The sequence below is a fragment of the Dromiciops gliroides genome, chromosome 2, assembly GCF_019393635.1.
Source record: "Dromiciops gliroides isolate mDroGli1 chromosome 2, mDroGli1.pri, whole genome shotgun sequence".
In the NCBI taxonomy this organism is placed as follows: Eukaryota; Metazoa; Chordata; class Mammalia; order Microbiotheria; family Microbiotheriidae; genus Dromiciops; species Dromiciops gliroides.
The window spans coordinates 238,865,151-239,009,329 of NC_057862.1; the positions used below are offsets into that span (position 1 = coordinate 238,865,151).

At 37.9% G+C, this 144,179-nt stretch overlaps 2 protein-coding genes across 7 annotated transcripts; both read right to left on the reverse strand.

Moving 5' to 3' along the window:
• Positions 1-221: 221 nt before the first annotated feature.
• PSEN1 (presenilin 1) lies at positions 222-68,061 on the reverse strand. 2 transcript variants are annotated; one of them, XM_043984017.1, is made up of 11 exons: positions 67,918-68,061; positions 57,089-57,232; positions 43,721-43,977; positions 41,994-42,135; positions 33,470-33,537; positions 33,106-33,326; positions 30,430-30,528; positions 23,071-23,157; positions 20,334-20,510; positions 5,419-5,537; positions 222-2,371 (listed from the first exon to the last, which is right to left on the reverse strand). In XM_043984017.1, the coding sequence occupies exons 2-11, from the start codon at positions 57,173-57,175 to the stop codon at positions 2,216-2,218; spliced, it is 1,413 nt and encodes a 470-aa protein (XP_043839952.1). In that variant the 5' UTR covers positions 57,176-57,232; positions 67,918-68,061; the 3' UTR covers positions 222-2,215. The 2 variants fall into 2 exon arrangements, with proteins under 2 accessions (XP_043839952.1, XP_043839953.1); XM_043984018.1 differs by having other exon boundaries at positions 67,922-68,044.
• Positions 68,062-83,329: 15,268 nt separating this feature from the next.
• Positions 83,330-137,306, reverse strand: RBM25 (RNA binding motif protein 25). 5 transcript variants are annotated; one of them, XM_043982720.1, is made up of 20 exons: positions 137,097-137,306; positions 135,727-135,896; positions 122,295-122,415; positions 118,106-118,155; positions 113,081-113,248; positions 112,401-112,458; positions 110,859-111,019; positions 108,437-108,655; positions 106,916-106,969; positions 106,585-106,668; positions 102,776-103,062; positions 98,536-98,752; positions 98,327-98,416; positions 97,348-97,421; positions 96,083-96,233; positions 94,368-94,692; positions 93,415-93,689; positions 92,328-92,426; positions 89,593-89,640; positions 83,332-87,127 (listed from the first exon to the last, which is right to left on the reverse strand). In XM_043982720.1, exons 2-20 carry the CDS (start codon positions 135,727-135,729, stop codon positions 87,035-87,037), a joined length of 2,577 nt encoding a protein of 858 aa, XP_043838655.1. In that variant the 5' UTR covers positions 135,730-135,896; positions 137,097-137,306; the 3' UTR covers positions 83,332-87,034. The 5 variants fall into 5 exon arrangements, with proteins under 5 accessions (XP_043838658.1, XP_043838655.1, XP_043838659.1 ...); XM_043982722.1 differs by having other exon boundaries at positions 83,334-87,127; positions 108,437-108,619; positions 137,097-137,305; XM_043982723.1 differs by lacking the exon at positions 106,916-106,969 and having other exon boundaries at positions 83,330-87,127.
• Positions 137,307-144,179: the final 6,873 nt, after the last annotated feature.

Below are 144,179 nucleotides of genomic sequence, written 5' to 3' on the forward strand. Positions count from 1 at the left end.
TTCTTAAAAGAATCCACTTTATGCTTCATTTAAGTATTGCCTGAGATCATGAACTCATAAATATCTAAGTGGCTTCTGAATCACAGGTAAAACTCCAGGAGATATTATTCCTGCTGTAACGTATTTAACTGGGAGAGAAGAATAGAGAGAAGCCTGGGAGAAAAGTATTAAGTGAAGAAAATAGTAAGAGTAAAAAAAAAAAAAGCAAAACAATCAAACAATCTTAATCTCATCCTTTCTTTTTGCATCTTTCATTTCCATTGAAGTTCCCAAAACAATCTAATATGAGCAAGGATTTAGATACAAAGGCATTGTCTGAACATAAAATCCCAAACCAGGTGAATACACATATTGTACTTATTACCATAATAAACCAGAGAAGCCATCTGATGGCAGAGTACAGATATTCCAGGCCCCGATCTAGAAAACATATTACAGCTAGAGACATGTTAAGCAGTAGAGATGGTACTGGCCATGCCTGAGTCACAGCACTGTCTCATTCTTCTTGATCACACAGTCTGATCACTAAAGCTGAGGGTTCTCTGAGGTAAAGAGGGCCAACAGAGTTTGTGCCCTATCTACACACAGACTTTATTTAGAGATATTGCCTCTAAAAAGGGCAGGTCATCAGATTTTGGGTTGTTTGTGTAGAATCTAAATTCCACTGTTGCTTAAGCTAGTGTCTTCACTGTCCCCAATTCAAACAAAGATACTTTGAAACAACCTGCAATAGGAGAGGTGTAATCACAAGAAACCAATTCTAAGGTTTTTGATAAATGATTTGGTATCTGCTCTTTAGCATTTGGTTTGTTTTGCCCTATTAGCTGTCTGAGGCCTCTTTCTTCTTCCCTCATCAGTGACTTTTCCTCCTCACCCCATGCTCCTCCATAGGCCAAGCTCACAGATTGAAAATAATTTCTCTTTCTACATACTAGTCTCTAACCTTGCTAAACAAAACTGATTCATAAACTACCTAAAAAATAATGTGCCTCCAGCAGTTCATTCTAATTAATTCTCAATAGCTGCCAGAAACAGTCAGACTAAGAGAAAGAAACCAGGAAAAGAAGAATATCACAAAGCATTATATTTTGTTTTAATTCCCCGGCTTTTGGACACAAACTTTTGATGAAGTCTGTGTATTAGTGAAGAAATTACAACAAAAAGCCTAACTGAAGCAAATTACAAGCATGCTTGGGATAAAAATCTTAAAGTAACTGGGTCATCCATCCATGCCATGACAGACTTAGCTGCCTTCCTTGCTTAGGCAGGAGAACTGCAGGCAGTTTAGAGTGAAGGGGGAAATATGGAAGGTATGTGGGGAAAAGTGAACTTGGAATGCTGTGCCTGTTTGAAAAAAAGATTAATTGCATATTGCTATCATAGCAAAAAAGGACAGAAATTTAGCTGACTGTCCAGAAGCATTCTGAGAATATTGGTGAGGAGCACACTTTAAACAACAGTTCCCTTACTACCAATATCTACTGAATCTTGAACCAAAGTCCTTTGAGATGAACTAGGCCAAGTTACTTCAGACTGAGGTTGAGAAGAAATGGCAAAAATGAAAAGTGACAAAATTTCAGTGCTTGAGAACATAAACCATTAAAATCTGCCTAAGCACCTGGCTTGACCCAAGGTGGAAGAGATTCTCTTACTTGAAAATGGCTTGAACTTCTAGCATGAGAGTCTGGAAGTGGCAAGCTGCCTCCCTTTTCTACATTCCATTTGGCTGCAAATGTCTATCCACCTGGTGAGACCCCCAAATGGCTCAATACTTAAATAATACAGATTTATTGGGTTACTTTTTCAACATGTGGGTTCAGATAAAGATTACTGTTTGGTTTAACAACTTCCCTCATTTAACCTCTTGGTTAAATAGCAGTCCTGAGAGTCTGTAGTGTTGGTAATATCTACCTGTGACCAAGGGATAAATTGCTGGTGGAAGCGTTAGCAACTTTTTGGCCTATTGTCTTCCTTCTGTTTTTATTCCATAAATCCAGGTGGCTTCTTGTAGCAAAAATCAACATATTTAAAACCATCTATGGTCCTTCAATAATCAGGGAGGCAAGTTCTCACAAAAAACTGGGAGAAAGTTGCAATGAGTCCAGCTGGGAATCTTGAAACTGTTCCATGAGGACAGAGGAAAACTTCTTTTGTCCTCTCCAGATTTTACTACAGTCAGAGGAAAAAAATCCATGGGATTCCAATTTTCAATGTGCTAGATATAAAATTGATGGAATGCTAGCTGGTCCATAAAAGGCTGCACAAGGTAATCTGTGGCAAAGTAGAAAACAAGCCCAAAGGTGATGGAGATTGGAAGAGCTGGCAATGCTTTCTTGAAGATAGCGAGAAGCAGTAAGGTAAGGCACAAACCCTGTAAAGAAGGTAGAAAGAAGCCATAAACTGAAATGCACTTAGTCAACCACTTTATATTTCAATGTTTGCTTCGTGCAATCACTGGCCAAATGAATACTCTTCTTTTAGGTTAAATTTTAGAAATCCTAATATTTTTAACACTGTGAAAGAAGGTCACTAAAAAACTTTTTGAGGTTCCTAGTATAAAATAAAGCAAAACTCATTAGCTTATAGCAACCCAGTTACAATGATTCAGCATATTTCATACACATGCACAATTTGGGGGGCGGGGGGGGGGCAATGGGGGTTAAGTGACTTGCCCAGGGTCACACAGCTACTAACTGTCAAGTGTCTGAGGCTGGATTTGAACTCAGGTCCTCCTGAATCCAGGGCCAGTGCTTTATCCACTGTACCACCTAGCTGCCTCCAACATGCACAATTTTTTTTTTAATAAATTAATAAAGTATTTTTTTTTTTCCGTTACATGTAAAGATAGTTCTCAACTTTTGTTTATACAAGCTTTCCAATTTAAGATTTTTCTCCCTCCCTCCCCTTCCTCCCCCCTCCCCTAAACAGCAGGTAATCTGATATAGGTTTTATATATATATATATATATACACACACACACACACACACACACACATAATAACATTAAACATATTTCTGCATTAGTCATGTTATAAGAGAAAAATCAGAGCAATGACAAAAACTCTCAAAATAGAAAAACATCAGCACCAAAAACAAAAGAAATAGTATCGTTCATTCAGCATCTACTTCACATTCCTTTTTTTTTTTTCCCCTGGATTTGGAGATCCTCTTCTATCATGAGTTCCCTGGAACTCTTCTGTACCATTGCATTGGTGAGAAGAATATAGTCCATCACAGTAGATCAACACTCAATGTTGATGATACTGTGTACAATGTTCTTCTGGTTCTGTTCATCTCACTCATCATCAGCCCATGCAAGACCCTCCAGGTTTCTCTGAACTCCTCCTGCTCATCGTTTCTTACAGCACAATAGTATTCCATTGTATTCATATACCACAACTTGTCCAGCCATTCCCCAATTGATGGGCATCCCCTCAACTTCCAATTCCTTGCCACCACATCAAAGAGCAACTATAAATATTTTTGTACATATGGGTCCCTTTCCCCTTTCCATGATTTCTTTGGGCAAAAGACCCAAAAGTGGTATTGCTGGGTCAAAGGGTATAGACAGCTTTATCGCCCTTTGGGCATAATTCCAAATTGCTCTCCAGAATGGTTGGATCAGTTCACAGCTCCACCAACAATGCATTAGTGTTCCAATTTTTCCACAGCTTCTCCAATATTTATTATTGTCCTTTTTTGTAATTTTAACCAATCTGATAGGTGTCAGGTGGTACCTTAGAGTTGTTTTAATTTGCATCTCTCTAATCATTAGAGATTTAGAGCATTTTTTCATATGGGAATAGATAGCTTTGGTTTCTTCGTCAGAAAACTGACTTCATATCCTTTGACCATTTCTCAATTGGGGAATGACTTGGATTCTTATAAATTTGATTTAGTTCCCTATATATTTTAGAAATGAGGCCTTTATCAGAAGTACTGGCCATAAGAATTGTTTCCCAGCTTTCTGCCTCCCTTCTAATTTTGGATGCATTGTTTCTGTTTGTACAAAAATTTTTTAATTTAATGTAATCAAAATCATCCATTTTACATTTTATAATATACTCTATCTCTTGTTTGGTCATAAACTGTTTTCCTTTCCAAAGATCTGATAGGTAGACTATTCCTTTCTCTCCTAATTTACCTATGGTATCACCTCTTATGTCTAAATCACAACATGCACAATTTTAAGCAAGAAAAAATTGAAACAAATTTTTTGAAAGGAAAAAATTTTAACTGCTAGACATAAAATAGTTGAAATTTTTACAATCTTCGGACTGGCCTTATAAAGAAATGGTAGAAGTGAAGTATTAAACTTCAGTGCTTGAGGACACAAACCACCACATTCTATAACTTCTAACAGTAAGAGATGGAATCTTCCTTTCTGAAAAGACTTCAGTCCCTGGAATTTTAGTTGAGCTGATGACAACTGCTTTGGACAACTCATCAACACAGAAACTTCTTTTTGCTCTATGTTGCAAGGAGAAGTGATGCTACTGGGATAAGGGTCATGTCTAGAAGAAAAAGCTAGGTTTCTTTGAAACCTGAAGTAACTGTGGTACAATTCATTCTCTTCCTTGGCTATTTAAAAGTTAACTACAAAGTTTGAGGAGGAAGGGTATTCAACATGCAATTTCCTCTAAGGAAAAACAAAACAAAAACAAAAGCAAATTCCCATGATTACAGTAGCTATTTTTAAGTATATTTAATAGTAGGCACAGCTAGGTGATGCAACGGATAGAGTGCTGGCCTACAGTCAGGAGGACCTGAGTTCAAATCTGGCCTCAGATATTTATTAACCGTGTGACCCTGGGCCTGTTTGCCTCAGTTTCCTTTTCTGTAAACTGAGCTGGAGAAGGAAATGGCAAACCATTCTAGTATCTTTGCCTTGAAAACCCCAAATAAGTCTGAGTCGGACATGAATGAAATGACTGAATAACAACAACAAAATAGTATAAATTCTCATCATGCCAACACATTTACACTTGGTCTGTATACTGCACAACAAAGATAGTATATTTTACTGAAAGATGAGCAAACAGAAATATCACATGAAATTAGATTTGCTAAAAGGACACTTGTAGAAAACTCAATGCTCATCTTTTTGCACTATCAAAAAAGGACAGCCATGTTAGACTATAACCATCATCATGTTCTAAGAGTTGGCCAGACACTTGTGGCCCAAAGCTGCTAAAATGACACCACATAAAAAGAACAATAAAAGGCTCTGCCACCTTTTCACACAGTACCCACCTCGTGAGAGGCTTCTGAGAACATAACTGCTTCCTGACTATCCCCTTTAAGGTTGCTCTCTCGCATGGCTACTTCCCGGATGACTGCCATGCTTGCCTTTAAAGGGATAGGGTAATCACAGCTGTACCCTTAGGGGTATTTAATCATTTGTTAGGTTATACTTACAATTAATATGGCTACAAAACAAGCAATTGTTGTGTTCCAGTCTCCACTAGCTGTTGCTGAGGCTTTGCCAACCAGAACACTGTAGAAAATGAAATCTCCTAGTCCAAGCTTGACTCCTCCTGAAAAGAAAAGATTAGGAACATGAAGAAATATATCTGCCCAAAGGTCCCAATTATTCAAAATACCAAAACCATATACGCTTTTAAAAAAATTTAACACTTTAAACTATTAATTCAGTTAGATAATCATGCTCCGTTGCCATTTAATCAAATCAACAATGCACCAAGCTTACTGATCTCAGAAAGGGTAAGGAGTAGGTGTAGGACACAAGTAAAACTGAATCATCTTAAAATGATGGCACTAGAAGACAAAAAAAGGATGCTATTTTTTAAAGTTTTGGGTGAAACACTATGAAAAATACACGATATAATTAACTTTTGATTCAAAAGACATAATTTGACCTGCAATGTAACTTAACAAGACTGAAAGAAGAAACCTGTAACATATTTGCATTATTATGTTTTGTATAGGAAACTGAAGGACATTGTTGAGAGTTACAGTTGAGGGTGGTGGCCATGTGAGTAGAGAGGAGGTGACAGATAGGATAAATGTTGTGGACCTAGAGTTGAGCAGTTTTGGCAACTGATTTAATTGGGGTGAGGGGAGGGGAAGAAAGGAAGCAAAAATGAAGAGCACCAACCTTAATAACCTGGGTGACTGGAAGGTTGCCAGTATTCTCAACAAAAATAGGGTTGCTTTAGACAGAAAGAGTTCTATTTTGGACACATTGAGTTTGAGATGCCTATGGGACATCCAAATGAAGATGTCTAGCAAGCAGCTGGTAAGGCAGGACTGGAACCCAAGAGCAGATGTGTATGCTTGGGAGACATCTGCACAGAGAGAACTAATTATTGAACCCATGGCAGTTGAGGAGATTACTGAAAGTAGAAAAGAAGATCCATGATAGAAGATGCGGACATGTTTGGGCTCCCTGATGAAAATCTGGACTCTCAAAGAGAAAACAAGGAAATGAAAAGCTGAAGACCTCTGAATCATAACTAAAGACAGAATCATAGAGCCAGAGGCTAGAAGGGGCTTAAGAAATGATCTAGTTTGGGGGCAGCTAGGTGGCGCAGTAGATAGAGCACCGGCCCTGGAGTCAGGAGTACCTGAGTTCAAATCCGGCCTCAGACACTTAACACTTATTAGCTGTGTGACCCTGGGCAAGTCGCTTAACCCCAATTGCCTCACTTTAAAAAAAAAAAAAAGAAAGAAAGAAAAAAAGAAACGATCTAGTTAAATCCCTTAATTTTTCAGATGGGATCAATGAAGTCCAGTGACGTTAAAGCTACCCAAGTGGCAGAAAAGAGAGCTGGGACTTGAACCCAGATTATCTGGCTCCAAATTCTTTCCACTATACCATTGGCTTCTGGTTTGAGAGAATATATCTTAAAAGAATCAGAGGCAGCATGTGTATCCAGTGGCATTTTGACCAATAAATAATGGAGAGAAATTGTAAGATCAGGTATGACATGAGAAGAACAGGGAAAGAAGTGTCTGGTAATTAATTCAGAGGAATTTACTAAGAAGTTTGAGGACAATAGTTTTTCTTCTCTCTTGAGAATTTTGAACAGAAACGTCAAAGCAGAGAGCATTTCCATACATACATCAGAACATGAAAAGATTCCCTATGAAACTCTAATTTTTCATTTTCTATTTCTTGCTTTTTAAAAAATACATAACAAATTTTACATATTACTTTCAAAACTGTCTTGTTTATATGTTTTTCCTTCTGAACTTCCTTCTATTCTCTTATTTTTTTTTGTAATAAATATTTTTATTTATACTTTGGGGTTCCAATTTTTATCCCTCTTTCCCTCCCTCCCTTCCTGAGGCGGCAAACAATCAGATATGGCTTATACATGTATGATTATGTAAAACATTACCATATTTGTCATTTTTTACAAGAAAACTTGGTTAAAAGAAAAAAATTGAAAGAAAGTGAAAAATAGCATGCTTCAGTCTGTTCCATCAATATCAGCTCTTTCTTTGGAGGTGGATAGTATGTTTCATCAATAGACCTTTGGGATCATCTTGGATCATTGTATCACTGAGAATATTCAAGTCATTCACAGTTCTTCCTCAAACAATATTGCTGTCTCTGTGCACAGTGTTTTCTCAGTTCTACTCACTTCATAATATATCATTTCATACATGTCTTTCCAGGCCTCTCTGAAGTCATCTTGCTTGTCATTTCTTATAGCACAATACTATTCCATAACCATCATATACACAGTTTTAGTCATTCCCCAATTGATGAGTATTCCTTTGACTTCCAATTCTTAGCCACTATAAAAAGAACTGCTATAAATATTTTTGTACAAATGGGTCTTCTCTTTTGTACAAATACGTCTTTTTTCTCTTTTCTCTTTTTGAACAAATAGGTCTTTGGGATATAAACCTAGCAGTGGTATTGCTGGATCAAAGGGTATGCAAAGTTCTACAGCCCTTTGGGCAAAGTTCCAAAATGTTCTCCAGAATGGTCATTCACAACTCCATTAACAGTGGCTTAGTGTCCCAGCTTTCCCACATCCCCTCCAACATCCAATATTTTCCATTTTTGTTATATTTGCTATTGATAGGTGTGAGGTGATACCTCAGAGTTGTTTTAATTTGCATTTCTCTGGTCAATAGTCATCTAGAGCATTTTTTCATATGATTATAGATAGCTTTGACTTCTTGGTCTGAAAACTGCCTGTTCATATCCTTTAAGCATTTATCAATTGGGGGAATGACTTGTATTTTTATAAATTTGACTCAGTTCTCTACATATTTGAGAAATGAGGCCTTTATCAAAGATATTTATTTCAAAAATTCTTTCCCAGTTTTTTACTTTCTTTGTAATCTTGGTTACATTAGTTTTGTTTGTACAAAAGCTTTTAAATTTTATATAATCAAAATTATCTATTTTACATCATATTTTATTCTCTATATCTTCTTTAGTCCTAAATTCTTCCTCTGCCCATAAATCTGACAGATAAACAATTCCATACTCTCTTAATTTGCTTATGGTATCATCCTTTATGTGTAAATCATGTACCTGTTTTGACTGTGAAATGTTGGTCTATACCTAGTTTCTGCCATACTGTTTTCCAGTTTTCCCAGAAGTTTTTGTCAAATAATGAGTTTTTGTTTCAAAAGCTTGGATCTTTGAGTTTATCATATACTAAATTTCTATAGTCATTTACTATGGTGTAATTTCTACCTATTCTATTCCACTGATCTACCTCTCTATTTCTTAGCCAGTACCAGATTGTTCTGATAATTGCCACTTTATAATATAGTCTGAGATGTGGTACTGCTAGACCACCTTCTTTCGTATTTTTTTCTCTTCAGTGCATTTAAAAAGAAATGTTTCAGTAGCTCTTTTTCCCGTCACTACTGCTGTCCCAGCTCACCACCACCTTGCCCCATCCACAAAACAAAAAAAACTTGTAACAAATAGAGTATGAGCAGAATTCCATATATATGTATATATAATTACAAGCAGAACAGCAGAATTACACACACACACACACACACTCTCTCTCTCTCTCTCTCTCTGCTACTTCACCCTGGATGGAAGGCTATGTGTGTCTATGTGCACAGGTGTGTGTCTGTAATTAGCTCACCAAACTAAATGCTTGGTAAACATTTAATGTAGTAAAACACTTAACTAAGCTTAGAAATTATGGCCTCAAGTGGGGCAGCTAGATGGCATAGTAGATAAAGCACCTGCCCTGGATTCAGGAGGACCTGAGTTCAAATCTGGCCTCAGACACATGACTCTTTACTAGCTGTGTGACCCTGGGCAAGTCATTTAACCCTCATTGCCCCCCCCCCAATTACACCTTAGAAATTATGGCCTTGGGGCAGCTAGGTGGTGCAGTGGATAGAGCACTGGCCCTGGATTCAGGAGGACCTGAGTTCAAATCCAGACTCAGACACTTGACACTTACTATCTGTGTGACCCCAAGCAAGTCACTTAACCCCAATTGCCTCACCAAAAAAAAAAAAAAGAAAGAAAGAAAGAAATTATGGCCTTAGAAATTTTTAGTCAAAATTTGTGTTAAGACTCATGTTTAACTGGACATCAATTATCCCAAGGAAAATGCTAAAGTTATAGTCAACATCAGTGGTGTCAAACTCATACTTAAACAGATCCCTGCATGCCACATAATGACTTAGAAAACCACAAATTAACATAATTTATATTGTATTGTATTTTTATTTTATTAAACATTTCCCAATTACATTTTATTTTGGTTCAGTGGTTTTGCAGGGCATAAGTTTGACACCACTGGTCTACATTATTCCTTATTTTATTAAAGGAACTGCCTTCCAAATTTTACTTCTATTTTTACCACTACTTACTTTAATCAAGGCAGAGACCTATGACCAGCATTACAATAAAATGAACATCAATGCTTAGAAGATAAAAATACAACTTTTCCTGAATGTTACAGATACTAATATGCTACAATGCAACTGAAATTTGTGTGTGCTTACAACTTAAACCAAGGAGTTGAACTAATGAAAATGTCTTTCTAAGTTCAAGGTAAGGTGATAAATTATCTAGACAGTCATACAATTCCCATTCTATATATCACTGAACTGCTACGTAAGCACTTTTTCTATGCTTGATTCTTCAGGAAAAAGCTGGTAATCCATCTTTTCATGGAGTAATACTGACATATTTTATTAGAGATTTAGGAATGAAGATGAAAAATAAATAACCAAAAAAAATGTAGCAATTCATCAAGTCTCTTTCCTCAGCCAAACAATCCATGGGACAGGTTATTTCTAAGAGAAAAGGCTAAGGTACTTAGTTTTCCTCTTAATCAATGTTTAAGTTTGATAAGGACAACCAACTGATGGTACAGCAAAGCAACCTGAATCTCAGCAATATGCCCTGTGACAGTGAATTAATTATTTCTGCCAGTACTGGGAAAACGCTCTACTAAAATCTTGCTTCGATGTATGCTCATGGTACAGAGGTGACCTGGGTTCTCAAAGGCTGTCAGCTGTGCATGAGCTCTGGGAAGTTCTAAACAAGATGGAAAAACTTCAAGCATGGGCTCAGTGGACGAGCCTCGATAAATTTGGAAAAATTCACTTCTAGAAGATCGGTCAGTGTATGTTGAATTTTTTGGTCAAAACAACTCATGAAGAACATATGAAGACATGGTGGTGTTCACATCAGTGAAGAAAGTATATATTAAGATGTACACTAAATCTTTTGAAATACTGAAGAAATCAGAAGACAATTTGCCTGAAATACAGCTATTAGTTTTTCATTGCAAACCCCCTCTTTCACCCCCCCAAAGGTGCAACTAAAACATTTATATCAACTCTGAAATGCAATTATTCTCATCCCTTCTTCCCTACATGATTAAATTCCTACAATGAACAGACAACACTTATAATCTCTGCTATAATCATTCTTTCAGTGCTTTGGTATCTGGCATTTGACCATTACATTTTTTTTTACTGTAACATTTTACAGAAACTGCTTTTCTTACCAGTTACCAATGACTAAAAAACCGCTAGAATCAAAATTTTTTTTTCTGCTTATCCTTCATGAATGAATGAAAAACCATTTATTTAGAGCTTACAACATGTCAGGCACTATGCTAGGTGATGAGCATCATGATCAAAGATCCAAGGGTCCTTAGAAGCCATTTAATTTGATTCCCTTCATTTTATAGATGCTCTGCAATGGGGATACAAATACCTGCCCCGCAAAAAGTGACAGTTCTTGCCCTCAGTAAGTTTACATTCTAATAAGGGGAGACAACACATTTAGAAGAGTGGTGGCCAGAGAAGGGAGGGTGAGTCAAAGGTACCACTGGGATGGGGAGTTGATCTATGGGGCAGTCACCTGATACAGTCTTTCAGAAAGCAATAATATCATTGATTTGATTAATGTGCCCAAACAAGAGGTTCCGAATGCACACTATGGGAGGGCAGACAGCTAGATTAGTTATGAAGCATAGTCTGGTTTGGAGCTATCTAGATAAATTTGTTCTCATTCAAGAGGGCTCAGCCTCAGGGCAGAAGTTCAGAGAAGCTGAGTAGTTTAGATTTCCAAGGGAATAGGGACATGGATTCTAGAGGTCCAGTATGTTTGGTACTGATCTAAGCCTTAGGCTAAGCATCTCAGTTTTTTCTTCAATTTCCTACCTCTGGACAAATAGCTATATGGTCTGTGATTCAGGCAACCTCTTGGTGCATTAGGGCATTCTCTAAGATGCTAAGTTTCAGAGTAGATTTCGATCTGCACTGGTAGAGAATATTTGCCCAATGGGAGTTTCCAATACCAATGGAAAATAGAAATCACAGTTCTGATCAAAAAAAAATTAACAAAGAAACTAATTTTAAATGATCAATATGTACATAAAACATCACAAGTCAAATTAAAAAAAATCTTTATAGAACAAGCTCTGATTCATGGAATATTTCTATAATATTACAATTATAAACTAAACCATCAACACTATTTCTGCCTAATTATACTATCCTATCTCCCACACTTATTAATTCTGTAACTTTTATGAACTAATTTCCTCATTTATAAAACGGGATAATATCTATAGTACTGGCCTCACAAGAATGTTATATGGCTCAATCAATATATGTAAACTGCTTTAGGAGCCTTAAAGTGCTATATAAAGGTCACATATTATTACTGTTATCTTCTGAGAGTAATCATCTAGGAATATTAGCATCCTTACATTGAATATTTTTATATCAGTTTCATCACCAGAAAACACGATTTTATTTACAGTGACAACTGGATTCCTTGACTTTAGGCCTCATCAAATTTAGCAGTTTGAAATATAAATCACCAGTGTTATATTATAAGAAATTCCCAATGAGAAAATTCTCTCTAGCTGGTGGGCACCTACTTTGTATTTCACCTACAGTGATTTCAGGAAAGGAATCAGCATGTCTAACAGATTAGAAACTTGAGAGAAAACAGATGTTTTCCATAATTGCAGAGGGTTTGAAAAAGAAAATTATATAACTGGATCTCAAACATATCAAGGCAAAATGGCAATATATAGAACAAAAAAAACCCTTTAAAACAATATTAAAAGTATAGACCACGTACTAGCTGTGTGACCCTGGGCAAGTCACTTAACCCCCATTGCCCCTCAAAAACAAAAACAAAAACAAAAAAAAAGTATAGACGAGCAATCTTCAAAACAAGAATATCAAATCTGAGGATAGGATGCAGAGAGATTTTGAATGATAGGGTTTCCAGAAAATAGCTAAAAGAAAACCTAAAGCCACATTTCAAGAAACTATACAGAAAAAAACAAAAAAACGCCCAAAACACTGGATGTCAATGTCAAAGTTCAATTTGAAAGAATCCATAGAATGCCAATAAAAAAACCAGTTTTTAATTCACCAAAGAAAATTGTAATCAAAATTCATTGCTACTTCAAATAACAAATTTTACAACAGACTTAAGGGAAAAACCTTTCAGATTCCTAGAAGAATCAATCAAAATAGCACAAGATTACTCTGTATTTATTTACAAGCAATCAAAGGAAAAATTGAAGTACGGCATCCTTGAAAAAAAAAGATCAGCTGCCAATCAAAAGTCATATAAGTTTTGGTAAGCTGAGGCTAACCATCAAAGAAAATAACTAGATGTTGAACAAAAGGGAAGAATGAGAATAATTTCTTGAAAATAAATCAGAGGGAAGTCTGATATTCAACATACAAACTGACCAAACAGAAAAAAAAGTTAAATACATTTTAAAAAAGAAAATAAAACGATATAGATATAGATACACACACACACACACACACACACACAATCTACAATGCAGTAGAAAGACAAAAAAGAGCATACACGTGGCCAAAGAAACCAAAGATACGAAACAGGAAAAATCAAGAAGAAAATATGTGTATGAAGTACCTTAACATATCAAGGGGGAAAGTCTTATTCCCTTAATAAGTAAATCAATAATATAGGTGGTAGACAATAATACAGAAGAGTTTCTCCTGGATAGAGGAGAGGATGGGGCAGGGGAGCCCCAGGAAATATACTTTCCTCTCCTCCTCTCTGGAGTGTGATGGGGGGTTGGGGCAGGGAAGAAGAGGAATCCCAGAGAGAGGAATGGAAACTGGATACTAATGGCAGGAAGCGAATGATCCAGCAGCATTGTGAAGTGACCCTATGGAAGCAGGCAATGGGCTAAGACAAGGGTCTTGCAATGAACTATGCTAATGGGATGTGGGTATTTAAGGGGATCAAAAGATGAGGTTGTGCATGTTGGTACTAACTTACATCATGGGTAAAGAAATCGTTAGGACAAGGGTGGGTTAATGACTAAGAGGTTTAGAATATGGGGTGGCCATAGCTAAGCAATGAGAGAAAAGGCTAAGAACAGGATTAGGACCTCTGGGTTAGGGTTACAGAATATTTCTTACTGCATCCAAATGGCTACATCAAGAATTAACATTCCTGGGAATGAATTTTAAGAGTATCACAGGAGGAATAGGAGCAAGAAAGGGAGTGAAATGAAAACAACACTTCTTGGAATAGGGCATTACATAGTAATAATTAGTGAAACAAGAGGCTGGGCCAGAGAAGATTAGATACCATCTTCTGATGTGAGCTGAGAAAGGGGAATATCAGAAAGGGTAAAAAAGAGAGAGGATAGAATAATAAACATAAGCTCCAACAATCTGGGATAGAGTTGTGTAACAGAAAAGCGGGGTCCCAGTCTCACCTCTGACCCACACTGACTGTACAACCCTGGCCACGTACCCTAAGCCCTATGTCCCAGGCAACTAACTAAGAATAGAAGCTGTGGCACCAATGCCAATCTAAGCTGGGAGACGGAACTTCCTCACTGGAAGGTCCCTGCAAAGGTGAAATCCCAAGACCACATAAAAACAAAACTCAACCCTTTTAAGTATGTAGAATCTGGATGAGGAATATTCAAAAGCAAGAATCCCCATATATACATGTATATATAAATGTGTGTTTTTGTATATGTATATATGCATACACACATATTAAATGAAATTCCCTAATAAAAAAAGAATGGAAAAATGGATTCCCCATCACTATACCAAACAATTTGCTGCACATAAGAAACACATTTAAAACAGAGCGAAAAAAATAGAGTGAAAATGAAGGGATGAAACAAAATCTATTGGGCTTCAGGTGACTAAAAAAGGAGGCGTTATAACCATGAAGCTATTGAGAAAACATTCAAAACGGTCGAAACCAAAGCAAACATGTAAAGAAATTCAAGTGGTTACTACAATTCAGAAAGCCAGGAAAGTATAGTGCAGAATAGATTTCCTTTGACTTTGCCTGTTTTCCAGCTGTAGACCTAACCACACGAGGTGCATGTCACTTCACAAAATTATAGAATCTAAGACTTACAAGACCTCCATTTAATATCACTCTTTGACCAAGAATTTCTTCTATAATATCCCAAAAAAGTAGTCATCAAATCCTTACTTGAAGCTTTCCAAAAGGGAAATCATCTGTACCTCACAGGAACCCATTCTACCTTTGAATAGCTCTAATTGTTAGGAGGTTTTTTCTTATGTAGAACAAAAATCTGTAATTTCCACTCCTTGTTTAATCTCATCCTTCTTCTATATAAAAGTGACCAAATAGTTGACCACAGTTCATGATGAATCCCTCACACCTCCAGGCTAGCTAAACACATGCTTCAAATGATCCTTCTGTTTTCTAGTCTTTTTATCATCCTGGTCACTTTCTTACAGACATCCTCCAGCTTGTCCAAATATGGTGGAAAGAAAACTAGATCTGAGGCCAAAGGTCTTCGGTTCAAATTCCACCTCTATTTACAACCTAAGTGATTGTGGACAATTAACCTCTCTGGATCTCAGTTTCCTTATTTATAAAATGAGGAAGCTGAACTAACCATTAAGGTCCCTTACAGTTCTAAATCTATGATCCTATAATCTCAAATTAGGTAATAATAAAAAGTGGTAATAACAATATAGATAACTAAGGAAACTGTTTTTTGAAAGACACCCCAGATAATAAAATAACAAAGATATTAAATATCTCTGTGGCCAATGGCACAGTAACTGTATTATTAAACCAAAGGCTAGGTGAACTAGAAAAATACACTAGTGGTAACATAAAAACAGGAAAAGTTTAATTTTTCCCTGAAGATATGGATAAATCCAACAAAAAGACAAACAAGAAAGAAAATATAAAACTTAATAAATTGTTAGAAAAAAGTAGATTTGATTGACCTCTGGTGATAGGCAAATAAGAATATTAAAGAATATATGTTTCTCGATATCCCCTAGAACCTTTATAAGAATTGATCATATTCCAGTATAAGCAAATGTAAAAGAAGCAGAAATATATCCTTTGTAAATAACAAAATAAAATAATAATGAATAAAGGAAACATGAACAAAACACACAGACCTGAAAGAACAAATCATAGGAACAGTAAATATTGATGCTAAAGATAATGATGACATAATATACCAAAGCTTATGGGACCCAAAGCAGTCCTCAAAGTAAATTCATTTCTCTGAAACCTTACAGAAAAAAGAAAGGATGAAAAAACTTAGCATTCAATTAAAAAGATGAGAAAATAAAAATAATAAAAGAATTCTGAAAAATAGAGAAATAGGAAAGTCGAAAAGAAATTACAGAACTAATAAAAGAGCTACTTTTAAAAGATTACTAAAATTAAAAACCACTAGTTAACAGAAAGAAAATCATATCATGAAAATTAAAAATGAAAAAGGTCAATTTACAGAGGAAATGAAGAAAATTCTCATAAAGTACTGTAAATAATCATATGACTGCAAAATTGAGAAGTCAAAGAAATCAGGAGAGTATTTACTAAGACACAAAATATCCAAACTAACAAAATAAGAAATAGAGATCATAATCAATCCAAAGAAAAAATAAATTAACAAAGTCATGAATTAAAACAAACAAAGAAACTCTGGGCCTGATAGATTTATGAATGAATTCTATCAAACAATGAAAAAGCCATTGACATATTCTATTCTACAGTTTTCTTAAACACTGAGACAGAAGGAGCTACCAAATTCCTTTTCTGAAATAAATATGATTTCAATACTAAAACCAGGAAGTCAAAGGTATAAAAGAGTACAATAACTCACTAATGAATACTGGTGCAAATGTTTAAAATAAAATCTTCATAAGAGTACAGTAATATATCTAGAAAGTAATCATTATTAGCAAGTAGGATTTATACAATGCATGCAAAGATCATTCATCATTAGAAAAATAATTAGCATAACTAATCATATAAACAAGAAAAAAGAACAAAAGTGATTATTTCAATAGATGCAGAAAAGACCTTTGACAAAATGCAACACCCATTTACATTAATCACTTTAAAAGCACCAGCATGGAATGGCTCTTCCTTAATATCATCAAAAGTATATATTTAGGGGCAGCTAGATGGCGCAGTGGATAGAGCACCGGCCCTGGAGTCAGGAGGACCTGAGTTCAAATCCGGCCTCAGACACTTAACACTTACTAGCTGTGTGACCCTAGGCAAGTCACTTAACCCCAATTGCCTCACAAAAGAACCAAAACAAAACAAAAAAGTATATATTTAAAACTGAAAACTAGCATTGCTTACAATGGAGAAATACTGGAACCCTTCTAAGTGCATAGAGGGATAAAGCAAAGACACTTCCTTCTCCTTACTATTTTTTCACATAGTTTTAAAAATGCTAACTATAGCAACAACAACAACAAAATTAAAGGCATAAACGTTGGCAAGGAGAAAAAAGATTTCATTTGCAGAAGACATGATACCATACTTAGAAAACTCCAGAGAATCCACGAATAAGCTAACTGGGAAAAGTAATCGCTTCATTAAAGTAATGGAGTAGTAAACAAAATAATTCGAAAATCATCAACATCTCTATATGGTACTAAGAAACAATTTGAGAAATTTCACTCAAACAGCCAGAAAATGCATAAAATATTTGAGAATTAACCTATCAAGACAAATACAAGATTTATATAAACATAGATTATTATTTAAACAAGATACTCCATCACCAGACTCTACATATTTTCACTGTCTGATCTTCTTGCCTATAATTCTCTCCCTCAACTTCCTGGCTTTCCTGACTTCTTCCAAGTCTCAGCTAAAACACATCTACTGTAAGTGTTTCCCAATCCTCCTTAATTCTAGTGCCTTTCATGTGTTGATTCTCTCCAATTTATCCTTTATATGGTTTGTCTGTACATCTTTGTTCTCTCTCCCATTAAACTGTGAGCTTTTTAAGAAAAAACAAAACAAAACAAAACATAGATACAAAATGCTCTTTACAGAAATATAGACAAGGGGGCAACTAGGTAGCATGGTGGATAAAGCACCAGCCTTGGATTCAGGAGAACCTGAGTTCAAATCTTACTTCAGACACTTGACCCTTAGCTGTGTGACCATGGGCAAGTCACTTAACTCTCATTGCCCTGGAAAAAAACAAACAAAACCCCCCCAGAAATATAGACAAATAGAGGTATACTCACTACTCATTCCTGGGTCATGCCAATATAATAAAAAGGTGTTAAAATTACATTACAGATTTAGTGCTGTGACAATAAAATCGCCTAGGGGATACATTATAGAACTAGACAATGCACTAACAAAATTCCTTTGGAAAAATAAAAGGTCTAGAATCTCAAGGCATATAAGAAAAGGAGAAGAACATAGAAAAGAATGAAAGGAGCATAGTGTTATCAGACCTCAAACTGTATTATAAGGCAGCAGTCAACAAATCTACTGGATACTGGTTTAAAGGCAAAAAAGTTGGTCCATGGAACAAACTAGATAAGCTAGAATCAGATGCAATAAAAAAAATGTACCCGAGTGTTTAATAAACTCAAGAACGTAAATTACTGGTGGAAGGAATCTCTTTTGACAAGAACTTCAAGGAAAACTGGAAGAAAATGAGCAGAAATTAGATTTAGTTCAACATTTTATAGCATATATTTCAATAACTTCAAAATGGGCAGGTGAATTGAATATATGAAATCATAAAAAATTAGAAAAGAACAAGAGGAAGTACCTCTCAAAACAATCTCTAGAGGGGCAGCTAGGTGTTGCAGTGGATAGAGCACCGGCCCTGGAGTCAGCAGTACCTGAGTTTGAATCCGGCCTCAGACACTTAACACTTACTAGCTGTGTGACCCTGGGCAAGTCACTTAACCCCAAATGCCTCACTAAAAAACAAACAAACAATTGCTAGAGGAAGAACTCTTAAACAAAGAAGGGACAAAGAAGATAAGAAAAAATTAAAGAGACAATTTCAGTTTTGTAAAAACAAAAAGCTTTTGTACACAAACAGAAAATCAATGAAGATAAAATAAGAAAAATTATGGAGCAGAAAAAATATTTGCATCAAATATCACCAATAAAAGTTTGATTTCCAAGGGATATGACATAAATAAATCAAGAACCACTGGCCCAATAGATGTGTCAAAGCATTCTTTGTGGTAGCAAAGAACTGGAATCAATGTAGGTTGCCCCACAGATTGGGGAATGGCTGAAAGAACTGTGATATATTAGTTTAAGAGAGTACTACCATGCCATAAAAAAATGAGGACAATGAGGAATTTAGAGAAACAAGATCTATATGAACTAAATGACTACAACAAAGTCAATGAAAATGTCACTAGAAGATGAACTCTGGGTGACTGAAAAACTAATGAGGTCCTGGAGAACCTAAAATGAAATATACCTCTCTCTTCAACAGCAGAGAGAACTACTAGGGTAGAATGCTACATATGTATTAGATCTGGTCATTCTGGCACTGGATGTTTTTGTTTAATTTTTTTCTTTATTACATGGGAAGGTTCAGGCTTGGTGGTCTGGGGGAAGGTTTTATTTTCCCCCAGAAATGACTGTAACGTAAAGACAAAAAACAGTAACAAAATGGATTTGTTTTTTTTAAAGAAATCTGGAATGACCAAAGAAATGAACAGAGTGGGTAATACTTCTCACCTCATTCCCAGCAAGGGTACTTTTTATATATTTTGTTTTACTATTTTTATACTATACAGTACATCTTAAATGCTTTGTATATATTTTATATTTACTTCTCTGTGTACATGTTTCTCCTTCTTTCTGGAGGGCAAAGGCTGTTTCCTTTTTGTAGCCCTAGTGCCTAGTTGCACGTAGCAAGCACTTAATAAATAACTACTGAACTGATGCTGGTGACTACCTAGGCTTAAATACCAGTAAAAGTATCAAAGGAGATGTTTTGAATGCTAAGTGTGCACACAAACTTACAAAGTGATGATAATGCTATATATGGCTATTTGCATTTCTGACATTATAAATTCTTTTCCTTTTCCTTAAAACCACCTCAAAAAGACACAAAAATACTAAACGCTGATACAAATCCAAAGACTTCTGAACACTGAAGGCCTTCACTGACAGGACAGAAATATATCGATGAACAAATTGCAACCACGATATCCAACACAAAAGACGAAGAACAAAACCCCTCTCCTCTAAAACAAATGCTAAGTAATACCAGACTCGTAAATAATGAAGAACAGAGTTTGGCTCATTTATCCAAATGGCAATGTGAAAAGCACCAAGCTATTATTATAGATTTACAATAATAATCATGATGAGCATGATGCTGATGATAGTCACTTACTTAACAATAAACTACTATTATTCAGAAACAGCTTGTATCATTGGCCAGGTCTCTTTAGCTTTACTTTCTACAAAATATGCCCAATATCTGGGCAGCTACTGCATCATTCCTAATTCAATGCTTCCTTTGGTGGTACTGACAGTGTCCCATTTGAGGCTCATGGCTTCTCCAATGAAGGGAGCAGATACATACTCTCCTCAGGATCGTCATGCACATGGGAAGCTCCTGCAGGAAGCTCCTGCACAGCAGCTCTGGACGCCGGTGTGGAATGGTGGTGCCCCAGGTTACGATCCCTCTGAGCTTCCCACTCTTCACTGAAGCCGCCATCATCACTGTCAGTAACATTGCTGGAGCTCTGGTTTACCGGGGCTTTGGGAAAAATGGCAGTAAAGAATTACAGCTCTAGTGTTTATGATTTCTCCTCGGGTTGGCGAAGAGTCACCAACTTTTGTCCTCAACTGCCACCTAAGCTTAGCCTAAGTATGAGAAGACTACTTCTTATGAAGTGCAACATTTTCCTATCAGCATTTGTTAACACACTCCTGGTTCAAGTTTCTTTCTATACAGTTCACTACTTCATCTGTACAGAAAGAAACCTGAACCAGGAATGTGTTAACAAATGCTGATAGGAAAATGTTGCTCTTCATAATTAGTAGTCTTCTCATACTGAGGGAACCTAAATTTGAGTTAAGTAAATCCATGAAACTAAAAGGCATTGTTATCTTAAGAAGAAAATGCAAATAAAGGATGGATTAGACTACATTATGAATTTCCTGAGGGTAGAAAATTGTACATACACGAATGACTGAATAATGGGGGACATCATATCCCTGTGGCTTTTATTACACTATATATACTAAAAGTGAGACTGTGATCGGATTAATAGAAGATGGGATAATTTTAAAAAGAGAACTTCTTTGCCACTTTATCAGTGATACTGGTAAACTTAATTGAAGCCATGGGCACAAAGACAGGAAAAGAGGAGAAAAAAAACAAAACCTAGGGCAGTGTGTATGTGTTTCCAGGACTGTACACAAGTGGTCCAAGGCAACTGACACGGGTGGCCTCTTACCTTTCTTTTTTGTCTACTTCCTCTCTCTTGAGCTCCTCTGCTCTTTGTAAATCTGAGCCCATGGAATGATTAGGGCAGGCTTGAAAAGAGTTATCAGTTCACAGTGGAAAATATTTTATGGGGGTCAAATAACTATAAAAGCTGATTTTAAATAATTTTTAGAATTATGAACATCTCTAGATGGGAAGATGAGGCAGTTATTTATGGACACTAATCTACTTATGATCAAAGCTAGTTTAATAGTTATCTGATAACATATTTCTAAAATATATCCATCACATTATAGTGCTTGAAACCTTCTATATGGGTCAAAGTGACTAAAAAATAACTACATGGTAGATATTCTAGAAGATACCTATATTTACAGTTTGTGTGAGATTTTACCTGATAAAGAAAATAATTTTCTCCCCTCTCTACTTTTATTTATTAGATAATTCTTACTCTTATATCTGAGCATTCCATTGCTTCCCTTTGGCTGATCCAAAAAATGTCTACACTGGGAAAAATGTTGCTTAAATGTAATCATGCAAATCACCAATATGCATTATTTAATATTCAGTATAAATAAGGTATATTTCATACTTAACGGTAGAGATACAAGTAAAGTTTAAAGGAATGATAATCAATTTCATAATAAGGCAGAAGCCAAGATTTCTCTAAAAAGATGGTTCCCCCACTATTTTTGCCTCTGGATTAGGGGTGGAGCACGGGGAAGAATAGTTTACATTCAAAAACCACACCCAATTCTACTGCCTCTTTCTTTTCATAATCACAGTAACCTCTTCAGCCTAGTAAGTGAATTTAAAGGGCAAAGACTATTTTACTATAGCTAAGTATATGGCAGAGGGGATAGTGTCTAGCCTGAAGTTAGGAAGACTCGCCTTTCTGAGTTCAATATAGATATATGACTCTGGGCAAGTCATTTAACCCTGTTGGCCTCAGTTTCCTCACCTGTAGAAGGAAATGGTGAGGGGCAGCTAGATGGCGTAGTGGATAGAGCACTGGCCCTGGAATCAGGAGGACCTGAGTTCAAATCCGACCTCAGACACTTAAACACTTACTGGCTGTGTGACCTTGGGCAAGTCACTTAACCCAAATTGCCTCACCAAAAAAAAAAAAAAAAAAAAAAAAGGAAATGGCGAACTCCTCCAGTATCTTTGCCAAGAAAAGCCCAAAAGGAGTCACAAAAAGTTGTACGTGACTGAAAAAATGATTGAACTAGGGGGCAGCTAGGTGGCACAGTGGATAAAGCATCGGCCCTGGATTCAGGAGGACCTGAGTTCAAATCTAGCCTCAGACACTTGACACTTACTAGCTGTGTAACCCTGGGCAAGTCACTTAACCCCCACTGCCCCACAAAAACCCAGACAAACAAAAATGATTGAATTAATGAAGGGATCTCAGGGTATATAAAGGAAAACTATTATAAATATGATCCCATTATTCACTTTAACTTAGCCCAAACTAACAAGTTAGTGAGGCCATCACTTCCACCCTTTTAACTATCCCAGTGTTAGGACTCTCTCCCTTAGCCATCTTGTTTATTACGAAACAAAGACTTAAGACCCAAATAGATGTGAGCTCCAAATAAGAAATGCTCTCTCCTCCAGTCACTTGAACTATGACTTAGAATTTCCTAAGATTATCCCCAAAGAAATTTCCCTGAGCCATTATCTCTCTTTCCTGATACATTTCTCTTCTTTTTTGATATTTTTTAAAATGTGGCAAAAATTTTGGCCACATATTTCACTTCAATTTTTCCCAATACTGTCTTATTGTTCTGCCATAAGATGACTATGTAAATAGAAAACTAGAAAAGCTAGAAAAAACGAACATGAAAACAAAAGTTTCTCCTACTTTGTGCATTGTAGTTAGAGTTTTTAGAAACTCTCCTTTGGGCTTCTGGGTCTCCTTCTGCCATGTTCACCAACCACACCATTGTTGCTGTTGGAAAAAGATGAAAGTCTAGGTAAGCATTTTAAACAAAGTAAACATCAAGGCACCATTTTGCTACTGAAATCATCAATTTTCTTTCATCAAATCACCTCCAAAATCTCTTTAGGAAATACTTAAGAAACTATGGCTAGAGACTTTTAAAAGCAGAAAAGGGTTCTCTTCAGTCAGTCCCAGAAATAAGTCTGTGACATTGAACATTTTGTTGTGACATTCAAATGGCATTTAGAATGCTGATATGGAAGGCAGCTAGGTGGTTCAGTGGATGAAGCACCAGACCTGAATTCAGGAGGACCTGAGTTCAAATCCAGCCTTAGGCACTTGACACTTACTAGCTGTGTGACCCTGGGCAAGTCACTTAACCCTCTTGCCCTGCAAAAAAACAAACAAAAACAAAATACTGATATGATATGAACTCCCTGAACATTACCAGGAAAACTACAGAATTATAACCAATTGGGCTTGTTGACTGGCCCTAAGATAGTTTTAACTTACTGGCATGTTGACTCTTGGAAACTATACTTCAAGGGAAAACTAACTTCATAAAAACCTAAACTGGTAATGAGCATTATAGAAGGAATTTACCCTGTAAGTTTCTTTCATATCCTATATAAGGTCAAGATTCTTCAACAATATCGAATTGTGTTGTGGACAAAGCTGTTGTTTGGCTTTTGCTTTTTTAAAGGGAGAGGGTTAAAATCTGTGTATATAAATGTAAACACCAGGTTAAAAGAGTTAAAATACCATTTGGAGAAGACCGAATTGTCATCTTCTTGGTCCCATGTAAAACCCCACATTTTTGTTCATGGAAATCAAGTACAAACTTGGGTTAGTCACTTTTTTCTCTAAGGGTCTGGGTTTCTTTATCTATAACGTGAACGTGATGACAATGAATTCCAAAGTCCCTTTCAACTCTAAAATTCTCTGAATGATTTTATCAGATGGTTCTAGGTTTTTACAGCCAGTACCACTGAGTGATAACCTAATTCTCAGTTTGATATTTCTGAAAATCTCAAACACTGAGCCACTAGAACTTAGTTACCTTCTAATTTGGGGCCTTCTTTCTTTACTTTATGTACATGACTTTACAGCTGCATAAAGGTCAGTGGCTGTTATATCTGCAACTACAAGGAAGAGTGCTAAAACTAAGATCATGGGTCTGATTCCTATTAGAGTCAGTTTGGCTTTAGTCTGCTGCATGGCTGTTCCAAATCTTTAACCATGCCCAACAAGTTATATCACAAATATGTGCTGCTGGTAACACAGACGCCAAGCCAGAATATAAAACATCAGAGCTAGAAGGGACTAAAGGTCACCTAGTTCAGGGCTTCATGACCCCTTTTCACCAGAAAAATTTTTACACAACCCCCAAATATAGGCATGAAAAAGAGGTGTAATTTTTTACTGTTGCCAAATTTTTCATGACCCCCACATTAGTTACATGACCCCATAGGGTGTTGTGATCCACAGCTGAAGATTTGACCTAGTTTACTCTTCTTATTTTGAGACCAAGAAAATCAAAAGATTTGATTAAGATCATTTTACCTCATATGAATTGGTGTAAATTAGTACGAAAGGAAAAAACCAGAAAGCATTTGTAGCTGACCAATCATTTAAGAAAAACACCTATCTTCACCCACCTTAAAGTATTTAAAAATATGAGCTACTATGACTATATATAATATAAACACATATGAAAAAGTAATGAGGAAAATAATTTGCTATAGGTACGATGACCATAAATATAACGAATTCCTTTTCCCCCCTCCATGGCAGGTACTACTCTACTAGAGCAAGAAGTGTGCACCAGCAGCCACCTGCCTTTTCCAGACACAGGGGCTTTAAACAAAGCTACCCAATAGCTGTGCGTGGTAGTCTAGATGGAAGGACACCGTATGATTCAGATTCCACAAGTCCTTTTGTCAGGGATCAGACCCAGGATGGCACTGGTGCAGGTATTTCTTAACGAAGAGTCTGCCTCCACCAATGTAGATTAGCTCCTGCTCTCTAGTTATTGTCTCAGACTGTTCTTGGAGCACTGAGAGGTGAAGTCATTTGCCACAGCCAGTGTCAGAGGTGAGATGTGAATCCAGGTCTTCCTGACTCCAAGGCCAGCTTTCTTATCTACTATGCAACATGACCTCTCTATACTACCTGTAATAATAATTTAAAAAACCAATATGTTAGGGGCAGCTAGGTGGTGCAGTGGATAAAGCACTGGCCTTGGAGTCAGGAAGACCTGAGTTCAAATCCAGCCTCAGACACTTGACACTTACTAGCTGTGTGACCCTGGGCAAGTCACTTAACCCTCATTGCCTTGCAAAAAACCAAACGAATAAAAACCAATATGTTTCTTGAAAGAAATTTATCAAAGAAAGCTCACAATTGAAGAGACAACACTTTGCTTAACATTCTCTGATGTACCTACCCCTTATTAAATTAATAACAACTTACATAGCATTAGTTATTTTGTATGCCATACTCTACTCCCCACTTGACAACAAACTTTATCAAGGTAGGTATCATGCCTTAGCTAATCTCTCCTCCCCCAACGAGTAGTACAATTATTTGCAGACTGGAGGCAATTACAGTGTGTTTAACAGCTGGATACGAGCCAGCTAAACACCCTGGTGGCATCATAAAATAACCCAGAAAGTTACTGACCAAAGGGCAGAATAACAAGATAATAAAAAAAGAATAACAATAATAGGGCAGACAAGAACTGGCTCAAAAGAGGGAGAATAGGAGGGAAAACAAAAATTACTATGCTCAGAAGTATATAAATTTCTCTAGACTTGATAAAGGCATTAGATTTCTAAGACTTTTTATCATGAAAAGATGACATATAGATATCTTTTTGGTTAGTCATCCAATATTTTCAACTACATTACTATGTGTGGGAATACACTTCTATTACACATATCTGAGAAACACCCTTTTCGACTCTTTTTTTCTAGTATGATACTTCTCCTATTCAAACTCCATTGGCTGCTACCTATAGGAAAAGATACAAACTCCTCTGGCACTTAAAGACCTTTCACAATGTGCCTGCAGCCAATCTTTCCAGTCTCTACAGATCAGCGAGACTGACCAGCTCGGGTAGCTGGGTGGCACAGCTGATACAACACTGGGCCTAGAGTCAGGAAGAGTTCAAATCCAAACTCAGACACTTGGTAAATGTGTGATCATGGATAAGTTACAACCTCTGTCTCGGGTCCCTCAACCAAAAAATGGGGATAATCACAGCCCCTTAGCTCTCCCAGGGTTGTCGTGAGGATCAAATGAGATACATTAGTCCAGTGCCTGGCACTTGGCAGATGCTTGTCCCCTTCCTCTCCTCTTCCCTTTTTGCTCTTCATGCAACACTTCATTTGACACCATTGCCTTTGCATAAGCTCTCCCTCTTTCGTCATGTTCAACTCTTACAATCCCTAGTTTGCTCCTGTATGAGTCCTTTCCTAATCACCCCCTTATGCTAATGTCTCCTCTTCTGCCTCCAATTACATTTTACTAACTTTGTATATTGTGCAGTTCATTATGTATGCGGACGTGTTTCTCTCCTATGGAATATAAACCCCTTGAGGGCAAGGACTATTTCATTTGTCTTTGATCCCCACCATCTCACACAGGTGCCTGTGACACAGAAGGCACTTTTTAAAAAGCGTATTCATTGATTAATAAAGCAGGTTACTGCGAAACAAACTAAAAGTTCATAAAAGTGGATTTTGTTGTGGGGTTTTAAAAGCTATTTATTCATTTGGAGGGAAGGGACAGCGATCTCCATGAGCCAAATAAAGTGATGGTGCAGCATAGGGACAGCACTGAAGCATGGTGGAGAAGTGTAATATCTTTGGTGCCAAAAGAACCAAGTTGAAACGCTGACTTTGTTACTTAGAACTTCAATCACCCCTGAAAAAACAAAAGTGGGTATTTTTAAAGCAGCTAATAAATAATGAAACTGCTTTAAACACTTTCAGATGAATGTTTTTTTAACATCAATGAAAAGTGTTAATCAACAATATTGTCTTCTTATATTCTGCCAGGAAAAAACCTGACCCCCAGTGGTTTGTAAAACCATCGTATGATAAAGATTTGGCAGTCTGAGAGAAAAAAGCCTTTTTTGATCATGTTCTAACATGCCTGATAAAGTTATATTTTCTGTTCATGTTTTTTCAAATTAAGTTGAGGTTGTTCCAACATGTCAGTATCATCCTGATATTTTCACAGATTTGAAACGAACTAAAAATATGTGTTGGTGCATGATTTATTTTAATGCCTAAAAATATCACAAGCAAGGTTCATATCCTAAGGTTCACTATCCTAATTAGCAGGAATACAACCATTAGCTCCCAAAATCAGCCTTTTTCTGTAAATTAAAATAAACATCTCTCTTATAAGAAGTACACGATTCAAAAGGAAACTGCATTCCCCATAGTGGTGGTCCTAAGTCTTTGCCACTCTCAAGACCATAACACAACTCCATTTGTTTTCAAATGATAATCTCAATTCCCATCAGATTAAAAGTAATTCAATGTAAGCTTCCTCAGTGTTCTACCTCTCAGACTTCAAAAATTATTTCTGCCTCTACTTATTTTTCTTCTCTCTGCTTTTGAGAAAGAAGTAACCTTCCTCCTTTTAGGGACTAACTTCTTCACCTGGTAAACCACTGATTCATTCCCCACTTGCCCTCCTCTAGGACCTTACTCCATTAAATTATTATTATTTTGGGGGCAGCTAGGTGGTGTAGTGGATAAAGCACTGGCCCTGGATTCAGAATGACCTGAGTTCAAATCTAGCCCCAGACATTGCGGGATTTATTGTCTCACAATAAATGAATGAATGAATGAATGACTAAGTAAATTAATTAATTGAAATGAATTATTATTTTTTTTGGTGGGGCAATGAGGGTTAAGTGACTTGCCCCCAGGGTCACACAGATAGTAAGTGTCAAGTGTCTGAATCTGGATTTGAACTCAGGTCCTCCTGAACCCAGGGCTGGTACTATATCAACTGTGCTACCTAGCTGACCCCCCCCCACCCCCGCTCCATTAAATTATGCCTGCTTTCTCTAGCATTTTCTTTTCTTTTTTTTTTTTGGCAGGGCAATGAGGGTTAAGTGACTTGCCCAGGGTCACACAGCTAGTAAGTGCCAAGTGTATGAGGCCAAATTTGAACTCAGGTCCTCCTGAATCCAGGGCCGGTACTTTATCCATTGTGCCACCTACCTGCTCCCTTCTCTAGCATTTTCAATAATTTCCTCTCTAATGCATCCTTTCCTTCTGCCTACAAATGCAATGTACTCAAGTCTCACCCACGCTAAATACAAACCTTCCTTTCAACCTTGCTACTATCCTTTTTAGCTGTTACAAGCCCTGACTTCCCTTCACTGCCAAATTTTTTGAAAGGCAAAATCTTTACTTGTTCTTTGACTTCCATCCACTGATTTCTTACCGTCTTATAAGATGGCTTCTGTCTATGTCACCGAATCTACTTTCTGCAAGATCACAGGTGACCTCCTAACAAATTCAGTGGCTTCTTGTTAGTCTTCATCCTTCTTGACTTTTCTGTCACAATGTACTGAGTTCATCCCCTTTCTCCAAATGCTCTCCCTTACTGGGATTCTGATACCCATCATCATCTCAATCACCCTCACACCTTTGGATAATTCTGTCTCCTTTGGAGACTTTTCTTCCATATCCTGCTCCCCCAATGCAAGAGCTGCCTAAGACTTTGTCCTCCATCCTCTTCTCTGTGGTGTACTCATTAACTCCCACACCTTCAGTTACAACCTTTATAAAATAAACCTGGGAGATCATTTAGTCCAGTTTCCTCATTTTATGGATGCAGAAACTGAAGCCCAGTGAGGAAAAATGAAATGTGTGTCACCTTTAGGTCACACAACTAGTACAACAGCAGAATCAGAGTTCAAATTCAGGTCTTCTGACTCTAAACCCAGTGCTCCTTTCACTGGATCACAACAGAAGGGTCCTAGGGACAGAGAAGGCTAGTGACTTGAGGGAAGGCCAGAGCTGAGGTTACTATCAGCTAGGAGAAGGCCAGGGGGCAAGCAGCAATGACAGCCGATGATTCTGCACTGTGTCTCATGGAGCAAATGTCCTTCAAGACAGTACAAATGTCACCTTCTAGAAGAGGCCTTTCCTAGTCCCCTTCCTCCACTGCTTGTGCTTTCTCTTCAAGGTTACCTCCCATTTCACTTGATGCATTCTGTCTGTATACAGCTATTTGCATACTGTCTCCCTTATTACAATGGGAGCTCCCTGAGGGAAGAGACCCTATTTCTGCCTTTCTTTGTCTCTCCAGTTCTGAGCCCAGTGCCTGGCATCTAGTAAGTGCTAAAGAAATGTCTTCTGACCGATTGACTGACTGGGTGTGAAGGAAGAGTGGCTCATGGGATAGAAAGGGGGACAAGGAATCCTCTCCATCCCAGTAAAAAGACACCCGAAGAGACAAGGCTGATGGCCATAGTATGCTGGGGTAGAAGGGAAAGGGAAGCCACAGCTGGCACCACCAAAGAGGGGTGGGAAGTATACACTCTGCCCAGGGAGAAGAACTGTGTCTGTTAGAGATCTGGCATGAGGGTTATAGCCCTGGTTGCAGTGTACTAGTTCTGGATCTGACTCTAACCTAAGCCTATTCATATTACCAGGGTAATCCTTTAAGAGAATCTCTCTCTGACCAAATAATTCTCATGCTTTAAAAAAAAATCTCCAATGGCTACAATACAATTGACTACACTCCCTTCCAGATTTAAATCTCTAGTCTTAAGACTGGTTGGCAGATTGTCTAATTCAAGTTCCAATTTTACAAATCAAGAAACTAAGTCACAGAGCAGTAATATGACTCACTCAAGGTCACGCAGATAGATGTCCACAAATCTAGTGCTCTTTCCATGCCATCTCCTAAATAAATCACCATTGGGGCAGCTAGATGGCCCAGTGGATAGAGCACCGGCCCTGGAGTCAGGAGTACCTGAGTTCAAATCCGGCCTCAGACACTTAACACTTACTAGCTGTGTGACCCTGGGCAAGTCACTTAACCCCAATTGCCTCACTAAAAAATCAATCAATCAATCAATCACCATTAGATCAAGGCCCTAACTGTGCACGTAACAAAGGGATCGGCAGATAAAATGATAAGTTAAGGTTGAAGAGACCATTGTGATGATCATCCTAACTAGATTCCTTTGACCTCTCAACGGCATGTAGGCGATGACTAACCCAAGTGTCTTTGTGAAATACTCACAGGAGTAAATAAGAGCTGGGAAGAGAGTTTCATTTCTTTCCTGAGCTGTTTCGACGAGCATACGCAGTGGACCTTTTGGGCACAAAACTGCTACCAAGTCTGAAAAACACAGAAAAAAACACTATGAATCACACTGGCTATGATCTGGGGCAGGTTGTGGGGAGAGAAGGAAAAGGAAAACCTAGGTGAGCTACCTTAGTATCCCTTAATAGGATGTGAAGGTCGGAGGTAAAAATGACTCCCAAATACACAAGCAATAATAGAATATCTATCAATGTTCTGTTTGGGGGCTGACCTCACCATGGTTGTTCCATAGGATGCAGAATCAGCAGGGTTCTATGAATAAACCATCCCATCTTGTAAGAAAAAGACAGTAATGATAACAAGATGAATCTATTCTCCAAAAACTGTCAATGTGCTATAAATAGAAATAGGCTACTAAGCTGTTTCTTCACACAAAAATCAAACATATCAGATGTAAATATAGGATTAATGTCCTTAAAAAAAAGTCTAATGAGAAGAGTTTTGATTGAGCATTTCAAGACTGTGAAGAACAGAATAAAACAGATTAGTCCTTACTCTTCTTTTTCTAATATAACATGTAAACTTAAGGATCTTGAAATTAGAGGAGAAAAAAACAAAAGAAATAGCACCTAATGAAGGCTTATTTTTTCTGTAGCTAGCTGATCAGCATAACATGAAAGATTTTCGTGAATGAATTAAAAGCACCGATTAAGCACTGTGCTAAGTTTTGGGGATACACAACCAGATGGGAGATAGTGAGCTCAAGAAGTTTACATTCTGATGGGGGAGACAACACGTAGATAGAAGTTGTGGTCAAGGAAGGAAATTATGGTCCAGGAGGTAAAGATGTGAAGAGGGATAATAGGGCAGTCAACTGACACACCCTAAACAGAAGTAGGTTCTCATAAAAAGTATGTGAGACCAATAAATGATAATAAAGTTTTTACAAAAACTCATCCAGCTTTTAAACAGCAATGAAACTAAGAGCAAATCTTTCACAGCTCATTCCAAACCATTATACTATTCTATATACTTCTTCAATGTAATTCAAAATTCAGAGTATGAAAATTTACGCTAAATAACAATTTTTTAAAAATAAAGTTCAAAATATATAGAGGAGGGATGGAAAATACATTAAGAGATCTTGTGCTCTGGAAGATCAGCTAACTCCTTGGGTAGGAAAAACATGTAAATCCTACACTTTCCCATTTCAGCACAATTTATTAGTTGATAAAGAAAAAGAGCTTTGTCCACTCTTATGGAGTTGAATATACTACCAGGTGACTGATTTTGTAATATGTCATCTTTCTTGAAGTGTGATGACATTTATTTTTTAAATTAAGCTATACTAAAATTAGTATTAGTTTAAGAATTTAAGAGTTTCTTGACATTTTCTGTGCTGACTCAACAGTTTAAAAATTCAAAAAAGCAGGGCTGAGAAGCCTTGGTCTAACAGCCTAAGTATCTTTTTATTTTTCCAGAAGCTTAAAGCATTTCTCAGATGGGCATCAGTTTCCCCCGCACATAGATGAGGAAGATAAATGACAAGGGATAACACTGTCACAATGACGTAGGAAGGCAGAGGGGGTGTAAGACTTCCCAACTATACCAGAGACGTCTTAATTTGACAATGAAAATGAGAGATCTTACTTTCAGGTCCAATTCCATTTCTGCAGGTCTATCCTGTGTGTAAGTACAAGAATATTGTAATGTGAAATACCAAATTCTTTCACAATAAAATGGGGATGGCAATATGATATGAGTGACGTATAAGTGATCAGCACTGGAACAGTAAATGGGAAAGGCATGGTGTTATCATAAAATATATTCCATAGTCATCTGGTTAGAAAGAGCAGCCTTGCTGAAGTGGGCATCTTTGACTCAACGATATTTTCTTTAACAGCACAATACTACCCAAGAACGTTACAAAAAGTTGGTAGTAGAGCAATACCAGAACAGCATATTCTATTAAATACTATTTGGGTTAAATTTGCCAAAGTGATAAAATGGTATTTCTATAAAACCTTTCTTGTAAAGATTGTAAAATCTTTTTTTTTTTTTTTTTGAGGGGGGAAGGGGGATGTGGGGCAATGAAGGTTAACTTACTTGCCCAGCATCACACAGTTAGTGTCAAGCATCGGAGGCCAGATTTGAACTCAGGTCCTCCTGAATCCAGGGCTGGTGTTTTATCCACTGCACCACCCAGCTGCCCCTGTAAAATCTTTTACAAACCATAAAAGCTCTTACTTTCAGGGTTGGCCAAATTATGGTATAGATATGGCACAACAATATGCATTCTTTCAGTCTAGTTTTTACACCTAGTATGTGGACTGAGTTATTATCAGTGATAATATTAAAACAAATAATATTTACTTAACAATGACGGCATAAAGTTAATAGGGTAAGAAATTATGATTTCATCAGTGTGGGAACCTCCTCCACTGAAGAAGGATGCAATTTGATTATAACTTAGCGGATAAGTCAGAGACGCCTGAGGCTCAGAGAAGTTAAGTGATTGGCTCATGGTCACATTGTGTCATTTTTGTCCCTAGATCAAAATTATAAAACAGGAGGAGGATAGAACAAATCAAAGCAGGAGGAGAAGAAATCAAAGCATAATTAAAGCAGTAGTATGTTTTTATAAAACTTTACCATATATTGAAATCACAGCCAAGATGAGCCATGCAGTCCATTCAGGAAGGTACTTTATGAACACCAGAGCCATGAGGGCACTGATCATAATGAGATAAGCCTGCTGGAGTCGAAGCGGGCCTTTCCAGTGGATGCAAATCATTCCTACCACGCCAAAATTCCAGATCACGAGTGCCAGAGTGATATAGTCCATGGCAACATTGTAGGTTTTAAATACTTCACTGAAAAGCAGAGTTAAAAACAAAGGGGCTAGAACAAAGAAGTACTGAATAATTGAAGAAGATAAAATACAACTATTTCCTAGAGGAAGAGCATAGACCCAAAAGATAATTTCTGACAACTATTTAGGTTTCTAGGTACTTACCCCAAATAAATGAATGAGAAAAAGAACAGCAACAAGAGAGAGGAAATTATAAGCCAAGCATGAATCACCTGAAAAAGAAAGAGGTTCAATTTTATCATGAACAGAAGAGAAATGTCTATAAAATTTCATATTCCATTCTTGCCTCAAAAAAAAAAAATCTTAATCAAAGGCAGACTCCAAGTATAAATTTGTATATGATGCCTTTAAACTTGGTAGCGTGAAGCATGATTTGATTTTTTAATATACTATGGAAAATGAAAAACTTTTTTCAAAAGAAACATAAGCTGATCATACTTGCATAATACCAATCAACAGGCCTAGTTAAAACAAATTTAGGATTTCTCAAATGTGAAGAAATCAAGAATAAGAGAGAGGCAAGAACTGTGAAGTAATTTCCAAAGTAAGAATTAAAGCAGAATCATGTTTACTGTAGTTCTTTGCCCAGAGAGTGGCTTAATTATTCTGTCCTACTGTATCCAGTGATCACTTTTTTTTTTTTTACATATAAGGTATTTTATTTTTTCCGTTACATGTAAAGATAGTTTTCAACTTTTGTTTATACAAGCTTTACAATTTCAGATTTTTCTCCCTCCCTCCCCTCTCTCCCCCCTCCCCTAGACAGCAGGTAATCTGATATAGGTTATATCTATATATCTATATACATATACATATATATCCATAATATTAATCCTATTTCTGCATTAATCCTGTTATAAGAGAAAAAATCAGGGCAGTAATGCAAAACCTCAAAATAGAAAAAAAAAAACAACAGCACCCAAAACAAAAGAAATAGTATGGTTCAATCAGCATCTATACTCCACAGTTCTTTTTTTTTTTTTCCTTGGATTTGGAGATCCTCTTCTATTATGAGTTCCCTGGAACTCTTCTGTACCATTGCATTGGTGAGAAGAATATAGTCCATCACAGTAGGTCAACACTCAATGTTGATGATACTGTGTACAATGTTCTTCTGGTTCTGCTCATCTCACTCATCATCAGCTCACGCAAGACCCTCCAGGTTTCTCTGAACTCCTCCTGCTCATCATTTCTTACAGCACAATAGTATTCCATTGTATTCATATACCACAACTTGTCCAGCCATTCCCCAATTGATGGGCACCCCCTCAACTTCCAATTCCTTGCCACCACGTAAAGAGCAGCTATAAATATTTTTGTACATGTGGGTCCCTTTCCCCCTCAGTGATCACTTTTAATTTCCAAATTGGCCTAATTCTTAACTAGAACATTAAAATTATCATGTGCGGTAAAAAATGGAAGTTTTAGCTGAATCATTTGAGAGTTGAGCACATGCTACTGAAGCGGCTTTTGAAGGCCCTCCCTTTTGGGGAGGAGTCCGAGACGAACTTCTGGCATGCCAGCTTAAAACTGAGGGAGGAACGGAAGTTCTCTCTCTCTGGCTTTTCAGCTTAGCCGTGGCGGCGCACGCATTTGGTGTTCGGTGCTGGTTCTCGGACTGGCAGGCAGTTTGGGATTCGGTGAGTTTTATAAAGGAATGTAGACTAAGATTTGATCTAAGATTATTCATTTGTATTTCTACTTTCCTATTTCCCTAATTGGTATCACCTTTTGTTGTCTAATTAATTCCCAAGCAATAAAAACTAATCCCTCACTGATTAAAGCTCAGAGGCTTCTTTTTCTTAGTGGTCTGGGAGATATATATATATATATATATATATATATATATATATATATATATGGGAAAATTTAAAAGGGGGAGTTTAATGCTCGTATATCCAATTTTATTTGTTTTTTTGGGGTTTTTTGGTGGGGCAATGGAGATTAAGTGACTTGCCCAAGGTCACACAGCTAGTGTCAAGTGCCTGAGGCTGGCTTTGAACTCAGGTCTTTCTGAATCCAGGGCCAGTGCTTTATCCGCTGCACCACCTAGCTGCCCCCTCGTATATCCAATTTTAAATCTCACACATGCATCTCCAGGAAAAGGCAGGAGATGTGTGAAGAACCACTTCTGAACCTCAGTTACCTCATCTATAGCATGGAAATAACCAGAAAGTTGCCTGGGGCAATGAGAAATTAAATGACTTGCCTCAAGTCACAGAGCTAGTACCATCAGAGGCAGACATTGAAGCCAGGACCTTCTGGTTCCAAAGCCAGTCTCCAAACTACTACTCCACACCACTGCATTATTACCCTTATTGTGATTGCTATAATAATTATTATCAAAAATAACTAACAATTGGCTGCCAAAAACAATTTTCAGAAATAACCCTTCTATTCTTTTCAAGGTACAAAAGAAACTTCTCTAAAAAAATTTACTATTTGTCAAGTGTCATCTATAAAAGCAAATATAAATGGTCTCTGAGGTATTTCCAGTTCTAAATTTGTAATTTTATGAGAGAGTAATCTTTCTTGGGTTGCTTAGGCAATATTTTTACCTGCACTCACTTTCAGATATAATCCAAGTCACAACAAGTATATCAACTATCAGAAGCACTGACTAAAAATTAAGTTCAATTCATATTCCTAAAGGCAAACATTGATTTTATAAATCCTAACCCCATTCACATTAATAACCATGTAGAGTATTAAGTGATTTAGGCTGCTAAATCCACCTCTCTCAAAAGTTGTTTCATTATCACAAGATGAAATTAAAAAGGAGAGTAAGATATTTTTAGTGCAAGTCAAGCAGTCATATTTGTTATTAAATGCAGAAACCCAATTCTCTTCAGTTATTTTAGTATGAGTCTCAGAAAGTTCTAGTCTTAATAATTCTCAGTATTTCAGGATTCCCTCTTGCTTACTTTACCTAAGGATTTCATTAAATCAATGACAGTTCTTTTCAATGACCTGTATTTATACAGTAACAGATTCATAAATTACTATCTGAAAGAGAAACTGCTTCCCAAATTTATCAAAGTATGTAATTAAGACCTGAAAATCTGCAATACTACTTTTGCTCCCCAGCTGTTTCTAATAAAGAGAAACCACAGTACTTAAAATGACCTAGTGAAGACTAAATAATATGAACAATAATAAATGAATAATGACTATAATAATAATAAATGAAGTGAATAACAGTTTAACAGGGAATAAAAGATGATATATCCAAATTCAAAACCTTATGTCCCTGACTTAATAGCACTCAATTTTGGGATCACAGACAGGGAAAATACTAGTCTCTTAACTCTGTGGGTATGTAGTCACTTCTGGTTTTACAGGAAGGAGCTATTACTCCAATACAAAGAAACAATTCATTCTAACACTCCTTCAATAGCTTTCCCTGAAACATTGTGACATTAATAAGCTTATGCAACTTCAGTCTCTAAAAAGCGTTTTTTGAAATGAATTGTAACAAACTGTATGATAGGTTTTTTTTCATACTCCACTTCTTTTCATTTTTCAAGTTCTGTGTCTTTCACAAAGGCATTATACAACCTTTTCAAATTCTCAAGCTCTCATTTGGTGGCTTTCAGAACAGGTCATGGCAAGTCTCTAAACTTCACAGACCTAAAAAAATGTTCATATGTCATTTTACAATCCAGCCCATAGTGTTTTGTTTCTCCAAAGTCAATTTTCTTTAATAAAACCTGAACAAAGTTAGATGCCAACATGAAAAAAAAAAGACAAAATAAACATGAATTTCTGACTGTATACAATTTTTTTAAAGCAGTCTGAAAATGTGTTGGTTAAAAGAGCAAAACTACAAAAAAAAAAATCGGGATATACGGGGCAGCTAGGTGGTGCAGTGGCTAAAAGCACTGGCCCTGGATTCAGGAGGACCTGAGTTCAAATCCGACCTCAGACACTTGACACTTACTAGCTGTGTGACCCTGGGCAAGTCACTTAACCCTCATTGTCCCACCCCACCCCCAAAAAAGAAATTAAGGTGACATAAAAACTAAACATAACAATAAAAAAAATAGGGATATACTTAGTGTTAAAATAACTATTAGAAATAAAATTATTCCATTAGTTCAAGGGTTAATAATCCAGGTTATGGATTATTTGGGTACCTAGCTACTTTTCCAGTCTGCTTTAGCTATTTTCCTTTCATTTATACATCCTTTAAAACCACAGAGAAATGAAATTTAACTAACCAATTAGTGTTAAAGGAAAAAGTACTGCATTGGGAGTCAGGAGACCTGGATTGAAATCCCAGTAGCTATTAGAGAAGTAAAATCACTATTACTTCAGGCAAGTAAAATCACCTCCCTAAACTTTAATTTTCATATCTACAAAATGAGGAGGTTAGACAGAATGATCTCTTAAGTTCCCACCCAGCTATAAACCCTATAATCTGATCCTAGGATCACTGTCCTTTCAAACTTTAACCTGGCAACTCTTGACTGGCTTTTTAAAGAAATGTATGACAGTGCTATTCACATCCTGCCAGAGAGGTGATGGATGCAAAATGTAGAACAAGATATACATTTTTGGACACAGTCGATATGGGAATGTGTTCTGCTGGGCTATGCATATTTGTTATGAGGGTTTTCTTTTTACCTTGTTGTGCAATTGGGGAAAATGGTTAGAATTATTTTTGCTTGCAAAAATCATTTTTTTTGAAAAAAGATAGGATCTAAACTTGGCTCCAGAGAAAAGATGAGAGGATGTAAATCTCTTCCTTATTTGTAGAGGCAGGGGCCTATGCAAGTGGAACACTGCAAATACTGTTCAACTTCTTTGATGTCTTGTTTAATTTTAACTTCTCTCCCTCCTCACCTTTTCTGTTTATTCTTTGGTATAAGGAATTGCCTGATAGATACAGGAGGGAAGAGGGATTTTTCTTTTGAAATGAAGATGATGTAAAAACAAAAAATGCCAATAATTTTTTTAAATTTGAAAGTTATAATAAAAAATAAATAAATGAAAGCTATGATAGCAGCATCAAGGGCTGAAATGATTAGCAGAAATAAACTTTTAGATTATTCTGCAGATTTCAAATATCTATCTTCCACAGGCAGAAAGACTGGTGATACTGTTTTGATGGCAAGGAATTCTTATTCATCCAATACTCCAATGGACCTGTGATCTTAATGATGAGGACATACTGTAATGATCCAGACTTGTAATGCAGCCATGTTTGACCATCCCATATGCCTGCTGTTCATATTCTCTTGTAAATATGACACTCAACATATTGGGTGGACCTTCCTCTCAATCTCTTGACAATGCACAGATATGAAGGAGCACAAGGGTTTATCAGCCATCCTTCAAAATCAATCAACAAGCATTTGTTAAGCACACTGTGTTAAGCACTGGAGATACAGAAAAAGGTAAAAGATAGTCCTTGCCCTCAAAGATCTTACAATCTAACCAACCCCTTATTTGTGACTAGACTATCTTCTTTTCTAGCCAAACATTTCTCTAATTATATTCCTTATTTTCCCAATTAGAGGGTCATCTCACTTTAACACTCAGCACGGATTAGGATTTCATTTTGATCTGAACAATGTATCTTTTTTTTGGCAGGGCAATAGGGGTTAGGTGACTTGCTCAGGGTCACACAGCTAGTAAGTGTCAAGTGTCTGAGGCTGGATTTGAACTCAGGTACTCCTGAATCCAGGGCTGGTGCTTTATTCACTGCGCCACCTAGCTGCCCTGAACAATGTATCTTAATCAAGATAGGGCAGTAAACCACAGATACTCTTATATGCAGTGGTATATACGTTATGGTGCATTAGATGGTCAAAATCTATATTATATGGTTAAAGTTAGGAATGGTTATATGCTGGTATAAACTATTAATATTGAATGGTGCCCAGAGAAGCTGACTATAGATATATTAGGCTAGCCTAACATTTCTCACAAACTTATTATTAGTAAACAACTCCCTACATTTGCAAAGTGTCTTACAATTTATAAAGCACTTTCACATATATTATTTCATGTAATGAGAATAAGATGAGATAGAGATATGCTAAATCAGTGTTTGTGAAACTGAGAAATGTGACATCTGTGAGAATCACAGCACAGAAAGGCGATACAGGGATTGGAGCTACGTCATTCTAAATACTTATTTGATTTGATGGTAGGAGTAGGGTCTATGGTCCCAGCTAAGCATAAAGATAAGTTATTATAAAATTATCTTCTTTACCACCCATAGCCAGTTAATCACCAAAGCCTGCCAATTCATCCTCTGCTGAAATTCTTGGGCCTATTCTTCCTCCCTATTCCCATAATCCTATGTTGATTGTTGTTTGTCCTTCATTCTAGATAAGGACCATGACAGAGGTCAAGACTTGCAATGAATTGGAGATAGCCTTTATCACCGAATGGGCATTGCCTCTGGCAAACTGAGACCAGTGAAAGGCCTTAATTTAAAAGGCCATGGTCTCCCACTGCATCCTGGGTCATCTCCAGTCATCTTGCCACTGGACCCAGATGGCTCTAGAGGACAGATTGAAGCTGGTGACTTTGCACAGCCCTTCTTCACTTAGATCCAATTCACTGCAAGCCATGACATCTGTTACAGTCCTCTTTGAGAAGGAAGAACAAACAACAATCCTATACTGGCCTCTAAATTTCTCAATTTCTGGTTTGTGTGGCTCAAATGATTCATGGTGACAGCTATTAATCAAACTAATCAAATGATTCAGGATGACAATAGTTAAATATGATATGAGAGCAAACTGAAAAGAACCCTTAAGATCACCATCATGACTGAAAAGATAACAAGAAACCATTGCAAATTTTTGAGAAAGGTGAGAGAATCAAAATTTTACTTTTGGACAATTATTTTTGCTCTTAATGGGGTAAATTCAAAAGAGAGTATCTTCAGGCATTCAAGAAAGTTTGGTTCTGATCAGAGACTGTGGGAACAGAGAGAAAAGAGGAAGAACTGGTAGGCTTTGTTGATGTGAATGGTAAAGAACATGGAGAAATTGAAGATGACTAACAAAGACTCTTAGCTTCAAATAATTGAGAAACTGGAAAATGGTTACAAGTAGAGGAAAGGAAAAATGAGTTCAATCTCAGACTGAGCTTTATATATTAGCAGCTATCCACATAGAGATTACCAAAAGAGAATAAGGATTATGGGAATGAGAAAATACTGAGATCAGGCTAGATTTAGGTTCAGCTAGTAATTTAAACTATGAGAAATACCTGAAGGAGTATTAAGAGGGAAATTAAAGACACCAAGCAATAACCTCAGAGGACTTTCCCAGGTAGGTGGAGAGGAAGAAGAACTAGCAAAGACAACTAACAGAGGGTGCTGAGTAGTAACAGAAGGGGCAGAAAAAGAAATGTGATCTGTCAAGAAAGAGACCCAGCACTCTATCTGCCCACCCAGCTGCCTTAATTACCAAGAATGATCAAGGTATAAAATAAACAGTGGAATAGGTAGGATATAATTCGGATATAGCATCACAAGGAGAGGTGAAAAATGCAGATACAGAGTAGTTCCATGCAAACAACTACATGTAAATTTACATGAAGAGACAGATAAAGAATCAGAATTAAGGATCTATGTGGTTTTTCCCATCATCAACCTAAAGCTACAACTCTCTTAAGTCTTCTTCGTCTGCCAAATGAAGAGAGTAAGTCAATGAAGTTATCTCCTCTACTTAATCAGAAGGTCAATAAACAGCATTAAGAGGTTATGCTCTTCATTTCCCCATGTAGGAGTCAACTTAAGAGTAAACAATTCTGAAAATAATTGCAAAGTATAAATATAAACCACATGAAATATTGCTTCAGATCAATAATAACAAAAGAAAAACACAAATTAAAATAACTTTTAGATTTCAGCTCACATCCAGAAAACTGGGAAAGAACAAAAAATGTAAATAACCAAAGTTATAGGGGCTTCAGGAAGTTGAACACACTAATAACACTATTGGTGAGCTGTGAACTGGTCCCACTAGTTTGGTTAGCAATTGGAAATTATGCTAATAGCTATAATGACTATAATATCATTGAAATGGACACAAATTAGATGCCTATTAATTATGGAATGTCTAAACAAATTGTGGCACATCAACACACAGGATATTATTACATTGTAAGAAATGATCAAGGTATTGCACTTCACTGGAGAAGCATGGCAAATTTGTTACATGAACTAATGTAGAATGAAGTCAAAAGAACCAGGAAAAGAATATACACAACGACAATATTTATGGAAAGAAAAAAAAAAGAATGTATAAAATTATAATATGCAAACTTGGCCCCAAAGAAGAGATAAGAAAATGCACCTGCATCCCTTATTTGACGAGTAAGAGAGTGTGGGTGTTAAATATTGGCTATACTGTCAGATTCAGCTAATATTTTGGTTAAGCTTTGCTGAATGCTTTCCCCTCTTTTTCTTTTTAATTCTTTGTTATAAGGGATAGTTTGCTGGGTAATCAAGGAGGGAAGAATATATTAAAAAATTAAGGTGATATAAAAACCAAAGCTATCAATGAAAAATTTAAATTAATTTTTTTAAAGTTTGTGACATTACTTTTCCTGGTCTCAAGTGGAGGTGAATGTAAGACAAATTGGCAAGATTGGAAGGAAATGATCATTACATTAAACCAGGTTCTCATGCCTTTCATCTCACCTTATAGCACCTGTATTTATAAAGCACCACCAAGAGGATGGTCATAACCACAATAACACTAATCATGATGGCAGCATTCAGGATGGAGTGCAGTGCTCTCTGTCCTACAGTTTCTGTGTCTTCGGTGAATGGAGTATAAATTCTAAAAGAAAACAAAATACAACAAAAGTTCATTGCTATGTGTGAGTATATCCCAAACCATAATTCTGTCTTCCTTCCTCCACAATGCAGAATGAGACTATAATTTTTTTCAATTAATTTGAAAAGTTAACTTTTTTCCAACTCATCTATTCTAGTAATCTTTCTTTTTTCTTTTTTTTTTAAACCACAATTTTTTCAAGCAAGATGTTGGCTCCATCTAGTGGATATTCTAGAGCAGGACTTCTTAAATTTTTTCACAAGACCCCTTTCCCTGCCCAAGAAATTTTTATGGGACCCTGGGTACATAGGCATAAAAACCAGGTATACATAACCTTATACTGTTGCCAAATTTTTCACAAGCCCCACATTCAGTTACATGACCCCATAAGAGGTCGTGACTCACAGTTTAAGAAGCTTTGCTCTACAGGAAGCCAAGTCAAATGATCTTCATTCATTACTTATGGATAATTAAGACAAAGAAAGAGATCGGCACTACAGAGAAGCTAAGTTTGATGAAACGGTTTGTAATTCTTGACTTTCACCTCTAAAAAAAGGACATGACTTCATGATGACAGAAAATTAAATTAAGTACTCAGTACTTGGCAATAGAGAATTATCTATACAAGATTACTATATATCCTCATATGATCCTCCTTTCAAGACACCCCTCCAAAACTTTGCTCCTACAACACCTCCCACAAGAAAACAAAGGTTGATCTTATAGTAACTAATGTCAGCAAAAATATTTTCAAGATTTCCAACTGTGACAATTGGAGTGATGCCACCTGCTGGAGAGTTATTGTAGGAAAGCTCCGCCATGAGGAGAAGGAGTCTGAGGGCAAGCCATGTGGCTTGGAAGGTCAGTTCCTTGGTGTCAGGAAGTGATGTTTGCTTGTGGGTACTGTCTGTCAAAGCTACTAGCCAATTAGCTTGGAGCTCTGTGTGCGTGTGGATGGGATGTTCCCAGTTTCACAGGAGGCTTATGGGACGAAGAAGGGGCAAAGCTCATTCTCTCTCTTTCTTGAGGTCCTCAGGGGGGAGCAGAGCAGGAGACGCTGGCTCCCTGAGATAGCTGAATCTAGGCCTCTTTCTCTCTCTCTTCACCAAATTCTTATGCTCCTTAATAAATGCTTAAAAGTCTAAACTCTTGCTAAAGCTTCTAATTTATTGGCGACCACTCATTAGATTTTTTTTTTTTTTGGTGAGGCAATTGGGGTTAAGTGACTTGCCCAGGGTCACACAGCTAGTGTTAAGTGTCTGAGGCTGGATTTGAACTCAGGTACTCCTGACTCCAGGGCCAGTGCTCTATCCACTGCGCCGCCTAGCTGCCCCACTCATTAGATTTTTAGACAGTATAGGTAGAATCTTAGCCACACAATACAGCCTCCCTCTCTCACTCAAAACACTTATTTGACTAGGTTCCAAAACCTCTCTTCCCCATGTGAAGAAACAGTTTGCTTTTGAGCGCCAGAGGAAGACTCTACAAATAAGGTACCTTTAATACAAGAGGCCTCTAAAAGTGATAATGGCATCTTTAAAAAGCCTCCCTGTTTTAGAGAATAATAAAATAAATATAGCATACATACAACTGTCCATCCTTGCGGGTATAAAAGCTGACAGATTTGATGGTGGCCACAACCACAACCATGCAGAGTGTGACTGGTACAAACAGCATGATCACATGTTTGGCACCATATTTTAAGGTCAGCTCTTCATCTTCTTCATCATCATGTTCCACCACCTGCCTTGTGCCACCCTGGGGCTGTCCATTGGTCTCTGCCTCAGGGTTACCATGCCGCCGCCTTTCGCTATGTTCATGGCGCTGTCTTTCCCTGCCGTCATTCTGAAAAGCAAACATTGCTTTTGAAGTGAAACACATTTTTAGTAAAGTCAGCCCATGGAGCTAACAAAACAATTAACAAGCATCAATGATGAGAAAAATCTAACTCAGAGGCAGTTTGGAGTTTAAAAGGTCTTGCCAAACTAGATTATTCACTCTTCTCCATCTCTCTGCTCATGTCATTCTTATGGCCAAATATGCTCCTCCCCCTCCTTCCCATTCCTGCCTACTAAAATCCTCATCCTATGGAGCCCAGTCTGTACACCTTGCCTTCCTTTATCATTTTCTCTATAACTTCTACAGCATTTTGTTTCTATTGTTCTCAATGGTGGGTATTATAGAATATAGTACAAAACTTAGCTGTATTGTAGTATAACGCTTGCTATCTTGCTGATAGCAAGTACTCAAATGTCTGCTGAATTGAATGATATATTCAGGAATATCAATCAGACATATTTGCTTATAATGAAAATTGGGCAGGACTTTCAGCTTATTTTAGACCACAGGATCACCTGTGCTCCTGTCTCCCTTATATATTTCATTGTAATTTGGGTAATACTTGGTTACTACTGTAAATACTGAAAATTTGTATTACTTTCTAATTACAGATATATTTCAATAGAATTCAATACTGCAAAATTTAAGAGGACTTAGTAATAATATTAATAAATAGCTAGCACTTAACAGGGGCAGCTAGGTGGCTCAGTGGATAGGGCACTGGGTTTAGAAACAGGAAGACTCATCTACCCAAGTTCAAATTTGGCCTCCAACACCAGTTGTGTGACCCTGGGCAATTCACTTAACCTTGTTTGCCTCAGTTTCCTCATCTGTAAAATAAGCTGGAGAAGGAAATGGCAAATCACTCCAGTATCTTTGCCAAGAAAATCCCCAATAGGATCACAGAGTCGCACATGACTAAAAAACGACTGAACAATGAAAAACAATAGCACTTTAAGATTTATAAAATGTTTTACATATGTTACACGTTGATCTCTTTTAATCTTCACAACAACCCTGGAAAGTAGGTACTATTAACTCCATTTTACAGATGAGGGAACTGAGGCAAATAGGTAAGAGGTAAAGTGACTTGCCCAAGCTCACAAAGTGGGATATGAATTCAGGTCTTTCTGATGCTAGGCCCAGTGGTCTATCCACTGTGACACCTAGCTTCAGCTTATTCACTGCTAGCAGGACCTGGAGTAGATCTCGAATGCTATAGTATCAAGGACAAATATTTCTAAAACAGAAACTAAAAATTGTTGTAGGGTAATATTTGGATACATTCAAACACAAGAAGGCTGCTTAATGGATATTGGTTTAACAGTTTTGCTCCATAATAATAGTTAACATATCAAAGCTCCTTAACAAAAATGCCTTATCTACATTATCGCATTTGAACCACACAACAACCTGTAAGGGAGGTACCACTATTTTCCTTGTTTTATTGATGAAGAAGGTTAAGCAAAGAGAGGCAAAGAAGGTGCGGCAAAGTGACTTGCTCAAGGTCACAGAACTAGTAAGGGTTTAGGGAAGAATTCGAATTCATAGCTTCCTGACTTTAAAGTTTGGGGAACTAGACCTGTTTCTCTTTTCCCACACTTCACTGTTCTTTCCAGTTTTGGTTTAAAAAACAAAAAGGGGAGGAATTATAGTGAACTGAGTCATGCTTGCTACTCCTTGAAAAAATACCAAGCTATTCTAATTTCCTATCAGAAACACCAACAGGCTGCTCTTCCTTGATTAGTGAGGGACTATATAGATATAGATGTAGATATAGATATAGATATAGAAATAGACATAGATATATATGGCAGATATTAAGGCAGCTAGGTGGTGTATTGAACAAAGCAGGGGACTTGAAAAAAAGCAAAGAGTTTTCCAATCTATAAACACCCTTCCTATCAATCTTTTAGCACAACCCTCTTTGAAAAATACTTCAGGGATCTGGGATGGGGAAAAACTGGTTGAGCTTACCTGTTTTTAAAAAAATCTTTTCCTCCTATTCAGTGTTATATTCCCATACAACATGACTCCCAGACTTTCTTTTGGCCGCTTTTCTAAACCTTTCTTCATCCTGGGAAATTGAAATTTGCCAACTGGCTGCCTCTGCAGAGTGACTATGGTTGGCAAAGAAGGGAACTTGTCAAAGCAACAGTATGGCATTCGAAGGCAACTACTATCACTGAGAAGTGGCAAAACAAAACCAATATCCCCTACCCAAAGTAAAGCCAGCATTTCTCCCTTTGTCTCACCTCACCTCAAATAGCGTTTGAATGAGCCCTGAGAAGTCAAGAACATTTAGCTTCTTTTTGGTCTTCTTTTTTATTATTTGTTATTCTTATCTTATTTCTCTTGTACTCAGGAGTATGCTGGTAAATGTTTAAAAACTGGATCTCCAAGGAGGACAAAATGTTTTTTGTTGTTGTTGTTGTTGTTTTAAGGCAATTGGGGTTAAGTGACTTGCCCAGGGTCACACAGCTAGTAAGTGTTAAATGTCTGAGGCCGGATTTGAACTCAGGTACTCCTGACTCCAGGGCCGGTGCTCTATCCACTGCGCCACCTAGCTGCCCCAGAAGGACAAAATGTACTCATGATACACTTTTCAGTTTAATTGGTTTTATTAACATTTTCTCCATCACTTAATGAAGACTAGTCAATCAACAAAACAACTATGCAGCCCTAATGTGTAGCGTTTGCCAATCTCTAAGGTATAAATGCTCACCTTGAACATTTTTAAGAGCTCATGATATCAGCTGGCTCCAAGAGCCCTTGCTCATCCTTCTCTTCCTTACCACTGTCTTATCAAAGAAATCTTTACTACATACAGGACACTGCTCCCGATCACCCTGTCTACCAGACAAAATACTTCCCTTCATGTCCCTTTTCCCCTTTACAAAGTCTCAGTCTTAAGTTTTCAGTATAAAACTGTCACAAACCTGATAATTTCTGAAGTTAGTCAAATAAAAGAAATACTACTTTTTTATTCTTAACAAAAGCACTTAAGTACTGAAGTAAATCATTAGGGGGCAAGTCACCTGTGGTAGAGTTGGAAGCTATGACCCAGTGAGAGGTGGATGTTGCTATATGATACTCATGGGATGAAAATAATTGAGAATTAAAAATATCAATGATTTTAGACCAAATACTGTATTGCTGGAATGACCGTTTCAGAGGCAAAAATTGAAAACAGAAGTTAAGAGTTAAGAAATGACTCATTCCTAGTGATTTCAGGATTAGAAGGGATGACTTCTCACAATATAAATGATATCGTCTCAACTAAGGAGGGGAATTTGAGGAATGACTAAGGCCTGTTTGCAAGTTTGTTTATGATGTCAGGATTCCTAGAGCCCAAGGTTTTGGTCATTTTCCTTTTGAAAGAGGACAATTCACTTTTGTTGTCCCCTCCCCCACTTCCTTTTCTCCCTTTTGCAGGGAGTGACAGAAGAGGGGACATGGGTCAAGACCCCAGTGTCCTCATGCTGTGAGAAGCAGAGATCATATGAAAACTATATTGTACCTGATTATTTTGGATGAAGTTTTATTTATTTGATCCTATCTTCTCACCACCAAAAATTTGCCCCATCCTACCCTATCATTCCCTATTTTCAATCTTAGCCACTGGCTCCTTTCCTGTTGCCTAGAAACATGCCCAGATCTCAATCCTTTAAAAACAAAACAAAACCCCCCCCACAATGTTCACTTGACCCTCTCCTCCCTTCAAACTATTTTTATGTTTCTTCACAACCAAACTCCTAGAAAAAGCCATACTCCCACATTACTTCCATTTTTTCAACTCCCACTTCTCAACCCCCTTGTAACCTGACTTTAGCACTTGATTAAAATCCTGTCCTGTCCTCTGCAGCCTCTGACACTATTGGTTACCCTTTCCCCACCCCAAATATTCTCTTCTCCCTGGGTTTTCTAGACTACTCTTTCCGAGTTCTCCTCCTACCTATTAAAACAAAAGCTTTCTGTATTTTAAAGGATCAACATCCATATCCCACCCCTTATATGTAGTACCTGGAGCTCTGTACTGAATGCTTGTGAGCTCACATTCACTTACTTGCTCTCTCTCTCTCTCTCTCTCTCTCTCAAAACATACACAAACACACACACACACACACACCCTCTTTATAATTTCATTAGATTCCTTCTTTGCACTATTATCTATATGCAGATCACTCATCTGTCCCTCATTTCTCTTGAGCACCTGTCCCACATCACTAACTGTGGTTGGACACTGTCACCAGATGTCCCACAGGTACCTCACAATCTTTTTCTGTACTCCCCACCATTCCAATTCTTTGTTTCTGACAATGGCACTACCACGCTTCCAATAAGTCACTCAGGTTCTCAACTCTGGAGTCATCCTTGCCTCCTCGCTCTCCTTCATCCACATATCCAACTAGCAGTAAAGTTTTGTCAATTGTTTCTCCACCCCATCTCTAGCATCTGTCCCACTTTACCACTTGGCAACTGTTCTGGTTCAGGCCCTCAACACTTCTCTCTTGGGCAAAGCAATAAACTAAGCTGTTTCCATGCCAAGTCTCTCCTCTCTCCAAACCATTCTCCATATTGTTTACAAACTGATCATCCTAAAATACAGGCCTGATATTGTCACTACTCTATTCAAGAAGTTTCCGTGGTTTCCTATTGCTAACGTAAAATACCAACTTCTCTGGCATTTTAAAGCCCTGCAAAATTTGCATCTAATCTATGGTACAGTGGAACAAGTATAGGTTTTGGAGTGAGAGGACCTGATTTTAAACCCCATCTCCAAAGCATGGAGGAATACACACACACACACACACACACACACACACACACCTCCTCATGGCGGAGCTTTCCTACAATAACTCTCCAGCAGGTGGCCTCTGTGGAGTCTTACAGCTCTAGATCTCTGACCCTATTGATTTTACATCCCTCCTCCTTCACACACTCTACCCTCTAGCTACAAGGTTCCACTTGATACCCCCTGATCACAACATTCCCTCTACCATCTCTATAACTCTGAACAGACTTATTAAACACCATGACCAAAACGTTCTCCCTTCTTCTGGCCCGTTCTTGGAATCTCTAGTTCCCTTAAAGATTCAGCTGAAGTGTCACTTCCTAGAAAAGTCCTTTACTGGATCATCGATTTAGAACTGAAGTGACTTCAGAAGTCATCTAGTCCTACTTATTTTATGGATGAGGAAAGTGAGGCCCGCAGCAGTGAAGCAACTTGCGCCAGGTCAGGAGGTAATAGTAGCAGAGCTAGGATTTGAACTTAGAATTCTGACTATGAATTCATTGCCCTTTCCACTACACCATGCTGCTCCTGTTAATTTGTTCCTAATTTCTCCAATTGTTAGTACTTTCCTTGTCCCCTCCAAAAAAAAAGACTTTGCAACTATCTTGTATTTTGTATTTACTCCTTTGTGCATGTGTTGCTTTGCCTCCTTAAGAGCAGGGACTCTTTTAATTTTGCGTTCATATCCACAGAGTACATAGCACATAGTAGGCATTTAATAAATGCTTACTTGTTGAACTGAATTTATAAGGAGTTAAATCAATCCTAAAAAAATTTATGGATTCTCTGTAAAGATACAATTTGATCAACCTTAGGCTTGAGAGATGAGGATTCTAAGTCTTTATTCTAGAAACATAAATTAAAATCTGACATGTCAAATGAAAAACTTAAAACATTTGCTGATTAAGAGCAATCTGTTTCTACAAGAGAATTCCAGAGGGCATCAGAGAATTTCCTGTAGTGTTCTATTTCTATAATTTTAGGAAAGGATAAATATTTTTAAGCTGTTGAAATAACTGGTTAAAATATTATTAAGCAATTACAAATTGTTAACTGTGTTACCCTTGAGTTTTTAATCTATGAAATTATCAATATCTCTACCAATTCAACATTTGTGATTTGTGGCTTGTACCTTTGAAAGTTAAGCAAAACTTGGCTTTTTATGTTTCCTTTGTCTCTGGCATTACTAAAACAGTCATTTATACTAATGTGGAAATATGTTTAATATGATTGTACTATACAACCTAAATAAGATTGCTTGCTGTCTTTGGGAGAGGGGAAGGAAAGAAGGGAGAAAAAAAAATTTGGAACTGAAAATCTTACAAAAATGAATGTTGAAAAGTATCTTTACATGTAATTGGGAAAAATAAAACACAATTAAGTAAAAAAAATAAGAGTAACTTTAAATAAATAAACATATAAACAAAACAAAAAAGTCGTTGATAGGTATAGCAAATAATAATAATGAATTTTAATTTACCTTCAGCTACTATTTGGCTCTTTGGTTACAAGTCAATCAATTTAGAGCCACATCTTCATTATTTTCTCTCTCCAAAGTTATTATCCTACAAATATTCCACTTGAACTTATAGGCTAGCTTTTGTTTCAGTTTTCCAAGATTTCTCATGATCTCTTCTCTCCTCCCTCCCTAAAACAATGTTTTTTAAAAGGACTCAATGACTAAAATAATATAAAGAGCAATTACAACAATATAAAACTGAATATGCTATATGATTATGATAATTATGATAATGAGTTGGGTTTGAAAAGGGGAGAAGAAAACTGCTTTTCTTTTTGGAAGAGGCAGTGCATACAAGACACTGAAAATATGATGAGACTCAGATGATCTGTAGTTTAGCTCTGTTAAACTGTCTTTTTAAAAATTTCATTCTTATTTTTTGAAAATGCCTTATGGTGATGTAAAAACAAAAGACATCAATACATTTTTTAAAAGAAAAAAAATTACCTTACCCATTTGCTGACAAACTAGCTAATGAAATCTGAGGGATTTACTGTTTCATAGTCAGAGAGAATCCAACAGATGGACTTTATTTACAAAGAAGCAAACATATTTTAGTGTAAAACAGTTTTAACAGCTGAATACATACTACCATACATACTCTTTGTAAACTGACTTGAGACAAATACTGAAAACATCTGTTTCCCAAGCAGAATTATGCCTGGAAGAATTTCTTTTTTTCCCCTCTATTTTGATAAAAATAACTGTCATGTTAAATCAAGTTGCCTGCAATCATCAAAACTATTTGGGACTGTCTAAGAAATAAAGTGGTAGATCAGTAGAATAGGTTAGGTACACAACACACAGTAGTAAATGACTATGGTAATCTACTGTTTGATAAACAGTAAATGACTATAGTTATTTAATATTTGATAAACCCAAAGACCCCAGCTTCTGGGATAAGAACTCACTATTTGACAAAAACTGCTGGGAAAACTGGAAAATAATATGGCAGGAACTAGGCATGTCAACATTTCATATTGTATATCAAGATAAGGTCAAAATGAGTGATTTAAACTTAAAGGGTGATATCTTAAGCAAATTAGGAGAGCAAGAAATAGTTTACCTGTCAGATCTATGGAGAAAGGAAGAATTTATGACCAAAGAAGAGATAGAGAACATTACGCAATGCAAAAGGATAATTTTGATTACATTAAATTAGAGAGTTTTTGCACAAACAAAACCAATGCAACCAAGATTAGAAGGAAAGCGGAAAGCTGATAAACAATTTTTACAGCCAGTGTTTCTGAAAAAAGCCCCATTTCTAAAATATTTGGAGAATTGAGTCAAATTTATAAGAATACAAGTCATTCCCCAATTGATAAATGGTCAAAGGATGTGAAAAAGCAGTTTTTCAAATAAAGAAATTAAAACCATTGTGAGAATCAGGGTGCCATCCCCTGCTGAGAAAGACATTGTGAGAACCAGGGTGACACCCCCCTGAAAAGAAAGCATGTGACTAGCATCTGGAAGCTGCCCGGCTTCCAGAAGTTAGACCCTCTGTAATTCATGTCAGTCAATGGACCAGGCAATTAGCTTGGAGCTGTGGGTGGGGACTGCCCCTCTTCCGGTCCCACAGGAAGCTTCCACTGATCTGGCCTTTCATTCAGAACCGGCATATGATGGCAGAACTTCAAGTGTTCTCTCTGGAAGCGTGGATAGCTAGGTGAAGGTAGCTTTCTCTCTCTCTCTTTGCTAATCCATAATATACTTTAATAAATGCTCAAAAGCCTAAACTGTTGCCGAATTTATCAGTAAACTTAGCCAGTTCTACCCCCACACACATTGGGGAGGGGGGGGCAGATAAGATTTTAAACCACACTATTCATGGTCATATAAAAGAATGCTCTAAATGACTGTTGATTAGAGAAATGCAAATCACCTTATACCTGTCAGACTGGCTAATATGATAAAAAAGGAAAATGATAAATGTTGGAGGTGTGGGAAAACTGGAACACTAATGCACTGTTGGTGGAGCTGTGAACTGAACCAACCATTCTGGAGAGCAATTTGGAACTATGCCCAAAGGGCTATAAAACTGTATATCCTTTAATCCAGAAATACTACTACTAGGTCTATATCCCAAAGAGATCATAAAAAAGGGAAAAGGACCCACATGTATAAAAATATTTATAGAAGCTCTTTTTGTGGTTGCAAAGAATTGGAAATTGAGGGGATGCCCATCAACTAGGGAACGGCTGAACAAGTTGTGGTATATGAATGTAATGAAATACTATTATGCGTCTAAGAAATGACGAGTAGGCAGATTTCAGAAAGACTTATATGAATTGACGTTGAGTGAAGTGAGGAAAACCAAGAGAACATTGTACACAATAACAGCAACACTGCAATAATTAACTATGATGGACCTAGCTCTTCTCAGCAATACAATGATCTGAAACAATTCTAAGGGCCCCATGATAGAAAATATTCTCCACATCCAGAAAAAGAACTATGGAGTCTGACTATAGATCAAAAGCATACCATTTTCACTTTTTGTTTTTTTCTTTCTCCTGGTTTTTCCTTTTCGTTCTGAGTCTTCTTTCACAATGTAACTAATGTGGAAATATGTTTAACATGATTGTTCCATATAATCTATATCAGATTGCTTACTGTCTTAGAGAAGGAAAAACAATTTGGAACTCAAAATCTTACAAAAATGAATGTTGCAAACTATATTTACATGTAATTGGAAAAAAATTTTAAAAATCAAGCTGCCTGGGGCAACTAGGTGGTGCAGTAGATAGAGCACCGGCCCTGGAGTCAGGAGTACCTGAGTTCAAATCCAGCCTCAGACACTTAACACTTACTAGCTGTGTGACCCTGGGCAAGTCACTTAACCCCAACTGCTTCACTAAAAAAAAAAAATCAAGCTGCCTAAATTTAGTCCTAAAAAGATTTGAATATTTAAGTATAATAAACTGAAAATTAATAACAAATACAAGGGTTCAATTTTAAATGTAATATCTTTCTAATATTACTTTTCCTTTATTATCTCCTTTTGATATAATCCACGTGGACTAATCATAAACATAAAAGGAAAAACAAAAACAGAAACAAAAACAAACATACCTGACTTCAGACTCACTTTGGAAAATTGACTACTGTTGTTGTTCAGTTGTGTCTGTCTCTTCATAACCCCATTTTGGGTTTTCTTGGCAAAGATAATGGAGTGATTTGCCTTTGCCTTCTCTAACTCAGTCTATAAATAAGGAACTGAGGCAAACAAGTTTAAGTGACTTGCTCAGGATCAAAAAGCTAGTAAGTCAGGGCAGCTAGGCGGCACAGTGGATAGAGCACTGGCCCTGGAGTCAGTAGGAACTGAGTTCAAATCCGGCCTCAGACACTTAACACTTACTAGCTGTGTGACCCTGGGCAAGTCACTTAACCCCAATTGTCTCACAAAAAATAAAAAAATTTTTTAAAAATTTAGTAAGTATTTGAGGCCAAATCAAAAATCTCATTTGATTTTTATAACAACCCTGGGAGCTAAGTACTATCTATCATTATCCCCATTTTGTTATTGTTTAGTCATTTCGGTTGTGTCCAACTCTTTATAACCCCTTTTAGGGGGTTTTCTTGACAAAGTTATTGGAGTAATTTGCCATTTCCTTCTCCAGCTCAATTTATAGATGAAATTGAAGCCAACAGGGTTAAGTGACTTGCCTAGGATCACATAGCTAGTAGGTCTTCCTGATTCCTGGCCCAGCACTTTATCCACTATGCCAACAAGCTGCCCTTGGCTACTGTACCCATGTAAAAATAAAATACCTGAAGACAACATATAACAGGTTGCACCAATTCAAAAACTTCCAACATGTATTCTTACTTTTTTCTTCTTGAAAGAAAAAACCCTATTTGGACTCTTCTCAAGAAGAGCCCTGAGGAGAGAGAGTTTAGTTTCAAGCCCCACAACTTTGTTGCCTGAACTTCTCAGCAGGGGGCCACCTGGCACACAAAGCTCTAAGAAGCCAAGGCCCAGAAAGGGGCCTATGTTTTATGGGAACCAAGCTAAGCTGGGAGTTCACCTTGAGGTGCCTGAGGTGATTCCCACATGACCCTGATGTTCAAACCCTGATTTAAGTTTTGTTCCTTGAAAAGTTACGTATCTTTACGTATGTTAACACAGCATTGGTCTAGTGAGGGATGGACATTCTTGCCCAGAATAAGGTTATGGCCTAGTGTCACAATGTGATTGGTCGACTAGTGCAATCTGATTGGTTGACTGATACAATCTGATTGGTCATTACAGTCACCATATCTGGGAATTTGGTACTATATGCTGTGATTGGTTGTTTCTGTAATACTGTATGTAAATGAGAACTGTAATGTGGTTGGTTGAGAGGGACCCTTGGTGGGTATAAATAACAGTGTAGGACCTCACTTTAGTGCACTCTCCAGCACATTCAGAAGAATGCCCATCTTCAAGAAGATGAAGAAGCCTTCACCCACCCTCTGTTGCCCACTTGGATTCTTTGAGCTGAGAGCTGCTGGCAACACCTGAGCTGCACGACAGTATTTGAGCTGTTAGCTATGGTTCTAATATTCTGAAGTCTATTGTTTCAGCTATCCCTAGTTTTAGAAGATTTCGGTACAAATGAATTGTCTGGGGATTGGTTTTTAGTATGTGCATATTCCTTTAATAATGCCAGTTCTAATGTAACATTGCTCATTACTGTTAATAATTTGTGCAGTTTAGGAAACAAACTTCAATCTAGCAAACAAGCACTATGAAAAGAAAATATTACAAATATTCAGAGAACACCCCAGCCCTGGAAATCAGACTGTGGAAGTAGCCTCTGCTCCTGTGCCTCCTTCTCTGACTGGATCTGGACAGCTCAGGCCTTTCCATTTCGCTAAAATCCACCCTACCATCATGTCACTCACATACCACATCCCCTCCCACTTTTCAGCTTCCTTTTGTGCAGTATTTTCCCATTAGAAGCCCCTACAGGGAAGAGGCCAGCTTTTTTGTTGTTGTAATTGTATTTCCAGTGTTTAGCACAGTGCCCAGCAGATAGTAAGTACTTAATAAATTCATATTGACTGGGCTGACTGAATAGACAGACAGTAAGCTTAGTAAATGAGGAAAAACTTCAGGTACATGAGAGGATTTTAAACCAAATAGAGAAAGAAGTCCAGGATTACTGTGAGGGAGAACTGAAGGAGATCCCATTTGTAAAGCACCAGCACGTAATAAATACAGTGCTTCCCTCCATCTTCTGGGTGAATTCATTTATCAATGGAACTCCCATCCTCGGTCCCAGACATCTTAATTAGGGTCTGAGTGAATTCAAACTTATCTGCCGCATGATATCAAGTGGACACAGACCCCAACCCATGTTTTATCTTCCTATCCCATCCAGCTGCCCATCCAGGTCATCTCTTCCTTCCCCCATTTCCCACTCCCTGACCACCTCTTGTTCAGGACAAAGTAATTAAATTAATATCAGTCAGTTAATCAAAAAATATTTACTAAGTGCCTATTATGTGCCAGGCATTGGGCACACAAATACAAAGAATGGCACAGTCCCTACTTGCAAGGATCATACATTCTAATGGTGGCTCCGAATACGCCACCATAAAGTGAATAAACACAGATATGTACAAGGTGGCTGGGAGAGAGGGGCCCAGCAGGTTAGGGAGTGGGGGTGGGGAGCAGGAAAGGCTTAATGCAGAAGATGGTGCTGAGCTGCATTTTAAAGGATGACAGGGACTCTAGGAGGCAGAAGGGTGCATGCCAGACATGTGGCAAAGCAGGAACAAAGGCAGAGGGAAGGAAAATGGAATGTCATATCTGAAGAATGGGGAGAAGGTAAATTTGGCTGGATCACAGAGGGTGCAAGTAATGTCAAATGAATTTGGAATGCCAGCACCAGGTTAGAGAGGGCTTTAAAAGCTAAACAGAGGAGTTTATATTTTATCTCAGAGGCGATAGGGAGCCACTAGAGTTTACTGAGTGGGGAAGTCATGGTCAATTCTGTATTTAAGGAAATTACTTTGCAATACTACTGCTGTTTTTTCTAAAAGCCCTATGGATCAACCCATTACTCCTGTGATTTTCCTAATCGAAACTCCTTTCCCTCGTCAACACTCCCCCCAAAAGGTGTTGTCTCTTCCTAGTATATAAGCTCCACATTTTATTTTTTCCCAGTGCTTAGTGCAGTGTGTGGCATGAGTGCTTAATAAATATTTTTTTCCAACCATTTTTTCATCCTTCACCTCCAACCAGTTCTAAGGCCTTCTTAACTCCTAGATCTTCCTGGCTCCTAAGGCCATCTATCTTGCTAAAACCATGTCATCAATAGAAGCCCTCATGTGGAAAGGTAAAACATTTTTTCAAAGCTGCACAAATACTTACTCTTACCACAGGGACTGTTCTGTGCTATCCTTTAAGTAAAGGGAAATAGTGTTTTATAAGTGAGAAAACCTTAAAACTGAAGTCACCATTATAGGGAGAACAGAAGCCAAAGCAGAAGAAGTCACACAATCCATGCACTCCCTGTGGCTAGAGCCTCAATTCTGAAATTTCTTGATTAGCGAATACACAGCCAAAAGCAGGGAGCCACAAAAATAGGACATAGTGATGACAACAGCAGGCCAATGGAAGTAATTCCATTGGCTCAAGACTGACTATGATTTTGTGTTGCTGGAGTATCATGTGCTATAAGAAAGAGTAGTAACAAGCAGTTGGCTTCCTCCACCCCTTGCTTCTCTTTGCTCCCCCAGGGCATATGTAAACCTACAAGAGAGATAAATGATAAAAACAACTGAAAGAATTAAAGGGAAAATTTTCACTATACCTGGCTCCGTACTGTATTGCTCATATGGCTGTCTTCTGTCATCTGTGCATTCTGGAAGTATGGTAACGGTGCGGATAGCTCCGTCATTGGAGCAGCCTTATGGACACACCTCCTTTCCACAAAAACACAAAACCTTTTGCAATGCTGAAAAAAGGGAAAAAAGAGAAAATATTACCTGTTAAGGTTACATGTCTTAAAAAAATTGTATGTTACATGTTACAAAAGCAATCCTTTTTAAAATATATACTTTTCAATATAACCAACCTACTTAGGTGGCCTTCAGATTACACCAAGATCTCTAGTTCTCAGGCTGGATTCCATCAGTTCAATTAGGGTTGAACAATTCACCCTAATCAAAACTCATTGCTGATCAAATACTTGTAAGAGTAGACAGTGAGCCAGAAAATTATTATTTTTTTTTTTTTTGCGGGGCAATGGGGGTTAAGTGACTTGCCCAGGGTCACACAGCTAGTAAGTGTTAAGTGTTTGAGGCCGGATTTGAACTCAGGTACTCCTGAATCCAGGGCTGGTGCTTTAACCACTGCGCCATCTAGCTGCCCCCAGAAAATAATTCTAACAATATAAAATGAAAAATATACTTTGAGAAGTTATTCTCTTCCTAATGACTGAGTCTATTCAGGAAACAACTTGTAAGATCAGAAGGCTATTGAATACAGAATTAAAGGAAGTTGAATAATATTTAGAGAAATGTTAAGCTATAGTAGACTAATTAATGACCCATCCCCATTATCTATTTAAAGAACCAGAAACAGTACTATAGACTCAAAGTATCTTCTCTCCTTGAGTCAATGCTGTAAATCCTTACCCTTGAGCTACTCTTTTGTCTGAGTTCTGTGCTAGGTCTTCCTTTTTAAAATAATCTTTAAATTCTGTAAAGTTCATTTGTTATCTCATCTGATATTCACAACACCAATGAGTTACTGCAGATATTCTTATCATGTGACAGGTGAGGAAAAAGAAATGCAGAAGTTAAGTTTGCAAAAGGGTAAGTATCTATGCCATATTATCTTCTTATTTACAGGAATACAGTTATCCCTTTTACATCAGGACTTTCCCCACAGAGGTTTTGATGGATGGTGGGTTGGCATAAGAAATTAAATAGGAATTTTGGGGGAGGTTTTTCTGAAGCCACAGATGATACTGAGCCTATGACCAAATAAATACTTAACCCAAACTTTACAATAAGGTATTGTAAATACCCAATAAAAGAAAAGAATAAATTCAGACTTCTTCTCTGGTAAGGAGAGGGCCATGGGAACAGCTAGGTGGCGCAGTGCATAAAGAACCAACCGGGGGCAGCTAGATGGCGCAGTGGATAGAGCACCGGCCCTGGAGTCAGGAGTACTTGAGTTCAAATCTGGCCTCAGACACTTAACACTTACTGGCTGTGTGACCCTGGGCAAGTCACTTAACACTCACTGCCCTGAAGGGGTGGGAAGGAGAAGAAGAAAGAACCAAAAAATTTTATACAGATTTTCCAGATTGCTGGGGCACCATGTTCCTAACTCCCCCCCCCTTTAAAAATTTGGAAGGGATAACTGTACTTCCATTACAACATGGAATGCCTACTGTATTCATCTGTAATGTTTTTCAAATTTTCCTCTAGTTGATCTTACCATTTTTCTTCATTCCAATCAGACTTTTTACCTAATTCCTCTTTGGAACCTTCAAATCCCAGGTGACCTTGAGAAGACTACTGTCTACATTAAGTCACACAGACATTCAACATCATGAAACTCTTCTTACACAGGACTTATCTTTTTAAAGATTTGAATCTTCAACCTAAGTTCTACTTTGATACTTCACTGGAGTGTGAAGAGGGACCCTGATTTTCAAAGGCCAGGCCAGCAGAGCATAAGCTCAAGCAGGTACCATCGTGCTGCAAAAATCCTGAGTATGGGGCCTGCTAACAGGCTGTATGGCTGCTGGCCAAGGACCACACTAAGTTCAGTGGGACTAATTATCAGGTTGGCTTCAGGGTGATCAGCAAATCTTAATGACCTTCTACTGAGTTGTGGAGGCCATATGAGCTCTTATCAGTGGAGAAAATACTCATAACAATGAAATCATCTGTCATGGAAAGCTTATGAAAATCCAGCAAAGTCTAGTTGTGTAGGGACTCAAAGAACTCTGACCACAGAACTATACTACACATGAGAACTCTTTCACCCAACAATCCTCATTTCAGGATTCTCTTACAATGTTCTCTTCTATTTTCCACCCAAACCACAAAAAATCACCTGTTCTTTTCCGGAGTTCTTTTTTTTTTTTTTTTGGTGAGGCAATTGGGGTTAAGTGATTTGCCCAGGATCACACAGCCAGTAAGTTGTCAAGTGTCTGAGGCTGGACTTGAACTCAGGTCCTCCTGCCTCCAGGGCCAGTGCTCTATCCACTGTGCCACCTAGCTGCCCCTACCTGTTCTTTTCCAATTGGCAAAGACAGAGAATTACAGTTGTCTTGATTACTAGTATATAGATTATTCATGACAATTTTTTTGTTCTAGACTAGCTTCCCTTCCAAGTGAAAATATATTTCTGTACCAACTGCCCAAACCATCAGCTAGAATTGTGTTGCAAATCAATTTTAACATTACTTGTGCTTTTAAACCAAGCATAATTTTAATTATAGAAAAGCAGTGTTGTATAGTATATGGAGAGCTTGCATCAATGTCAGCAAGCTAAAGTAAAAGCCTGAACCCTCACACATCCTGGTAGAGAGACCCTGGGCAAGTTACCAAATCTCTCAGTACCCAATCCACCTTCTAAGACTATAGGTCATAGATGGCTATTGACATCCAATTGTAGAAATCACCTCATCAGTAATACCAGCAACATCTGGTCCAATAGTAATAATAATAATTTTAATATTAACTCAACAAATCTTAATATTGGCTAAACCTCAATGCTACAATGGTACATCTTAAGATACTAAACAAGTCAGAAGGTCTCCAGCATTTTGGGTGGATTTCCAGAACTATATGAGCAATAATCATACCAGATAAAAAGGCTGCATTCTGTATCCATGAAGGCAGTATGTACCCATATTAACCATCAGGATATAACTAAGTAACAGACTATAAAAACATGTTATTATGATTATTAATTTTTTTGGGGGGGGAGGGGTGAGGCAATTGGGGTTAAGTGACTTGCCCAGGATCACACAGCTAGTAAGTGTTAAGTGTCTGAGGTCACATTTGAACTCAGGTACTCCTGACTCCAGGGCCAGTGCTCTATCTACTGCGCCACCTAGCTGCCCCTGTTATTATGATTATTAAAATAATACAAGATGGGCAGCATGGGATAGTAGATAGAAAGCTGACCTCAGAATCAGCGTACAAGTCTTGCTTCTGACCCATAATGACTGTGTGACCCCCAGCACTCTAAGCAATTCAATAAGATTGTAATTTGCTGATGTGGAAATTTATTTTGATTTGGGAACCCTGCCTTTGGGCTGAGATTAAAAAGCCTTAGGCCCTCAGAGTTTTTTTTCTGTGTAAGAGGGGCTGGTACCCCTCCCCCTCCACTTCAGCTGAGCCAAAAAGCCCTGTGGGCTTTACAGGATGCCCAGTCAGACAGCTGGAGGAAAAAGCCCCAGCTCCCTCTGCCCTGAGAGGATCTATCCCAGAGATCCCAGACTCGTCCAGGCCAGCCTCTGGCATAGCCTGTGCGGAGGTCCCAGGCACACAGCAGGGGGCATGGGCTCCTAGAACCCTAAGTATGGTATGCACGTGACACTCAAGTGTCGGCAGCTATAGCACAGCCAGAGGATTAGCAGGGCATGTGCGGGGGGCGCACAGAGAGGTTTGAGGGGAGAGAAGGAACATATACACAGGGGAGAAGACAGTGAAGAGGAAGCTGGAAGATTGAGAACAGAAGGAGATGGTTCAGTGGTCAGAGAAAGCGAGAGAGAGCAGTCAGCACAAAGGAGGTTGGAGGAAGGACTACAATGCAGAGACGCTAGAGATGCCAGGGGGTGGGCGACAGAGGTGAGGACGTTAAGGGGCTTTTCAGGGGGGTCGATAAAGTGAAGGGGGCTTGGAGTTAGAAGAAAGGAGCTAAGCAGTGAAAGCGAGGCTGGAGTGAAAGAGAAAAAGAGTGAAAGTTGGAGAAAGCTGGAGCATACGCTAAGGCAAGAGGAAGCAATGGCCCTTATTGTATTAAAAGCAGACAGGTAGGGGGCAGCTAGGTGGCGCAGTGGATAAAGCACCAGCCCTGGATTCAGGAGTACCTGAGTTCAAATGCAGTCTCAGACACTAGACACTTACTAGCTGTGTGACCCTGGGCAAGTCACTTAACCCCCACTGTCCCACAAAAACAAACAAAAAAGCAGACAGGTTGTATAATTTGCATTTCTTAACCCTTATCTCTTACGTTGATTTTTATAAATAAATTCTGCTTTGGTTATTTAATTAAGAGGCTTCTTAATCGTCTGCTTATCAATTTGGGAGGAGCAAGCATGGTGGAACTTTTTAAACAGCCCATATTAAAATAATAGCAATCAAGGGGCAGCTAGGTGGCGCAGTGGATAGAGCACCTCGGCTGTGATTCAGGAGGACCTAAGTTCAAATCCAGCCACAGACACTTGACACTTACTAGCTGTGTGACCCTGGGCAAGTCACTTAACTCCGATTGCCTCACCTAAAATAAAATAAAATAAAATAATAGCAGTCAGATAGCCAGCCAGTCAAAAAGTCCTAAGATTAGTCCTCCAGTTAGATTAGCCCCCCCACCCATTCAGATTAGGGCCCTAGTCAGTTAAATTATCTTTACCTTTGAATGGTGACCATGAAGGGACTTACAACCCAATTATAATTTTTCTTATACTTACAATTTTTCATATAAGTAGTTATATTTTTTTATTAGATGAGATATAGTTAAAAATTTTTTTTTACACTGAGAAGGTGACAATCTGTATTGGTAGAGGGAGTTTCCTCATGCAATCACAGGGCCTATCTTCTAAAGTAATACAATGATCTGTAAATAAAAAATCAATTGAAGACTAGCTAGTAGCTTTGGGTTACCTATTAGCTGTGCTCTTTTAATAGTGATTTCTAAATTATAATAATAATAATAATGATAATAAAATAAAAAATACACAGTGATCTCTAACTTTTGTTAGCTCATTCAATCAGTAAAAATTTTCTAGCATGTACCTCTAATATGTGTATATTTGTTTATAAATCATATATGTAATACTGTACTAATACGTGAATAAAATATACACAAAAGAAAAACTTTTAATGACATTAAAAAGAAACAATTTAAAAAATGCAACATTATTAGTAGTACAAAACCCTTTTTAGCTCTTATTAAATTATTAATAAAATATTTTTATGAAAGCATTGTGATTTAATAAATTATTTTCAAAAAAAGAAAAATCCCTGTGCATATCCTGAGGAATATGGTGAATGAATGAGAAAGGAGGGAGGAAGGAAGGAAGGAGGAAAAAAGCAAGGGAAAGAAGGAAGGCATTTTTTTTGGTGAGGCAATTGGGGTTAAGTAACTTGCCCAGGGTCACACAGGGTCATATTTAAACTCAGGTCCTCCTGACTCCAGGGCCAGTGCTCTATCCACTGCACCACCTAGCTACCCCGAGGAAGGCATTTTTAAAAGAGCTTACTATGTGCCAAGCACATGCATACACATACGAAAGTGACAGACCCTGGTCTCAAGAAGCTTACATTATAATGGGAGAAAACTACACAATTGAAGCAATCTGTTTGTATTGTTGGTGGCCAGGGAAAAGCATTATGGTCTGTAAATTCACGAAGATAGTCAATGGAACAACAGGGCAGTCATGAATGGAACAATAGGGCAGTCAACTGACAAGTTTTTTCCAGAGACAATGGTAGAATTTATTAGATTATATCGTTCTCAGAACAAGGGGGGGAGGGGGAGGTTAGACATGTACCAAGGCTACAGGGCCAAAAACAGGGAGTATATAACAGAGTGGCTGGCTTAGTTGCTCCCAGGAATGGTCTCTGACAGAAGCAGCACAGGTAGGGTAGAAGACATCTGTGCCACAGATTCATCCATGCAGGCTCATCTGGTGCAATTCGTAGCACCACTTAGAATAAGAGATGAGGGGCTCTTATGTACCGGTCACTGCCCCAGAACACAGAGCTCTCCTTTCCAGGGGGGCCTGCTAAGTAGAGGGAACTTTCCCTGTGCAGCTTCTACTGTAAGGTACTTGGGTCAGTGTTAAATTATAACTGATTTTGGAGGCATAAGCACAACAGAAAGGGGGAAGGCATTGTGCTAAGTGCCGGGGGAGATACAAAGAAAAAAGGCAAAAAAGACAGTCCCTGCCCTCAAAGAGCTTACTATCTAATGGGGGAGACAACATGCAAACAAATACATACAAAGCCAGCTATATACAGGATAAATAGGAAATAATTAACAGAGAGAAAACACTGGAACTGATGGGTTGGGGAAGATTTCTTATAGAAGGTAAGATTTTTCTTGGACTTTAAAGAAGCCAGGGAGGTCAGCAGTCAAGAATGGACCGGAGAATGTTTCAGGCTTCAGAGAGAACAAGAGAAAAGGCACAGAACCCAGAGATGTCTTGGTGGAACGGCCAGAAGGCCAGCGTCACTATACTGAAGAGTATGAGTTGAGGAGTAAGGTATAAAAAGACTGGAAAGGTGTGTGTTTTAAAAAATAATTACTATTGCTATAGATACCAGCTTTGGGTAAGCATATTATTAATATTATACACCAGTAAAGGATTGACCACGTGTCTCTCAAACTTCTCACAGTCTCAGGCCGCATAGTAGAGAAAGCAGGGAGAAAGCTTCAACATGGCAGTTAGCTCAGAGCAGGAGAAAAGTACTCCAAGACCCAGAAGACCTAGAACACAGACTCTAAAACCCAAAAAAAGGACTGATGACGTTTTCCAAGGGTTTATTTCCTCTTTTGATAGAGGTGGGTCATTATACATTGATCAAAGCTAATTGGTTAGCATCATTCAATTCCAGTGGTTGACATAACTTGAGGGAGGTCCAAACTAAAATGAATTCTACAGAGGACAACAGGGAAAAGTATGTAAAAGACCCTAGATCAAGTTACTTAAAGAAAAGTTCTTTAAGTGTGGTTTGATCTGTCCTTCACAGAGCCAGACAAAAGAATCTTTATCTTCATTTCTTTTGTTCCCTTGGGTTTGTTCTAGATAAGATCTGAACTTGGGGGGCTGGGGGGATGAGAAACTGATCTCTGGGTCCCCCCAAGCAATCTATTCTCTTCTCACAGGTAGGAGGGGGCTAGGTTATGAAAGGCTTTGAATGCCAGAGCATTTATATTTACTCCTGGAGGTAAGAGGACGACTTTGGACTTTGTTAAGTCAAGGGCAGGGCAAGTTTACATGATTAGACCTTTGCTTTAGGAAAATCACTTTAGTGGCTGAATGGAGGATGAATTGAAATGGGAGAGATGTGAGGTGGGCATACTCACCAGCAGGCTATTGCAGTAATCCAGGTATGAGGTGATGAGGGTCTGCTCGAGTGGTAGCAGCATCAGAGGAGAGAAGGGGGTATATTCAAGAAATGTGGCAGAGGTACAAATGACAGGCCTAGATTGGATATGGCAGGGTGAAAGTGAGAGTGAGAGGAGAGAAAGTGGAGGCCCTAAAGTAGATGACCTTTTCCTGGAGTTTAGCTAAAAAGGGAAGAGATGGAATAATAGTTAGTGGGGATGGAAATATCAAGTGGGGATTTTTCCAGGATAGAGGAGACATGGAGATATGTGTAGGCAGTAGGAAATGAGCCAGTGGACAGGGAGAGATTAAAAATAAGTGAAAGAGAGGACATGACAGAAAGAGAACTCTGTTAAAGGCGACAGGATGGAATAGGATCACTTGAACAAGTCGAGGGGTTAGTTTTTGTTTTTGTTTTTTTTGGTGAGGCAATTGGGGTTAAGTGACTTGCCCAGGGTCACACAGCTAGTAAGTGTTAAGTGTCTAAGGCCGGATTTGAACTCAGGTACTCCTGAGGCCAGTGCTCTATCCACTGTGCCACCTAGCTGCCCCCATGGGGGGGGTAGTTTTACAAATATTCTTTCATCTGAGCCTCACAACCACCATATGATAGGGGCTATTATCCCCATTTTGCAGATGAGGAAGCTGAGACTGGGTAAAATTAAGTTAAGTGTGAGTGTCTGATATGCAGGATGTTCAGTCTATCCAACCAGAACAGGAATCATCTCCATAACATTACCTCAGTCTCCACTCGAAAAGCCTCAGGGGATAGAGAATTCATTATGTTCCACTTTTGGACAAGTCTTAACAGTTAGGAAGCTTTTTTTTAATGTTAAACTGAAATTTGACTCTATGGCTTCCACCTGCTGCCCCTAATTCTGCACTCTGGGGCCAAGTCAAACAAGTTTACATCCTTCAAATAAATATCTGCAATAAGCTCTCTCAGGTTCTTTTTCCCACCTTGACAAGTTTTCTCTTTTCAAAGCTCAATAGAAGGGGCAGCTAGGTGGAGCAGTGGATAAAGCACTGGCCCTGGATTCAGGAGGATCTGAGTTCAAATGTGGCCTCAGACGCTGGACATTTACTAGCTGTGTGACTCTGGGCAAGTCACTTAACCCTCATTGCCCAACCAAAAAAAAAGGAAAAAAAAAAAGAAATAATCCCTGCTTGTGGGAAAACTGGGATGCTAATCCACTATTGGTGGAATTGTAAACTGATCCAACCATCAATTTGAGACTGTGCCCAAAGAGCTATAAAACTGTGCATACCCAGAGCAGCTAGGTGGCACAGTGGATAGAGCACCAGCCCTGGAGTCAGGAGTACCTGAGTTCAAATCCAGCTTCAGACACTTAACACTTACTAGCTGTGTGACCCTGGGCAAGTCACTTAACCCCAATTGCCCCACTAAAAAACAAACAAACAAAAAAAACACACCTGTGCATACCCTTTAATCCAGCAATACCACTGTTAGGTTTACATCCCAAAGAATCTCAAAAAGGAGAAAAAGACCTGTTTGTACAAAAATATTTAGAGGAGGTCTTTTTGTAGTGACTAAGAATTGGAAATCAAAGGAATGCCCATCAATTGGGGAATGGCTAAACAAGCTGTGGTATATGATTGTGATGGGATATTATGCTATAAGAAATGACATGCAGGATTATTTCAAAAAGGCCTGCAAAGACTTGTATGAACTGATATATAATGAAATGGGCATAACCAGAAGAACTTTGTACACAGTAACAGCAATACTGTTCAATGAATTGTGAATGATAACTATTCTCAGCAAGACAATCCCAAAGGACTAATGATGACTATCCACCTCTCAAGAAATAACTGATATTGATTGAACACAGAGTTTTTTATACAATATCTCATCTCAGATACTTACTAGCTGTGTGTCCCTGGGCAAGTCACTTAACCCCAATTGCCTTAAAATACCCGGGGCCATGTCCAGTGATACTGATATATCTCTTGCCACAGGACCCAGATGGCTCTGGAGAAAGTGACCTTGCATGGTCCTCCCTCATTTAAATGCAAATCATTTCAAGTCATGACATCACCCAGATGTCATGATGCTCTTCGAAAAATGAAGGACAAATAACAATTCAAAATTACTGATATCATAATGTTTTACGTAATTGCAAGTGTATAACCTATATCTGATTGCTTTGGGGGAGGAGGAATAGAATTTGGAACTCAAAACTTTAAAATAAAAATGTTAATTAAAATTTTAAAAAAAGAAATAATCCCTGCTACTGAGATTAAAATCCAGGAATAACCAAGATGTAACTAGGTGGCGCAGTGGATAAGGTGGCTGAATCTGGAGTCCTTCAGACCCCAGTTCAAATCGGACCACTGACACATTTACTAGTTGTGTGACTCTGAGCAAATCACTAAATTTTATCTGCCTCAGTTTCACCTGCTTCCCAGGGTGATTATGAGATTAAAATGTTGTAACCTTTTCAAACCTTAGGGTGCTATGTAAATACCAGCTATTATTATTAACCACCAATAATTTCTTGACAAGAAAAACGAAAACATGTTTTGTTTATGCCTTTTCTAAGTTCATGTGAAACGCAGCACCCCCCCCCCCATTTATTCTTCAGAAAACATCCATTCGAGTCACAGCACAAACGTCCCCACACTGAAGCATTATCTCAGTGCTCTGTGGATGTCGGTGCTCTTCCTTACGCGAAAACTAAATCCGGTTGTTCTCTAAAAAGCCTGAGCACTTAAGGAGTACAGAGTCCGGGTGGAGCGCATCACAAGTAAAACTTCAATTGCCCACACGTTCCGGGTGACTCAGTCCAGCCACTGGCAATAAACCTGGATTTCCTGGTTGGGTGGCAGTACAACCCAAGACGGTCAAGGCGGGAACCGAGGGGCGACCAAGGACACACGAGGGGGACAAAGAGGACACTTATGCACGGGAGCGCCAAGTTTCAGCTTCTCCCGCTTCCCACTGAAGCGGCCCCACCTCCAGAGGGTCAGGCCGAGCTCGCTTTGACCCATCCCGGGCTGGTCCGCGGCTGTTCGCCCTACACTGATACTGTTTGTCACAAACTGCCCGCGGGCTCCCTCGCACCCACGGGGAGCCCCTCGCGTCCCCCGAAATACCAGCATCACCGTACCCCTTCACCGGTGCCCCCGGCACCTGCCTCCAGTTCAGCCCAGCCCAGGAACCAGACTCTGACCCCTCCGCCCCACCAACCCCGGAGACCCGGTACCGCTTCCGAGGCGGCGGCCGCGGATACGCGGACTTGCCTCGGCCCCTCTCGGGGGCCTCGCCACTCCTTGAATTCTCCTCAGACTCCCAGCCCAGTCCTTCGTCCTCCTACCTACTCTTGCTTCCACGGACCGCCCGGCTAAATCAGTTCCCGACTCTCGCCCTAAAGAAGTCGCTTGTTTTGTTTCCAAAGGGATCGCTCGGCCGCCGTAGCTTCCGGTCCCCGGCACCTCCCGGGCGCTTTATGTGTCGTCACTTCCGGTGCGGGTGTAGTAACTGCAAGAACTTGCCTGGTTCCCGTTTCGGGTTTTTTTTTTTTTGATGGTTACCTGGACGTCAAGTTCTTGTCCTTCCCCCTCTCCTCCAACCTACCTCCCCGGTGCCCCCCCCCTCGGTCCTCACTTGGAGCCGACGACAGGAATCCCCTAAACGGCCTTTTCAGTCTCTTTCTACAGGAGGAATACCTGAACAGGGCGAGAGAGGAGACACCCTCCCTCCCAACCCTGGGCTGCCCCATCTCTGCCCACCTTTGTATATATATAAAAAAAGTGGATGACCTCAGAAGTTGCTCTCCAGTGTCTTTAAGGGTGTGTATATCGATGCTTTCAAAGGGTGTGGGTACTCTCATAATTAAACAGCTGAAAGGGGACCCACCTTTTCAGTTTTACATAGTAGGTTTGGACGTGCAGTGGTGAAGCTACCTACGTCAATGGTCGGTTCGGGAGTAGAATTCTCACCTGGAACGCGGGTGGCCCAGTTCCATTGCGTCCCCATGCACTTTGCCTTGTTGACAGGCAGCATGGTACTGTGGAAAAGAGTTCTGCTTTTGAAGTTGGTGGGCCTGGGTTCGAATTCTAGCTATGTCATTTATTACTTGTGTAACCTATAGCCTCCCTGAGTATCATTTTCTTATTTTGGGGGGTGGGGCAGGGCAATGAGGGTTGTGATTTACCCAGGGTCACACAGCTAGTACGTGTCAAGTGTCTGAGGCTGGATTTGAACACAGGTCCTCCTGAATCCAGGGCCGGTGCTTTATCCACTGTGCCACCTACTGCCCCCATCCTTTTCTTATAAGAAGCTTATACAAGTCTAGCCATTTGAAAAAAAAAAATGTTCTCACTATTGATTGGAGAGATTCAGATCAAAACAATTCTTAGTACTACCTCATACCTATTGGATTGGAATAAGAAGATAGCAGAGGGGGAGGGCAGCTAGGTGGCACAGTGGATAGAGCACTGGCTCTGGATTCAGGAGGACCTGAGTTCAAATCCAGTCTCAGACACTTGACATTTACTAGCTGCGTGACCCTGGGCAAGTCACTTAACCTTCATTGCCCTGCAAAAACAAAAAACAAAAAAAACAAGATAGAGGAAAATGACAAATGTTGTGGGGGATATGGGGAAAATGAGACATTAATACACTCTTGGTAAAGTTGTAAACTGATTCAAACATTCTGTAGAGCGATTTGGAACTATGGCCAAAGGACCATAAAACCATGCATACTTTTCAACCTAGCAATACCACTACTAAGTTGGCATACTAAAAGATATATATTTTTTTTAAAGTTGAATTCAGAATTGGAGTGATGCCCATTAATTGGGGAATGGCTGAACAAATTGTGGATGAGATTAGGATGGAACATTATTGTGCTGTAAGAAATGATGAGCAGGATGCTATCAGGTCTTATGGAAAATGCAGTCCATCTAGAGAAAGAACTGATGGTATCTGAATACAGATCGAAGTATAATTTTTTTGTTAGTTTCTCTTTCTGAAGTTTTTTTGTCTTTTCTTTCACAACCTGACTAATGTGGAAATGTTTTGCATGACTGCACATGTATAACTTATATTGAATTTCTTGAGTTCTTAAGGGGGCGGTGGGGAGGGAGGAAGAGAATTTGGAACGCAAAGTTTTAAAAATTGATGTGAAAATTTGTTTTTACGTGTAACGGGGAAAATTCTAAATAAATAAACGGGAGGGGAAAAGAGGCTTGTACAAGGTAACCTCTAAGGTGCCTTTCAGATCTAAAATTTAATCTTCTATCTGGGAAGTAATATGTTTAAACCTGTACAGGCAATTATTAATACAAGTTAGCCTAGATTGTGGCAGAAACTTTTTCATTTTTTTCCATACCCAGGGCTTAGTACAGTGCCCTTCCCTGGATAGGTATTTAATAATTTCTTTTTGGATTGAATATACAACCTTTAAGGATAGGGCAGCACCTTTTTATCCATTTCTCCCTTGCAAACCCTGTCACTAACTAAGCATTTCCATATAATAGACAGCTAGATGGCACAACAAATGCTGGTCCTGGAGTCAGGAAGACTCAGATTCCAGAGTTCAAATCTGGCCTCAGACAGTAGATGTGTGATCCGGGCAAGTCACTTAACCTTGTTTGCCTCAATTTCTTCATCTGTAAAATGAGCTAGAAAAGGAAATGTCAAACCATTCCAGTACCTTTGCCAAGAAAACCTCAAATGGACACATGAAGAGTCGGACCCGACTAAAGGACAAATATTTTTTCATCAGTCCAGGTTTTTCCAAAGCTAAGTATCAGCAAAATAGCTTCTATGTTAAAAGTGATCTTTTGGGGCAGCTAGGTGGCGCAGTGGATATAGCACCAGCCCTGGATTCAGGAGGACCTGAGTTCAAATCTGACCTCAGACACTTAACACTTACTAGCTGTGTGACTCTGGGCAAGTCACTTAACCCCAATTGCCTCACCAAAAAAAAAAAAAAGAATGTAAAAAAAATTAACTAAAAAAAAGTGATCCTTTAAAAAAGTTATCTCATACTTCTAAACAATAGAGAATAGGCCTCACACAGTGCTAAAATATTCCTGAAACTATTGCCAAAGGACTATAAAATCATACATACTCTTCGACCTAGCAATACTACTACTAGGTTGGTACCCTAAAAGAGATTTTTTTTAAAAGTTGAATTAAGGGGCAGCTAGATGGTGCAGTGGATAAAGCACGGGCCCTGGAATCAGGAGGACCTGAGTTCAAATCCAGCCTCAGACACTTGAATGGCTAAACAAATTGTGGGATGAGATTAGGATGGAACACTATTGTGCTGTAAGAAATGATGAGCAGGATGCTATCAGAAGGACTTAAGAAAAATGCAATCCATCTACAGAGAAAGAAATGATGGTATCCGAATACAGATTGAAGTATTTTTTTTTTCTAATGTGGAAATGTTCTACAGGACTTCACATGTATAACTTACTGAATTGCTTAAGTTCTTAAGGAGAGGTGGGGAGGGAGGGAGGGAGGAAGGAAGAGAATTTGCAACACAAAGTTTTTTTTTAAATCGATGTAAGAATTTGTTTTTATATGTAACTTGAGGAAAATTCTAAATAAATAAATTTATAAAATATTCCTGAACAGGACAGTAGTTTAGTTTAACAAACTTAGCTATGTATGGGCCGGTACTAAGAAATGGGAATACAAAGTTAAAAGTGGAAATCGTCCAAACTCAAAGAACTGGAGTGCCTTGCATGTAGTAGAAGTTTGTTGAATTAAATTGATGCATTTTCTACAGTTATATAGGGCCTATTTCTGCCCTTAGAGCAGCAGAAAGAGTCCTAGACTTGTGAATCAGGAAAGGCCAGCCTCCAACTCTTATCTGTGACTATAGGCAAGTCATTGAATCTCTTTTAAGTTCCACTTCCCCACCCCTTTTTCTTCATCCAGTGCAATCCAACAAGTATTTATTAAGTAAAGTCACCATTGTCCTAGGCACAAAGGGGATACAAAGAGAATGAAAAAGTTACTGCCTGACTGGGATATAATATGTAAGCTTAAAACTGTACAAACAGGGGGCAGCTAGGTGGTGCAGTGGATAAAGCACTTGGCCCTGGATTCAGGAGGACCTGAGTTCAAACCCGGCCTCAGACACTTGACACTTAACTAGCTGTGTGACCCTGGGCAAGTCACTTAACCCTCATTGCCCTACAAAAAACAAAACAAAAAACAAAACCCTGTACAAACATTAATTTGAGACAGGAGTGGCACTAATAATTAAAGGGAATCAGGAAAGTGTTCCACTAGGAGGTGACACTTAAAATAAGTCTTGCATGAAGCCAGGTCTTCTAAGAATCAGAGGTGGAGTGGAAAGAGGCAGGAGATAGGATGTAATTTAACATCAAGTGGAAATGAAAATTTTTCAGGTTCCACCTCAAACCCCTAAGACTGGGAAATGATACCCCCCCCAAAAAAAAAGCTTATTTTCAGGGGCTTCAGGAAAAAAAAAGAAATAAACATAAGTGTATAAATATGTATTATGTATATATACATATATACACACACATGCTACTACACGACTGGTGGAGCTGTGAAGTGGCCCAACAAACCATTCTGGAAAATAGTTTGGAATTATATCCCAAATCATTAAACTGCATAACTTTTCACCCAGTGATGTTATCACTATTTTAATGTTCCAAAGTGATCAGAAGAATATATATATATATATATATATATATATATATGCAATTAGGGAAAAACTGAACAAATTATGACATTAATATAATGGAATGTTAGAATCACAAAATTTGAGTGTTGGGACACTGCTGTCTTCCTGGTTCTCTTTTTTTTTTTCGAGGCAATGGGGGTTAAGTGACTTGCCCAGGGTCACACAGATAGTAAGCTAAGCGTTAAGTGTGAGTTCAAATTTGAACTCAGGTCCTCCTGAATCCAGGGCTGGTGCTTTATCCACTGCACCACCTAGCTGCTCCTTTCTCTTCTTACCTATTCCTCAGTCACCTTTGCTGGATCTTCTTCCAGGTAATGCCCTCAGAGTCCCACAGCTCTCTGTCCTGTTTCCTTTTCTCTTCTGCTACACTTTTTCACTTCATGATTTCATCAGCACCCAGGGATTCTGTTTCCATCTCTGCTGGTGATACTCAAATCTTATCCAGACTTAACCTCTCTGCTAACCTCCAGACTCTCATCTCCAATTGCCTATTGAACACCTCAGATTGTATACTCCACAGACATCAAACTCAGTATGTCCATAAATGAATTATCTTTTTTCTAAAATCCTTCCCACTTTCCATATTTTCCTTTACTGTCAAGAGTACCACCATCCTCACAGCCATCCAGGCTTCCAACCTAGGTGTCATTCTCAATTCCTTACCCTCCCTCCCCATATCCAATCTTTTGCCAAGGCTTGTCAATTTTACCTTTGTAATATCTCTTGAACACTCTTCTCGGATTCTACCACCTTAATGCACACCCTCATCACCTCACAGTAGACTACTGAAATAGTCTGTTGGTCTGCCTGTCACAAGTCTCCCTATTTCAGTCCATCTACCTAGCTGTGATTTTCTAAAGAACCAGTGTGACCATGTCACTTCCTTAAATCAGTAAACTTCAGAGGCTCCCTTCAATCTCCAGGATCAATTGTAAAATCCTGTTTGGTGTTCAAACCCCTTCCCACTTGCAATTCCCCTTTTCAGCCCCCTGTACTCTTAATTCAGTGACATTGGCCTCCTTGCTATTCCCAACACAAGACTTTCTATATGTTAGTTCTAACATTTTTACTGTTTTCAGTGTGCCTTGATTTTTCTCCCTTCTTATCTCCAAGTACTGGAAACCTTTTCTGTTCCCCTTTATTTCTAGTACCTTTCTTTTGTTGATTATCCTGTAGCTTATTTGTACTTATTGTTTGCATGTTGTCTTCCCCATTAGACTGTCAGCTCCTTGAGACACAAACTGTTTTTTACCTTTCTCTCTATTCCCCATTGTAAGCACAGTGCCTAGTAGGTGCTTATAAAATAAATGTGTATAGATTTACTGATCTCAATGACCATCTGGTCCAACCCATAACAAAAGGTTATCTCCACTACTAACATACCCTTAGGCTCTGCTTGAAAATTTCCAAGGTAAAAAAAAAAGAAAAGAAAAGAAATTTCCAAGGTACCACTACTTCTTTACATCTGTTTTTGCTTTTGCTTTGTCTAAGATCAGTATTTCTTCCCCTGCTTTTTTCTCTTCAGGTGAAGCGTAATGTTTTTCTCCAGCTCCCTCTCTCCTTACTCTCCCCAAGACAGCAAGCAAACCGATATAGTTTATATATGTACAATCATGCTAAACATATTTCCATATTAGTCACATTGTGAAAGAATGGTACAACTACTTGTAAATGTAGGTTTTAATTTCTGCCACACAGAATTTGTTAAAAGCGCGCTCCGGCTATCTAGTCTGACTCATACTTGAACAAGAATCTTTCTACAATACAAGTTTTGCTTGAAGATTTCTGTTGAAGAGCTATCAACTACCTTGAGGTTCATTTCACTTCTGGACAGTTAATATTGTTGTAAGTTTTTCCTGACATCAACTAAATTTGCTTTTTTTGCAACATCCACCCATTGCTACCCATTCTGCCCTCTGGAGCCAATCAGAAGTCTAATTCCTTTTCTATATGATAACCCTTCAAATGATTAAATACAGTTTTCGTGTCTCCCTTTTCAATACGCTTAAACTATGGCACCCAAGTCCTGAATACAATACTCCAGATTAGGTTTGATCAGGACAGAAAACTGGGAGCTATGTTCTTTCTAATGAAGTATAAGATTGCATTAGGGTTTTTTGGATGTAACTTGCATTCCACTAAAACCTCCACATCTTAATAACAAGTGCTTTAGGCATGACTCTGCATATTGCACTTGTAAAGTTAAATTCTTTGTACCTAAGTGCGAGCCCTTATATCCTCATTGAAACATTTCTTATTAGATACAACCCAGTGCTTCAGGCTGGAGGTTAAGGTGAGGTCTAGATTTCTGGAAATCTGTGAACTTCAGTAAGAAACATTTTTGTTTTCACTGCTAGCTGAAATTTAGCATTTCCTTCTATATAAATATAGGCAACAAACATTATACTGGTGTCCATAGGTTTTATCAGACTGTCAAAGGTCTGACACAAAAAAGGTTAAGAACCCCTAAATCTAGCTTGTGAAAATCCTTTTAGATACTGTATCTCTCCCAATTTTGTGTAATCTGCAAAGTTGATAAGCATATCTCTGTCATTATTAAAATGCCAAAAAGAACAAGGTGAAGCTCACATCCCTACTATGTTTAGTAATCTAACCAGTTCTGAATCCACCTAATTATATAATTTCCTAATTCATAGGTCTCCATCTCCACAAGAATAGTATGACACTTTACCAAGATTTTTGGCAAAATTTAGGTAAATTATTTCCAAGGTATTCTCATACTTAATAATCCTGTCCCCCCCCCCAAAAAAAATCTGCTGATAGAGCCATGCTACCATGGCTCTTTGTAATCACCCCTTTTCTTTCTAGATATATTATCTCTCAGTGATCTATTTTAGGTTGTTCCCTGGCTGCCATTTAAAATCAGAAACAATGTTTATGCTTTTCCAGTGATGAGGTGCCTCATCCATGATCTTTCAAATAATGGCTGATAATGGCTCAGTGATCACATCTGCCAGTTCTTTACAAGCAAGCTACAGTTCACCTCAGCCAAGTGCTGGAATTCATTCTAGGACAGCCAGGTGCTCCTTTTAACAACTCTATGTGAAGGGCCTCAACTCCCTATTGTTCATTTCTCTTACTCTGTCTTTTCCCTTATCAAGACCCTTCTCTGTGGAGCAACAAAAGAATTGAACAGCTCTGTCCTTTCTCAGTAATGATTCCATTTGTCCCAAGGCAAGGTCTTTAGCCTTCTTGATCTTTCTCACAATGGAGCTAGAGTTTCTTGGTGTCCTTAGTTCACCATGACAGTCTCAGCTTATTCTGTGCTTTCACATTTCTTATGTCATGCTCTCACATTCACTTTACTTATTTATGTTAGATGGCCTTCCATGCTCTGTATACCTCAATAAATAAGTGAATCTAAGTTGCTGCCTCCATACTGATTTCTTCAGACAAATCCCATGGGTTTTTTTTTCTTTTTCATTGGAATTGTTTGAGTCTTCAGAATTTCATTCTTGAGCATTTCTTCTTCCAAGGGCTGACCTCCCTTGAAGCATTTTTATCCATGAGATCATACCAATCCACTGTTCTGTACCCTTTGAAATCTGCTTTCCCAAAGTCTGAGCCAGACTGTAACCAGATTTCCTCTCCTGTCAGAAAATCTTGGTTGGAGTGACCATATCTTTCCAAGCTTTCCATCTATTCAACCTAGCAACCAGCTGCTCCTTTTTAGAGAAAACTGAATCCAGAATGGGTTCCCCTTATTGATTCCACCACCTTCTAAAGGATGAAATAATCACTAGGGCAAATCAAGAAGTTATTAGCTATTTTTGGAAAGCTCCACCAGATGTCTGAATGACTGAAGTCTTTCATCACTACGAGAGCATATCTCTATGCTAGGTTTGACACATTCTACAAACTCATCTATTTCCTTTATGTCTAAATGGCCTATAACATACTCCAGTGAAAAATAAGTTCTGCTTCTTCTTTGACCATCACTCAGATACTCAAAATTATGTTTTTCCCAATTCCCAAATTTCTTCAAATGAATATACCTTCCTAAAACACTGTTGAAGATGGTAGGGTAGTAGCAAGCAATGTAGACAAGCACCTGACCACAAAACTGCTCCAACCAAACCTAAAAAAATGCAAGAATCCTGATGGAGAAATCCAGAAAAAGTGATTTCTTTGCTCAGCTCAGGTTGGCATTGGGAGATGGATCTGCTGACAGTGGCAGAAACACACTAAACATGTGGAACACTCTGGTGCCCATGGAGAGGCTGTGCACCAGTTCAAGAGTAAGTCCCAGATCCATATGGGGCACATCCAGACCCAAACTGGAGCACTGCAACAGGTGCCAACTTGCAACTGTCACCCACTACCCAGTTCCCAGTGCAAGGAAGACTGAGAAGAGAATGCACAGGGTATCATTCCTGGATAGGATGGCCATGGGCAGTGTATGGAGAAAGGAGAAAATTCAGAAGCAAATAGCAGTACTTTGTCTCAGACCACAGGAGCTAAGTGAAATCTCAGTTCCAGCCTGCAAAGAAATAACCAGAACCTGCAGTTCTGTTATTCTAAACCAGCAAAACTTCTTGGCTAACTGAGTCTAATAATATTTTATGAAATGAAAACTGCCAGGAACATCAGAACCAAAATCCAGAGCTTCTATGTCATGGAAAAAAAATACTATAAGCAGCCAAAACAGATTTCAAATACTAACGAGCCACAGTCAGGATCACAAATTATTTTAGCGGCCACCATTATAAAGGAGCAGAGAACTTGGAATATGAAATTCTAAAAGGCAAATGAAATACAGACTTACAGTCAAGAATAACTTACCCAATAAAACTCAGTGTAATGCTACTGTGGGAAAAATTAAGCTTTAATGAAAGAGGATTTCCAAGCATTCCTGATGAAAAAGCTAGAGCTGAATAGAAATGCTGAAATTCAAACATAAGAATTAAGAGAAACATAAAAAGGCAAACAGGAATGAACAGTAATAAGAGATTAAAAGATAAACCACTAACATTCAAATATGGGGAGATGATGTGTCCCCTCTGAACCCTATCATCAGGGGTCATAGAAGAAGTCTAGTAAATATCTAGGAGTTGTTCTGCTATGTCTTGATGATCTTAAGAATGATGGGGGAAAGAACAATACACTGAGGAGGGGGAAAGAGGGAAAGGAAAGTTAGGGACAATTCCATAATCAGGATATAGAAGATATCTATACAAGAAGAGAGGAGAAAGTAGAAGGAAACAAATGACATTTGAATCCCTCATCTGAACTGGTCAAAAGACAGAAGAATATACACATAGTTATTGAATATACACATAGTTATTGAAAAACATTTCACAATAGGGAAAGGGGAAAAAAGAGGAATAGGGAGAATTAGGAAGGCAGATTAAGGAAGGGATTAGTCCTAAGCAAAACAAATTATACAGATGATATAGCTCTATTTGAGGTAGCAAAGAATGGGAAGCTTGAGGGGGTGCCCATAAATTGGGGAATGAACAAGTTATGAGATGTGGATGTGATGCAATAGTATTGTACTTAAAGTCCTAATCAGTGTAATGACCATCAAGGATTCCAGAGAACTAAATGATGAAACATGTTAATCATTAAAAGAAAAAATGGAGAGCAGAAGAATAAGACAATGAAGAAGGAGGAAAAGGTAAGTTAAAAATGATCTCACCAGGGGCAGCTAGGTGGTGCAGTGGATAGAGCACTGGCCCTGGATTCAGGAGGACCTGAGCTCAAATCCGGCCTCAGACCCTTAACACTTACTAGCTGTGTGACCCTGGGCAAGTCACTTAACCCCAATTGCCTCACCAAAACCAAACAAAAACACCAGAAAAATGATCACCTAATTAGGTGAAGTAATTTATAATATAAATATCCATACAAACGAATGGGGGGGGGAAACCACTGATGGTTTCAACTTCACTCACGTGAACTGGTTAAAGGGAAAAATACAAACAGAACTGGGTACAGGGGGATAGGCAAAGGGAAGCAGGCCAGGATAGATTACGGATTATTCCTAAGCAAAACAGACCACTCTTAACAATTTACAAAAATATTTATAGTTTTGAGGTAGCAAAAAATGAGAACCCTAAAAACTGGGAAATTGACAAACAAGGTATGGCTTAGAAATGTGATGGAATACTACTGGGTTGGAAGAAATGAAAGGGATGAGTTCAAAAAAATCCTGGTAAGACTCATATGAAGTATGCAAAGTGAAGTAAACAGAACCAGTAGAAAAATTCATTCAACAGTAACACAGTAAAGGCAAAGAACTTTTAAAAGAATTAAGAACTTATCAATGTCCTGACCAACCACAATTCCAGAGGATTAATGGTGAAACATGATTCACATTTCCTGATAGAGGTAAAGAATTTAAAAATGTAGAAAAGGGCAATTTTTTTCATTTCTTGGACATGGCCAATGTAAAAGTATGTTTTGACTTTTTCTTTAGTTCTCAAGCTGGAGCTTGGGAGGGTGGGGGGGGGTGGAGATGGGAGGGTGAGAAAGCAAAGTTTTGCTGACTAAAAAAGTTTAAGTTCAAAAATATACAATGCTATTCCCTCTTATTCTGTATCTTTTGAATAAAGTAATCCCACCAGAACCCACAGATTCATGGGTTTCACTCCAAGTTCTCTGTAATACCTATGAGGTCAAATTTGCACCTTTGTGTTAGAATCTCTAGTTCCTCATTTGTTGTCTAAAGTTTGGGCATTAATTGACAGTTGAAACCATGGTTTTATTTATTTATTTGTTTGTTTATTTATTTATTTATTTATTTTGCTGTGTCTTAAATAGCAAAAGGGATAGATTCAGAGAAACGTGGGAAGTCCTGTATGAACTAAGACAAAGGAGAACCAGGATGACAATGACTACAATGGTATAACAGAAAACAACTCTGAAGGACCTCTAAGAGTTAGGACGGACCAAGGTAATGACCTAGAAGAGATGATAAACCATGCTTCCTACTTCTTGACTGAAAGGTGAACTGGAAGTGGAGATGAGACATTTTTAGACACAGCAAATGTATGGATATGTTTGACATGACTAAGTTATATAGAAGAGCTATTGTGTGTGTGTGTGTGTGTGTGTGTGTGAGAGAAACTTGGGGGGGGGGGGCGAGAGGGAATAGGAAGTGACACCAAAAATATATAAAGAGCATCAATGAACCACTCAGAAATAAGAGTACAGGAGGAGTTCCAAAGAGGACAGACAAGAACTGAAACTTAAATTTGAATTAAATATTCAAAAGCTATACATAGTAGAAAAAGCATATAATAGTTCAATTTCATAATAAATCCCTTGTTATTTATATATCAAAATGTCCAACTTTTTTATTAAATTCATAATTAGAATTTAATTTAAAAAAAACTAGCAAGTAGGACAGTTCACCTGGAATAGAGTTAAGAACAGTAAATTGGTTTGTATCTTATCCAGAGATAGTAATGAAGCACTCAAGGTTTTTTAGCAAAGAAAATGAACACTTTAGGTGCACGATATTTCAGTGTTACTTAGGTTTCTAGGATATTTACTAATACTAGACAGAATGATTAGTTTTGTTTTTTGGGTTTTTTGCAGGGCCATGGGGGTTAAGTGACTTGCCCAGGGTCACACAGCTAGAAAGTGTCAAGTCTCTGAGGCTGGATTTGAACTCAGGTACTCCTGAATCCAGGACCGGTGCTTTATCCACTACCCCACACCTAGCTGCCCCCCAGAATGATTAGTTTTGAAACCAAAATCAAGTAATACCACCAACTTTATTTAAGGGTGCTATATTGGACAACAAAGGCCTTAAATTTGGGAGATTTTGGCTTTAAGTCCTTTCAGATTATGTCTGTGATCTTGGGCAAGTTATTTAACTTCTCAGTGACCTGGGAAATTCTCCAAGAGTTTCTAAGTGCAAAATTGGTACCATCTGTATTTGTAAAGGGGATTTACTCACAGGTAATTCCATACCAATAAAGTCACACAACTAATTGAAAAGTTTCCTAGTGATAGGGTCCTGACTTCTTGGGTTTGAGATATTAAAAGATAAAGCAACAAAAAGAAATGCTAGGAGGCAGCTAGGTGGCAGGGTGGATGAAGCACCAGCCTTGGATTCAGGGGGATCTAAGTTCAAATCCAGTCTCAGACACCTGGTACTTACTAGCTGTGTGACCCTGAGCAAGTCACTTAACCCTCATTGCCCTGAAAAAAAGAAATGCTACTCTCCTCACTAGCCATTTTTACTATTTGCTATGATTGATGTATTTTTTAAAGTCACATTAGTCTTTCCCAAGACAATCCTAGATTCAGAAAAACAAGTGAAAATTTCCATTTATAAATTTCCATTTCTCTTGAATTAGTATGTACGTTTTTATGGTAGATAAGAGAGTAAGAATTACTATCCTCATAAAGGCTACCTAAACAACTGAAAATCACTACATAGCAGTGACAGACAGCCCAGGATGAGTATTCAGGTATCTTCAATGCTAATCTAGAGTTTTCTACTAGAGTTTATTATTAAAACTACTTAATATCTTTAGTTAACAAAGATCCATAATTAGCTTTTGCACATTCTCATCAAGGACCAAATGACATTAATGTATTTGTAAAATGTTATAGGTCAATTACTAGTGAAATTGTTTTCTGTGATACAAATTGATTTTTTTTAATCACTGAGTGATACAAATGATTTACCAAGAGTCCTTGTGATGTTGTATATGGCTCTTTGCTGACTGGCAGAAACCTCTTTGTTAATGAGGTTACCTTTCCCTTCCCCTGCTAAGTACTATGTCTAGTCATAGAATAATTGCTCTCTTTACTGCAATAATCAGAATCTTGGTCAAGTACTATTGTCCTTATGATGGTTAGAGACTAGACTGCAAGCTTTTTTGGGCTGAGCCTCACTGGTTCATAGAACCAAAGGGTGAATTCCCCAAAGGTGACTTTATCAGGTTGGGGCTTGATCCTCAGCCATGCAGGTCTAGCAGCTCAATTTGACAGTTTGCCAAATGGTGGGTCAGGCTCTGAGGAACTAACCCATGCTATGTTCTTAAAGGTTTTCAATGGCAGATATATTTGACATGATAGCTGAGAAATTCATTACAGAATAACTTTGCAAAAAATGTAGAAATCTAGACCAATTATCTCATTTTACAGATAGTTTTATGAGTGACAGAGCTGAGATTAAATGTGATTCCCAATCCAATATGCCTTTTGATATCCTATCATGTCATTCAGAATGGTATTTGGTGAGCAATTAAATCAGGGCAAGGGGTGCTAAATGTATTAAGTGGTATTCCTATTAAACAATATTAGCCTACCTAATGAATTTTATTTCATTCTAAAAATATCTTGGTCCAGTTTTAAAATGCAAAACCCCATTACTGGACAATTCCAAAGAAACAGTAATATTTGTTTGGCCTATGCATATTTTCTGAGGTCCCCCTCCCAAAAAAAACGCCTGGGGGGTGAGGTTAGAGGGTATAGAGAAAAAAATTTCTTGACTGAAAAATCTAAAAAGAAAAAAATTTCTTGCTTCCCAAAGCTTGTCAAGTAGGAGAAATGAAGTGACTTTCTAATGGTCATATAGCTAGTTCTTGATACTTACATATTAGCTACAAGACATAAATGAACTGTAAGCTCTGAGGACAGGGATCTTCGGATCCCTACCTAATGAAGAAAATTAGCTTGCTCAGAAAAAAAAAATTATCAAGGTCTATATATGATGAACATGCTAAAAGTAGATTAAAACTTAATCTCCTTCAGTTACATTTTAAATTACAAATGATGGAACTTTTAAAAAGATACTAAGGATGGGGCAGCTAGGTGATGTAGTGGGTAAAGCACCGGCCCGGGATTCAGGAGGACCTGAGTTCAAATACAGCCTCAGACATTTGACACTTTACTAGCTGTTTGACCCTGGGCAAGTCACTTAACCCTCACTGTCCCCTCCCCCCCCAAAAGAAACTAGGGACTCTATAAACAGCAGCATAACAGCAACACAGTCAGAATCTCTCTCAGGATACATTACTTTATAGAAAAATTTCCACAGATGTTGCCACATATTGGTTTGTTTGAAAGTGGCACTTAACCTTGAGCCCAAATTATAGTGGTATGTTCTATAGGCATTGGCAGCAGCCATTTGCCACCACAGCTGAGCTTCCAGCTATCATTTCTCAATGCAAGTCAAAGGATATCAACTTCGGACAGGAAGGGAGAGAACAAGCATTTATTAAGTGCCTACCATGTGCCAAGCACTTTACAATATTTTTTTATTTGATCTTCACAGCACTGTGAGGTAGGTACTATTATTATCCTCATTTTATGGTTGAGGATATTGAGGCAGAAACAGGTTAAGTGTCCAGTCAACCAATTGGATTAACAAATGTTTAAAATCGGGGCGCTAGGTGGCGCAGTGGATGGAACACTGACCCTGGAGTCAGGAGGACCTGAGTTCAGATCCAGCCTCAGACGCTTAACACTTACTAGCTGTGTGACCCGGGGGAAGTCACTTGGCCCTAATTGCCTCACTAAAAAAACCAAAAACCAAAACCAAAAAATGTTTAAAATCTATTATGTACAAGCACAGTGCCAAATGCTAAGGTTACAAGGATTAAAATCTTTGTTCTGAAAAAATATTCTGCATGAAAATGAAAATGAGTGACTGCTGAAAACTGGGGAAGCTGAAAAAACTGGGGAAGCTGAAAATTAGAAAGATACTCTCTAACCTCTCTATCTGAACTAAAATATCAACAGTTTAAATCAAGAGCAACAGTGCAGCTTATGTTTTTAGCCATTAAGCTTTTCTTTAAAAAAGGCAGTGTTTCACTCAGGCTTTAAAAATCTTCCACTGTCATTTCAATGGGCATCTTAATCCCCCAAAAGGGGAAGGTTCATAGAATTTGTTGATCTTTAAATGAATTTGATTCACACCTTAATTCTTAATATCAAAGTGTAGTCTTTTTGTTTGGCTAATTAGCGAACCTTTCATACACTCTAACCCACTAATCCTACTATTGGTTTCTATGAACACACAGGGAACACTATGAAGAAGAAGAAGAAGAAGAATACCAATTTACATGAAAATATTTATAGTAGTATTATTTTTAAGAGCAAAAATGGGAAATTTTTATATGTACAACAGGGGAACAGCTGAATAAATTATGGTATATGTGTAAAATAACATTTTGTACTACATGGAATGACAAATATGAAGAATTGGAGAGTATACAAAACAGAAAAAAAGTTGCAACCATGCTGACCTAACTATTCCTCAACCTCTACACTGTATCTCCTCATTTGGCATAGACCGTCTCTCTGACATGCGCTGTAATCACTTCTCTCAGAATGTCTAGCTTCCTTTAAGACTTAAACTCAAGTGCTACAATCCCACCAGTTTTGCTTGCTCTTTCCTGAAATTAGCCTTTATTTGTTTGTGTACAGATTGAAAACCACAGCCTCACTTGCCTTGAGGGCAAGGATTTGTTTTGTTTTTATCTTTGTATCCGCAGACTCTAGCACTGCCTGGAAACTAAATAAACCATTTGTGGAATTAAATTTGAGATAGAGAATATAGTTAGTTGCATGGCATAATGGAAAGCCCACTGGTTCAGAGGTCAGAGGACTTGGGTTTAAATCTCACTTCTGACATTTATGAACTGCTTGAATTCAAGCAAGTCACAATCTCCCTGGACCTCAGAATTTACACATTACACATTTGTAAAACAAGGAGGCTAGACTAGATAATCTGTATCTTCCAGATTTAGATCTATGGTCCTATGATAACACACAGTTACTACTAGTAGCTAGACATTAATGAAGACTTTAAATGGCAACAAATCAAGATCAAAAACAGTGGGCAAACTTGGTACTAATACAGCAGACACCCTCCTTTTAAGGAACATGAGTCTATTACAGGGTAAAGTTTGATTCATTATCAGTAACAATCACTTCATTGTCGTTACTTTTCAATGTTTTGGGGATTCTAACATTGGAGATTCAACTGGAAATACGAGATGGAGGAATTGTGGGGATGTATAGAAACAGCATCTATTAATTTTTTTTAAAATATGCTTCTGCAGAAATTGCATATTCAAAATGATTTTTTAAGATGTCAAACCAGGGGGAAGAAAAAGGGTCCTGGTCACAAAATCCAAGGTATGCAAAAGATTATGCTGTATTTCCTATATTAGTTGCTTAGCAGTGTAACTGTTTCACAGCACTCTAATGTGGAAGTACACAACTAAGATAAAAATCCATGAAGTGATGAATGAATGCATGGTCTAATTACTTAGGCAGACAATCCAGGAAGTCCAATCCATTCACAAAAAACTGTGTGCATGTTTCTGTGAAAGCTGTGTCAGATAAAACAATATACAGTACCAGTCATAAAAGCATGTTAAATAATATTTTTAAAACCAACCTCTCAATATTAGTGTTAACATTTTTAGACTTTTCTTAAGTAGATCTAAAATGTTTTCAGTTATGTACTATCAGTTTTAAAAATCCTAGAATCCAGGGCAGCTAGGTGGCGCAGTGGATGGAGCACCGGCTCTGGATTCAGGAGTACCTGAGTTCAAATCTGACCTCAGACACTTAACACTTACTAGCTGTGTGACCCTGGGCAAGTCACTTAACCCCAATTGCCTCACCAAAAAAAAAAAAAATCCTAGAATCCTTCACGTTTTTCATATATGTAGTTTTTCTTCCCAATTCGAATTTTCCACAGTATATGAAGCCAACATTTCCAGAAGGACAATATACAGTAAGTGTGGAGGGGAAAGATAAACATAACCATGAAAAGAATGATATAGATAAAAATCAAACTTAAATATGTAAAAGACAAGATAGCTTAAATCTACTAGAATAAAATTTGAAAATGGCATACTGGACCAATGAAGTAGAAGCAATTCTCCAGTAACATGTCAAAAGAAGTGTTAACTATGTTAAAGAAAACATGGCTGTAACTATTCTCCAAACAATTTCTATCACTGAAATGGGACAAAGATTAAAGAAAAAACAATTCAGGAAAATAGTCCCTTTCTAGAGATCTTATTTTGTAATTAGAAAATGATACTGGATTTCTTCCTTAAGTTTTCACCTTAACCAAAATTTAAAACATTATGACAATAAAGGCATTTCCACACATGTAAAGGAGGTCCACTCAAAACAAGATAGTACTTCTATCTTTACTAAATACCCATAAAATATTCGTGAAAACCCCACAAAAACTCATCCCATATTTTGAAATTAAGTTTTCTAGTCTGCACCACACAATTATAACATGATGCCATTTATTTAACAAGACTCTGAAAGAATCTGAGTCCCCAGATCAAATATATACATTTTTTAATATTCGAAATATTTACATGGTGGAACCTTTTCACGTTCCCATTTGTTAAGAACAGTGTTTTCAAATGTCCCCTCAAGATGAAAGAAATCTAGTAATACAGGGTCACAGTTATGCTTTTCTAAACAGGTTGACCTGTTTTGCTCCCTGGTGAAGTTCTGTCCTACAGTAAAGACAGCCCATGGTATATCTTTATGCACATCATCAGATTTTTAACCTGGATATGTAGAGGTAAAACAAAGTCTCCATGTATGTATATATTTTTTTAAAAAAAGGTAAGCCATACAGTCTCCTTACAACTAAAAAAAAAAATAATCAGTGGTCAAAAATGTCTAAATGGATGCCAAAATGTTGTTTTCTAAATTGTTATGTCCAAATATATTAATGTTTTCTCCCATTTCTCCCAATGTTGAAATTGGCTTTTTTTGGTCTTTTTTTTTTTTTTAAAGAAAAACATTTCTTAAAAGAATTTTTTTCTTTAAAAAATTTTTTTAGAAAGCTGAGATTTTATAAGGAGATACTAAATGGAGCTATAATGGTTAAAGCCAATGAATGTAAAAAAAATGTGCTCTAGAAATTAATGATCAGCCTAAAGAAATGTAAAAAGCTCTGCATGACTCATTCTCCCTCAAGAGAAAAGCTGAAGGAGCCAGCTAAACAGGGGAACCCCATCCTGTTCAACAGAATGCTGCACCATAATACAATCCCATGCACTGAGACACTGACAATTCAATTGTCCAAGACATTAAGGTTGGCACAATATCACTACTTTCCCTTTAGGATCCTGAATCATGAAATGTTTAAGGCAGCTGCCCCTAAGACAAATGGGGGGGGGGGGGGAGGAGGGAGGGACACATTCATACATTCACTCATGCTCATACACACATAGTTTAAAGAAGAGTGGGTTACCCACTTGACACATTCTTACATTCTAATTTAAATTCTATACCTTAAACAGGACTTGCCATTTCTGATCAGTTTTTAAATTAAAAAGGGCACTGGGGGGTGGGGGAGGTTATAAAAGATGGCTGATACTCTTGCAATAAAAAATGATTATCTTGGTTTTCTAACTGGTACAATTCAACATTAAGTGCAATTTTGCAAAAGAACCAGGGAGTCATTTTAATATTTACAAGGAACAAATTAGCAGAACAAGATTATCAGAGAGGCGTTGTACAGTAGCTGCAGCTTATAAAACATACCAGTAATTGTACCTGGTGAGTTATAAAGAGAACCAATGTAGGATTCAGATAACTCTATAACCGAGGGAGAACAGAGGGGTCTTAACAGAGCAGAGGACCAAAAAATTTTTCACATTTTCTACATTAAAAAAAATTACAGATCTCACAAGTGTCTTTTGAGGACAGATAAAATTCAAAGTCCTTTGAATGGCGGAAAAGGAGAAAAAATTTGAAATGGAACCTAAATGTAAAAACAGTTTTACTTCACAAGACCAATTTTCTTGGCTTCTGTTTCATATATCAATAATCTCCACATTTTGACTATAAAAACTTCTGCTTCTTCATCTAGTACCTGCAAGAGAGAAAAATAACTTGTGATTAAAACAATCACAACAATCTTCAATAGTAATTATCAGCACAAGTAATAATTCTAATGGCCAAGTTCGAAGGAGTATACATTAAAGTGTATTATTTCCAGCTATAACTTAAAGTGAGAAAACTGCCTAATGGGAATTTAATACTACAATAAATGTGAGGCAGGATCTCTCTATCTATGGTACTTTAAAACTTCACTACTTTTATCTATTATCTCATCCCTCTGGGTAATTCCTTCCAAAGACAAACTGCAACCCATCTAGAACTTAAATGGTGTTTAATGGTGGTTTTGCCCCCAACATTCATTACCCTTTGGCCAACCTGATGAGGAGCCTCTTTTCTCTGAACTTAGCTAGATTCAGGCAAGGGACATCCTCTTTCCAGCTTGGTAGGACCTGCCAGAACCTGGGCTCCATTGGCAGAGCCTTTGAGAGCATTATCATATCAAAGAGTCTACACAAGTAGAAAATTACTAAAAACAATGACAACTTTTTTACATTACTTAAGAATTGTGGTGCTATGGGTCTTCCTTGCACTGATATATTGTAACTCTAAAACTTAGAAAACAGTCAAGAGTGGTTATGGCTATATAAAATTGTTTAAAATAATTTATATATAGAAAAAAATATCTTTGTTACAAAGAGAAAGCTTAAAAAATGTATCCACAGAGGAAAAGCCATAACTACTGCCAAACTGACTTCAGGGGTGCTGTTGTCCAAAGTATTTCATCTATATTTTCTCATTTGCTCCCACAACATCCACCCCCCCAAAAAAATAATGTTGTTTTATGTTTGGCAGGTGATGGAAACAGAAGAGTTGCTAACTTTGAGGTAACAAATTTACCACAGCAATAGTCTTTTCCTACCTGATGGTCAAAAGGTATTCTTTAAAAAAAAAATTATGCAGTCAACCTGCTGGCTTTTATCATTTAAACTGAAAATGAAATTTATGGTACAGAAAATGCCAAGCTTACATATACATAAGAAGACAATACAGCCAAAGGTCATTTTATTCACACAAACTGGAATGGAGATAATATAGCAAATTAAATCCTCAGACAAGATCAAGAACTTTTTTTTTTTTGGATTATAGTCCAACATCTTCCCCTTTCAAAAAACTTTTGCTAGAGATGTTATAAAAAAAACAAATGTGATAGAACTCAGAAGATTTTTACTTTTTTTTGCTGTTTATGAGAAGTAATACTGAGCAGTAAGACAGTCAAAGTCAAGTTAAAGGAATAGCAACACATGCTCAGAATGAGAACTGACAACTATATCAGACTAAAACTTTTTTTTGTGTACATTGCATGACACTTCTCAAAAATTTCATTAACTGAAGGGCACCAATTGGACCAGTAATTCTATCAAGCTTTGTATCAAACAAATGAGTAATACTAAGAAAAAAGAAATCCCTAACCAAATCTCTGTGCAATGATGCTTGAGGCAAATCTGCAAGCAGCTTAAAAAGCTTCTTTGAACCCCTTGATACTAGTACTAGAACTGTATCCCAAAGAGATCATAAAAAAGGGAAAAGGACCCACATGTACAAAAATATTTATAGCAGCTCTCTTTGTGGTGGCAAAGAATTGGAAATCGAGGGAATGCCTATCAATTGGGGAATGGCTAAATAAGTTGTGGTATATGAATGTAATGGAATAGTATTGTGCTATAAGAAATGATAAGCAGGCAGATTTCAGAAAAACCTGGAAAGACTTGAGTGGACCGATGCTGAGTGAAGTGAGCAGAACCAGGAGAACACTGTACACAGTAACAGCAACATTGTGTGATGATCACCTGTGACAGACTTAGGACAATTGCAAAGAACTTATGATGGAAAATGTTCTCCACATCCAGAAAAAAAGAACTGTGAATTCTGGATGTAGATTGAACCATAATGTTTCTACTTTTGTTTTCACTTTTTTGAGGATTTTCCCTTTTGTTCTGATTCTTCTTTTACAACATTACTAATGCAGAAATGTTTAATGTGATTGTACAGATATAATCTATATCAGATTGCTTTCTGTCTTGGGGAAGGTGTAGGGAAGGGAGAGAGCAAGAACAATTTGGAACTAAAAATCTTATGAAAACAAATGTTGAAAACTGTCTTTACATCTAACTGGAAAATAATAAAATACTTTTATGATTTAAAAAAAAAAGCTTCTTTGATGCAATATATTTCAACAATCAGTGAAATCCGGGGCAGCTAGGTAGCGCATGGGATAAAGCACTGGCCCAGAATTCAGAAGGACCTGAGTTCAAATCCAACCTCAGATGCTTGACACTAGCTGTGTGACCCTGTCACTTAACCCTCATTGCCCCCCCCCAAACCGAACCAAAACAATCAGTGAAATTCATTATATACATGATGTTCAAAGATGGAAATTTTGTGACATCAATGAAATAAGGAAAATAGGACATGTACAGATAAGGAAATCCAACTTACCATGGCAACATCATCTAATATACTTTGTGGTGAACTATGGGCCATAACCTAAAAGAAACAAAAAACCTTTAATCTGAAAACTTTGAGGAAAAATACAATAATAATATTAGTGGTTCTAAAATAATTGAAATAGTTTTCAACTGAATTTAAAGAAACGTTATAGTATCTGATTTTATGCCCCAGAATCCCACACCTCCATATCTAATTCTAGGCCAGGGCCTAACAGTGATATAATCAACATTCATGCAAACACCCACCATGAATATAATCCATGTCAAGAAGTCTCTAGAAATGAGTTATGAACATTTAGCATTCCCTGAAATGCCACTTAGAATAACACACTTTTAAAAACATAAATTCAAATTTAAGTATTTTACAAATATTTATAACAAATGAAATAAATTTTTCATAAGAAAGTCAAGTTCTTAAAAAATCTCTGGCTGAACAAACTGAATGAAAAGAAAAATGTTCAAGGCATGAAGTGCCAGCTCTGAGAAATCCCTAGGTAGAAATGTGGTACTTAAGTAATTAAAAGGTGGTAATTTGGGGGCAGCTAGGTGGCAAAGTGGATAAAACACCAGCCCTGGATTCAGGAAGACCTGAATTCAAATCCAGCTTCAGACACTTGACGCTTACTAGCTGAGTGACCCTGGGCAAGTCACTTAACCCTCATTGCCCCCCCCCCCCCAAGGTGCTAATTTTTTAAAAAACAGGTTCAGAGGCATCTACTCTAATCAAAACAAACACTCAGTAGCAGAAAACTGACATCTCTACTATCTCAGAGATGAGCAAGTCAAGTTCAAACGTTCCACTAAAGTTACTTTTTCAAGATGGGCACTGGAACTGGGATCTAATGATAGAGGTTTCAGTCTTAGCTCTATTGTCATAGAGATATAATAACTTGTGGCAAATACTTTAATCTCTGAAGGTCCATGTTCTATTTTATAAAATAGGTATATACTTGTAATTAACTACAGATCACTGAGTGGTTAGGAGAACCAGGTAAAAATAATATACATAAAAGATTATGATGCCTTTTATCAATTCATAGTTATCAGAGGTATAATTTAATACACATTACAAAAGAAAAATTCATTTTGCTGATCTTTTTATGCTACAGAACCAACGGATGAAAATAAAAGTCCAGGCTTTCTCCATCCTGATCTCATTATCTAAACAGGCAGATGGAAAAATAAATAGTATTTTCCCCATATGCCACTAGTTACAGATATGCTGCTTTTATTGTAGTAACTAGCTTTTGTTAATGCAAAAAAAAAAAACAAACCAAAAAACCCCCCAAAAACCAAAAAAACACCCAAAACTTGTTTACTAACACTTAGCATAGTGCCCAGCAAGTAGTAAATGCTTAATAAATGTTTATTGACCAATTAACTCAGCAAAACTACTACTATGTCTATATCCCAAAGAGAATGGAAAATAGAAAAGGAACCCATAACATACAAAAAAATATTATGAGCAGTTCTTTTTGTGGTGGGCAAAGAACTGGAAACTGAGGGGATAACTATCAAATGATGAATAGCTGAACAATTTATCATATATGTATGTACTCTTTTTGTACTATAAACAATGACAAAGGGGTCAATTTCAGAGAAACCTAAGAAGACTTGTAAGAACTGATTCAGAAAAAAAAAAGAACTGATTCAGGATGAAGTGAGCAGAACCCAGAAAACAACTGATACATAACAACACTGAAGACAAAACAACACAGAAAGACTTGGAAACTCTGATCAATGCAATGACTGATCATGATTCCAAAGAACTCATGACAAAACATCCTACTCATCTCCTGAAAGAAGGGTGATGGACTCGGGATGCAAACTGAGATAAAGATGTATGTATACATAATATTTATATTTTTAACATGGCCAAAGCAGGAATTTGTTTTGCTTGACTATTCAGATTTCTTGCAAGGATTCTTCAATTTTTTTTTCAATAGTGGTCAAGTGTAGGGAAGAGAGAAAAGGAGATTTTTGTTTAAAAATTTTTTTTAGAAAAAATAATAACTTGTCAGAAAAGAAAGGATTATTGTACCCTTAATCAGATGCTTTGGGATAAAGGACCCAAACAATTTTTGTGGTGAAAAATTACTTTGTTTCTCAATTGCAGCTGGAGACTATACCTCCACATGTCTCAACAATATTCCAACAAGCAAGGTCAGTAGACTGGGACAATGCTGTAATCACACACTGCTTCCTGCTTCTCATCACCATAGAGAAAGAAGAGACAGCACAGGGCAATTTCCAACCATACTGCTCTCTTTAACACTTGGTTGCATGTGCATTTTTTGAGTGTGCTGGTAAGGGTTGGTGGACAGAATAAGGCCAAAGAAGGCCTGCGTGGCATATTGGTATTGCTATCAAATGCCTTATTTTGGCACAGTGGTGACCCTGAAACCTCAAAGGCAAAGCACAAGCTTGGGTAGGTCCAACTGAACTTGAAAAGGCAGCCTCGCTAAGCTTAGAGAAGCTCATCACCAGGTTAACTGTAAGGTGATCAATTTTTCAGATGAAGCAATCCTTAAAGACCATCAACATGGGGCAGCTAGATGGCACAGAGCATCAGCCCTGGAGAGCAGAGAACCTGAGTTCAAATGTGGCCTCAGACACCCTGGGCAGTCACTTAACCTCAACTGCCTTAAAAAAAAGGCCATCTACAAAATCCAAGATGGTCCACCTTGGAGTCTTGATATGAGAAAGAAAGCATAAAGTACTAACCTTAGAACAAACAAAATCAACTAACGTGGCTTCTTCTTCACCTATATATTCTATGATTTTCTTATTAATCCATGGTCTAATTCGGCGTTCCATTAATGTCTGCATTAGAAAGAGATAATGTTTATTTAAACTGCTTCAACATTTTTATGTTGTTTTATTTCAATATACTATTTATTGTAGTCCCATCTACTAGTATTTAATCTACAAGAAAAACAATACCTCACTGGGTCTCAGACTAAAATATTTCATCTGCATTCAACTATGTAACAATCATATTAAAATACTAAAATTGCAAATAACTTGCTTATAGCTACTTTTGACCTACAAACCTAGTTTCTAATAAGAACATTGAGGAAAAGGGAAGAGAATTAATCATCACACAAAACTAGTAATACACTTTACTATCACTTCCCTCAATATTTTCCTCAAATATCACTCATGGATGACCTTGCCTATTAGAAGCAAAAGTAAGCCCTGGGGAACTGTTCCATTCTCCTACCACAACCTGGGCTGACCAATTCCTCACCTGCTCTAACCCCTACACCTACTCTCAGGTAGATACTGTTCCCTGCCACTGAGCAGCTTCACTGGAGGTGGCCCAGAGCCCCAGTCCACTGTTCACATTGTGGGTACTACAGTCCTAACAGTGGCTAGTTGTGAACCAATCTTGGCACTGCTCCTTTCTCCTTGGCCTCACCATCTTCCCTGAAGCTGGAGCCTCTTTAATAATACTTCCCCTAATTAATATGTGAACTATTTGAGAAAAAGGACCGCCTCACTTTTTAATTTGCATCCCCAGTTCTTGGCATAAAGTCAGAACTTAATACACATTTTCCCATTTTATTCCAATCTTGACCCTCTCATCTAATTTTCTTTGCCAGTGAGAACAAATATGGATGTGTACACACATAGGCTAAAGAAGCTAAAGTACCACCTGAGGCTTTGTCTGACCACCATCTTCACAAGCATATATTTAGTATAGTATATATACGCAAAATTCTCTATAAATACCACTAATCAAAACCAAAAGAGCTTGAGTGATCAAAGCCATATAAAAGCATAATAAAACTTTAAAATTACAACTCACAGAATCTACAATAGACCAATCAAGGGGATATGCAAAGAGCTCAGGTTTAGCCGTCGGGATTTTCTCAATGAGACTTTTGATATGTTTGCGCTTTTCTTCTGTGTTAACAGTGCCTTTCGTGGAACTTTTATCATCTTCACCATAATCTAAAGGAACCAGTTTCCTTTTCCGGGGTACATCATCACTGTCTTCATCCTCAAATTTGTTGAAGACACTATCCACAGGGAGCTTCTTTCTCTTTACAGCATTGGGTTGGCCAGGACTATTGGAAGCACCTAAAATATGAGAATGATTTAGTAATCCTCCAAGGAAAATGTTTTCAATTATTATCTTATTTACAACCTGTTATCCCTGGAAAGTAAACAATTCTCACAGAAAAATCCAAATACAGCAGGGATGTGACATGGACTCCTCTGGCTATCAGGTAAAGCCCAACTACCCATTCTCAGATAGATTTCAAATAGAAAGAATACAGAATACAGGGAAACAAATTATATCAAAATATTTAAAATACCAAATTCAATGACCCCAGCTAAGATGCCTTGCTTTTGGCAGAAAACTTACTGCTCCCAGGTCCTAGAAAATTATACTTTTTTCATTTCTCAGAATCTGATATAGATGCCACTGTAAAACTATGAAAATGGTGAATTGGAAAAGCATTTTTCCAATGCTCTTAAATGATTAATCACCTCCAATTAATTCTTTAGCATAGGGTAAAATTTAAAGGTGGCAATGATACTCTTTGATCCTTTATCCTAAGAGACCAAAAAGAATATCGACATAGAGGGCAGCTAGGTGGTGCAGTGGGATAAAGCACTGGCCCTGGATTCAGGAAGACCTGAGTTCAAATCCAGCTTCAGATACTTGACACTAGCTGTGTGACCCTGGGCAAGTCACTTAACCCACATTGCTGGGGGGGAGAAGATGGATTATATATCTGTATCTCAACATACCCAGTTTAAGACTTAATCCTATTTTTGGCCTGTGTTCCTCAGGTTGCTGTTGATCTGGTGAGTTTTCATGGGGGATGATAATGCCACAGGGAGATTCATCCCCAGGAGTATTGGGGGTTGCATTGCCACTAGCAGATGAAACTGATGGGGCTGAGCTGATGGGCCTCAAGGTTGGTTTAAGACAAGGTTTTTGCTCTGGCTCCTCCTCTTCTTCTATGGGCTCTTCTCGTTTTTCTTCTTTCTCTTGCTTCTCTTCTTCCTCTTCCTCAGACTCTGGCTCCTGCTTTATTTGTGGTTGCCTGCGCCTTTCAGCTTCTTGTTCCATCTATAACGAAGTAAAAGCTGGATTAACGTGAATGAACTGCAACAGTATTGAATTCAAATTCTCTTCTTCCCCAAACAATAGAACATTTAAGGCAAGAATTTTTAAAAAGCAATTATTTTCTGTAGTAAGATATCCTGAGACTACTTACTCTGCACAAGGAGCTATGCAAAGCACTACACAAAATGTTATAAAGCATAAAGAACTCTTTTAGTACGGTGACTTTGAAAGGAGGACAAAGAAACTATGTTTCCAAACTTTCATTTAGAAAACTGAGGGGGGGGGGGTGAAGCTAGGTGGCGCAGTGGATGGAGCACCGGCCCTGGAGTCAGGAGTACCTGAGTTCAAATCCGGTGTATATATATATATATATATATATATATATATATATATATACACACACACATATATATATAAAATGGGGACAGCTAGGTGGTACAGTGGATAGAGCAAGGGCCCTGGAGTCAGGAGTACCCGAGTTCAAATCCGGCCTCAGACACTTAACACTTACTAGCTGTGTGACCCTGGGCAAGTCACTTGACCCCAATTGCCTCACTTAAAAAAAAAAAGAAAAGAAAACTAAGGGGAAAAATGACCAAAGTATAAATTCAGTAATCCATACATTATAACGGGACATCTCAACTGAGCTATCCATGATCCGATCTTACCAAGGTTCTAGAGTTACCAGAGTTAACTTTACATATAATGGATACAACAGATATGCTTGTCAGAAAGCTATTAGATAAAAATAAAATCACATTATACGCACAAAACTTGATACAAATAATTTATAGGAAATCCTAAAGGAATAATAAGTAAATATATCCCAAGGATCGCACTACTTTTTCAAAATCTCTGCAAAATCACCTAATAGTTCTTTCTATTTTTGTGGATCTTGTGAATTTTTTGTGTGTGTGTGAGGCAATTGGGGTTAAGTGACTTGCCCAGGGTCACACAGCTAGTAAGTGTTAAGTGTCTGAGGCCAGATTTGAACTCAGGTAGTACTGAATCCAGGGCTGGCGCTCTATCCACTGCGCCACCTAGCTGCCCCAATCTTGTGAATTTTTTAAAGCCACTTTTTACAAATGGAAACTTCTTTTAATTTAGTTTTTAGACACAAACACTTAAGATGAAAAAGAAAGGCACAGTAATATCAGTTTCTTCATCTGTAAAATGAGCTATATAACAGTTTAATTACCACAGAGGGAAATGCTTTGTTAGTCTTTAAAAAGTGCTGCATGAGTTTTTATTATTGTTGTTGTTGTTGCAAAGAATGCGACCTGCATCACTGCTATTAACCAGAAACTGAATTCCATGTAAGCTGATTTCACGTTAGTGAGAGAAAACCTAAAACAAATTATCTTTTTTTCAAATATAGCAATTTATTTCTTACTCTTTGGAGTTCTGCATCTGGGTCTGGATGTCCTTCTGCCAGAAGACGCTGTCTTATTTCTTCTAACTCCTCCTTTTCTCTCTTCCTATCTCGTTCATCTGCTTCCATTTCTTTCTCCCTGTCACGCAGTCTTTTCTGAAGTGCACTACCCCTATAAAAGAGAAGATTTTTAATGTATAAGTTGTTTTTCTTCCAAAGCTAATAAGCAGTGGAAAGAATGCTTCCAAATAACACTATTTCCCAAGTAAAAAAGCTATATTCCTGAGAACAAGGGCCACATCTTAAAAGTTCTCTGATTTTCCTAACGTTAATAAATATTCAATGATAAGCACCATCGAGAATATGATTTCTTCTTCAAGCTAAGCTATATTAGAAAAAATAAGCCAATCTGATTTTTCAAAAGCAACATCTAGTATGATTTTTAATGAAAGAAGGACCATTTCTTATCTGACTAGGAATTCAACATGATTGTAGTTTCCTTTAGCTCTAAAGCAGAACACTAATACTATGAAAATAATCAGTAGTTTTGAATAGCCTACAACCTTAAACTTACTGCATTCTTATTAACAGAGTCCCCACAGCCTTACTTGAATGATGAAGCTTTCCTTCTTGGGAATACTCCCAGAAGGAAGTGGCTATGCAGGACAGATAATGGCAACAGTGTATAACAGAGTAGTTACCCAAATCTTGTAATACTGTCCCTGCCTTTGCTCTGGTTCTACGCTTGACTGTGACAACATTACCTGCATCAGTAACATGATGAACACCAAACTCAAATTATACCATTATGAATTACAATCTGTACTGTTCCGTTTGTTACAATGAACAATAATTTGTCTAAGAGTGTCAGAAAGTCTGCCACCTTCCTCCTTTCACAAGAGGAGGGAGATCATATATGCATAGTGCTGCATACGTATGTCGGAGATACTCCTGGTTGAGGTGTCAGCAAGTAACGTGAAAACCAAAAGGCATCAATAAAACATATTAAGAAATCCATCAAATATGCTGAATTAAAGGTCAGAAAGCTATCTGTCAATGCTACAAAAGGAAGGCCTCTAAGGAGGGACTTATGGGGAAGGGTAAGATTCTGCCTTCAGGCTCCACAGGCAGCTAACAATTTTCCACATGGTTCCTATGCTCAAATTTTTCAAAACTTTAGTGTCAGGTATGTAATAAATCCCTAGGTTTCCCTGGAAAAAGAAAGTTCACTTTTATTAATTTTTATATAGTTGAAAGTATAATACTTATTCAAGAAGGTTACTTACCTATAATATTTAGGATCATCTCTGTCATCATCATAATCCTCCAAGAATTCTTTTAGCCGTTTGGCTTCTTTTGCCTTCAAAATAAAAACCACACACACACACATACAATAAAACCTTTACAATTACCATAAAATGTCATGGATTTAAATTAAATTTAGTTCTGATTAGATCAAATTAAATTATATTTATTTTTTTTAATTATGAGTCAGTAGAATATGCAAGAAATGAGAATCAAGCATGATATCAACCCAAAATATCTAAAGACATAATCTAATAACTATTATAAGGGAGATTTTTAAAGCTATAGAGAGCCTAGCTAAATACAGGATTGGATATCAAAGTCATTGGTAAGGGGTGCTTTTGAAAGTAATGTCCACTAATTTCATCAGTAACAGAGCGAATTCTCCGATTTCTCATTCCCAGAATTTAAGTTACAGGGTATCCCAAAATTCCTAGTGCAATTTTAAGCTATTAAGCCTAAATAGCTATTAAAAAGACACTATCTATAACAGACAGAAGCACAAGGTGGAGTTATAAGAATACTCTCCAAAGCAAAGAATAAAAAAAGTAATAGAATTCTAGCAAAGAATGAACAGATGGAACACACTAGTGATACATATTAAAACTTTGGTTTTTTTTTTTTAATTTCAAACATTTTACTTTTAAAAGCTCCATGTATTACAAACCCTTTGGCATTACAGATTATGAAATGAGTTTAAAGCCAGGACACAGTGTCTATTTTTATGATTGCCTTATATAAGTATAAAAAAAGGAGATAGAAAGAAGATATGAACAACTCCAAAGCCAGAAAAGGATACTGTATCATCTGCAGTTAAAGAATTCTAAGATACCACACAAACTCTTTTGTTGTACCAGAATTTTTTCTCAAACCTGACAATGAATAAAAAGTACCAAATGGGCATATCAATCTTTACTATACACAAGCTCCTATTTAATGTCTTTGGGCACAGATGCTTACCATTTCTCGTCGTCTCTCTTCTTCTCTTTCAGCCTCTTTTTCATATTCTCTAGTTTTCTTCCGTTCTCTGATCTCCCAATTCTTAAGTCGCTAAAGGAAAATGTCAGAAGTATTAAAAACAGTCAAGAAACAACCTTGTCCTGTGAGAGTGAGTCCCTCAGCAGCAGAGAGAACTTTTTTTAAAAAAAGGGGGTGGGGGGAGCCCTTACCTCTTGATAAGCAGCTTCCTTCTCCCGTAATTTTCTCTCTAGCTTTCGCCGTTCATAAGCATCTTCTTCATCCTCTTCTCGGTCTCTTTTCTTGTCTTTTTCTCTCTCTCGTTCCCGTTCTCTCTCTCTTTCCCTTTCCCGTTCTCTTTCCCGCTCACGCTCCCGTTCTCTCTCTCTTTCCCTTTCCCGTTCTCGTTCACGGTCTCTGCTCTTCTCTCTGCATAAAAGTAGTTTAAAAATCATTCTCATTTCTTAAAAAATTAGCCCAACAGTAAAATAGTTTACACTGTAAGAAATAGCTGGTGCTTAATTTCTAATGAAATCTATTTTTACCATTTGACTCCATCATGAATGGTGATGAGCTATGTTCCTGGATTGAATTCTAATCAATGAGTATTGTATTAGCATTCTTCTTGGCATTCCAAGAATTTAAGTTAATATTTCTGGTATGGGCCCCTTTGATTCATTCAGGGTAAAGGGAGTTCCTATAAGGAAAATGTTTCTAACCATGCAAATCTGCAACAGTTCTGCAAGTTATAGTTGTACAAAGCTGCCTGGGCACTGAGAGCTAAATGACTTATCAAAGGTCACTCAGAAAGTCTGTACCACAGGTGGGTCTTTGACACAGGTCTTCCTAATTCTGAGATAATTGCTCTCTATCATACTACTGTATATATGCATTATAAATTCATATCAAGGGGCAGCTAGGTGGCACAGTGTGTGCCACTAACTAGCTGTGTGACCCTGGGCAAGTCACTTAACCCCAATTGCCTCACCAAAAAAAAATGCTTCTTACTAAAATGTAATTGGGAGGGGCAGCTAGGTGGTGCAGTAGATACAGCACTAATCCTGGATTCAGGAGGTCTTGAGTTCAAATATGACCTCAGACACATGACACTTACTAACTGTGTAACCCTAGGCAAGTCACTTAACCCCAATTGCCTCACAAAAAAAAAAAAAAAAAGTAATTGGGAGGGGTAGCTAGGTGGCATGGTGGACAAAGCACTGGCCCTGGATTCAGGAGGACCTGAGTTCAAATCTGACTTCAGACACTTAACACTTACTAACTGTATGACCCTGGGTAAATGACTTAACTAACCCTCATTGTCCCCCCCCCCCCCCAATAAATAATAAAAAATTTTAAGGAGTAATTGGGAAATGTAAATATTTTTAAATTTACAAGATAATTAGGAATACAATGTAATAGATGTCAATTTGTGAATTTCCATTTAAGTTTGACACAACAGCTCAATTCCATTATTTTACAAATAAACCTAAGGCCTAGAAAACAGAAATAACTTGCCTGCAAAGTCACCAAGTTGGTAAAGAACAGAGATGGAACCTAAACCAAGATCTCAGATCTCCTAAGTTCAGCCCTCTTTTTACTATTGATTCTCTTCCTTATTTGAATGATAGTATAATTAGTTTAATGATGACATTTTATATATAAATCATAGAATAATAGAAATAAGTAACTTAAATAGTCAGTAAGTCAGACTCTAAAAGTAAAAAAACTTAAGTGCACTCCTACTTTAGGAAACAAGCAAAAACAATAAAAACACACACAACATCCCCTCCCTGAAATTTAATAAAACCAAAAAACATACTTTCAGATTATGTCTTATTTTTTAAACTTCATTTATAGCAATAGGATAGCCATGATAATTATTCTGACCATTAAATGAGGCACTAAATAATCAAAAGTAGATATACCCGAATCTGGCCAAAGACACTTAACACTTACTAGCTGTGAGACCCTAGGTAAGTCACTTAACCCCAATTGTCTCATCCAAAATTTAAAAATAATAATTTAAAAAAAAAAGGAGATATAACTCAGTACACTAAAGCAAGTAAGTTCGCTGTAAAAGAACTTAATCAATCATGGTTTGAGATGGGAGAGAAGTTCTGCTTAACCCTGAATTGATAAGTCAATTAGTCAAAATATCTTAATATGCAAACATCTTCACTAGGTTTTTACTATGAAAATCTAGGTAGACATCACAACTTTCCTATCTAAATAAACTACTTATGCCTCAAAACAGATAATGTAGCTAAAAGGTTCTGTAGGTCTCTTTAAATCCTACCTTGCAGAAGATACTAAAAACAGCCTTTTAAAAGTAATCGGTATTAATATATTGATATATTAATCATTAATATATTAATTTGGGGGGGGGGGCCAGGGTAATGAGGGCTAAGTAACTTGCCCAGGGTCGCACAGCTAGCAAGTGTCAAGTGTCTGAGGCCAGATCTGAACTCAGGTACTCCTGAATCCAGGGTTAGCGCTCCATCCACTGCACCATCTAGCCGCCCAATATATTAATATTAATAAATAATTAAAATATTAATTCTCTTAAATACTTAACAGCTTAAAGCCACAAAATGACAATAACATATATCAAGCTGTAACTTGGACTAATTAATTCTTCTTTCTTATTCTACAAGGTTAAATTACTGTAAATTTCAAATTATAACCACATTGGAAGCCTTCTGAAAATGAATACTTGTTAGAAATTCTTTCTTATTCTCTTGAAGCTGGGTATAAGAAAAAGAGGCATCATGAGAAAAAGCAAATGTTCTGATAACAGGAAGACGTGGTGGGTACCTTTCTGAGCCTCAGGCAACAAGCCTGCAAAATACCAAATTGACAAGCCTAAAGACACTTTAAATTCATATCTTCTCATACAGATATATGAAAAAGCCCTAATGGATAACCTCTTTACAGTATAAAAGTGTGAACTGAACACAGAAATCACTTTCTTATTCTTAAATACAACTCCCTTCTTATTTCAAGATCCTAGGTACCTTGCATATGTTGTGCTGACCTGGGGTTGGTTTATGCATTTAGAAAGATCTGATTTGTGTAGTTTAACTTTTATTTATGGCATAGCTGAACTAGCTGAAGTACTGAGTTGAAAGTCAGTAGAAAGGTAATTGCTATTGATGGTTGGACAAAGAGACACAGGGAGTTCAGCTGTAAGTAGCTCTTTTTCTTATCCACAACACATCCCTATTGCCTTATATGAGATTGATGTTTAATAAATGCTTGTTAAATGGAATTAACTTAAACAACATGTATTTGGTTCTTTTGTCACAGGTATTAACTTTCATGGAAAGGGGACCAAAGAAGTTAATTCCTTAGGGTTAATTGTGTACAGAATTTCCTGAATTCGGGTTGACAATGCATTATTTTAATAAGCGATTAGAATCTGAGAGATCATGATGAAGTGGGCACAGAAGTGAAAACCAAGAAATCTGAATCTTTCTTGGTTCCTTCACTAATGTGAACTGAACTAGAATGTTCAATTTCTTGGCTTCCTGATGTGTCAAATGCAGAATTCTAATAGATAACTGTTAAGACCCATTCTAACTAACAGTTCATGATTCAAAGAGCTAAAGTTTAATGCCTCAGGAGCCATACCTACCTATTTTTATTTTATTCTAATGCCAGCTAAGCCAACAACGAGCTACCTGAATTTAGAATAAAGTAGTTAGTTGCCTTGAACTCCAATTTTCTAATAAGTAAAATGAGTGGATGACCTCTAATATGTTCTTTCCAACTTTAAAATTTTGAAATTCAAGATAAATAATTTTGTCATACACAACTCCTCTTTACTAGTGGGATCTGGTAATTGGTCATTTGTTCTTCATATTTAAAAAATATATATTAGTTCAATGGATAAGTCTTTAAAACTCCTCCAAAAACAAGCAAATCAATGTAAAGACTCTAGGTTCTGATCACCTCTGGAGAAAAATTGTATATTAAAATGTAGCACTTGAGATGAAAGCCTATTCTCTAGCTTCTGCTTCTGAGTATCAAAGCACATGGAATATGGTAGGAAAAAAAAGGAATGCAGAAACAATCACGTGGTTATTTATATGCATATATATGCACATATATACTATGGAGGCAATTCATCAGTAAGGCATGACTAACTGTTTGTCCAGCAGTTAGGATGGGTTGCCCTGAGCCCACTATTACACGGCCAAATCTACCTTATAACTATATACATAGTGACATATTACAAATGTAGCCCAACTAGAGATGAGTTTGTAGTGATGTAAAAATCAATCTTGCTCTGAACTTAACCAGCCCTCTTAGGAGATCAGATCCATGACTTGGGAATCACTAACCCAAGCTCTGAAAAGACAACAGAAAATAAATTGAAACCAAAAAGGTGAACACAACATGCCTTTCCTTTGTGGCATCAGGAAACACCCTCCCCCAGTCCCTTGGACTTACCGGGATCGACTCCGATCTTTATTACGGTCTGAGCTCCTTTCCCGGTCCCGGTCTCGGTCTCTCTCTCTCTCCCGGTCTCGGTCTCTCTCCTTGGTCCGGTCTCGGTCCCTATCCCGCTCTCGTTCCCGCTCCCGTTCCTTCTCCTTTTCTCGTTCACGTTCTCTTTCCCTTTCTCGTTCCCGTTCTCGCCTTTCTCGTTCCCTTTCACGTTCCCTCTCTCTTTCTCTCCGTTCTTTCTCAATTTCCTGTCTCTCTTTCTCCTTTTTGCCTTTCTCTTCTTCCAGTTTCTAAAAACCAATAAGAGAACTTTCAGAATTAATTCTTTAGCTACGGGATTCAGATTTTTCCCGGCGCAACGCCCATAAATGGGAATGGATGCACCCACACCAGTGGTGCTTTAACATTAGATATTTAACATGTCAACTTTATATCTTATAAACGATAAATCAAAGTGCAGCAATCACAAGACTAGAATTCGTGCAAAAGCCTAGAAACTAAACAGACCAGCAATCTCCAACCTTGGATGCTGGGAGATTGTATGAGTGTGGCTGGCCTTTCAGTAAGTCCATAATGGCTACACTGCAGGTAAAAAGCATGGTGGTTCAAAGCTGAGACAAGCCTCCAGAAATACAATGAATCACTCAGCACTCGACTCCAACTGTACTTTGTGCAAATAAATAACTATAAGGCAGTTTGAAAACTGGGAAATATAAATGGTAACCCCAAAGAACTCCCAACCCAGGAAACACTAAAACTTGGGGACTTTGGGAAAGAATGGAAATAATTTATCAATACCACTACAAAACAACCAGAATAATTTACTGTCCTCTGGTTTTCCCACCCTCCAGAAAGCTGTCTAGCTAGATCCAGGCTGTACTGTTATCTACTCTACTCCCACCATTACAAGATGGACAGCCCACCAAATATCAGAAAGGTTGGAAATCACTCATTTCAAACAGAGGCTAAAAAGGGTTATTTGCTACAGTTTTGTTGAAAATGTATATAAACTATATTTTTCCATTTAATAAAATAAAAAGCAAAGCAACATATCTATGCCCAGAATTCCTATAAGACAATAAAAATACATCAAGATAATGACAAATCCATCCTTGGAAGCAATTGTTGTGTGTTAACTTACAGATGCTGTGCTAGGACATGGACCGCCAACACTGGATTAACCTTGCCTATAAGCTATGTTTCTGGGAGGAAGAGCAAGTACATGGTTCACAAATAAACCAAATAACAAAGACAAAGTTTGTCAACCTGACAGATTGCCAGTGCACCACACGGTTTTTACACATACTCAGCAGAAAAAAACCCCAAACAGGAAAAAAAATAAAAACAAAAACAAAAAAACATGTTTATCCCTTTGGCTCCATGTTTAGTGCCACTGCAATGAAATGAAAACTTCAACAATAAATGTACATTTTTCTTTTCTTCATCATGTAAAGCATTTAAAACAACTTTAAAAAGCAATCTTACCTCTTAGACACTCTTCCCTCTTGTCCATGGATCAGAGAACTGACAGAGAATTATGAAATAAAGCTAATTCACAAGGGATCAATCTATCCAGCCACTGTGCCAGTCTGTATTTAATGTGAAATACAGGCAAACCCAGCACCGGATACATTGAGATTACAAAAGGAAAAGAATATAAAATGACAGAAAGCTGACAGAGACGAACAAAACTGAAATCCTATTTAAAGGGGCAAGGAAATTCATCCTTTAAAAGATGCTAATATCAAGTATAATTTACGAGATGGGGCTAGACTAGACTATGTGAAAACTCTGAAAGTAAACTTACCTCAATTTCATATACATATATAAAATGTGTTTAAATACTGAGATGAGGGATACTTACAGATTATTTTAGCTGTTCCAATAGTATTTCTTTGGTAGCATTCCTGGATTTTTCTCCTCAAAGAACACTTTATTCAGTATACTAATTCTTTCTTTAGAGTATCTTTTGGCTTATGTAAATTAGGCTTAGTTTTTTAGGACTCATTTCAAAAGTTTTCTTCTTGCAAAGCCAATGAAAGAACAGACAAATCTAATTTATAAAAGGTATTTATCTAATGGATTTCTATAAGATAAAAGCTCTAGAGAAAAATGAAATGGGGCTAGGAACAGAAACACAGATGTAGGAAAGGAACAGAAAAGAAGAGGTAAAAGAATCATCAATCTTACCTTGTGTTCTCTTCAGACTCGTCCGTGCTGTAAATGGACGCCCCCTGCCACGCTGATTACCCTGACAGTCTGTGCTTATTTAATAAACTCATACCAAAACATGCAAAGGTTCACTGTGCTCATTACTTTGTCACTGATGTTCCAAAAGACCCCTTTAACCATACCACCCAAATAAAGGAACAACCATTTTTTTAATCTTTTTGGAAATCCAAAATAGTCCCCAATGAAATATGTCTAAGGCAGTAATATGCCCGACAGCTTCTCAAACTCTGAAGCATATATATTTTAGATTGATTTTTTAAACCACATGATTTTATCATAATAAACTATTGACACGACAGGGATTATCTAACAAATCAATGATGACAAAAAGGGGGGGATGGGAGGGGGAAACCACACACACACTTCTATAACATTTTCACTCTTACTTGGTCCCCAAACTTGAATGCTATACTTTGTTTAAAAAAAAAAAAGATTCTTCTCTTATTTCCCCAATTTTTCATTCCCAAAATTAATTTTGGGAGAAAAATAATGTTTCTGGTCTTATTCATAGTTGCTGAATAAGGCACTACAAAAGTGAGGCAGGGCTAGACACAATGGATGACTTGGATCTCTGGGGTTAAACCATTTCACCAAATTCCAACTTTGAATTTTGTTAAAACAAAAACCAAAAACCCACAACATGACTATGTGAAGAAAAAACACTTCTCAACATTTTACTGCTGAGTTACTGGCTACTCGGTCCTAGGGGAAAAGCTAGTACCATCTTACCGCTTAAAACATTAGAATACATTGCATGCAGAAGTTGCTTTTCACGGTCCATAAGCATCACCTTCAAAACCAGAAAACATTCACAGATGCGCTAACATTGAGAAGCTTTTGTAGGCAAAGCTTATAAAAGGGATTTACTATGCACAGATATTCATTTCCAAGCCAGTTACCCCTTTGCATATTTTTCTGAGGGGGCATCCATAAATATAATAAAAAACAGAAGCTCATACTTACATCCTATTCCTTGTTACTTTCCAAGCTGAGAGTTTCATCTTGCATTAGTCACCATATGATCTCTATCATAATGGTGGGGGTCAATGAATAGATTAGCTTTATGGGAATTTACAGTTCTTCCATGCATCTAAATTTTGGTACGTCTGGCAACCACTGACCTAGTTTAAAATTTTTCCCCCATCTCAAATTAAATCTATGCAAATAATAACCCTTAAATTTAGCTCTAAATCAAACTGTTTTCTTCTGATTAAGCTACAATTGCCCACAGAAATACACGAAAGTGTGTTATCCTGCTGCCCCCTTGAACTGTTATAAATCCTGAACCTGATGTTTAGGTTGAAATTTATGGAAAACAAATATTCTTTATTCACATTAAAGTGAGATGACTGCAGAGCAATCATTAAATAGCTGAAAGAACTAAACATAAAATGGACAGGACCACTTTAATGCGGTGCTGGTCTCTGGTTCTTGTTTTCTATCTATATCTCTATTATACCTACTATAAATATAATTTTTAATGAATTCTAATGTAATGTTGATTTTAAGTGGTCTTTTTTTTCTTTTTGGATTCTGCAAAAAGTCTAGTTTGGTATCAAGTGCAAAAACAAGAATACTACCTTGTGTGTGTCTCTGAATTTACTGATCTCTCGTGATATCAGGTCTCTTTTGTCTTCTTCCATTTCTATAGCGTTTATGTCTTCCTAAAAGACAAGTGGGACAGGAGGGAAAAAAAGAATGAAGGTCAATCAATATCAATACAAAGAGACAAGAGAAAAGTCGAAGGTTAGAGGTTTTGTACCAGTCTTGTAAGAGAAAAAAAAAAGCCCTTCTGCAGTATCAAACCTGACAATCTGATGTTAATGAGTGAAAAATCAGATGGACAAGAGTCACAAATCTGGCAACTAGCAGTAAATATAGTCATTGTCAAAGCCTACAATGTAAACGAACCTTGGTGATGAGTGGATAAGGGATCAGTGGGGCCACTGGAAATCTGCGGAAAATCTGCGGAAAAATCCACGAAGATTTTTTTTTTTAAAAATAGAGTTCACACTACTCTGAAAAACAATGTTCTGTATGTTTGTACTGTAAGCAATACTGTATTGCTGTGATATCATTTCCTTGTCAAAGTTATTTGATACTAAAAAATAGACTTCACTCACTCTCCACACCTCCCCCTCCCACAAGCCCTCCCCCCTCATTCAATGGAACAGGGAGGGACTCAGTGACTAACATTTAAGCAGAAATTTTCTCCTGATCCCCCTCCAGGAAACAGTGGATGCTGACATGAGCAAACTTCTCCCATAAATCCTTCCATATGGCAGGTTTTCTTTTTTTCCCCTCCCAACCCAAGCCAAATGTGGAAGCTTTTGAGTATTTTCCTCCCTCTCCATTAAGGGAAGGCGTGCTGAGGGAGTCAACCTGACAGTCCAGCTTCCACTGGGTCTTTGAGAGAACCCAGGGGCCAGCACTCCCAGGGCCTGGGCAGCTCTCTATTATATCTGCCTTTTGAGGCTGGATCAGAAAGAACTGACCAAGGAGAAGGAAGGCATTTAGCCACAGAGAAAACTACTCAAGATCATCTGTGAGGTATTGAAATCCAAAGAATAACATAAACCTTAAGTGTGACTTGGTAAATAATCACATTATAAAGGTTTTACAGTGCTTCTAAAATGGCATAAAATACTATTCATGCATATAAAGTATTTCCCATAAATGTAGATAAAATTATTTCCATTCAACGTTTCTCAACAGTATGCCCAAAGAAAAGGGTAGGAAAAGACCTGAATATTTCCTTTTCAACCTGGATTTCCTATTCCTCAGACTAACTGAAGTGGAGAACAAAGTAGGAATGTGACACTCAAGACCCTGGGGAGGAGTGTTTCATCTCGCGCTGCTCTTTCAAATTCCTCCAGCTAGATAGATGTTCAACAGCATTATTGTCCGTGGAGGGGAATGAGGCAAGGTTTCTAAAGGAAAGGCAGCTGAAAATTAAAGGTGAGTGAAGATCCTCAGTGAATGAGACCTGGTTTCCCGCTTGGAGCAGAGAAAAAAACAACCATGAAAAGGGGATAAGGCAAAGTGAGATAATCTCCATTCTAAGATCTTTAAGGCCAGCCCCCATAACAGAAAAACTTACTTTGCACATAATCAGTTATTGGTTTACCCTTCATCACACAATTTTTAAAAAACAGAACAAGAAGGGTGACCCCATACATAGGCAGAAGCCTCCATGCCAGTGTATTTCTATCACAAAAATATGAAATTTGTGGTCACAAAAATTAGGAAGCCAAGTTGGTAAGGCATGATAGAAATAAAGTAATTAAAAGCTTACTATATTCTGATATAAACACTAATCAGTTTCTTTTCCCATCAGAAGTTTGGAATTAGAGCAACTGTATAAGATAACAGAGATCATAAAAAGTAAATTGAAGAAATAAATCTGTTTTGTCCGAAATCAATAACACATACGTCCTCCTTCTTTTCCTTTTTCTTCTTCCTGGGGTGAGAGTCAGATTCCTGGGAGGGGGCATTGAGCTCGCTGGAGTATTCCCGTATTAACACTTCAATGGCCCCTTTAATGATCTGATCTCTTCTTTTTGTTTCTTCATCTAAGGCTTCATCCTCATCATTTGTAGTCTCTGGCCTGGCATTCTTGGGAAACAAGGCAAATTCAGAAAAATCACCAACCTAGAAAATGAAATTTATTTTGAAGCAAGAGTTGGTAAAACCCAGTGTTTTCTCCAAAACACTTGTCTGGGAGTCCTTGGGTGCAGCGCTATTTCTGTTATCAACTTAGCAAAGCTAGGCTTTGGTTTAATGTCTAAGATTTTTTTGTCTTGTCATTTGCTTCCCACTTCTTTCCCCCTTTAATACTTAAGAATCCTGGGACCTAGCCTACCACACATAAATCAAGTCTCAGGACCATCATTCCATATAATTTGTGCACAATTAAAAAGTTCCTACAATATGGACCCTTACATTTTCTTTCTTAAAAATAAGGCCAACAATAAAGCTTTTTTAAAGAACCAAACTCTCCATATTTTTCTTAAAAATCACTGTTTAAAGACCATTGTTTAAATTCACATAGTTAAACAATATAAATCAATACTCTCCTAGAGTTAGTATAGTCTTCAATGTAGACCTAGCTATTAAAACTACTTCCTTCAAAAAAACCCAAAAAAACCCCTATCTCTGTTTCCCTAATCTGCACTTGAATCGGATTTGTTTCACTTGTAAACCTATTGGTTAAGGATATAATCTGGTTTGTATTGTGCAAAAACTGATGCTTATTCAATTAGTTATGATTTTTAAAAATTAAGAATTAAAGAAGTGATAAGTAGTATAGATGAAAAACACATTATGTCTACTGTACTGTTATTTCTTAAAAGTATCAAGTACCAATCAATTTACCTGCCCTACACTGGTGGCTTATGGTCACTGTCACAGTTATAGCCAAAAGCCATGATGCTGTCCCTGAATAAACACTTTGATTATGGTGCCCTCATGATCCACAACTCACATATACATGTCATTTGATAAAAGTCAGACTTGCAGCTCATTTTCATTTAAAAAAAAAAAAGAAGAAAAGGCTGTAACTAGTTAATCATTCATTCAACAAGCATTTACTCTAAGCACCTACGGTATGTAAAGTGCTGTGAGAGATAAAAAGATAAAGACTACAGATTTTCTAGTAACTTGAGCAGAGAATTGTTTCTCAGCTGGAGAATGTCCTTCCATAACTTAACAATTCTTTGTTATTATGTGTATCCTAGAAGCCATGGCTGCAAAGTCAAGGAACTATATCACTGCTCAAGTCAATCCATAACTAAATGATTTCCTTAAGATTCATGGGTTTACATACAACATATGCTAATGTTTGGAACATCTAAAAATGAGGGTCAGTGAAACACTTTCATGACCAACATTCTGTATTAGTTAAGTCATACAATGAACTCATTCCCACATGCCATGGACTGAGAGAGAAAAGCCAGTAGTAGTAGATTAAGAAAAACAGACAAATGTGTAGAAACCCTAGGCCCATTGGCTACATGCAGAACGTTTGTATTTTCTTAGCTCATTAACAGGATGGTAGAAGGAGCTCAACACTCCTAATGGGCAGGTATAATATAAGTATTAGTGAGCTGAAGCATTATTTACATACAGGTTGCCTGATTTTGGTGAGTTAAAAAATGCATTTATGTTTACAAGGCTGGGTAAAAGACTGTAGCCAAGACTGGAGAGCAGGCAATATAATCACATCTACTATCACAAAAGAAGTGGAACAGAAGAACAAGGAGATGGTTCAAGTTTCAGATTGCTCTCCCCACCACACACACACACCCTTCAAGTAAAATCTACTCAACATCCCCACTTCATAGGGTACCTTAAAATGCCCTTGAGTAAAGTCATCCACCTACTCACCTGGTAAGATTAATACTTTATGTCAGACAAGTAGTAGTAATAGTAATGATAAAATAAGAACTACAACAATTCACATCTTTAGAACCTGTATACTTCTATAAGGGGAGGAGACAAGCTGCTTAAAATTGTGTAGGTTTAATTATAATTTGTACTTACTTACAAAGCTGTCTTAATGAATTAGTTCTGTTTGGAATAGTCTGTACCAATGTTTTCTCTGGAAAGTTAACCTTGTCCAGCCTCCCCTTCCTACCTTCATCCCAACCTGGAACAAGCAAACCAAGAGTCATCCACCCACTGCGGGCGGATAAAATATTTAAAATATTTGCATACTTTTTAAAAAGTATGTACTTTGGTCATAACCATATATCATTATCATCTATTGAATTCCTACATAAAAACTTCAAGAAAAGCAACAATTCACTCCAAACAGGACAGCTGACCTACTGGAGTGACCCACTGAGACACATACCCCATTGGACGCTTTCCTCTTCGCTTTCCATTCATCTAACTGTGCCTTAGTCTTCGCATCAACTTTAACTAAGAGCTTCTTCTCACCAATCTGAAGATCATGCAATAACCGAAGAGCACGGAGGGTAGATTCAGGTTCTTTATATTCACAGAACCCAAAGGCTATAACAATGGATATGAAGAAATATGGGAAAATAGCAATGTATTAATGAATACCAGGTTAAAAAAAAACATTATGCATAATTAAAATAAACTTCTTATGGGCATATGCTTACAGTTTGTGGGTTTTACAGTTCCCTTTTATGGACTCTTCACTATTCATTAGCATCTCCACCAAAAGGGAGGAGAGGGGAGAAGAAACTCAAATCAGACAATTTACTATGTTAATCTCTGATAAAATTATAGTTGGAAGCTAAATTTAATGACTTAAATGAGGGTTTGATCTCACTCTATGTATTTTAATTCATACTATCCCTGTTCCCCACATTATTACATAATAACTAAGGGTTAACTGCAGTTTAAATATAAGGAAAATAAACATCTTTCATTTGGGAAAAAAAGGAGATAAAATAATTGTCAAAACACTCAACGAGTGATAGGAAAATTCTATTAATTCTTTTTAAAGGTAAAATGAAATATTTTGATTAAAAACAAAAAATGTATGCTATTTTCTCAATTTAAGTTTTGTGGGATTTTTAAAAAACCATACATTTCTTTTTATTGATAGATCAACTTTAGTATCACTACCACCCTTCTTAGGTGGTTGGGTTTCCACTGAAAAGTACTGTAAAAAATTGTTATTTGAGGTTTTTATTTTGGTATTTTTTAATAAATTTTAATAAATTCTGGCCATCTTTGGCCAGAATTTTCTCAAAAACCTCAGTGAGCTCATTGGCCTGTGCTCTGCAAACCGCATGGCGCTCCACCCACTGGTTGTAGCCATCAACACGGCGCTGGCAAAATTATAAGGATTGGAAGCCCAGTGAGGGCAGTCATGTGACTGTCAGAATTGGCTGGCTGCTCACTACAACCAGTGGGTGGAGTGCCGTGCAGTTTGCAGAGCCCAGGCCAGTGAACACACCAAGGTTTTTAAAAAAATTCTGGCCAAAAGATGGGGTCATAAAAACCTCAAATAACAATTAATTCTTTACAGTACAAAAGTCTGTTCACTTTGGATATATGCCAAGAGCACCAGGAAATCCTGCTGCTGCTGCTTTTCTTTCTCATTAATGCCATTCTGATCATGAAGACCCTGTTTAAACCCCCTACCCCTTTTCTAACAGGTTTCTGAGACAGGACAAAAAATACCAAAATAAAATTATCAAATAAAACACCAAAACAAACTGACCTATTGTTTTCTCTTGCCTCCACCTGGATGTCCTGATTCCCCTTTCCCTGCCACCTAGTTCCAATCCTCAGTTACTCCCTTCCCAATGACAAACCAGACAAAGACAGCTCCCATAAAGAACTGTATCCATGCAACATAGCAAAAGAAGTGAATTATTCATTTAACTTACAACAAAGGCAAAAAAAGTTCATCTACCTTGAAGTTTTCCAGATGCACCTTGAACTCTTTTCCAGCTCAAAACTAAACCACATTTCTTTATGAAAGGAAAGAAAAGAAATAAATGTTATTTATAAAATCAACTAATTTTTGATGCAAAGGTTACATTTCCAATATGACTAAAATGAAGAAAAACAGGGGAAATGTATAAGGACTTACTTTAATAGAATTCTAAGAGATTCAAACTTTTTGTTAGGTAAAACAAATCTAACACTTGCAAGAAAGGAAAAATAAATTTTGCTACATCTTCATAGAACTATATAACCTTGTACAGACTAACCATTTTCACGAGAAATGTAAAAACCCAAACTTTTACAATTAATGTGGCATTTAATAGTTAAAAATTTGTTTTAAAGTATGACATAAAAACTAAACAACTTTCACAATCATCATTTTCAAGAATGAAGTATTGAAAAAGAGCTAATCAAAAGAAAACTAGGTTTGAATATCATCTCTATGACATAACCTATGGGACCATGGGTCAATGACTTAATCTTTCAAAACCTTCATCTCTGTAAAATGGTTATAAACAAAAAGAAAAAATGGTTATAAAAGTTATACTAGCTACATCACAAGGCTGTTTTGAGGATCAAATGAATATATAAATGGTTCATAAATATGACCTATAACTATTAGCTGGAAAATATTCTTCAACTTACGGCTAGGAGCTGCCTAATTAGCATGTCAGAGGCTTTCTCAGAAATGTTGCCCACAAAAACTGTAGTCGTGGGCCCACTGTTTTCATCATTCTCTTTGTTCTTTAGGCCTGGATGGTCTTTTCTGGCTCCCAAATGCTTTCCAACCATGGACACAGTGGGCACTAAAACCTAAAAGAGGAAAAAGAAACAACAAAATGGAAGCTTTGTCCTTTCAAGTAACTGTCAACCAGTCTTAATATGAACTAAAGCAAGAGATTTCCAACATAAGATACTTTTTATAGCTATTATTACTGTTTTATAACTAGTTAATGTCTTCCTAAAACCCCTATGGAATGTTTATATCATTTTTTCATTAAACCAAGCATGTTGTTTTCAACAGAAGTTGTGTATACCTCTGGGAGCAGGTCAGAATGAAAAGTTAGAAGTAGAGAAACACAAGAAGATAAAGAATGTTTGGGGATTTTTTAAAATTTCTATTAATTCAGAAAGAAACCACAACTCATCTGACAACCTCAGGTTAATTTAGTAGTTTAATTAGGACCGTACAAGCAGTCCTCCGAGTTTAAAAAGAACTATATTCACCAAAGGGATTGGTGCAGTCAGTCCCTTGCCTCCTATCAGATTACCACGCCTAGCTCAAATCCTGTCAATTTGAATCCTTGGGGGAAGGCATTTGGGAATATTAGAAAATCTCCAACAGAAGTGGAAAAAGGGAGAACATGCAAAAACAAAAAGCAAAAACGGGCAGCTAGGTGGCGCAGTGGATAAAGTGCCAGCCATGGATTCAGGAGGACCTGAGTTCAGATGTTGCCTCAGACATGTGACACTTACTAACTGTGTGACCCTGGGCAAGTCACTTAACCCTCATTGCCCCACCAAAAGAAAAGAAAAAACAGATCAAGAGATTTGACTCCAGAACTCCCTGCCTCGTGTCCCGCCCCCCCCCATCCCTCCCGTAGTCTAAAATTATAGGAATAAATATTCTCTCATAATCGGCCACTTTATAGATCATTGCGGATTAAATTTCAGACTATGTTCCTTTTAACACTAACTTTCTTTTAGTAAAATGACAATATTTGTACTACCCACTTCATAATGTTGCTATGAAGAAAGCATTTTGTAAAACCTTAAAACACCGTGTAAGTATGAGGTATTAACACCTGGCTGAAAACAGCTGGACTGAGAATGGAAACTTTAATTAGGAGAGAAGGAAAGGTGGGTAATTCTGGAGTTTGTAACAAGTTATATTTTTAGAGAATGGGGAAACCTGGGTAGAATGCCACAGTTTAGGCCAATATGAAGACACTGAACACATGAAGAACCAGGGAAAGGTATATAAAAGGTGAATGTGAGGGTGCTAAAAGAAAAGTTTAGCCTGCTCCTAAATATTGCCTAGTGCTGGTTCTATGATCAGAAAAAATGGAGGAAACTCTTATTTAAGTCTTCTACTCCCAGGACCCAGAACTCTGGCTAGGACTGTTAGTACTATAGCCCAGTTATGTCATAAGCTATAAACAATGCATTTTTAAAATCTGGCCTGGAAACTTAACCATCACTAAGAATGTTTCTTTAGGAATAAGTAATCCAAGTTCCAAGCAAGCCACTTTGAATTTCAGTTACAAATTAAAGACTGATGATACACAAGATTTCTAATTATTCATGTTAATATGGAGAAGATTTGGGGTATTATTCCAAGCAATGAATAGTTTAAAACTCTGTAGCAGACTGTGTCTAATAATTAGAAGAACTTTTACACATCATAACTTACAACAATACAGGTTGAAACAATATTCATAGTTAAGGGGAAAAGACTGAAGTCAAAATCCACTCTGGCAATGATTCACCAAAGAATTTTAAAGGGAAACGGGAAGGTAGGCATAACAATTGATTTGTTCAATTAGTATTTGCTGAATCTAATGAAATGTTTAAACATGAAGCAGGTAAAGAAGGTTCTGAGGAGAGGAAAAAAGCAAAAGAGGCATTACAAGGTTATTATTTAAACTGTTAAGACTTTACCTACAGCTCCAAAATAAACAGGATTCTATTTTTTTCTATTAGGAAAATTCAATTTAATCCATTTTCCCCTATAAAACACAAATTCTTGACCGAAATAACTTTCCTATATATTCTCCACAACTCAGACATGGGTTTCATTTTTAGTAGGTATCATTATACATTATAAAGTACTGATTTTATTATTTTAGTTTTATTGATACCTCTGAACAGCCTTCTATCAAGGAAGATATTCTAGTGAGAGCCAGCAAAAAATGCTGGGGATCTGAAGACTTGGATTAAAAATCCAGCTTGGGGGGGGGAGCGGGGCGGGGCGGGGCAGCGCAGCTAGGTGGTATAGTGGATAAAGCACTGGCCCTGGATTCTCAGGACGACCCAAGTTCAAATCTAGCCTCAGACACTTGACACTTTCTAGCTGTGTGACCCTAGGAAAGTCACTTAACCCTCGCTGCCCTGCAAAAAAACAAGAACAAACAAAAAAAACCCAAAAAAGTCCAGCCATGCTAATTATTAGCCATTAGCCATGTAAGCTTGGAAGACACTGTACCTAAAATCTAAGAACCTAGGTTTCAATCTCAGCTCTTCTACTTACCTATATGACCCTGGCAAATCATTTAGCCTCTTTGGGCCTCAGTTTCCTGATCCATAAACGGAGAGGCTGGACTAAATAAAGGTGACTTTTAGTTCTAAATCTATGATCTTATGACTATAAATCACTTCACCAATCTTAGCCTCAGTTTCCTCACCTGTAAAATGAGGATAGCAGTGCTTATACTACCCTATAGTTCATAGGAACTGCTTTGGAGATGGTGAAGCACTTTATAAAAACAAGCTACTATTATTCTAAAATTATAGCTGCCATTTGCAGGAATTTGCACTGATACGATATATACTAAATTATGAATAAATAAACCTAGTGTGATGAGTATGTATACAATAGAATCCTTCTTCCTGGGGTTCACAAATTTTCTGTGTCTTACTTATCCCTTTACTATTTTCATCCATTTCTTATTTATTTCTTTTCTGAACCAAATAAATCATGAGTTTTAGCTTTCAACAAACATCACTCATTTATATCAACATGGAAAAAATTCTTATTTGTTCAGCATGGGAAAAAACAGGCTCAAAATCAAACTAACTGTCTCAAAGCAGTGGAAAACATATAGCCTGTAGGCTTCAGCCCGGAATCTTTGGATTTGGAAAGACATAAAAAACTGTTATCCTACCAAGAAACCCTCTGATTTTTTTTAATTTGTGAGAAGTCATAATTTATGGGCAACAAATTATGAGAATGAACTTTAAAAAAAAAAGAATTTAGTTATCCAATAAAATGTACTAAGCTAATCTGATTTAATGATATCTAATTGTTATTTTGCTATTCAAGAAATAGGTATAAATAATAAATACTCCATATATAATCAATATTACTTTTTCTAGTCAAGCCAAGAATTTCTGGGATTAACTGGGGAAAGGAGAAGAATTGAACGGGGCAGAAAGTTGCTCTAAGGATAATGCTAGGTGCATATTTCTTTTTTCTAAATATTATTTTATTCTAATTGGATTTGTGTGCAAGTGGGTATAATTCTTTTTTTTTTTATTATGGGGCAATGAGGGTTAAGTGATTTGCCCAGGGTCACACAGCTAGTAAGTGTTAAGTGTCTGAGGCCAGATTTGAACTCCTGAATCCAGGGCTAGTGCTTTATCCACTGAGCCCTCTAGCAGCATCCCCCTCATGCATATTTCACAGTGAATTTGATTTTTCCAGAAGAGGTCACCTGTGACACAAATTTTCCTTTTCCCTTCTTCCCTTACCCATTTCCTCTCTGGAGGCTGAGATCTACTAGGAAAACAACTATCCTTTCACTTAAGCCAAGGTGGGTAGGTTATGAGAAATTATTCATATCTTCACATAATTGATTTGCTTTGAGGGAATAAGAAATGTTTACTTTAGGGCAAGGGAACAGTGATGAAGATGAATAATTCTGGAGCATGGAAAGCTATGGGAAAGGGCAAGCCCGGGGTGGGGCAAAAAATTTGGGGGGGGGGGGGAGAAGGGGAGGGTTGTGCTCTGGATAACTAAGGCCCTAGGTCACATTACGGAAAAGGAGAGGGAAAGGAGAGAGACAGAAAGAAGCAGGAAAGGAAACTGTGGTGGCACAGAGGTAGCCAGAACCATATAGACCAATGTCCAAGACAAAAACTATCATTTCACCTTCTTGGAGTTTTGTGCATCAGGACCTTCCCACCCATAGTAACACTTCTGACTGTGAAGTGAAAATCAGCCTGGAAGCAAGTCATGACCCCAGAACTCAGTATACAGAGCACACAAAAGGCATTCATGGGAGTATTTTATGCACATGCATTAGCATATACAATTTGGCATCCGAATGGTAGAGTGTTGGACTTAAAAGTCAGAAAGATCTGAGTTCAAATATTGAACTTACTTTAAATCCTTAGAAGCTTACTTAGCTGTGTGACCCTAGGCAAGTCCCTTAACCTCTCAGACACACTTTTCACATCTGTAAAATGGGGATAATAACAGCAACTACTTCACAGGGTTGTTGTAAAGATTAAATTAAATAATATGTAAAAATAAACTAAGACCTTAAAGTACTACATAAATGTAAACTATTATTATATACCTTAACACAAATTACTCAAATAATTTGATACAAACTGATGACAGTTTTCAGTTAAGAATTCTAATTATTCTTTTTTCAAATAAAATTTTAAGTGATATTTTATTTTGTTCTTGCCTAAATTTCCCCTTGTAGCCCTCTCCACTCCCCTCCCAGAGAGCCATACCATAATAAATAATTTTTTTTAAGAAAAAAGAGGAAAAAAATCAGCCAAACTGATGGATCAATATATATATATATAAAACCAGACAATATATGCAATGTTTCTAATTATATTTTTAAAATGTGTGTAAGCACAACAAAATCAACCTAATTTAACAATATTTTTAGCTTAAAAGAGTACCCCCTACTCCTCCTTAAATTTTATACTTACAGTTGGAGCAGGAGTCATAATGCTCATTGGTACAGGAATCATTGGGGTCCCTAAGAAAAAAGGAAAACAGAAAAAAGTATCATATCTGTAAGATTCTTAGAAAGTGAAAGTCTATCTTTATTACATGCAATGAAAATATCACTCAGAAAATTAACACACTACCCAAATTTTATATATTGTGTGAAATATAAGTAACAAAAAGGTGGCACTCATACAAATGCTATCATTTTGAATGCAAGTTGATATCAGGCAAGTCTAAATGGCAGTACATGCAACAAAAAGCTATTTTTAAAGCAAGCAGAATTTTACAACATGCACAGCTTTCTCTGTAAAAACTGAATGAAATTCTGCATTTTTTTTGTCAATTCATCAGGTTCAGCAGATCCCCCAAAACTAATGTTTGGTTAAATTAACTTATTTCATAAATGTGAATTAACTTATGTCTTAAAAGTAGTTCTAGTACTTTCTTTTCTTTTTTTTTTGGTGAGGCAATTGGGGTTAAGTGACTTGCCCAGGGTCACACAGCTAGTATGTGTCAAGTATCTGAGGCTGGATTTGAACTCAGATCCTCCTGACTCCAGGGTCAGCGCTCTATCCACTGTGCTACCTAGCTCCCCCCTAGTACTTTCTTTTAAGTTAAAAAAAAAAAAGTGGCCACTGAGAAATTAATTTGGACTAACTAAAGAGTATAGTATTCTATTGTATCAAATAAAAATCATGCAAACACTGAGATTAGTCTAAAAGTCACTAACAAAGAAGAAAACTTTAGATTTTACTTTGTCTATGATCTGTTTTGAAGGCATTTGGTATTTCTTATAAGCCTGCAAAGGTTATGACAGATCAAGTTTATTAACAGACTAATATCCATGAAGAATCAACAAATTAGTAGATTCTATGTTGACATTTCTGTTCTTAACATTAATTTAAATGATGATTGCTACCTTTAATTAGGGGCTGTTAATAAATCAAAAAAGTTTTAGTTAAGGTCTAGCAACATGATAAAATGTTCCAAAGTCTAATTTTTAAAACCATCCATTTGGTGAACAATCAAGTTAACAATAATCTAACCTGTAACATAAAAAAAATGCAATAAAATGACCAATACAGGTTTCAAAGGATAAATTATGAAACAAGTGGGTTTGGGGGGAGTGTGAAGGTCTAAAAATACTGAACGTCGCTGACAATGACAGACAGGGTTACAGAGTTGGTTGAAGTGATTATTTTTCTTTGTTATAAAGAAAGGATAGCTCTATAGGGGAGGGGGTTATATTGAAAAGTGTTTTGGGACAAAAAATAAGACATCAATAAAACTTGAAAAAAACAAAAGTATACACTATAAATCCAAGTTTAGAAGGTTTTAAAAATATTGCTTTAAAATAATCTAAGAAGACTTTTAGTTATTACCCTGACCATTTATGCTAAGGATAATTATGTCAAGGATTCATTTCTATCTGAGCCTGGTCCAAATTCTTGCATTTCTGTCTATAAATGCAAACCAGAAAATAAGATATAAATAAGAGAGGCTTTGTTCACTTAATTCATTTTATAAAAATTAATCCATTAATCTGTTTTATAAAAATTTTCAATGCAGTTCAAAATAACGTCTAGAATTTTTATGAAATTAGGATTTCATGGTTTATGACACTTTTCCAAATAAAACCCCAAAATTAGAGACCAACTTCTGAACCTAAGTTTTTCATCTTAAAACTTCTCAACCAAAAACTTCTAAGAAACTACAAACAAAAAGTAGGATTGCTTTATATCACAATAGCTTAAACATTATTCTTTCTTTCACATGTAAGCTTCATACTTAAACACTAGTCATAAAATATAAACAATAGTCATAAAATGTCAGTAGAGACTGAAGGAAAAATTAATTTCCTCTTTCTTAATAATCTAAGAATATTAAGTGTATGTTTCCCTCTCCTACCCTAATTTTACTTGAAATAACATTAGTAAGTAAAAGAAATTGTGCTTATTTCTCAAATACAACTTCAATATATTAAGAAATGTCTTAATACTTCAACTAAGTATTTTCTACCTTTTGCATATAATTGCTATAATAGATTATTACATTAATTGGTAGCATAATCATACTGACTGTACAATTCAATCAGGTACTACAGTTTTGAGTTACATTAATTTAGTGTGTTAGTTTTCTACATTTTAAACTATTCACGATGTACACAGCAACCAGCTTGATGATAATTCTATAGTTAGAGACCACTTAGGTAAAATTTGTTTCCCAGAGGAAATATGATTTACATATATTGTCCCCCTGGAATTGAAAGTGTAACAGAATTACCGCTATCTAAATGAAATGAGAATGACTTCACCTTCTAAATGGAAGAGGAAGACTGGACATCTGGTTTGGGGGTCTGCTGACCCACAGTATAAGAAAATAAAGTTCAACTTTTTTTTCTTGAAAGAGAAACATGCCCTACTTACCTTCTATTTCCCTTTTAAATTTGGTATTGTGTTCATCAGAAAAATACATTACACTTAATATTTCTCCTCAACATCTCAAAGGGATTTAAAATTTCTCATTTGTCTTAACAAAAACACTGTAAGATATAGAATGAGTATTTACCTAGACCAGGGATATTTAGGTGCTAATTCCCCAAAGGTCATCTTTCTGTGATTCTGAACAATTAAGCTGGAAATTATATCCAGAAAGCCCTACTTCTCAATATGTATGCATCCAGAACATTACTATTAAGTACACTTCAAGTACATCAGGGCTTTATTTAAGAACATTAGGATTAGGTCTACCATTAAAATATCCATTAAGGTTAGCTCAGAAAGAACAATTTTAATTACTAATTGGGAGGTCACTGAAGGGTTTACTGTCTCAAGCATCCTACTTACCCTAACCTTCCTCTTTCCCTTTAGATGCTCAAACACTCCTTCCTTACCATATCCTTGAGATTTCCATTCCCAAACTACTGATGAGGTGGAATGGTTGCTGTTGATTTGAAATTTAGGTTAAAAAAAAAAAAGACAGTAGATAAAACATGCTTCCTCTAGTCATGAGGCTGGGAAAACTGCTCCTTAATTTCCTACTTAGGCCCTCAAGAACCTAAAACTAAATACATATGCGCAACTGAATACAACTGAATACATGGTTAATGTGAACTTCTAAAGCAGAATATCCCCTCCATATTTTACTAGACTAAAACATTTATTTCCTTGGGAATAGAAAGAACGTATAAGAAGATTGGCCTAGAAGGAAGTGATAATAAGCTAAGAAGATTATCTCCCACAAGAAGTTTATGTTCAGAAGATTGGAGAACTAAAGGTTGTTATTGCTTAACATACTGGTTATCCAGTGGACCCCATTGGTGTGTGTGAGAATCACAATACTATTCAGTTGCACATAAGTAAATGTTGTTTTGGTTTCCAAAAGAGAAAAAACTAGGTTCTAACACAGGATAGCCCTATGGATACAGATTTTCAAATATTCAGTTAAGGTCACAGGAAGTAACCTAGCTTCTGTTTCAACCCCCCAAGAATTGTTACTAGATCAGGCTTAAACCTGTGTGACTTTCTAAAAGGAAGTATATAACAGCTGAATTTGCAATTTGCAGAGCTTCTAACATGGAATCATGTTGTACTAGCTCTGTGAATCTACAATACTGGTTTGCTAAGCAACAGGGTTCATCAATGAAACAGACATTCATGTGGAAACTCTGTAAAATTCCAACTTAAGAAATTAGTGTGTGATTTAAAGCCTCTCTAAAAAAGGTTGAAATACCTAAAATCATTATTCACAATGACCATGTAGGAAAGAACCGTACCCAATTAAATTCTTTCATTTTGAATTATCCAATAAAGTAGTATCTAAACACTAACTTCATGCAAGTTAATAGAGAAAGCTCTTGTCTTACAAAATAAATAAATAAATCAACTACTTTTTGTTAATACCAGGATCTTGAGTAGTTTTCTAAATTGTGGCACATTGTGCCTTTATCTTCTTAGAAGTTATGATAAAGTTATGTCCCAGATGAGGTTAAAAAAAAATCCAAATTTTGAGATGAACTCTAACAGTTTGGATTAACATAAATACTATGAAGCCCTCAAATCCAGCCCATTCAAATCAGATATTTATTTAAGTTGAAGAAACTCCAGAAAGTATTGGTTCCATAACAGCCACAAAACTATTCATTCAACAATAACAAAACCAGCTTACCTGGAGGCACAGGTGGAGGAAATCCAGGAAACTGTGGGGGTGGGATACCTGGTGGGAGAGCTGGGATTCCCATAGGAGGTCGATTCAAGTGAGGAGGGAAAGACATTCTTACTGGAGAAATCTTAAAGAAAAAAAAATAATCTCAAAATAATTGCAACTCTTTTTCCTCACAATCCACTGATATTTATTATTCCAAAATTACCTTAAATGTGCCAGCAAATGATGATTTCTGGCTGTTTATGTGCAAACGAGTAATCCCTAAATCTTAATAATTTTCTAAAACATTAATACACAGCCTAAAACTCAGGATCAAACACTTGAAAAGTTCTTAAGAGAAAAAAGTTTTTTTTTAAATAAATAGCTACGTCTAACTTAAAAAAAAAAAAGGAGAAAAATGCTTCAGGATTTCAAACACAACCAGCAAGGTAAAACTTTAAATATGATTGAAATAAAAAGATCCTATCTTTAAGAGTTGCTTTTAGGAGTTGGTCAGTCACTGATAGATCTATAAATAGTGTAAAGCAAGGTTGGTAGAGAGAGCACCAGATTTGGGAGGAAGATCTGAGCTTGACCCTAGCCTGAGACACTTAACCATGTGACCCTGGGGAAGTCATAACTTTGCTCAGTCTCAGTTTCCTCATCTGTAAAATAGTGATAAAAACAGCTCCTACCTCCCAGGGTTGTTGTGAGGATCAAATGAAATAATAATCGTAAGGAACTTAGCACAGTGCCTGGAACATACTAAGTGCTATATAAAATGTAAGCTACTTGGGCAGCTAGGTGGTGAAGTGGATAAAGCACTGGCCCTGAATTCAGGAGGACCTGAGTTCAAATCAGGCCTCAGACACTTGACACTTACTAGCTGTGTGACCCTGAGCAAGTCACTTAACCCTTACTACCCCCCCCCCAAAAGTGTAAGCTAGTACAATTTCTCCCAGTCTCAGTTTCCTTAACTGTAAAATGGAGGTACTAATAGCACCTATCTCACAGGACTGTGAGGATTAAATGAAATATGTCAAGAACTGTGTAAACCTTAAAGTGCTATAATATTTTACCCATCAAGTGGTTATTCCTGTCCCTATTTAAAATTTACAAGGAGGGACTGCTGCTCAGATCTGGGTTCAACTGAATAGTATTTCTAAGATTCTAGGTATGTCTAGAATACTAACACTGCTTCAGATAGAGAATATCAATAAGTCTGCTACTTACTACCAGTGTGACCTTGGACAAGTCCTTAAGCTCACTGGGCTTCAGGTTCCTCTGCTGTAAGAAGACAATGCTGAACTAGATGACCTATGGGATCTTTTCTGGCTCTAAAACTCTGATCCTAGGAATCACTTCAAGAGCTCTAAGCTTTTGTGTATCAATTTTCTTAAAAGCAAAGCATCAATGCACTTTTTTTTTTTTTTGGTGAGGCAGTTGCGTTTAAGTGACTTGCCCAGGGTCACACAGCTAGTGTTTACATGTCTGAGGCCGAATTTGAACTCAGGTCCTCCTGAATCCAGGGCCAGTGCTATATCCACTGCACCACCTAGCTGCCCATCAATGCACTTTTTTTTTCAATGCACTTTTAATAAAGTGAACATAAGCACTGAAAACATTTTAGAGTACAAAGCTAAAAGTTCCTATTTTCCTATTTCACTCCCTACACTAAGAAGCCTGGGAAAGGGTTAAAAAAACAAAGTTGAGGGGGTTACAGGAGGAAGGTTCTGCAGCCTAATACATGCAAGTAGTTGCAAAAATTACATATTTAGGTCCTGCTAAAATTAGTGTTTTGGGAGCAGCTAGATGGAGCAGTGGATAAAGCACTAGCCCTGAATTCAGGGGTTCAAATCTGGACTCAGATACTTGACACTTACTAGTTGTGTGACCCTGGGCAAGTCACTTAACCCTCATTGCCCAAAATCAACCAATCAGTAAGTAAGTAAGCAAATAAATAAGCAAACAAAAAAATAAATAAGTAGGATGAATGAATGAATAACTAAATAAATAGATGAGCTGACATTCTGACCAACAACAGGAGGAATTTAGGTTAGATATTTATGAAAATCTTCCCACTAAAACTATGTGGGCGGGGGCAGCTAGGTATCGCAGTGGATAAAGCACTGGGCCTGGATTCAGGAGTACCTGAGTTCAAATCCAGCCTCAGACACTTGACACTTACTAGCTGTGTGACCCTGGGCAAGTCACTTAACCCCCATTCCACCCCCCAAACAAGCAAACAACAAAACTATGTGGGCATTTGTTGCTGTGAGATAATTTAAGAAAAGGAGAAACAACAACAAAAAACAAAACTATTTCCTTTTTACTTGCAACTATCACTTTTCCTCAAACTCTGCTTAATGGCATTTCCATTCCAATTTATTTCATAAGTTTGGAAAACTGGTTATTTCACCCCCCAAAAAATATACTTTTAACACTTGAATTTTAGTGCATACTTCTGGACATCCTGTCTACAGGCAGATCTCACTCCTAAACAATTTCTTCTTGGATGCCCCTAATGTAAGTAAGGTACCTCACATTCAAAAGAGGGTTGTTACAGGAAAGGCTATAAAATGAATCACTTTGCTCTTTCTAACAATATAACTGGTATTATCTCAGCTCCTACTGAAGAGAAAAAAGTAGTCTCATCATTTAATTTAGTCTGAAATATGTGAATAGGACTTATCAGACCTTTTAAAAAATTATAATTAATAAATCACTTAAGGTTTTTCCCTTCAATATTCAATACAAATTACACTAAAACATAAGATTTTCATTGTCATGGTGTTTAGACTATAATTCAAATTAGGGGTTTTTCTCTCTGTATGTCTCATTCTTACTTAAGTAGTTTCTTTTTCGAAACCAATACCTTCAATCTGTGTGAAAATAATGGGATTTGGCAGGTACTCAAAGGCTAACCTGGAGATTAATCTAAACTGATTGAATTAAGTGAGAGTGATTGACTGCTGATTAGCCTATTTCAAATTAATTAGATTGTAACCACAGCCTGGCTGGTTCACCAACTTTGATGTTTAAAAATCTAAATGTGTAGTAGCCTTATATTAGAAGCTTCAGCACCAGTCTTTAGGCATTAAGCATTTATTAAAGCATACCAGGTACTGATGTGCAGTTCAGAAGGTTAAGAAAAGGCCTATCCAGCTAGAGTTCCAGCCTGGTCGGGTTCTTCCTCAAGTTCTCCACCACTAGCCTGCTTCAACCAGTAACTCCCTCAAACTAAGTGTGGAAGCTTTTTATAAGTCTGGAGCAGAGGCAGTCCTTACACACTTCTTCAAGCTGATTGGTAGATGTCATCCAAATCCACTGGTTCACAGGTCTGGAGTTGAGTTCAAAGTCCTTTGCTTGTGAGAACAATACCTCTTTAAGGGCCAGCCAGGTGTGGTTACAATCTAATTAACTTGAAGTAGGCTAATTAGCAGTCAATCACTCTCACTTAATTCAATCAGTTTAGATTAATCTCCAGGTGAGCTTTGAGTATCTGCCAAATCCCATTATTTTCTCACAATTCCTTTATTCATCTTTTCCCCTGAAACATTCTGCTTTTAACCTACTTTTGTTTTTTTTTTTGGGGGGGGGGGAAGGAGGTCCATAAAATATGGTTCCCTTACACCAACCCAAATCTGGAATTTAGGAGATATTTCACTTAATAGGAGGCAGTATCTAAGAGAAAGGCCATCAAAAATCCTCTCCTAGAACAGTCTGGAACTTTGCCCAAAGGGCTATAAAGCTTTTCATACCCTTTGACCAAGAATATCACTATTAGGTCTTTTTCCCAAAGAGATGATAAAAAAGGGAAAAGGACCCACATGTACAAAAATATTTATAGCTGCTCTTTTTGTGGTGGCAAGGAATTGGAAATTATGGGGATGCCCATCAATTGGGGAACGGCTGAACAAGCTGTGGTATAAGAAGGTAATGGAATACTATTGTGCTGTAAGAAATGATGAGCAGGCAGATTTCTGGTGACCACACATTAAATTTAAATGACACACCTGGAAGGACTTGAATGGACTGATGATGAAGTGAGATAAGCAGAACCAGAACACTGCACACAGTATCAACAACATTGTGTGTTGATCAACTGTGATAGACATGATTCTTCTCAGCAATACAGTGGTCCAAGATAGTTCCAAAGGACTCATGATAGAAAATGCTCTCCAAATCCAGAAAAAAAGAACTGTTGAATCTGAATGCAGATAGAACCATACTATTTCTTGTTTTCATTGTTTTTCTTTTTTGAGGTTCTGCCTTTTTGCTCTGATTCTTCTCTCATAACATGACTAATGCAGAAATATGTTTAATGTGATTGTACATATATAACCTATATCCGATTACTGGGGGAAGGAGAAAAATTTGAAACCAGAAATCTTATAAAAACAAATGTTGAAAACTATCTCTAAATGTAACTGGAAAATAATAAAATATTTATATGGGGAAAAAAATCCTCTCCTAAAAGGTTTGAATATTCCCCAAGCCTTGAACTTTCTCCTTAGGAGATGGAGTAGAAAAACAAAACAAGCGAATACCTTGGTTCATATGGCATTTTTAGTTCCAAGTTCATTTTTATGAAAATTTATTTTTAATGATAATAATCCTTTCTAAGCAAAAAACTTAAAGTTATATATTTGTCAAAACCATTCATCTCAAAATATTGATTTCAACATCTTTCTTTTTTTTTAAGTGAGGCAATTGGGGTTAAGTGACTTGCCCAGGGTCACACAGCTAGTAAGTGTTAAGTGTCTAAGGCCAGATTTGAACTCAGGTACTCCTGACTCCAGGGCCAGTGCTCTATCTACTGCACCACCTAGCTGCCCCTATTTCAACATCTTAAAAGAAGTCAATTACCTAATTGTTTTAACAAAGATTTTATATTTTGGGTTCTGAGAAAAGCAAAGTTGAAGTCATGAAAAAGATTACGAATATATTATTAGGGCAGCCAGGTAGTGCAGTGGATAGAGCACCGGCCCTGGATTCAGGAGGACCTGAGTTCAAATCTGATCTCAGACACGTGACACTTACTGGCTATGTGATCCTGGGCAAGTCACTTAACCCCAACTGCCTCACCAAAACTAAAACTAAAACTAAAACAAAAAAAAGAATATATTATCACGGGGCAATTAGGTGGCCCAGTGTGTAAAGTACCAGTCCTGGATTCAAGAGGACCTGAGTTCAAATCCAACCTCAGCCACTTGACACCGACTAGCTGTGTGACCCTGGGCAAGTCACTTAACCCTCATTGCCCCGCCCCAAACAAACAAACAAACAAAAAAAAGACTTCACCTACCAAAGTGAAAGCTAATTTATTCTAAGTCAGTCCCTTCAACAATTCAACAAAGGAAACAGTTACCAACTGTAAGGCACTGTGTTAGCCTAAAAGACAAGCATAAGAAAGACAATAGTTCCTGACCCCAAAAAAGCTTTGCCTAAAAATTTTGCAAAAGTTTGCAAAGCACTTTACATTTTATCTCATTTGATCCTCACAAAAACCCATGAAGTAAATGCTATTATTACTCCTATTTTACAGGCAAGGAAACTGAGGCAGATGGCAATTAAGTGACTTGCCCAGGGTTACACAGTATATGAGGCCACATTTGAACTCAGGTCTTCCTGACTCCACTAAACCACCTCAGGGGCCTTCTATGAATCAAGCGAATTAGCTGTGCTGCCTCCTAGCTACTGAAGTATTCTCCCAGGCTTCTGCTAATGATATATCTGCAAAATAAGTTGCTGACTGAAAAATAAAAAATAATATTGCATCCTATGATAAATGGATTCCATTACTTCATGTGCCACAATTTTTTCACTTAACCCTCATTGCCCCACAAAAAAAAAGAGAACAGATTACATATGATAATCTTTGGAGCTCCTTGTACTGTACCTTTCTTCCCAGAAAAAAGGAAAGCCCCATCCATTGGAATAATTATTTCCTGTATTTCATGGGCCATACAAGTAAATTCTGAAAACAAACTGCTAGAGGCACTTACAGGAAGACAAGACTACTGATACACTATTGGTGGAGCTGTAAATTGAGTCCAGCCATTCAGGATAATAATTTGGAATTATGCTTAAAAAAAATTTGACTATAATATCCACATCCTCTGACTGGAGCTTATTATTAGCAGGGTACCTGGCACACAATAGGTGCTTAATAAATGTTTGTCAACTAACTCAGAGAGCCTACCACTAGGCATATACCCCAAGCACCATAGAAATGAACACAGATGTCCATCAGCTGAGAAAAAAGTGAATAAATTGTGGCACATGAAGTAATGGAATATTAGTGCCACATAGAAAACTAAATATTGGTAATTCAGAGAAACATTCGAAGAGCCAGACTGAACAGCTGGAATATGCCAAAAGGCAAACAAGATAGATGTTTGCATGGATATGTATACATTTTACTATAGCAATGAAAATGGAAATAACATTAAAAAATGAAATCAAAGATCAAACATCTGATTAGACTAACCAACTTAACCCTGAAAGGGATGAGAAAATGCAACTCCCTTCCAGTTCTTTAGGTAGTGGGTTATGGATATGAAACAACAAATATGCTATTTTTAAACTTGGTTGATGTATTGTTTAGTTTTACAAATTGCTTTTTTTAGAAATTTCTTCTTATAAGGACTGGACAAAAGAAGGGGGAAGGACAGAGTTTGAAATGACAGTGACATAAAAATGAAAGTGTGTGTGGGGGGGAGAGCCTGAAATGTCTATATGCTTTAATAATAGACCATAATACTAGATATGTATCTTATGAGGTCAGTGACAGAGGTTTCACACACACACACACACACACACACACACACACACACGCGCCCTCCAGAGCATTTTTTTGGGGTAGCTTAAGGCAGCCAAACAGAGAAAAGAGGCCTGATTCTAGCAGAGGTGTCAAATTCCCCTGTAAGTCGAGTCCAAATCAGATTCAAATGTAATTGGGAAATATTGAACAAAATAAATAAAATTTCAGTAGAACGTATGTAATGTTAATATGTAGTTTTCTAAATCAATATGCAGCCTGCCAGGCTCTCAGTGGTATTAAATCAAATAGGAAGGAGGGGGAAGGAAGGATAAAAGACTATACCATATACATAAGGATCCTTGAAGGGAGCATAGGCTTAGAAAACTACATATTACCATTATCTGTGTTCTATTTATTTATATTTTGTTAAATATTTCTCAATTACATTTTAATCTGTTCCAGTTCATTCAGGAGTGCTACAGGCCATCAGTGATCTTTGGGACGTTCAATACCTCTGCTTTAGAGCAGCTGTGTCAAACTCGAATAGAAAGGGATCCTGGAGGATAGCATGACTTAGAGAAAACCACAGGAGCAGCTAGGTGGTGCAGTGGATAGAGCACTGGCCCTGGAGTCAGGAGTACCTGAGTTCAAATCCGGCCTCAGACACTTAACACTTACTAGCTGTGTGACCCTGGGCAAGTCACTTAACCCCAATTGCCTCACTAAAAAAAAAAAAGAAAGAAAAGAAAACCACAAACTAACGTCATCTTTGTTGTGTTATATTTTTATTAATTTTGTGAAATATTTCCCAATTCCATTTTAATCTGGATCTTATCTTTTAGGGACTTTTGTGGGCTGTTCGCACTCCAGTTCCCTGTATGACACCTCTGCTCTAGAGGACCTGGGTTCAAATATCACCTTTGATAATTACTACTTATGTAACCTTTGGTAAATCTTACCTCTCTGGGTCTCAGTTTCCTTTTCTGTAAAATTAAGGAATGGACTAGATCTAGGGCTTTGAGATCCCTTCCACATCTAGATCTTTTACCACAATCTTATTATCTGATCAACTTTAGAATAGCTAAGCAAATTATTATACACAAATGTAAGACTATTACTGATGAATATGAATAAGAATGAATGCAAAATTATATAGGCAGAACCAAGAAAACATACCTACATTGACCACAATACTATCATGGTATTTCCCTAGTGAACCCTTTCCCATATGCTCTCAATTGCCATTCATACCCTGTGAATTTTCAATTCCAAGTCCCCCGTTCCCCATTCCCCCCACCCCCCATTTACCCTTGAGTTCACCAGCTAACAATGCAAATGTTTTCCAATCTCAAATGGACTCTCCCTGCTACACAGCCACCTTTTAATTCCTGATCTTCTGTCCCAATCACCAACTGCTTTTTAATTATTCTACAGTCTGCTGCCATGGAAAGAGTCTTTAGAGTTACATGACTGGAGTCTGACCACCATCTCTGCCATTAACTACCCAAGCAATCTTCAGTAACTCCCTGGGCCTTGATTTCTTCATAAGGAGGTTGGAAAAGATGGCCTCTGAGATCCCTTCCAAGCTTTTGATCTATGATCCTATGAACTAAAATGAGAGGCTTAATAGTTATGGCCTATAAATGTAATGGAATACTGTTGGATTCTAAATGATGAATATGAAAAATTCAGGGGAGGGAAAGGCTTGCATTAGCTAAATTAAATAGAACCAAGAAAAATAACAATTTAAAGGGGGGGAAGCTGAAAACTTTAATTATAATGAACAAACTTGGCCCTGGAAAAAAGTTGTAAAAAAAAAACAACCAAAAAACCCCCACCTCCTTCCCTTTATTAAAGAAGTGAAGGATTAGGGTTGTGAAATATTGCATATACTGTTCAATACCCATTATCTAGTAACTTTTTGCTAAACAGCTTTCATTTCCCCATTTTTTCTTTCTTTTTTTTCCTTTTGCAGGCAATGAGGGTTAAATGACTTGCCCAGGGTCACACAGCTAGTAAGTGTCAAGTGTCTGAGGCCAGTTTTGAACTCAGGTCCTCCTGAATCCAGGGCCAGTGTTTTATCCACTGCTCCACCTAGCTGCCCCCCCCCTTTTTAAAATTTGTTACTTGAAATGGTTTGCTGGTTAAGGTCAAGATAGAGGTGATATATTCAGAAATAAAAGTGTTTAAAAAAAAAGGTAATAATAAAAAAAATTTCTTTTTAAAAACCCAAATATAATCAATTCAAAAAGATATAGGAGGGGAGCAGCTAGGTGGCACAGTGCATAAAGCACTGGCCCTGGATTCAGGAGGACCTGAGTTCAAATCCAGCCTCAGACACTTGATACTTACTAGCTGTGTGACCCTGGGTAAGTCACTTAACCCCCAGAGCCCTGCCAAAAAAAAAAAAAGATATAGGAAAACTGATGAGTGATGAAGTAAACAGAACCAGAAGGTTCTCCAACTACAATAATGTAAACTAAAATGAAGCCAAACACTAAATGACTTTAATAAAGATCTGGGCAAAAGAAATGAGGAAGCATTTCCTTTTTCATAAAGGTGAAATGTTACATATGCTGCTAGGTGAATTCACTGTGTCAGTTGGGTTTTGCTTAATTGTTTTTCTATTAAAAGGGGGGGAAAGTATACTCAGAAATGACTGACATAAAAAGGGATTAAATTTTTTTTAAAGGAAAAAGTCAGGAAGACACAAATTCAAATCCAGCCCCAGACACTTACTAGCTGTGTGACCCTGGGCAAGTCATTTAATCTCGATTTCCTCAACTGTAAAATGGAGATAATAGCACCCACTTTGCAGGGTTGTTGTAAGGATCAAAGGAGATAATAACTGTAAATGCTCAGCAAAGCATGTAGTAGTCACTTCATAAATGCTTATTTATTTCTCTTCTTTCCTTTTTACTGAAAAAAGCCATGGCCATTCAATTTCACTATACCTATGCCACACCTCAAAACCTCAACATCTTCACCTGTCCTTTCATGTTTCATTTAACCTAATTACTAGAGAAGAGGCAATCCCCATCCAGGCCAGCCACCTCTTCAAATGTCCTTGAAACCATCCTCACTCTTCCTATTCTCACATAAGATCATGGATTTAGAACTGGAAGAGGCCTTAGAGGCCATCTAGTCCAAGTCCTTCATTTTACAGAGGAATAAGCTGAGACCTGGAATGGTTAAATGACTTGTCAAAGTTCCCACACATATTAAGTAGCACAGCTAGGATTTGAATTCAGGTCCTCTGACTCCAAATTCAGCACTCCTTCCACTGTATCAGATTCAACTCCTTTCGACTCACACTTAAGAACTTACAATCAGTTTTCCCATCCTAGTTACTGAAATTGCCTCTCCATAGTTACCAATGATCTCTTAACTGCTAAATTTGATCCTCTATGAACTGAGGTTCTCAAAGGAAGAAATTCAAGCTATATTAACCACAATACCAAACAACAACACTCCAAATCACTAATAAAAGTAAAATTAAAACAACCCTGAGATTCCACCTTTCACACATCAGACTGGCAAAGATGACAAAAAAAGGAAAATGATAATTGTTGAAGTAGCTGCATGTAAACAAGCACACTAATGCACTAATGGTGTGAAGTGCTCCAATCATTCTGGAAAGCTATGTGCCCCAAAAGTCACCAAACAGTGCATTTGGCCCAATTGTAGAAACTGACCCAGAGGTATAGTAGTAGGCCTATACTCCAAAGAGATCAAGAAAAAGAAAAAAAGGACACATATGTAAAAATATATATTTAAATTAGCTCTTTTTGTAATGACTAAGAACTGAAAACTAAAGGATATTCATCACTTGGGAAATGGAATAGGAAGTTGTGGTGAGTCAGTGTAATGGAATACTGCACCATAAGAACTGACAAAAGGGGCAGTTTCAGAGAAACCTGGGGAAGACCTGTATTAACTAATGCCAAATGAAATGAGCAGAGTAAGAAAGACAATTTATACAACGACACAATACTTAAAAACTCTGATCAATGCAAATACAATTCCAGAGAGCCAATGATGAGTATGTTGCCCACCTCCTAACAGAGATGTACAGTATATACTTTTGGACACAGCCAATGTAGAAACTTGTTTTGCTTGCTGATGCAGATTTGTTACAAGGGATTTTTTCAATTTGAGGGAAGAAATGGAAGCTGGAGGGTAGGGGGAAATGTTAGGGACAGGTTACCCCCTCAAAAAAAAAAGAAAGAAAAAGAAAAGAGGGTCACTGAAGCATTTTTTTAGTGCACAGAAAATAGATGGAAATTCAGAAGGAAACGGACAAGCGAGATAGCTTTGAAAGTTACATGTTGAAGTTGATATATATAAATAAAAGGAAAAGCTGTACATAACAGATATTCAGTTTCATTACAGTGCTTTCTATTCTACCTTGAATATGTAAAAGTTCATTTTATTTTATGTTTCTTAAGTTCAGAATAAAAATAAATAATAAATCTGATACTCATCCTCTTGAACTTCTCTAAAGCTTCTTACACTGCTGAACACTCTGTCCTAGTCCTAAATATTTACTCTACCTTTGGCTTCTATCTATCCAGCTACTGCTTTTCTGCCTCCTTTTCCAGTTCGTCATCCAACTCCCAGTCCCTAACACGGATGCCTCCTAAGGCTGTTCTGGGTCCTCTCTATTATCTCCTTTGGAAGTCTTACAGGTTCCTATGGTTCCTAAGAATGATTCCTAAGTCCCTCTCCTGAATGCCGGCTCTACATTACCAACTACCTCCTGGACTTGGACATCTCAAGGAATCTCTTTAGCTCAACATATCCAAAACAGAATTTGTCATCTTTCTCCCTAAAGCTGTCACTCTTTGAACTTCCCTATTTCTGTCAAAGATACGAACAATCCTCCTGATCACATAAGTTCATATAACCTCAGAATAATCCTTGTCTCTTCCCTCTCCCTCATTCCCCATATTCCACCAGCAGCCATGAACTGATGACTTTACCTCTACAACATTAGTATTTTTCCCCTTATCTCTATTTTTCCTACTTTAGGCCCTTACCACCTCTCCTGGACGCTTTTTTTTTTTCTTAAGTGAGGCAATTGGGGTTAAGTGACTTGCCCAGGGTCACACAGCTAGTAAGTGTTAAGTGTCTGAGGCCGGATTTGAACTCAGGTACTCCTGACTCCAGGGCTGGTGCTGTATCCATTGTGCCACCTAGCTGCCCCTCTCCTGGACTCTTAACTAGTCTGTTTCTAAGTCTCTACTCTCTCTATACCACCTCCCAACAAAGTTGTCAAAATAATTTTCCTAAATCAGAGACCTAACAGTGCCACTTCGTTGTTCAAATCATTTACCCTTTGCACCTAAAACTTCTATTATCTCAATCCAATCTGTCTTCCTAGCCTAATTTCACATTTCTCCCCTTTTGTGAGCACTATGTTCCAACCAAATTAGAACACTGGTTGCTTGTTCCCCAAATTCAACATATTATCCATTGTATTTGTGCAAACCATCCCTCATTCCTGGAATACACTTTCCTCATCTCCAGCTCTGAAAATCCATATTATGAGCTTAACTGGATGACCTCTTAGATAATTTTCTATGCCTCTCTGAGATTTGTGAAATCCATGACCTTCCTTCAAGGCTCAGCTGAGGTGCTACTTCCTACACAAACACCCTTCAAATGTTATTATTTTTCTCTCCTCAAATTACCTTGTGTCTTGGAATCTCCTTTCCATAATCCCCAAACAGAATATAAACTCCTCACCACCCTTACTGGATAAACTTAAACTTCATTGACTCCCCTGTTGCTTCTAAGATCCACTGACATTCAAAACTCATTCCACCTAGCCCCTTCCTAACCTGTCTTCTACTAACAGGACACCTCATCTCCAGTTTCCAGAGTGTGCACTAGCTAAAACGTACTCCCTTCTCACCCCGCCCCACCCCCATCCCCATCCCTCTTCCCAACAACAAATCACAGGCTTTCTTCAAGACTCACCTTCCACATGAAACGTTGGGTTGCTCTCATCCTCTCACACCCTTACCCCTCCTTTACCACCCACCCCAGGTACTCTTCCTCCCTAAATTACTTATATTCATACATCTTTCCTAAAAAGTTCAGAGTGCAAACACTGTTCCACTTTTGCCTCTCAATTGCCAGACATTATTACCATAAGTTCCTTACACTTAGCAAGCACATAAAAGTTTACTGACTGAAGGCAGGGGAATGCTTCATTATTGCCTTTGTGTTTCCAGGATCAAGAAAGTGATTAAATACTAAGTAAATCTAATAAATTGAAAAAAAGAAAGAAAGAAACTAACCTCCACCCTTTGCTCCCCTCCCACCAAAAAATCAAAATCAACAAGGACACAAACCAGTAACTAGTTTCAAGTGTAGAAATAAAGGACATTAAATGTTGGGTTTTTTAAAAAGTCTATTTAGACTACCAATTGAGTTGTCAAGGATATCACGAAGTTATATTCTTCCTTGGAAATACTTAAGGATAAGGCATATATAACTGAATGGTAAAAGATGGGACTAGATGACCTACTGAATTCTCTTGGCGGGGCGCTTTGTATTATCTTTCAATATGACCTTTTAAAAACTCAAAATGTCAAGATGTTTTTTTTAAAAAAGGAAAAACCTTTGATTACTTTTTGTTGAAAAAAAGAGTCCCCTCCCACATTAACAACTACTTGATATTACCATGTTTTATTCATATTACTTCATCCTACTGTGGCAGTCAGGTCCAGGAGCTGGTGTAGTGGAAAGAGCAGACAGAGTCAGCAGATCTAGCCTCTAGTCTCAGCTCTGCCACTAACTAGCTGCATGATGTTGGGCAAACCACTTGCCTCTCTGGGCCTCTGTTTCCTCATCTGTAAAATGAAGAGGTTGGACTAGATGATGTCTAAGATCCCTTCCAAGTCTAAAATTCTAAGATTCTAAGAAAACAAGCCCAAGAGGGAAACCCTTCTTGGCTTCTTTTGTCCACCTCACACTGCCCGAAATTTCCTGTTATAAATTTACATTACACTACTTGGGAACTAGTCTTCTTATAGTTGTTTGCATGTTATCTCCCCTCCCCCTCCCCCATTAGATTGTGAGCTCCTAGCCAGCAGGGACTGGCTTTTGCTTTTCTTCGTACCCCCAGGGCCTGGCACATAGTAGGAGCTTAATGAATACTGAATGATACCTATATCTATACATACATATATTTGCCTTAAGTATTTAAAGATGTCACACTGGACTCCAGACCAAAGAAAGGAGAGAAGGGAGCTACTGAGGAAGAGGAAAAGGGGGGAAAAAAGGAAGGGTTTTTTGGAGGGACGTGGGGTAGTGTGGGGGGGGCAGGGAAGATGATGAAGCATCAGGATGTTTTGGAGAATGGCAGGTGCCTGGAATGAATGGTAGGTAGGGTGAAGTTTAAAGGGCAGAACTCTGTCAATTCAAAATCAACCCCGATGGCTCCTACAAGGCCCTGCTGAGAATCGCTGTATGCGTCCATGGGGGAGTGATGAGTTGGGGGGGAGGGGGGGGCAATATTGGGAGGGGTGTTGGGGGCTAAAAGGAGGAGGTGGCAGGATGGGGGTGGGGCTCAGATCACTGACTGAGAAAGACGAGGAGGGGAGTCCGTTGGTAGCAGCGGGCATACACTTTGCAAGGGCGTGTGTGGGGCAAGCTGAGAGATTGGGGTTGGGGAGAGGCTGAGAAGGGGAGGAACGGGCGGGGTGGGGGGGGAATGCCTACCCACCCACCTCCTCGTGGCAGGGCAGCCGGGCCCCTCAGCGGCGGGGACGGGCAGCACCAGGCCAAATGGGCTGCAAAGCCCTGCCAAAAGGCTTGGGGGGTCTCCACAGGGGCTGCCTGGCCCGAACCGGGGCCGCTAGCTTAAGGCGGTAGAGACAGAGGCGACCTGAAGTCTGGTCCCCGTCTACTCTCCTGTCCCCGGGCCCTTTCCGACACTCGCCGCCGCCGCCGCCGCCCGCCTTCCTGCCTCCCTTCCCGGGGCCGGGCCCAGCCCGCCTCTCTCAGCTCCGCTTCCCTCCCGTCCCGTGCGCTCCGCGGCGCCCACTCACCCGCCGCTGAGGAAATGGTACCGTCTTTGCGGCCTCTGGGGCTCCGGATTACGAGTGGCCGTGGCCGGTCCTGGACTTTCTGCGCGCCGTTCGCCCGTATGATTGATACCGAGGCGCCTGCCTGCTCGCATAGGCCGCAGAGCCAGCCGCGCTGCGCGGGGTGCTCTCGGACGTCCTCCGCTAGGCCGGCGTGCACTGCGGCCCGAAAGAATTGGAGGCGGGAACCATAGAGAACAGCGCCTTCAAGAGTCGCCTCCGTTGAGCGACGCCGCACCACGCAGGAGGCGGATAATCATAGAGACGGCTGGGAAGGCTAGAAAGGCCCGGATCGAGGGGGCGGTAACTTCCGTCGCTCGCCGCCATCTTTGCTTGGGGCCGATTGGTGTTCACGACGGCTTGACGCCATCTTGAGGTCAAGGTGGGTGAAAGAATAAACTGCTGAAGGAAACTCCCGCTACTCGTGACATTGGGCCATACTTGGGTCGTTGAGCATCTCGACGAAGCTCCTTTTCCCAAAAGGGGAACTCCCAGATAACCCCTGTGATGCCCTACCCAAGAGGAGTTGCTGATAGCTCCTGGGATTGGACTCCAAGAGCCAACGATCCCAACCAGAAGTCAGAGCCTTGGCCACTTTCAGATGTTCCTTCTGCAAGAAGTAATTGCCCCAGGTTGTGGTTGGTGGAAAAAAAAAGAAAGAAAAAGAAAAACCAGAATAGAGGGCTTTGGTTCGACCTTGGGATCAAAGCTGGAAGGGATCTCGGAGGCTTGGGTCAGCTGTGTAGGGCCTGTCAGTACTGGCCGCGGGGTCATAGGACTGGGTCCTAAGCAGTACACTCGTCCCTGGGGCCCACACAAACGCGGGGTTCTGATGTTGACCCATGTAACTTATGAGGGAGCTCACTTGGAGTATTTTGCGGGGAGGGGTGGTTGGTAGTGGGGTGGGGGAAGGGTTTGGTCGGATTAGTGATGTCTATTGGTGCCCTCTCCCATTATACGTAGACGCCTGGTTTGCAAGTTACCGTGTTAACTAAGGAGTTGGCTGGGGGACTGAAAAGTTAAATTTAACTGGTTCTGACGGCTAATAAGTGTTTGAATTGAAAGGTCAACTACATCTACCATAATGGTGATATTTGCATACGATCTGGTAATCACTTGTTTCTCTTTTGGGACCTTCCCCAGGGTGGGGGCTGTTCCGGATCTTGACTTAGCTTTATCTCCTTCGTCTTCATCCTTAGAAACTGAAAGTGAACCCAAAATTGACTTCTGGGGGACGAGGGAGAGGGAGTTTGAAGGAAGAGGTGCAGGGAACGGGAAGCTAAGGATATTTTATAACTAATTGTTAGGAAGTTTTAAACCATAACCTCCAGGTTTTTTGCCAACCTATTGCTCCTGGTTCTTCTCCCCGGTGCCAAGCAATTTGACTAACTTTAAAATACTTGAAGACAGTTCCTATCATCCCTGACTTCCAACCCAATTCTCCTCTTCTCCATGATAAACATTTTCAGTTCTTTTAGCTGATCTTCATGCCACACCATCACAAGACCCCTCATCATCCTGATTAATATTCATTTGTCACCCCTGACCCAAATCCTGTGCTCTTTGCTGTATGCTAACTTAGCATTTCTCTTGAGTTTTCTCTAATTCCTCTATAAAGGATTAATAAAAGCTGGTATGCTTTGAGGATTGCAAAACACTTTTTATGTATTATCTGATTTGATTAGGTCCCACTTGCAAGGTATCCATAAACACAACCCTCAACAGATAACCTCTAAGGTCTCTTCAGGCTCTTAATTCCTTTGATCCTCTTGCATTGTGGTATACTGGAACGCAGGATTTGTAATCAGGGGGCCTGAGTTCAAATCCATGCACCAAGGTGAACAGGGACTCTTATACTTTCTGCATGAGGGGGGGTGAACTAGACCTGGGCTTCTTAAACTTTTTCCACTCACTACCCCTTATCACCAGAGAAATTTTTACAGGACCCCAGGTATATAGGTATATAAGATAGGTATAGATAACCTTTTACTGTTGCCAAATTTTTCACAACCTCCACATTCAGTTAAGTGACCCCACATGGGGTGGTGAGCCACAGTTTAAAAAGCTTTGAACTCGGGGCAGCTAGGTGGTGCAGTGGATAGAGCACCAGCCCTGGAGTTAGGAATACCTGAGTTCAAATCCAGCCTCAGACACTTAACACTTACTAGCTGTGTGACCCTGGGCAAGTCACTTAACCCCAATTGTCTCACCAAAAAAAAAAAAAAAGCTTTGAACTAGCCCACTTCTGTTGTCCTGTGGCCTACTATTTTACTGAGAAAATTGAAATCAGAAGAGACTTAGGCTTTCTCATTTCCTGTTTTCCCCTAAAAACCTTAATATGGTCTTTGCTTCAGTCTTAGTGGACAGTGTGGTCCTCTTGAAAGCTAACCACTATTTGCTGGACACATCACTTAATCATCCTTAGCCTCAGAACTGAACTGAACTGTGCCTCAGTTGTAAAATGGGGATTACTGTATCACTGTATCACAGTGTTTAAAAATCAAATGAGATAATATATGTAAAGCACTTTGAATATCTTGATGTACTACATGCATGCCAGCTATTATTATCATTTATGGGTAGCTTGGTGGCACAGTGGATAGAATACCAAGCCTGGAGTTAGGAAAACTTATCTTCCTGAGGTCAGATCCAGCTTCAGACATTTACTAATTGTATGATCCTGGACAAGTCAAATCATCTTGTTTACCACCGTTTCCTCACCTCTAAAATGTGCTGGAAAAGGAAATGGGAAATCATTCCAATATCTTTGCCAAGAAAACTCCAAATGGGGTCTTGAAGAGTTAGACACACTGAAACAACCAAACAACAATTATTGTTTATACCCATCCATTCAACAAGCATTTCCTAAGCATCTACTAAGTTCCTGGTACTCAATGATGATAGGGATACAAAGATAAAAACAAAAAGTAGTCCCTGATGTCAAGTTTACATTCTACTAGAATACTTGTAAATATATTTATTTGATAATTTGATGAGGGTGTGAACTAATTATTGAATGACATCACTAGGTATTCTAAGAGACCAAGTTAAGGAAGGAGTACATTTTAGGCATGGAAGACAGCTTGTACAAAGGCATGGAAGTAGATGAATATTAAGTTTGCAGAATGAATAACAAGTAGACCAGACTAGCTAGAACTTAAAATATGTACAGAGGGATAATTTGGGATGGTTAGGCTGGAAGATTACCAGGATTTCAAATGCCAATATAAAGAGTTTGCATTTAGAGAAAAGGAAAAGCCACTGAGAGTTCTTGAAACTGGCTTAATGTTAAAAAAAGAAAATGGGGTCAGAATTGTAATTTAGAAAAATTATTAGGGGCAGCTAGGTGATGCAGTGGATAAAGCACCTGTCCCAGATTCAGTAGGACCTGAGTTCAAATGCGACCTCAGACACTTGGCACTTACTAGCTTTGTGACCCAGGGCAAGTCACTTAACCCTCATTGCCCTGCCAAAAAGAAAGAAAAAAAATTATTTAGCATATGTCAAAATATCCCCCTTCTGCCCGCTCTGGAACCTTGCTCCATTGATCAGTCTATTCCTCTACTAACTCCTTCCCTGATGCCTACAAACATGTTTAAATCTTCCTTAGCATAAAAAACCCTTTTCTTGACCTTGCCATTCTTCCAAGATACTGTGCTGTATAATCCCTCCTTTTCTCTGCTAATCTAGTAGAAAAAGTAGTCTACACTCTTTGCTTTTAGTTCTACACTCTTCACCCATTCCTCCTCATGCAGTCTGGCTTCCATCCCCAGTTTCTGTTGAAACCCCTTTCCAATATCACAGGTGACTTCTTATAAATAAATTTCACAGGTACAGGTTAGGGAAGAGATAACTGCAGCAATTTATCTGAAAAAGATATGGGAATTTTCATGGTCTATAAGTTCAACATGAGCCAGTAATGTAATGAGGCAACTAAGAAAAGCTAATGCATTCTTTTCTTTCTCTTATTTTTTTTTGCGGGGCAATGGGGGTTAAGTGACTTGCCCAGGGTCACACAGCTAGTAAGTGTCAAGTGTCTGAGGCTGGCTTTGAACTCAGGTCCTTCTCAATCTAGGGCCAGTGCTTTATCCACTGCGCCACCTAGCTGCCCCCAAAGCTAATGCATTCTTGAGCTGCATGAAGAGAAGAGTAGTTTTTAGGAATAAGAATGTGATGGCCCTTCTGTACTTTGCCCTAGTGAGATCATATCTAGAGTATTTTCTTCAGTTTGGGGTACCACAGTTGAAGAAAGTCAAGGAGCAGAGAAGAGCAAACAATGGTAAATGTCCTTGAGTATATGTTATAGGAGAATCATTTGGAAGAACTGAGGAAAACCTGGAAAAGAGAAACTCAAGTAGGGACAAGGTAGTAGTCATCAAGTATTTGAAAGGCTGCATTGTGGAAGAAGTATTCGACTTGTTCAGTTCTGCCCCACAAGACAGAACCAAGAAGAATGGATTGAAGTTAGCAGGAGGCAAATTTAGCTTAATGTTCTAACAATTAGAGCTGTCCAAAAGTTGAATGGGCTTCCTTGGAATAATTCTAGATTTCCCTTCATTATAATACTTCAGTGAAAAACTGGATGACTCCTTCTCACATGTGCTTTAGGGGAGACTCCTTTTGACTATGGCCTGGACTAAATGGCTTCTTGAGTTCCCTTGCAACTCTAAATTCAGTGATTTTCAGTGATCTTTTATGACTTCCTCTTTGACCTTTTTTTACAGCTCTTGATACTATTGACCACTTCCTCCTTCTAGATCAGGAGTTCTTAACCTTTTTTGTATCATGGACCCCTTTGACAGTCTGGTGAAACCTATGGACCCCTCTTCAGGATGTTTTTAAATTCATAAAATGCTTAGAATTGCAAAATAAACCAATTATATTTAAATACAGTTATCAAAATAAACCAAGTCCACAGACCCTAAGTTAAGAATCTTTGTTTTAGATATTCTTTTGGTGTTCATTTGGTACACCTACTTGTCTGACTCCTTCATAGTCTTCTGAACCTAATTTCATGTTGCCCAAAACTCTAATCCCTCTTTTCTTTGGTCTTTGTCCTTTGGTAATCAGTTCAGTTATCTTTATTTGGGGGGGGGCAGGGCAATGGGGGTTAAGTGACTTGCCCTGGGTCACGCAGCTAGTAAGTGTCAAGTGTCTGAGGCGGATTTGAACTCAGGTCCTCCTGAATCCAGGGCCGGTGCTTTATCCATTGCGCCACCTAGCTGCCCCCTCAGTTATCATTTCTATGTGAATGACTCCCCAGTTTATATATCCAATGCTAATCTCCTGAAATCTAGCCCCTATTACCAACTGACTCCTGGAAATCTCCCCAAGGATCTCCCATTAGCATCTCACACTCAATATTTCCAAAATGGAACTCATGTTTCTCACCAAACCCATCCCTCCTAGAAACTTAAATATTATTATGCTAGCACCACAATTCTTCCAGTCACAATGTCTGATTCCTCTTTGTCTTTTCTGTCTTCCTATTCTATGGCCAATAATTTGCCAAATCTTGGAAGTAGCTAGGTGGCACAGTGGATAGTGCAGTGGACCTGGAGTCAGGAAGACCTGAGATTAAATTATGGTCTCACACATTTCTTAGCTATGTAACCCTGAGCAAGGCACTTAATTGGCCTGCCTCAGTTTCCTTAAGTGTAAATTGGTGATGATAATAGCATTTACCTTGAAAGATTGTTGTGAGGATCAAATGAGATAATAGTTGTTGAAAAGCACTTAGCACAGTGCTTAGCACATAGTAATCAATAGCTATATAAATGCTTATTCCTTTCCTCTTCCCTGCCTCTCTATCTCCTACCTAGTCTACTCATAAAATTGCCCTAGTAGTTTAGGACCTCATCACCTTTCCCCTGGATTATTGCAATAATTTCCTAATTTCATTTTCCTTACTTCAAGTCTCTTTCCATTATGATCCCCTACATGGGTACCAAAGTAATATTCCTGAAACACAAATCAGACTGTATCACACACTCTAGCACTTGGGAATTTCCAATGGCATAAAATAAGGTCCTTGACAACCTGCCTCCCATCCACCTTTTCAGGCTTAATTTAGATTACTCCCTTTCATGCATTCTCCATTCCAATGAAACTGGCCGGCTGTTTGCTGAACACTATAATCATCTCCTTCCTCTGTACCTTTGCATAGGTGACTTCTTATGTCTAGAATGTTCTTTCTTCAACTTGACTTTGAAAAATCCTGGGGCAACTAGGTGGCACAGTGAATAGAGCATGGGCCCTGGAGTTAGGAGGACCTGAGTTCAAATTCGGCCTCAAACACTTAACACTGTGACCCTGAAACACATAGACTGTGTGACCCTGGGCAAGTCACTTAACCCCAGTTGCCTTGCAAAAAAAAAAGAAAAATCCCTAGCTTCCTCCAAAGTATTGATGTGTCCCACCTTTCCTGATTGTTAGCACTCCTTTTCGAAATTACTTTATATAACTAGTTGAGATTTTACACACACACACACACACACACACACACACACACACACACACACACACACGTACGTATTTAATTACTTCATTTTGTCTTCGTACCCTCATCCAAGACAACTGGCACAGAACCCTGGCACATAAGTGATATTTAATAAATGTTTATTGAACTCAATTGGAAGGCATGTCCTTGGGCCCTCTTCCTTTCCTATGATTTCTGCCTTGGCAGTCATTTACTCCTCCAAATCCCAACTAAAATTCCACCTTCTACAGGAAGCCTTTCATGATCCCTCTTAAATCTACTTGCCTTCCCTTTGTTAATTATTTCCTATTTATCCTGTATATAGTTTAGTTGTGCAGTTATTTGCATGTTTTCTCTACTAGATTTTGAGCTCCTCTGATAGCAAAGACAATCTTTTACTCTTCTTTTGTATTTCCAGCACTTAGCACAGTGCCTGGCATATAGTAGATGCTTAATAAATGTTTATTAACTAATTGACAACTAGACTATCCATGCATGAATAAGACCCTTAAGGTATGATTCTGTCCAGTAAGCAAAAAAGAGAAATAAATTTACACTGAAAACTTTTG

Bases quoted from the DNA above. Each gene is read 5' to 3' on its own strand.
- RBM25 (XM_043982720.1), bottom strand. The intron at 103,063-106,584 runs GTAGTATTCTTG...ATTGGTTTTTAG, and splicing joins AATTCAGAGACACACACAAG to AAACTGGAAGAAGAGAAAGG. The intron at 87,128-89,592 runs GTAAGTTGGATT...TCTCTCTTGCAG, and splicing joins TATTAGATGATGTTGCCATG to GTACTAGATGAAGAAGCAGA.
- PSEN1 (XM_043984017.1), bottom strand. From the start codon at position 57,175: ATGACGGAGCTATCCGCACCGTTACCATACTTCCAGAATGCACAGATG. The intron at 23,158-30,429 runs GTGAGTATTTCA...TTTTTCCAACAG, and splicing joins CCCAGCTCTTATTTACTCCT to CAACAATGGTGTGGTTGGTG. The intron at 5,538-20,333 runs GTATGTATCTGC...TTTTCTTTTCAG, and splicing joins GCATGACGATCCTGAGGAGA to GAGGAGTCAAGCTTGGACTA.